The sequence below is a fragment of the Durio zibethinus genome, chromosome 15, assembly GCF_047325235.1.
Source record: "Durio zibethinus cultivar Kanyao isolate XHJ-2024 chromosome 15, ASM4732523v1, whole genome shotgun sequence".
In the NCBI taxonomy this organism is placed as follows: Eukaryota; Viridiplantae; Streptophyta; class Magnoliopsida; order Malvales; family Malvaceae; genus Durio; species Durio zibethinus.
The window spans coordinates 3,705,207-3,845,000 of NC_143176.1; the positions used below are offsets into that span (position 1 = coordinate 3,705,207).

A 139,794-nucleotide genomic window follows, 5' to 3' on the forward strand; every position below is an offset into this window, starting at 1 on the left:
TGCCTTCCCCGGCACCACTGCCACCATACCCTACCACCTATCCTTCATCATGCCTTACCCCTCACCTCTCTGATCACCTAACCCTATCACTGTAAGATGTTGCCAAAAAAAATAAAAGAGGCATAGGAGTTGTGCTTGCACCCCCATGCCTAGGCCTGTGCCATTCCCTTAGGCACGGGGCACTGTCGGAGCTCTATAAATAGAGCTATTGGCCGATCAAAAAAAAAAAAGAAAAGAAAAACGAAGGAGAGATTTTACAAAAAAAAACTAAAAAAAAATCAACAGTCCTCCCCAAAGGAAGGAATCCAGCGCCGAGCTTCCTGCATAAAGAAGAAAAAAAGTCATTTTCAAAAAAATAAAAAGAGTCAGTTTAAAAAAAAATAGTTTCATCGAAACTTTAAAAGCAGATCTATGGATATGGGGAATCTTTTTGGTGAAAAGAAGGTCGGATCTGTATTCAGGAGGTCGAAAGGAGTTTTTGGGTATTTTTTAAAATTTTTTGGCACCGGCGACGGCAGCCGGAGCTCGTCGTCGACAAGGACTGCAGCAGCAGTTGTGATAGACGGCCACCGATCCCAGGTCGGCTGAAAAAAAAAGAGAAAAAAAGAAGTTTTTTTTTTTTATAAAAGGGAAGAAATGACAAAAAAAAATTTGGACTTTTATATAAGCTGTCAATAGCTAAAACGATGTTGTTTCAATAAACGCCCAAAACGACGTCGTTTTTTACACCCAGGATCCGTGCGTCAACTCGTGACCCAACCAAAGGTCCGCACACCTGACCCGCGACCCGCTTCTCCATCAGCCTCTGATCGGTCTAACTGAACCAGAGCCGAATCACTGAACCCGAGCCGAACCGATATCGAACTGCTGAACCAACAAGATTGAGTCGAATCTTCGGACCGAACCGCCCGTTGACCGGTCCAGTTTAGGTAAAAAAAAATTTTTTTAAATATTATTTTGGTTATTTTAATTATTATTTGATTAATATTTATGCATATCAAAATATTTATATTTTATAGATTAAATGATGAAATATTTTTTTTATCATTTTGTTAATTTTTAAAATGAACTTTAAAAATAAAAAAAATAAACTAAACTTAATAATAATACCAAAATAATAAAAATGCAAGAAAAGGAAATTTTTATCCGACGATGAGATTCAAAGGTACCTCGAGTAGTGATACCTACGAAATTTTTAGGTGAGAAGATTTTTTTAAATGCTACTAGTGTATTGAAGTATTTATAAAAATTTTCAATACAATAAAACTTTTTTTTCTTATAAAATAGTAATAAATAAAAATTGATTAATATATTAAAAATATAAGTAATAAAAATGAGAAGAAAAGAAATTTTATCCGATAATGAGATTCTAAAAGTATTCTGAGTAGAGATGCTTTAAGAAATCTCTAGGTGAGAAGATTTTTTGTAAAATATTACTAGTGTATTGGAATATTTATAGAAAATCTTCAATATAATTAAATTCCTTTTTCTTCAAAATTTCAATTAAAAATAAATATTAATAAAATAATTAATAAAATTTCTAATAAAAGAGAATAAAATGTGTGCATCAACATGGTAACATTTTGCATTGCATGCATAACATTTTTTACGAAAAGTAAATTTGAGCCTCCGAGGATGAGATTCTAAAGTATTCCAAGAAGCGATGCCTAAGAAATCTCTAGGTGATAAAAAGTTCTTCTAATGTTACCAACGTACTGAAACATTTTAAGAATTATTTCAATAAAAATGTTTTAATTTATTTTTCTCGAGAATAAAATTTTTTTTAATAAATAAAAAATCAAGAATTATTTTTTAAATATCGAAAATTAGACTAATTTTATTAAAATCAAAGGATAACACGTAGTTAATTGGTACCGTTTTTTTACGGACGCTGTGGGGGTGCTAATCCTTCCCCACGCATAACCGACTCCCTAACCCAAACTGTTTCGCGATCGTAAAATTATCTTTTTAATAAATTTTAATTAATTTTAAAATTTTATTAAAATGATATGTTTTAATAGGTGGTCAATTGCACCTAGCCAAAAAAAGATTGGTGGCGACTCCGTTATTTTTATTTCGTTTCCAAATTCATCGGACGGACATAAAACCGTTACAACAGCTTGACGACTCTGCTGGGGAAGCCTTTTGTTTTCGAGAGTCAAGCTAAAATTAACTACTTGTTATCCTCAAATTTTGATTTAAACAGTCTTAATCAATTTCTTAAATTTTTATTTTTCATTTTCAGTAAAAAAGGTAAAATAAAACAAAATAAAACAAAACAAAACAAAAATAAAAAGCAAAAAAAATTCACACGCATTTCTTTTACTATGCCTCTTATGTTTTTTTTTTTTGTATATATTACTCTTAATAAATTATGATATATTTGCACACAATGGCACGATACATCTTATGCATAAGCTCTGTACCTGGGCTCCGTCCTTTATAGGAGAAAGTAAAGTACCTATGCTCTCGTGAGGTGATAACCTCCTTAATGGCAAGCGAAGTACTTTCACTCAAATTGAATCCTTTTCGTTCATAGCCTGTAATGGGTGAGGATCGGGGTACCTTACTAGTCCAACATGAACGACAGTGAGGAACAATTTAAGAACCTTTAGATCCTGTTAATCTAAACCCAGCATATAATAAGCCTAAAAAACCAGTCTTATGTAGAGCCTCGCCCACCTTCTTATAGGAAATACCTAAGAATAAAAGTTGTGTATAATACAAAACAAAAGAAAACAAACAAAAAAAATCTCAAAACACAAAAAATAAAAAAAATATTTTTTTCTTAAACCACATCCTCACACTAACTCAATTTTGTTTCATTTTTTTTTTTTTTGCATTAATCATATCATATAGTTTTGCATCGAGATATTTGCTCTAGGATATAATTCTTTCAAGAAGTTTTAATGGATCCTATAGAATTACAGATTTGCTCATCCTTAGTTAGTGTGCCATGTGAGTCGTATAATGAAGTACATATTTAGTCGAATGAAGCTCAACAAAAGAATGAAGATTGTTTACCTACCAGTTATGTGTTTGAATTACCCGAGAAAATGCATTTAGATCTCACACAAAATGATTTAAAAGAGTTAGCTACTGTCTAGGGTCAGTTAAGTGAAGAAAAAAAAGAAAGCTTTTGTAAAAAATATGGACAAATTGCATCTCTCATTTCAGTAGTGATCGATGAATAGCTGGTCAAAGCAGCTATACAATTTTGGAATCCATCCTATAGATGCTTCACTTTTAATCAAGAAGATTTGGTGTCAACTATCAAGGAGTATTCGATTTTGCTCAAGATAAAACTATAATGTCCAGATAAAATATTTATCTGAAAGCTAAAATCAGGTTATCATAAAAAGTTAGCCAAGCTTATGGGGGTTAAAGTAGAAATCATTGATTCTTTTACGAAGTCTAAAGGTGAACATCTCGACATTCATTGGGACTTTTTCTGAAACTTCATTCAGGAGCATTTAAATGATGATCAAGGTATGAATGTGTTTGTTCTAGCATTGTACGGCATGGTAATCTTTTCAAAAACTTTAGGTTACATTGAGATAATTGTGGTAGACTTTTTTGAGCAAATTAAAACTCAAGCAATTAATCCTGCTACAGTAGTCCTAACCGAAACCATCAAGTCATTAAATTCTGTCGACGAAATAGAAAAGGACGATTCATAGGATGTGTATCTCTATTATACGTATGGGTTAGAAGTCATTTCAAGTGTAGGAAGAGTGCATTTTTGAAACCATATCTTTGAAATAAGGCACCAATCAAAGAGTTTTGTAAAAGCCAATGGCTGACATTGAAGACTAAAAAAGAGTAGGTCCTTTTCTTGCTAAGGCTTATTGGGGATGAAATCGAATGGATGGCGCCTTAGATGCCTCGTGTACCCTTATTGTATCATAGAAGAAATGAGCCATAGATACTGCTATTAGGGCTATGGGGCGTTATAAGTTATGCTCTATTAATGTTGCTTAGGCAATTTGGTGTAAAGTAGTTTGCTCCTGCTACTCATGGCCTAGTCCAAGTAAAATTCATTTATGGGGAACCGAATCCATCAAGAACCTCAGAGCAGTTGATCCAAGCATGAAAGAGAACACGAAGAATGAGGTGGCCTCTCATCGATAAAGTCACTTATGATTATCAGATTTGAAAAGTAAGACGGTCTAGAGACATAGTACTCCCTCTTGATGGCAGCTCATATCAATTGATTAATCTTTCGAAAGAGGTGCAATTATCAGAAGTTGAACTTGTCAAGAAAGAATTAAAAGCTGAAAAAAAATAATAATAGAAAATTTGAGACTTTACGAGAAAATAGGGCAATTGAAATATGAAGCAGAGATACAAAGCAACATATTAAAAAAGTCATAAGAGAACGGGATCTAGCCAATAGTGATTTGAAAGATCTACACTAGAAAAATAAGAGGTTACGAGTTCAATTCAAAATTAAAAAAGTCACCAAGTCTTACCTTAGTCGACAACATGAAATAGATGAGCTCCGAGAGGGAATAAACCAATAGAAGGGCAAAGCTCAAGAAAAGCAAAAGAAGACCACCAGAATTTCTCAAGAATGTCAGAATTGGAAGGGATTATATTCTACAACCTCAGCAAGATTGGTGGAATGCCAAAACGAAAAGGAAAGATTGAAAGTCATGCTCGTAAAAGAGAGAAAAAAGCACTTCGAAGTACTGAATGAAAAAAAATCACTTCACCAGGTGATCCAAGGGTTAGAGATACAACTACAAAACCACAAGAGCCATATTTCAACAATAATAATGAGTGGCATAAAAGGGAAAAAGATTGGATCTTCATATGTGATTCAAAAATGGACGTTCACATAAGATGGAATGTAGAAAGCTTATGGAGGCAATAGTACATAGAGCACTTGACTAATCAAGTTTGTAAGGCAGTGAAGAAAGCATGGGAAATAGTTGAAAAAGTAGAAGCATTAAGAAAAAAAGTCAATCCCATAAGAGAATGTGGACAACACCTAGTGAACTTTCTAGATGAGATAAAGGACTATTATGAACAAGTTAAACACTTTCATGGATATAACTCTAGGATGGTAAATCCCATGTAATAAAAGTTGTATGAAATCAATAAAAATTTCTAATGTTAAAATTCATCCAAGAGCAAATATTTCCCACTTGCATTCATGCATCATGTACATCATTGAAAAATAAAATTTTTAACACCTAGTATTCTAATTTTTTTTCTTTCTTTCTTTTTTTTTCAAAATTTTAAAAAAAAAATTGTGGTAATAAAGGTTTAAGAATAACTTGCCCATAAAAAATTTTAACCCAACGTACTCGTTATTCATACAATATTAAGACTCAAACAAGAATCATGGAACAAGAATAGGCCAGTCGATTTGAGAAAATAGAAAAAGTTTAAGAAGAACTAAGAGGGGATCTCAGTACAATAATGGATATGCTTAGAAAATTTGACAAGGAAAAAATAGTGGAAGAAAATCGTAGCTTTCAAGAGCAATCGCCAAATATGGTAGATCATGTCTACCCTCCAGGGTTTGAGCCACGACAGACCTAACCTTCTCAAGGAACTAGAGTACCAATTCTTACTCCTGGTGGATATCTCAATCCTTATCTAGGAATGACATCCACACTTACTCCAGGACAATTTTAAAATTTTGTTAATCCCATTATGATGAAAAAATCACTTGAGTCAATCTTAGTTCCTGATTTGGATGATCCTAAGGAAAGAGAAAAGCTAGGGATGTAAACACCTGAAAAAGTGAAAGATATCAGTGCCTGAGAGAAGATGAAGTTATTGAAAGAGACTTAGGGCTATAAAGGGAATGAATTCTTATGGCTCCACAGATGTGGCTGATCTTTGTTTAGTTACAGATGTGGTTATTCTACCTAAATTCAAAGTTCTTGAATTTGAAAAACATGATGGCACAAAATGCCTGATGACCCATATCACTATGTATTATCAAAAGATGATAGCACATGCTCACAATGAGAAGTTGTTAATGCACATATTTTAAGATAACCTTACGAGATCTGTAGCTAGATGGTATGTTCAACTAGATAGGACTCGTATTCATTCTTGGCAAGAGCTTACAAAGGTATTCCTTACACAATATCGACATGTCACGGATCTGGTTCCTGACTGTCTATCTCTACAAAGTATAAAAAAAAAAAAGTAACTAAAAACTTTAAGGAGTATGCACAAAGATGGAAAGACGTGACTGCACAAGTTCAGCCTCCTCTCACTGAGAAAAAAATAACTGTTTTATTTGTAAACACCCTGAAAGTACCATACTATGAGAGATTGATAGGCAATACAATCAAGAACTTTACAGATATGATGATATCAGGTGAGATCATTGAAAATACCAGAAAGAATGGTAAGCTCGATGCAGGAAAGACAAGTGAAGTAAAAAAATGTGAAGCTCTTAAAAAGAAAGAGAATGAAGCTCAAGCAGTGAACTATGTTGGGTAACAATTCAAAGGTTTCACACCTTATCCTACACTAGTTTACCAAACCCATTATCCTTTCATAAATCATATTACATCCATCCTTCATTCATATCAACCACACCAGTCATTATCACAACTAGCTTATTCACCCCGTTTTCAGCCAACCTTTTAGACACTCACTTACAACCGTCTTGCTGCATCCACTAGATCAGAATAGAGACCTAGTCTTAATAATGGTTTGAGAGCCCCAAGAAATACCCAAGAAAAAATCACTTTCGATCCCATTCCCATGACGTATATAGATTTGTATCCTCGACTTGTTGAGAAATATTTGCTTGCTTCTGTTATCGTTGAACCCTTAAAAGCTTCGTTTCCCAAATGGTATGACCCTAATGCACATTGTGATTATCACTATGGGAATCTAGGTCATTTTATTGAGAACTGTACTACTTTGAAGCGTAAAGTGCAAGGATTAATCAATGAAAGGGTATTAAACTTTGATACCAACCAACAAGAGACTCCAAATATTAATGGAAACTCTTTACTAAATCATACTAGACCATCAATAAATGTCTTAATTGATGGGCAAAAAAACCATGTGAAGGAAAAAATAAATAAAGTTAAGACTCCGATGGCTAAGGTGTTCGAAGTCTTGGTCAAAGCTGACATGTTGAAGCCAATAGAACCTCAAAATTGCTTTGAAGTGATTAACTCAACTGAAAGCTACAATTATCACAGAGGTGTTCTGGGGCATTCTATTAAAAATTGTCATCAATTTCGTCAAGAGGTGCAAAAGTTGATGGATATGGGTCGAATAGAGTTTTACCAAGAGAGAGAAGAGTTGGTGAAAGTTGAAGTGTCTACCATTGATTCAAAGAATAAATTTATACGTAGATCGATAACTATCTATTATGATGAAAAGCCAACATCAAAGCTAGAAAAGCCTATCTCCCTACCAATGGTGACAATTAAAGTTTCTGGTCTTTTTTTATATCAAAATGATAAAACAGTACCTTGAAAGTATGATTATGATTTTGTAGTCAATCCAGATACTACCAACATAACCGGTGTAGAAGGCATAACTCGAAGTGAGAGGTGTTATACCCTAGAGGCTCTAAAAAAAGCTAGAAAAGAAAAAGCCAAGGTAAGAGAAGAAAATGAAAGTCAGAGTGGTCTTGACACAGCCCCAGAAAAAGAATATCAGAAGTCAATATCTGAGAATAAAGCATGTGAATTTCTAAAGTTAATAAAATATAACGAGTATAGTATGGTAGAATAGCTTAACAAAATGCCAGCTAGAATTTTACTATTGTCATTATTACTCAGTTTAGAGTCGCACCATAATGCTTTGCTAAAAGTGCTAAATCAAGCATATGTATCTCACAATACTTCTGTTAAATATATGGAACAACTTGTTGGTAATCTGACGATTTCAAACTATATCTCTTTCAGTGAAGAAGAGATTTCTCCTAAAGGTAGAGAAGTACCAAGGCTCTTCATATTACTGTGAAATGTAAAGGTCATATAATAGCTAAGGTTTTGATTGATAATGGCTCATCCATCAATGTTATACCTGTGACTACTCTGGTAAAATTCTTTGTTGATGGATCTTATATGAAACCTAGTCATATGATAGTGAGAGCCTTTGATAGAACCAGAAAAGAGGTACTGAAAGATATAAAAGTGCCATTACAGATTGGCTCATGTACTTTTAACATAAAATTTTAAGTTATGGACATCTCTCATTCATATAGTTATTTATTGGGTAGGCCGTGGATCCATATGGTATGTATTGTTTCATCTTCATTACATCAAAAAGTTAAATTCATTGTTGAAGGAAAATTAACATGTGTGACAAAAGAAGAAGATTTATTCGTAACTCAATCGATAAATACTCCTTATGTGAAATCAACAGATGAAGCTCTAGAATACTCTTATAGATCTTTCGAGATTGTCAATGTAACATATATAGCTAAATGATCTAAATTGTATTCATCATACTTGTCTACGATAACTAAAATGGTAGTCAAATAGCTTACCAAGATGGGATGGTGACCTGAAGTTGGACTTAGGAAGAACCTGTAAAGAATCATGAAGCCATCAATCATATATGAAAAGAGAGACAGATTTAGCTTGGGATATAAGCCAACAAAAGGGGACAGAATAAGAATGGTGAATGAGAAAAGAGGTAAAAAGATAGGTAATCTTAGAGGATATGAGCCAGAGTCGGAGCTTATGGTCATTCTATTCCTGATTTTTTTTTCACTCGGAGGATATATTTATCCAAATTTATCAGGAGCCCTAAGTACAAGATTCATGAAAAAATTTTCAGAGTTAGCCATTCAAATGGTGGATGATGGAAAAAAGAAGAGTCAAAGTGAAGAGCTGTTCGTATACCCTTGTCTTCCAGATTTTGAGCTAAATAATTAAAAAGTTGTAGAGCTGCCTATTATCTTTAAAACTTTGAAAAAGTAATGTACTACGAAACTTTAAATCTCTAATTACTTTCTACAAGTATTATGAGATCTTTTGTGATGTGTTTATGTTTGTTATTTTAATAAAAGACTTAAAAGATGCATTCGTATTTCTTTTATTATTTTCATCTTCATCTTGCTTTTCATTCTTCTCTTTCTATCATTTTCTTGTCATTCTATTTTTATGTACCAATATTCTCTTCATCTTACCCTTTGTAGGGTCTCAAACAATGAACATGAAGATAATCATGGCAATAATCTCAGATTTAATTTTGAAAACTTAATTCATGTTGATGAACTTGATAATGAAGAAGATTCAGATAACTACACATTGCCTCTTGATTTGTTAAAATTAATAAAACATGAAGATAAGCCAATTGAACCCCACCAAAAACTTATCGAATTAGTGAATTTGAGAGATGATGAAAACAGAAAAAATGTTAAAGTTGGTATATCTCTTTTACCAGTTGAAAGACAGAAGCTAGAAGAGCTACTCTGAGAATATATAGATGTGTTCACGTAGACTTACCAGGATATACCAAGACTCAACACTGATATTGTAGAGCACAAGTTACCTTTAAAACCAGGATGTAAGCGATGCAGCAAAAGCTAAGGCGCATGAAATCAGAGATGCTACTGAAAATTAAAGAGAAAGTAAATAAACAATTTGATGCTAGATTCTTGAATGTGGTAAAATATCCTGAATGGGTAGCGAACATAGTACCCGTTCCTAAAAAGGATAGAAAAGTGAGAATGTGTGTCGATTATCGAGATCTGAATGGATGGCTTTTCATGCTATAATCAGATCAAGATGGCTCGAGATGATATGGAGAAAACTATATTTGTGACCATGTGAGGGACATTCTGTTACAAAGTCATACCTTTCAGGTTAAAAAATATTGATGCCATTTATCAAAGAGCAATCGTGACTCTCTTTCATGACATGATGCATAAAGAAATAGAGGTATATGTGGATGATATGATTGTAAAATCTCGTGAAGGAGAAGATCATGTAGTCAATCTTAAAATCCTGCTAAATGTACATTTAATGTCAAATCAAGAAAATTATTAGGCTATATGGTCAGTGAAAGAGAAATCGAAGTGGACTCAGATAAGATACAAGCTATCCAAAACTTATCTCCTTCTTGTACCTTAAAAAAAGTATGAGATTTCTTAGGAAGATTAAACTATATTGCTCATTTCATATCTCAACTCACCTACAAGTGTGATCTTATTTTTAAGCTTTTTAAAAAATATGATCCAGGAGAATAGAATGATGAATGCCAAGAAGCTTTTAAAAATTCACCCATATTGGCACCACTTGTTCTAGGAAAGCCATTAATTTTATACTTAACGGTACATGAAAATTCCATGAGATGTGTACTGGGACAAAGAGATGAAACTGACAAGAAAGAATGAGTAATTTACTACTTGAGCAAGAAATTCATTGATTACGAGTTTAAGTATTCACCATTAGAGAAGATATGTTGTGCATTAGCCTGGAAAACTTGAAGGCTTAGACAATACATGTTTTATCACACTACTTGACTAATAGCAAAGTTGGATCCTATTAATTATATCTTTAAAAAGCCCTCATTCATAGGAAATATAATACGGTGGCAAGTTATACTTTTAGAATATGATATCATTTATATGACTTAAAAAGCTATAAAAAAAAGTATCGTAGCCGAGTTTCTTACTGATCGTGCTGCCAAAAATTATGAACCAATGAACTTGGAGTTTTCTGATGAAGATGTGATGGCCATTGAAGAAAATGAACCTATTGAAGAGTTTTTGAAGATGTATTTTGATAAAGCTGCTAATGCTTTGGGTCATGGTATTGGGGCAATTGTAATATCTCCTGATGGATACTATTATCCCATTACAGTCAAGTTAAATTTTAATTGCACAAATAATGTGGCTGAGTATGAGGTCTGTGTTATGGGTCTGCAAAGAGCAATTGAAAAGAAAATTAAAGTATTATATGTATTTGGAGATTCAGCTCTAGTCATTTATCAGTTATGAGAAGAATGAGAAATCAGAGATTCCAAGTTGATACGGTACCATAAGTACATCTCTCAGTTGGTCAAACAATTCGAAAAAGTTTAATTTGAGCATTTACCTAGAAAGGAAAACCAAATTACTGATGCACTAGCTACTCTAGCTATAATGATTAAAATAGATGCAAAACTAAAATCCAACCCATCAAGCTGGATATGAAGAATGAACTAGCATATTGTTCAGGTGTTGAAAAAGAAGTTGATGGGAAACCATGGTATCATGACATCGTACAATACATTAAAAGCTAGTAATACCTAGAACATGTAATAAAAAATGATAAGAGAACTATTAGAAGGTTGGCTATGAATTTTTTTCTTGATGAAAACGTCTTCTTTAAAAGAAGTCGAGATCAAGTACTCTTAAAGTGTGTGAATGTAACTGAAACGAAGAGAATTATTGAAGAAGTGCATGATAAAGTTTGTGGGGCATATGCAAATGGTCATATGATGGCTAGACAAATTTGAGGGCTGAGTACTATTGGTTGACAATGGAGAGTGACTGTATTGATTATGCCAAAAAATTGTCATAAGTGTCAGATCTATGCTGACAAGATCTACATTCTTCAATAGCATTGCATGTTTTGACTCTTCTATGGCCATTCTCTATATGGGGTATAGATGTCATTGGTCTCATCACTCTAAAAGCTTCAAATGGACATAGATTCATTTTTTGTGATGATTGATTACTTTACAAAATGGGTAAAAATCACATCATACGCTAGTGTGACCCGATCTATGGTATGCAAGTTCATAAAAAAAGAGATAATATACAGATATGGGCTTTCAGAGATAATTATTTTTTATAATGCTAAAAATTTAAACAGTAAAATGATGAATAAAGTTTACACTCAGTTCAAGATTCGTCACCGTAATTCGACACCTTATCGTCCAAAGATGAATGGGATAGTAGAAGCTGCAAATAAGAATATCAAAAGAATCTTAAAAAAAATGACTAATACTTATAAAGATTGGCATGAAAAGTTACCTTTTGTTTTGCATGCTTATAGAACATCAGTCCGAACATCTACTGGGGCCACTCCGTTCTCTTTGGTATATAGAATAGAAGTTGTGCTACCAGTCGAAGTGAAGATTTCTTCGCTGAGAGTCCTGATGGAGGTAAAATTAAAGAAAGCAAAATGGGTTCAAAATCGCTACGAGTAGTTGAACCTCATTGAAGAGAAAAGACTTACAGCATTTTGTCATGGTCAATTATATCAAAAGAGAATGATGAGAGCACATGACAAGAAAATTCATCCCTATTACTTTAGGAAAAGAGATTTAGTGCTGAAAAAGATCCTTTCAAATCAGCATGATAATAAAAAAAAATGGACACCAAATTGAAAAGGCCCGTATATGGTAAAAAAAGCCTTTTCTGGTGGGGCATTGATTTCGATAGAAATGGACGGAAGTGATTTACCTACTCCGATAAATTTAGATGTTGTGAAAAAATATTTTTTTTGAAAAAAAAAAGTAAAAAATAAAAAATAATGACTCATCTAAGCTAAAAACCTGAAAAATATGGCTTGGATGCGAAAAAGAAGCATAATTCCACAATACAGGGGTAAGTGTAGGTTGATGAACTCTAAAGGATCAAGGAAGTCATCTAATTTAGTTTTAGAAAAAGAATCTGAAAATATCTTGTTCATGATTATCTTATGATCATTATTTGGGCACCTTTATTTCAACTCAAATACTTTGCCATGCACTTGTTACTAGTCTAATAAAATATGCTCTTTTAGAAATAACACATATCCATTCCTTTATTCTCATTTTTTATCCGTCATACGAATAGAAGAAATGTGTGATTGCATTTTATTGGTTTTGGACTTAAAATGATGAAAAGAAAAATAAACATGAAAGATTTTAGCATTACTTTTTAAAAGTTGACAAAGGCAAATGAAAAAAGATGAGAAAAGCATGACAAGATATTGATGTTGCATACTTTTGAAGAAGAAAAGTATTGTGGTTAGATGTTAAGAACATATTGGTCATATAAGAATTTTGATAAAAGAAGTCAAAAGTGAGAGATTTCGAGAACCTTTCTACTACAATGAATAATTTTGATTGCATTACATGCATTACATTTAGAGCACTCAGTACATGTATCTATGAGCAGTTTTAATAAGGACAAAGACTTTTTATTTTTTGATCAATCAAAAGATTTCAAAAGAGAGAAATTTACTTGTTAAAAGAAAAGAATTCAATTTTGAAAAAAAGATGAGATTTTAAAGTTATTGAGCCTCTACTGAAAGGAGCTTTTTTAAGATGATTTTTAAAGTCGTTAAGCCTCTGCTGAGATAAGCCTTTTTCAAGATGAGATTTTAAAATTGTTAAGCCTCTGCTGAGATGAACCCTTTTCAAGATAGATTTTTAAGTTGTTGAGCCTCTGTTAAGAGGAGTTTTTTCAAAAGAGCTTTTAAAGTTGTGAAGCCTCTGCTGAGAAGAACCCTTTTCAAAATGAGATTTTAATGTTGTTGAGCCTCTGCTGAGAGGAGCTTTTCCAAAAGAGATTTTAAAGTAGTTGAGCCTCTGCTGAAATGAGCCTTTTTCAAGATGAGATTTTAAAGTTGTTGAGGCTCTACTAAGAGAAATCCTTTTGAATATGGATTTTAAAGTTGTTGAGCCTCTATTAAGAAGAGCTTTTTCCAAAAGAGATTTTAAAGTTATGGAGCCTCTGTTGAGAGGAACCCTTTTCAAGATGAGATTTTAAAATTGTTGAGCCTCTGTTAAGAGGAGCTTTTCCAAGATGATTTTTAAAGTCATTGAGCCTCTGCTAAGAGGAGCCTTTCCAAGATGATTTTTAAAGTCATTGAGCCTCTGCTAAAATGAGCCTTTTTCAAGATGAGATTTTAAAGTCGTTGAGCCTCTGCTGAGATGAGCTTTTTTTCAAGATGATTTTGAAAGTCGTTGAGCCTCTACTGAGAGGAGCCCTTTTCAAAGTGAATTTTTAAATTGTTAAGCTTCCGTTAAAAGGAGCTTTTTCAAAAAAGATTTTAAGGTTGTGGAGCCTCTACTGAGAGGAACCCTTTTCAAGATAAAAATTAGAAAGTTATTGAGCCTCTGCTGAGAGGAGTTTTTTTCAGATTTTAAATTTCAAAAGTTATCGAGCCTCAAGTGAAATGAGCATTTTCGATTTAAAAAAAAAATTTTGAGTAGTCTATGTTTAAAAAAAAAGAGGAAAAAAAGAAAAGAAAAATCTATTTGGATTCTGGATAAAATTGTTGTCTTTGTCTTTATCATATTACTGATTATCAACAATGTGCAAAGAGGGGTAGTTGTGGACATCAAATTTGTCCAGAAAAAAAATATTATTATTATTAAATACAAAATACAAAAAAATATAAAATACAAAATACAAAAATAATAGCAAAAATAATACAAAATATAAAAAAATACAAAAAATTAGAACAAAAAAAAAAATCAAGGATGGCAGTGGTGCCTTCCTCGGCACCACTGCCACTATACCCTACCACCCATCTTTCATCATGCCCTACGGCACCACTGCCACTATACCCTACCACCCATCTTTCATCATGCCCTACCCTTCACCTATCTGATCACCTAACCTTACCACTGTCAGATGTTGCCAAAAAAAATAAAAGAGGCATGAGGGTCGTGCTTACGTCCCTATGCCTAGCCCTGTGCCATTTGCTTAGGCACAGAGCACTACCGGAGCTCTATAAATAGAGCTTTTAACCGATAAAAAAAATGAAGGGGAGATTCTGCCAAAAAAATTAAAAAAAAATCAACAATCCTCCCCGTAGGGAGGAACCCAGCGTCGAGCTTCCTGCGCAAAGAAAAAAAAAAGTCAATTTAAAAAAAAAGTCAATTTCAAAAAAAAAATAATTTCACAGAAACTTTGAAAGCAGATTTAGGGACGTGGAGAATCTTTTTGGTGAAAAAGAAGTCGGATCTGTGTTCAAGAGGTCGAAAGGAGTTTTTTTTGGTATATTTTAGAATTTTTTAGCACCGGTGATGACGGTCGGAGCTCACCGTCGGTAAGGACTGCGGCAATAGTCGCGACGGACGACATCGGCCCCAGGTCAACTGAAAAAAAAAAGAAAAAAAGAAGGTTTTTTTCTTTTACGTAGAAAGGAAGAAATGACCAAAAAAAAATTTTGAGCTTTTATATAAGTTGTCAATAGCCAAAACGATGTCGTTTCAATAAACACCTAAAACAACGTCGTTTTAAGCACCCAGGATCCACGCGTTAACCCGTGACCCAACCTGAGATCCTCGCACCCGACCTGCGATCCGCTTCTCCATCAGCCTCTAATCGGTCTGACTAAACCAGAGCCGAATCGTTAAACCCGAATCGAACCAGTACCGAACCGTCCGTTGATCGATCCGGTTCAGGTAAAAACAAAATTTTTTTTATTTTTTTAAAATATTATTTTGGTTATTCTAATTATTATTTTATTAATATTTATGCATATCAAAATATTTATATTTGATAGATTAAATGATGAAATATTTTTTTATAATTTTGTTAATTTTTAAAACGAACTTTAAAAATAAAAAAAATAAACTAAACTTAATAATAATACCAAAATAATAAAAATGCAAGAAAAGAAAATTTTTATCCGACGATGAGATTCAAATGTGCCCCGAGTAGTGATACCTACGAAATCTCTAGATGAAAAGATTTTTTTAAATACTACCAGTGTATTAGAATATTTATAAAAATTTTCAATACAATAAAAAAAAATTTTTTTCTTATAAAATAGTAATAAATAAAAATGATTAATATATTAAAAATATAAGTAATAAAAATGAGAAGAAAAGAAATTTTATCCGATGATAGGATTCTAAAAGTATTTCGAGTAGAGATGCTTTAAGAAATTTTTAGGTGAGAAGATTTTTTATAAAATATTACCAGTGTATTGAAATATTTATAAAAAATCTTCAATATAATTTAAATTCATTTTTCTTCAAAATTTCAATTAAAAATAAATATTAATAAAATAATTAATAAAATTTTTAACAAAAGAGAATAAAATATGTGCATCAACATGGTAACATTTTGCATTGCATGCATGACATTTTTTACTAAAAGTAAATTTGAGCCTCCGAGGATGAGATTCTAAGGTATTTCAAGAAACGATGTCTAAAAAATCTCTAAATAAAAAAAAGTTCTTTTAATGTTACCAACGTACTAAAATATTTTAAGAATTATTGTAATAAAAATGTTTTAATTTATTTTTTTCGAGAATAAATTTTTTTCTAATAAATAAAAAATCAAGAATTATTTTTTAAATACTGAAAATTAGACTATTTTTATCAAAATTAAAAGATAATACGTAGCTAATTGGTACTATTTTTTTACGGGCGCTGTGGGGTGCTAATCTTTCTACACGCGTAATCGACTCTCGAATTCAGACTGTTTTATAGGTCGTAAAATTATCTTTTTAATAAATTTTAATTAATTTTAAATTTTTATTAAAATAATATATTTTAATAAGTAATCAATCGTATCTAATAAAAAAATTAATGATGATTTTATTATTTTTATTTTATTTTTAAATTCGTCGAACGGACAAAAACCGTTACGACAGGGCCAAAGATTCATAGATAATTTCCAAGTTCAGGTGAGTAGGACAATCTGAGAAGAAACAAGACTTGGTTCTGTATTTTGAAAACAGGTTTTTAGCTTGAAGCATCATTCTGCTCAGGAAAATGTCGTTTCAAAACCAACAAAAGATAAACAAAAGGTCATTTTCCAAAAGGAACGCAATCTGCGATATGACGACATTACCACTTTCCCAACAAGAAACCACCAACTCAAAAAGGCTAAAACAGTCATTTCAAAATGGATCATTAGTGAAGTAAATGCAAATAAGTCAAAGTTTGCTTCAGGTCAGTATTTCACGAGGGAAAGATTTTCTAGTAGGCCAAGGAAAAATGGAAACCAAAAAATTGATACTTGTGGCACTAACTGTTTTTCTGGCAATCTCAGCAACTGTCAGAACTGATTACATTAGACCTCAACCTCGTAAAACTTTGAATCTTCCATGGAATCCAAAGAACCCTTCTCAGCCGCAGCAGGTAACTTTGTCATTTTTATCTGTAACATTTTTCAGTTTCTTGGTTGTTAATCTTTTTGTCGGATTTATTGTTTCTTTTACTTTGTCTTGATGTGATCTGATCTGGGTGTTTCTTGTTTGTGCACTTCTGAGTTGAATTTTGTTGAAAGAAAGAATTTCTTTTATAAAAAAAAAAAAAAATATATATATATATATATATATATATATATATAGTAAGAGTTTCTTTGGGAAGTATTGGGTTTGAGGTTTTTTTTTTGTATGAAAATTTTGTGGGATTTGTGATTATTTCTGTATTTTGAGAAATGGCTTTTTATTGAGAAAATTTGCTTTTTGATCATTTGACTTTTTTTGTGTTGTTTGTTTTACTGCCAAATTTATCTCTTGATTTTGTATTTCAGCAGCTTAGAAAACATGAAATTTAAGCTAATAAAATTGGTTGCTTCTAGGGCTGATTGGACCTGCATGATCAATTTTTTACATGAGCAATCTATCATGATAGATATCTATGATTAGAGTTAGAGACTTTCCCTGAAAAAATTCGATGAAATATTATCTGTGGATATGAGATTAATGATGCTTATCTGGAAAAGAAGAATGCCGGTGTAGAGTATTAGGCATGCATGAACCAAACCAGAGCTATTTCCTTCTTAAAGAGTAATAAAAAAAAATTATTTGAAAGCATGATACATGCATAATTGCGTGGGGATGATTCTTAAAACATACAAGATGATCCTTACTGGAATTACAGTCTTACAATTGATCTCGATCATGAGGTGTGAAGTGATGCTTGGAATTGGAGTTCCCAAATGAAGAAAAAATGAATAAGTGTGCCTACTGTTATGACAATATTTTAACAGGAGTTGATTCTGTAGTTTTTGTATGGTGAAATTTTTTTTGTCAATTTTTACATGGAGAATTATTATCCTGGACCATTTAATTTCACGTTAATTCCATCAAGACCTTAATGTTGCCATTTAGTTGAAATGCTTTTCGCTTGACAAATTTATGTTGCAGGTACACATATCATTGGCAGGAGAGAAACATATGCGAATCTCATGGGTCACTGAAGATAAATCCACTCTTTCAATTGTTGAATATGGAACGTCACCTGGACGATACACCTTTTCAGCTGAAGGAGAGGCCACCTCTTATAGTTACCTGTTCTACAGGTCAGGCAAGATACACCACACTGTCATTGGGCCTTTGGAAGATGATACTGTTTATTTTTATCGATGTGGAGGAAAAGGTCCAGAGTTTAAGCTAAAGACTTCTCCAGCACAATTTCCTGTCACTTTTGCTGTGGCTGGGGATTTGGGTCAAACTGGCTGGACTAAAACAACGCTGGATCACATTGACCAATGCAAATATAACATATATCTGCTTCCTGGGGACCTTTCATATGCCGATTACATGCAGCATCTCTGGGACACCTTTGGTGAGCTGGTGCAGCCACTTGCGAGTGCCAGACCATGGATGGTAACTGAAGGCAACCATGAAAGGGAGAAGATACCACTATTTACAGATGCATTTCAGTCCTATAATGCAAGATGGAAAATGCCCTTTGAGGAAAGTGGATCAAACTCGAATCTTTATTATTCTTTTGAAGTTGCAGGTGTCCATGTTATCATGCTTGGTTCATATACAGATTATGACGAGCTTTCAGATCAATATAGCTGGTTGAAGGTTGGTTTTTCCTTTCCTCCAATTTGTGGTTTCTGCTTGAACCACAAGGAAGCAAAGTGTTCTGTGGCCTAGTAGAAAGAGTGTAATTCTATCATGATTATAATGAAATTTCCAGTTGTTTATTTACTTGACAAAGATTCTTTTATCTTTAAATCTGTAGGCTGATCTTTCAAAGGTGGACCGAAATAAGACACCCTGGTTAGTTGTGTTATTCCATGTTCCATGGTACAATAGTAACTATGCTCATCAAAGGGAAGGGGATGAAATGATGGTGGCCATGGAACCATTGCTTTATGCTGCTGGTGTTGATTTGGTACTTGCTGGTCATGTGCATGCTTATGAGCGCACTGTATGTCAATTCTGGCTTAACTTTGCTCCTACTTAATAGTATTAGAATGGACTAATGATATGTGGTTCTCTACTTGACAGAAACGTGTTAACAATGGAAAATCAGATCCTTGTGGCTCTGTTCATATTACTGTTGGAGATGGAGGCAACAGGGAAGGTTTAGCTCAAAAGTATGTCCTCTTCTGTAGAAAACTTTCTGAAATATTAATTCTAATTAGAAAAAAATAACTTTATTAGCACAAGTTAAATTGTTTAAAATTTTGATTCCAGATTTACAAATCGAACATCATGAATATATCTTGTGTGTTCTAACGACTTCAAGCCACAAGTTAAGCTTGCCTTTAATAATTTAGTGAAACCTTCAAGCAAATTTATATTGGGCCGTGATTTCAAAAAAAGTCCTGTAAATTTACTTATAGGTACCGACACCCACAACCTGAGTGGTCATTGTTCCGTGAAGCAAGCTTTGGTCATGGTGAGCTCATGATAGTGAATTCAACTCATGCATTTTGGAGCTGGCACCGGAATGATGATGATGAACCTGTGAGGTCTGATCAGGTTTGGATAACCTCTCTCGTCAGTTCTGGATGTCTTGCAGAAAAGAATTATGAATACAGGAAAAGTCTCATGTCTTCCTAAATGGTAAAGCCTTTATGGTCTGCTTCTGTCGATCTGGGCTAAGTTTTTCTACAGAGTTTGATGTATATATTTGTGTGTTTGTGTCTATAGAGGTTAGTAAAATGCTTGTTCCCTTCATGTAATTGAGCATAATCAGGAGTGGATCAAGACCATTATCATTTGAAGTTTTCACTTGCAGTGTCCTACTTGTTATATGTAAATCAGCCATAGCTTGCAGCTTATCAATTAACTTAATCCCATTATATTGATGTTCCATCTTGCATAAATCAATCTGGATTCCTTTCTTTCTTGTATAGAATGGATGACAAATAGTAAATTTCCATGCTAAGGAATAGGAGACAAGAACACCAAATCTACAAACCAGATAATCAGTACTGAAGCTGCCACCACCTATTAGTTTCTTCTTGCCATGCCCTACTATATAATGCTATGTGTAACTTTTCAGTTGCTACAGTCCCTTTGATGGTAGTACCAATTGATGTATTAAATACTTGAGATTCAATCTAACATTCACCAAAGATGAATTGTGGAAAGGGAGACCACCATCGTGAAAAAAAAAAAAGGAAAAAGAGAGCCTTATAAAGGCATCATGAATCAACCGGCATTGACCATAAAAAAGGTTTAATTCTTTTGTCATATCAACTTCTCATATTGTTTAAGAAGACTTTGGTTTATCAACCTATAGGTTACATGTTATCTGCAGTCCACAAAGGACCTGCCATACCTACAATCTGAAGGGATTGGCATCAACTTTCCTTCAGTTCATTGTTTCATTGGCGGGTGATTCGTCTTTGGGCAACAAATATCATTCTGAACTTCAAAAAATATACAATGTTTGACAGACAAAGGCTAGTTTTACATCTAATGGCAAGGACTTTCATTGTTTCATTGATGGATTCACCAATGCTGGATGCATAACACAGGTGACAGAATAGGGTTGCTGATACGAGCTGGTACATCAATTTTCATTGGCAACAATATCTTCCATGAGCAATGGAACCAATAAGCAATGCATCCAACAAACCTTGGGGTGTTGATGTTTGCCCATAACTGAGTGAGTATAATCTGCTCATCCTTGAACAAAAGAGATATACAATGAACCAAGCTTTGCATTTACAGGGTGTTTGGTTGAGGAAAATTTATTTTTTTGTTTTTTAGAATCTTATTATTAGGTATTTAATTTTAACATTTAATTCAAGGTAATTTGATTTTAAGAAAATTTGACATATTCCCAACAGTACTGAAAGTCTCAAAATTAAAATTTCACATCTCTCTGTGATATTCTAAGATTTCAGGGAAAAATAATATTATTTTTAAATTTAATCTGATATAAAAATTATGAAATAGTCATTATCATTTTAAAAAGTATGTTTGAAAATGAATGCAAGTCAGTTGTCGATTTATGTTAGTAAAAAATTTTGTTTATATATGATGTTTTTTTGGGTAAAAACACTTTAAATAATTTCTTAATAAAAAATATGAAGAAATTATTGAAATTATTTTTGACAAAAAACGCATTCAATAATACTTTTTAAAAAATTAAAAGAGATTATTCAAGACAGTTTTAGTAAAAAACGATTTCAATAATTCCTTTATAAAAATCAAAGAAGATTATTAAAAGTATTTTTAATCAAAATTACTTTAAATAATCTTGGTCACAAAATTGAGAGGAATTATTAAAAATATTTTTGACAAAAACTACTTTAAATAATTTCTTTTAAAAAATTGAAAAAAAAAATTGAAGATGTTTTTAATTACATACACTTTCGATAATACTCACATAAAATGAAAAATGATTATTTAAAGCGTTTTTGATAAAAAACGCGTTGAATAATTTATTATTAAAAAAATTAAAAAAAATTACTCAAGGTATTTTTAATAATAATGCATTCAATAATCTCTTTATGAAAATCAAAGATTATGGTTATTATTTTCAAAGATTATAATAATTATTTAAAATTTAATGTGTGAATTTTTTTAATTAAAAAAATAAATATGAAAACGAAATATCTTGAAAATAAAAAAAAAATTTGGGATATCGTTTTTTTTTTTTTAATTATATTTTTATTCGATTCTTTAAAGGAAAAAGAAACAAACCCTGGGAATTAGTATTGAATTAAATAACATTAAAAATTCTCCTAAGAAGCTTATCAGTACCAGAAAAGTATTAGAACAGGACCCATACGCTTAGCTTCAGGCCTTTGACCAACTGAAATTAATTAAATTGGAAGCTTCTTATAAGTTTGGGAGAAATCTTGAAAATAAACAAAATAAAATTAGTTAAAACATTGAGCTTTTACCCAACTGAAAATTCCACACGCCAGGAAAGCCATCACTTTCAGCCAAAAAAAATATCAAAAGCAAAACCCATTTGATTTTCCATTTCTTTCCCTTCGATCTGTTCAACTCAAGTTTACTCTTAAAATTTCTCAAGAAGAAAACTCATTTGGAAGAAAAGAAAATCTTTCCCAAAATGCATGATTTTTGCTTCACAATCCCTTATGGATTGCTTCTTGTGGCTGGAGGAGTAATTGGGTATTTGAAGAAAGGGAGCCTAGCATCACTTGTTGGGGGTGTAGGCACTGGATTGCTTCTCATTCTTGCTGGATATTTGAGCCTTAGAGCTTTTGAGAAGAGAACGAACTCTTATTTTGCTTTGGTTCTTGAGACTGGTAATATTTTCAAAATCTCCACTTTTTTACGTACTGTGGTCTTTTTCTTTTGTTTTATGAATTTTTTTGATAAATTTGATCTGGGTTTTTGTTTAATTACCTTTATGATTTGGAGTTAGGAAACGAATGAATTTGTACTCTGAAGGTACTGAATTTTATTGTTGTTAAAATGTTGGAGATGGAAAAGTTTTGACTTTTGTAGTCAAAGATTTGATGCTGCAATGAAGTTTTGTAATCATAAGCTTGATTGGTTGCTTTTGTTTTTGGATTTGTGGTGTTGCACTGCAGAATTGAAGAACCATTTTGGATATTGTAGATCCAAAGTGGTGCAATTATCTTGCTGAAATTGTGAAAAAAAAAAGGGTCTTTGTTTTAGCTTTGAAATGACTTTTCTCAACTATCATAGCTTTACCTGTCTTTAATCTTCTTAAAGCTCTCTGATGCGGTAGCTTGATTGGTTGCTTTTTTTTTGGATTTGTGGTGTTGCATTGCAGAGTTGAAGAACCATTTTGGATATTGTAGATCCAAAGTGGTGCAATTATCTTGCTGAAATTGTGAAAAAAAATGGGTCTTTGTTTTAGCTTTGAAATGACTTTTCTCAACTATCATAGCTTTACCTGTCTTTAATCTTCTTAAAGCTCTCTGATGCAGGGTTATTAAGAAGTTTTAATCATCTGAAATTCAATATTATTGCTAGATTTTGCAACATAATACAACATTTGAGGAACAAATAGATCATCAAAGATAAGCTGATTTTCACTGTGGGTTATGTTCATGGAAAGAGACTTTTTTATTGTATGCTTTCTTTCTATCATCCCTTTCAAGGACAACAAAAGTTTCTTCTTTTTACTGATTTATATACCTTTAAACCAGTTACTGCTGCTGTGCTTACGTGGGTCATGGGTCAACGTTATTACCAAACATCGAAGATTATGCCTGCTGGAATTGTCGCTGGGATCAGGTATGTTGATTTTCTATTTGTATGTCCATTAATATTTTCTGGCATCACAAATCGATCCGTATATCAATTTAAAGCTAACAAAACTCAGATATGGATAAATATATCATAAGATTATGCCTTAAAATTGCCCGGTTGTGTGCCTTACTAATAGCTCCTTTGTATGGTGTCAACTATCAAACATCCATGTCCAGTTCATTTCATACCTATTGCATATTGACCGCATGCTGCATTTCAATACCTTGTATACAATTCTGCAGATTTTCTGATTCTTTCATGATGGTTATGTTGTTATGTTCCATAATCCATCTAAATTCAACTAGAAACTGATTCTCAGATCATTAACTCATATTATTTCCATTTCTGATGCAAAATTTTTAGGGCCTAACCTTAAATCCTCAGTTTTTTTGGATAAAAATCCTCTGTTATATATCTATTCTAGACCCCTATCCCCTTGCCTCCTTTTCTTTGTTGGTTTGAGATTCATTCAAAATTTTGAGAGCTACAAACTCATATGTCATTTCATTGCAGTGCTCTTATGACTGGGTTTTACTTGTACAAAATTGCTACTGGCGGTAATCATATTCCGGCCAAGGCTGAATGACAGTGTTGAGCACATTGACGCTACTGGATTTAACAGATGCGTCAAGATCATTGAAGCTTATATGCTTGTTATAGAAAATTTTAATTGTATCACATGTTCTGTACTCGGATGTGTGCATGAAGCAAAAGATAGCCTGTGTTATATGTCAAAGAACCCTGGTTTGTGACCCAAATTATGTTGTTTTTCTCCGTCTGAAGTTTAAATTTCTTGTGTTTCTGGACTGAATAGTTCATTTAATTTCCTAATGACATCAGGTTTATAGTCTGATTTGATGCAAATCCTAACATGAATATGCCCCCTGGATATATAAATTTTCTTATGAATTTGCAGACATCAAGGTTTGCCTTGGAACGAGAACTGCAGTGTTTGACACAAATGAATGGTAGCATATTTCCAGAACCATCAAAATTTGATCCGATTACATTTGAGAATCCAGCTTGACTTCCACCTTACTGCTTCATTCGATTCAGAGGTGGACCTCGGATATGTTCAGGATGTGAGTTTGCAATGATTGAAACCCTTGTTCCAATTCATTAGCTGGTTACCGGCTACTATCAGACAACTTTTGCAGCAGGGATCCACTGCCTGTTCCAACTAAAGGACTACCAGTTCAAATCAGACCGACAAAACTGTGATTTTTTTGCTTGCTTCAAAGAAACTTGCCTGTAAAATATAGTGTAAGAATCTCAGAATCATAATACCAGACCAGCGTTTTTCAACTGAAGAACTAAATACTCCAAATTCAACACTCAAGCCAAGCTTAATTGATTACCAACCATGTTAGAATTAGAGTAAACTCAAATCAAATAAGCTGTTGAGACTAGTTAATCTGCAAGTAAACATCGAATGAAAATCATAAAACAAGCAAAATTAGAACATTACAGTTCCATATAACACTAAAATTTGACTAAACCAATAGCTCTCGGATAGAAATCCGGGCCAATGTTCCATTTTCTATTATGTACAACAATTCAATACTTGTCATCTTCCACTCGTAGTTTGATTACAATATTTATAACAACTTCTTGTCGCATGTTGCCTACAATTGGCACAAAGCTCTGGCATAATGATAAATGGGAGAAGAACACCGTTCATTCATATGGGGGTATGGATCCATGGAATTGTATTCGGGTAGTTCCATCCGATACTTCCCTAGAATCTGACAATAAGGAAGCTTTACATCGTCTGCATCATTGCACCATTTCGGCAGCTGGCTTGAATTATTCTCGAAAAACCTTATAGAGTATAAGCATCTTTGATCTGTGTTTTTCAGTATTAATGTCAATCAACAAGAGCTTGCATCATAAACTACTCAGAGGTGTTTGTAGTAAAAATAAATTGAAATATCGTATTTTGGAAGGGAAATCCCATCACCCTAAACAAAATGAGCTCACCGTGAACTCAGTGACTTGAATAGAGTCAGCAATCGGATCAAAGGGTCCTGCTTCCTTGTACATTTCAAGGATAAAAGCAATGCATGATGTTGACTTCCCATCACTGTATGTCCAATCATCTTGTTCAGGAATAGTCAGCAGTTCATCAAAAGATGACCCATGCTTTTCTATTTCTACCAATATATCGGGAAGATCAAGGTTCTGCAGTAAACACCATAGTTAGAGAAAGAAAAGATAGCAATTCATCAAAAGATGACCAGCGCTTTTCTGTTTCCTCCAATATATTAGGAAGATCAAGGTTCTGCAGTAAACACCATAGTTAGAGAAAGAAGAGATAATGTGTGACATTGATTGTAACTTCTGACCAGGAAAACAAAAATAGCTAATTGATTCAATATTTTTCAAAAGCAAAAAGCAATAGATCAGATCAGTCGTTGAAGCATCTAGGCCAAGCTACTCCTATCAAATCATTAAAGAAGCTCCAAAAAAAAAAAAAACAACTCACGTGTATGTTATCTTCAACACATAAATCTCAAACCAACTCACGTGCATGTTATCTTCAACACATAAATCTCAAACCAACTCAATTTCTATCGCATAAGTTAACCAACCAAGAAAGACATCATACCTGAGTTCCAAGTCGCAAGTTCAAGGCTTCATTCCACATGTTAGCAGCATATTCAGGCTGTATTTTACTCCAAACTGTCATAACAGAAGCTACCTGTACGATCACCAGGCAAACATTAGATCCTATGAACTGAAAAACTTTCAAAGAGAGAGAATACAACACAGAGGGCAAAGAAGTCATATGCATTAACAACATTGTTAATGCATTTAACAAAGAGTACAAGAAACAGATTAGAATTTGCTAATCATCCTATCTTTGTGTGCTTTTTTACCGCCCTTCCCTGCAGTTTTGTTTCTAGTGCTAAAAATGATACAACATAGCATAGTGGTCTACATAAGCTCATTGCACACCTATTGCAAAATATTCTACTATTGGAAAATACATGACATACAAATAATCAAGTTTTAATTCCATATCGCTCCAAAAATTTAACCCGAGTTGCATGGGTTTGTAAGACAAAAAGAAAGAAAAAGAAAAACACCAAGAAAGAGGAAGAAAAAGACCAATAAAATATCTATTGAACATGGTTTAAAAATGACCCACCAAATGATCAAAAGCTGCAGGAATAATTAGAATATAACAACAAAACGGAAGGGGAGAGAAATAGAGAAAGGAGAAGGTAGAAGAGGCAGAAACTTTGCCGCATACAATACAATCATGAGGTAATCAAAATAAATATCTAAATACCAGGCGAGCATCCAATGGAGGAGGATAATTCCCATCTACGGTGTCTATCCAGCTAAATATCATGTTATGATACCCATAACGTTTGCCTGCCATGCTTACTGCATACTCCCATGCAGCAGTCTCATTAAACTTGTCTCGCACATCAGGATGCAAAGGAAGTAATGCAATATGGGGACTTGAATCATCCTTGTTCAGCTCAAAATCCCACCATTCATCCCATGGTATAATTGCGATAATATCCTCTCACTATAAACCAGAACAGATAAAATAATAACTGAACATCATTAATAAGTACCTGTAGAATAATTCCAATCAATAGTTATACCTGATATGTTACTAAAACTCAGTCAAAATAACTGAAGGTAAGGTAAAAACAGTAATAAAAACAGCGGTGGCGAAAGGATATTTGTTTATATAGAAAATGAGAGAAAAAGATAATATGTAGAGGGTTAAATTTGCTATAGCTAAGCTGAAAGGTTTTCTATTACCTTCTCATTTTCATGTCCTGATTCACCAACCCATAGCTTCCCTTCAGGATCCTTTAAGCAAACAGCAGTATGACCAGCATAGGCTCCACTAACCCACTTCTCAAGAGTTTCAAGACCACCCCATCGCCATGAATTTTTGATATTGCAAGGAAATCTCCGAGTGTATATCATCAACACTAATGTTTGTGACCCAGGGCTGAGGTCGAGGTTCAAAAGAAGCCCCCATGTGTTTCTCAAGAAACCCAATATTGGAGTTCTCACCCCATCCAGTATTTGTAAATAAGGGGAAGACATCCCACAGAGCCTCAAGTGTTCCAAGCATTCCTGCTTTCATCAGGAAAATAGAAATCCCCTTGTTTTTCACCTAATTCAATTGTGATGTAAAAACCATGTATGAGTATGCAGGAAAGATGCATGACTGAAACAAGCTAAAACTTGTTGTAAGCCAAACTAACAGAGAATGGCAACTTACATATTCATACTCAGCTCTTTCTTCCCACTCCTTGATTTCAAGTGTATGCTCCCGAGATAAAAAATGATAATCCCAAGTTACGCGGTATGGAGTTGCAAAGACATAAAGATCCATACATGTCCAACTATGCGCTTTGCTAACCTGGATAAGCACATATATATATCATTTTCACATCTTTCTATCCTTGCAATCTCTAACCATTTCCACCATCAACCATAAGAAAACATTTTGCATCATTCTGGGCCTGATTTATGTAAATATCCTAATTACAAAAATTTATCAGGAAATGTCCTCTAACTTCACCAGAATACTATAACTCAAAGCTTGAGGTGCATATATGGCCATTGAAACGGGAAAACAAGAAACATATGAAATCAAACTCCCAAAGTCGACAAATTAAGTGAAAAAAATAATAATAATAATAAAAGAACCCAATAATGCACTTTCCTCTCTCCATAAAAGTCCATCGAAACTAAACTTAATAAAAAAAATCCAAAATTTAAGTACTTTCAGCTCAACCCAAGCAATACCCCAAAACCAAAACACTCCAAAAACCTTTTTAAAAAAAACTCAAAATTTAAACACTTTCAGCTCAAACCAAGCAATACCCGACACCAAAACACTCCAAAAGAGTTTAAAAAAAAAAAAAAAAAGAACCTCAAAATTTAAGCACTTTCAGCTTAAACCAAGCAATAACCAAAACCAAAACACTCTAAAAACCTGAAAAAAAAAAAAAAAAAAAAAAAAAAAAAAAAAAAAGCCAAAGTTAATACCTTGATATGGAGAGTTCCACCACCAACCCCACTGCCAGTCTTGTTATGGAACTCCATCCAAGCCGTGTTCTCATAAAAGCACGCACCTTTCCAATTTACGCTGCGGTTTGGGGATGAAACAGAGCCGACAAAGGCTGGTAAAAGGTCAACGGGGCTGCTAAGAGAGTTGAGGATCGGCCATGAAACCTGTCTCGGCAATAAATGCAGAACATCTTGAGGATGGAATGGTAATTTGGCTGCTTGGACACGTGAGAAGAAGAAGAAGAAGAAGAAGAAGTAGAGTAGAAGGAAACATTGAAGAACAGAAGAAGATGAAGACATGATTGAGAGAATGAAAGAAAAAAAAATTCTTTTTCCAGTTTCTTTCCTTTTCTCTTCTGACAAAACTAAAAAGAAAAACCCAACATAAAATTCTTTGTAGAGAAACTATTTGCTACTTGTTCTTTTCAATCTTGCGAGCAAGGTGTAACAGTTGAGTCCATACCATGAAAAGATGGAGTGTAACTGGAAATTTGTCGCTAAAAGTTCAGTCAATTTCCATGGACTTATAATTTTTAAATTTGAATTCGATTTCAGATAAAACCTAAGATATTTGGATTCGATTGATTAAATTTATTTAATAAAAAAAATTTTAATTTTTTTATTTGATTAAGTGATCGAATTGAATTATATAAAAATAAAATAATAATTTTTTAATTTAAATAATAAAAATATATTAAAATTTAAATTTTTAATTAAATTCATAAATTATTTAAAATCAACTTGTTTAATAATAATTAATCAAATTTAAATTTTATTTAAATTAAATTTAAATAATTTATGAATATTAATATATTATTTATATATTTACTTGTGAATATAAAAAATTTTATATTTAATTATTTTCTATTTTTCTATTTTGTTGTTTTTTATTAGCATCTAAATGCTTAAATTTTTTTATTAATTTTATACGGATTGCGTTTTTTTTTTTTGGTTTCTTGTACAAGGACGTCTTTTTTTATATTTCTTTTCCTTTGTTTTCATTTTCAAAATTGTGGCTTAAAAAGACAACAAGGGAAATGGCTTTATGTTACTCTCTACGAATCAACAAAGATAATGATATTTGTTTTCTTCCTTTATGATTTTTTATTTTAATATATTATTTAAGTATTGACACGTAATCTTTTCAAACAAATTAATTTTAAGATTTTTTTTATATCATAACAATAGGTTAAAAGAAACCCAATTTATTTGATTAATATTTTTTATGCAATTACTAAAAATCAAACTTTTATTATTAAAATTAAAAATATAATATTTTATCAATAAATTGCATGATTTTAATATTTGATAACACTCAATTCCACGTGACTTGTCTTTCAAAATATAAAATTTGATGTGAATAATGTATTATTATACACTCGAAAATCAAATTTATTATTATACACTCAAAAATAAAATAGCTAACAAAAAATATTAATACAAATATTTTCTAGCCAAGAATTAGCTTAGGATCCTATTACTCGTTGTATTTAATTTGGTATTGTTACAGCTCATAATTTTGAGAGTCATGATGATATTGCTTAAGAACGTTTTTAATAAAATATTTTTGCTTCTCACGTTGCGCAATTAGCAATAATTTTTTTGTGGATTTTCGAAAATCTATTTCATGTAACTTGGCAGGGAAATTTTGAGGCATGGGTACAAGATCCTTTATATGTAAGATAGATTGCTCATGCAGTTTAGGATCCTGATTTTGGTTGTTTATAATTGCCTAAATGGTATGATTTTATGGTTTTTTATATCAAAATATTTTTTTATTTATTTTCTCATATAAAAAAAATTTTAAAATTTGATATTTAATTTAATTTATTAATATAATTCTTCAACCAAGAGAAAACTTATAGGTTTTTTATTTCATTTAAGGTGAAGATAAATTTGATTATTTATGTATTTATATCATATAAAAAATTAAAATTTATATATTCGTATTATATGTTATATGAAAATTACTTGTTATAATTCATATCGATATAAAAATATAAAAAAAATTATTTTGTTAAATTTATATGATTATTACTATAATTTTAAGTCGTGTTATTTTCATATTTTATTTTTATATTATTTTATGTCATCGTATTATATTTTAAATTATTTTATTTAGAATATCAAAATTTATCATTGCAAGTTTACAACGTTACTCTGGTTTCAGTATTAAATATACCAAAAAGACAAAGGAAAAATGATAAATGACAGGTTTTGTGTAGTCAATTGGAAACAAAAAAAAAATGACAAACTTCAAATATATAAAAAAAAGTTGGCGTCTCATAGTATGTAAATGCTTGAGGACTTGAATGATGGTGCCTTTGTTTCTTTGCCCTACTTGGAAGCTTCAATTTAAGTTCCAAATGTAGACAAAACCAAGGAAAAGACGAATCATTTCTTGATTACAACCTCAAACATTGCATCTCTATCCTTGCCCATGTTTTGTCCCTGCCCCCTTTTGCATGGTTCAATTCGATTCAAATCCTGTAGATTTTACTTGAGAATGGCATTTCGATGATGAATTTTCCTCTACAGTTTCTTTAATTTAAACCAATCCCAAGGTTAAAAATTGCCTATGATATGAAATTCGAATGGGCCACTTTCAATGCAGCTCTGAAACTTTCTTGGATTACTTGGATACACAACTTGCTTTTGTTGAAGAGAAATGCAAGCAATCGTTGTTTCTAGAATTTGTTCAATGGACATTGGCATTCATGCCTAGTTTCTCGTATGCCTCCCTTCAATGTCTATCTTGCCTCACCACAAGTACCCATCAAGGTCTCTGAACCATGTTCCCACATGCCCAAGCCTGTGACCAATTGCACGTGTGACATGTTCAGCCACCACCACAACCAAACCTAAGTCCAGCCAGAACCAGGTAGTCATCGAGCCACGGCTCGTGACTACGTACACCAGACCTGGTCACATCCATTATCCCTGGCCCTCCCTTACCGTATGACCCAAGTTTGCAATCAACATGGTCTCACTGGACAAGGGTGGCCAGTGGCTGCACCAAAATTTTTCATTTCCCTAGTCAAGGCCGTAACCGTTGCAGCTGATTCACATATGTGGTTCGAACCATGCTAGCAGGCTATGTTGGGTACATTTTAGTTGATCTGTTGTCCGGAGTATACCATTGGGGTATTGACAATTATGGTGATGCGTCAACTCCAATTTTTTGTTCACAAATGAAGGATTCCAGGGGCACCAAAAATGGCCCTGGACTATCACCAGGCGCCAGTTTACTAACAATTTACATGCATTGGCTCGTAGCATAACTCTTGAAGTGCTTCCAATAGATATTCTTTGCAATGACCCTTTTATTCAAGGCTTTGTTAGCATCTGTGACGGTTGCATCATATTCAGCCAACAATTTCATGCTTGGTCTTATGGCACCAAGAGCAAGCTCCCTCCGTTGGTGGTGGCGCTACAAGATGCCGGTGTGCTTGTCTCACGGTCGCAACATTCTGCACACCATAGACCACCTTATAACAGTAACTATTGCATCGTGAATGGAGTTTGCACTGAATTTTTGGACAAAAACAAGGTTTTTGAGACGCTGGAAATGGTTATATTTTTCAAGTTCAGGGTGAGACCCAGGTTTGGAGTGAGCCTGACGCTCAATGGACAGAAGAGACTACAGATCATTGAATTTTTTCCGCTCCTGTAATAAGAAATATAAGCAAACATTCAATGTTTCAAATCATGGACTTTTCTGCTGCAACAGCATTGCACTTCATTGTTAAAATAGCAAAGCAAAAATTCATCCCCGACATATGATCGGGCTCAATGTAACTGATTAAATGCAGTCTCCCTCTTTCTCTTTCCCCTCATTTTAATAGGTCTGATTTGGCTGTAAGAAGTTGAATGTTACTAGAAATAAGAAGGCATGAAAAATAGAAAAAGGAATACATTTCCCATACATGTTTTTATAATCATGCTGAACAAGAATTACGAAGGAGAAACAAACGAAAGTCTTCTTTCTCTTTATCTTTGTGAGTTCACATAAACCATTTGCAAGTTAAAACACACTTGAATTTGGGAAAAGAAAAGCGAGGAAGAAAAAAAAGGGACAGATTAATGTTAATTATCAGCACCAAATGAGGAGATGGAGGATACACAGGGGAACCAATATCGGTGTTTGCCATCCGCATGGCCATCATCAATCATCGCAAGACCTTCCTGCACATCAACCGAAAAGGATATTGTTAACCCCATGAATCCAAATGTAACAGTAACATCATATACATGCCAGTTGTTGCAAGAACTTACATCTAATAAGGTATCAAGGGCATCAATAGCACGCCCATGTGTCCAGGTAAGCCGTCTCTCTACCTCATCAACAGTCACATAGCCTTGAGCCTAAAAGAGAAACAAGTGGAACATCAATTAAGCAATTATTTGCTTAGGGTACTAGTTCCAAAATACAAAACAGAAGTATGAGAAACCTGTGCTAGCTCCAGAATTTCATTATGGTCTTTCTTCAACTCAGTTGGAACAGATCGAACAAGCTTTTTCTTTCCAGCCAAAATCACCTCAAATCCACTACCCAATGTCTGGAAGAAACAAGAAGTAAATGTTTTATGACGTGTTAAAATAGCAGCACAAAAATTATATAAGTTGCAGTTGCATAAGACAACTCCGTTACAGACCATGCAATAGAAAGTCAGACTAGCAAGCAGCAATAATGGCACTAACAATTCAACATATGTTCAAGGAACAATGTAGCTTAAAATAAAGGAAACCCAATCTGCACTCTCATGCTCATTCCTCTTGCTCATCCTGAGGGGTGGAAATGGAGAAAAGGAACGTGCAATGCTGGCAAACTGATTAATCAACATGAAACGAATATGAAGTAACATTACAACCATACCTTCAGCTTACTTATAGCACGCAAACAGTCATCCTCAGATACAGCTTCACGATCATGTTTTCGTTTCTGACGAAGCAATTTGCAGAGTTCCTGCAAGTCGATCAAACCTCCATTAAGAGGCCTAGTCGCCAAGCATATCTCAACAATTTGCACCCCTGTCTAGCCAAGTATCCAAGCCTTATTATAAGCACTCTACCAAGTCTTGACACAAATGCCTTTCATGCTAAGGTTAAAACTTCCAAATGCATAATAAGAACTATAAAAAATAAAAAATAAAAAATAAAATAAATGGAGAATTTACAGAGCATGAACTTATGTATCATGCAGAGAGGCTTGCAGTTGCATTATCCGCAAATAATAACTTTCACAATCTTAGAACAGTGAACAAAAAATGATCCAATCAGAAAAAAGTTGAACAGATTAAAACATTTCTATAAATATACCCAAAAAACAGAGACATAAAGCTCACATCTTTGCCCTAAATAGATAAAATAAAATCAATTTAAGCTAAAAAATTCAAACTTGAAAAAAAAAAATTCTAAAAAAAGAGATGAATTTTGGATACCAACCAAGTTCATAATAGAAATCACCAATCCCTAAAAGCTCAGCCCAAAATCCCTTATTTGAAGCCAAAGGATCCACTCCCACTTTGGCACACATTTCATGAAATTGTGACCTAAATGACGGATTTTTACGAATATCATTCTGCCAAAAAAAAAAATCAAATTAGAAAATCAAATTAAAATTACAAAAAAAAAAAGAAATTGAGAGGAAAAATTTGTCTCCTTTAACCTTGTGTTTTCGAGCGAATTCTTCAAGCTGAGAACGAAAGGTGGCGAGCTGTTCTTTCATGAGATCGGTTCTTAACTTGGCTACATTTTCTCCCAGTAATCGATATTGATCCTGAAATTGAAAAATTAAAACAATAATTAAACGTAGATTTTGTAGAATGTAATTGAGATTAATTTGAATAATATTAATTAGTATTAAATTGGGTTCGAAACAAACCCTAGCGGCTGCCGCTGTTTGAAGGCCTCCGATTCCTGGTCTTCTTCTCATTTTCTTCTTCGAAAAACAAATGATTTGAAAATTCCATTTTATTTTTTTTTTAGCTTTTCCGATGAAGAGTTGACAAACTATAAAAATAATTGATGGAAAGAATCAACCGATCAGAGTGGCGCAGCGGAAGCGTGGTGGGCCCATAACCCACAGGTCCCAGGATCGAAACCTGGCTCTGATATGAGAGCAAGCTTCTCTTCCACTCATCCTTTTTTACTTTTTCTCTTTCCTTTGGGCCGTTTATTAAAGAGTTGGGCTTTGAGCTTTTTCTAACCCACTTTTTGGAACTCCTAGCACATTAATTTCATTTGGGCCGTTACTGAACTATTCGATACTATTGTTTCCACTTGTTTTACACTAAACTAAATATGCAAGAGTTGAATTATTGTCCAAACTTGAAAATCTACTCTCAAATTTTGAAAGGGATTGATAAAAAATTAAAATTGGTTGAATAGTTTGGTCTATAATTTTTATACCCATTTAAATTTCAAATCAAATCTTAGATAAATGATTTAAAACCTAAGTTTGATCCGAATTCACATATATATAATTTTTTTTTATATATTTTTGAATTATATACAAATTAGTTCATATATACAAATTATAAATTAAAAATATATATTTTATTAAATTTAATTCTCCTTTTATATATTTTTAATTTTTAATTTTTCTATATATGTGTATTGAAATAATTCTGTTAAACTTAATTTAATCACTTTTTTAATTTTTATTATATAAATTAAGTTTAATGAGTGGATTTGAATTTTATTGTTTTAATTTAGGTCGATTTTGAAAATTTTTTAAATTCAAAATTTTGGACAAGCCTAAGTAAATATATAAGCTATTAATATTAAGTATAAACTTAAACTCTTTACATCAAATTAGACATAGCAATTTGAATATCTTTATCATGAAAAAAATTGAGAATTTATATATTCGTATTGTGTTTTACACAAAAATTATATGTCATAATTTGTATCAATATGAAATATATTTTTTTTATTTTTTAAATCCATATATAATTTTTATTAAAATTTTAAACTGTGTTACCTTCATTTCTTATTATTTTTTATATCATATTTTTAATTATCAGATCTATATTAAATTTTGTCCTTTTTATTATTGTTTTTCATAATTATCTCGAATTTTATTTCAACTTAATTTAATCTCTTTGCTACAATTTTAAAAGCACACATTCTAATATTTTTACATCGATTTAGTGCATTCAGTGTTTCAGGATAATTGAATTTTAATCAATTGTGTTTCCTTTTCTATAATGTTTCAACATATTAATGAATAGCGATTAAATCCATCATTTCTTATAAATACAAGAATGAATAGTGTAATCTGGCTTTTAAATTTTAAGCGTCCACATATCTTTTCTTGTAAAGAATGAAATGAAAAAATGCTTCATTCGGAAGATCGATGAGAAGCATTTTTTTTTTTTTTAACAAAGAAAGATGCAGCCTATGAAAAATATAATAATTAAATATCATTTTTTAAAAATAACTGCACGAAGAACTACACCATCGGAGCTTAATTCATTGAAGTGGTTCTTTGACACTGGACACATAAGCTTCCACAACGACTTTTAAATCAAAAATCAAGTTATCTGGTCAATTTGTAATGGAACAAATGCATGTTTGGTGAACATGATCATGAATATAATAAGATAAAATGATATTATAAATAAGACTAAATTAAATGTCATCTTATTTTGTGTTTGATTTGCGTAAAAATTAGCATAGAATAATTTTATTTTTTGTCAAAATTATCTTTTTTCAAAATTTATATAATCTAAGTTAATGATGTAATTTTTAAGAGTATAATGGATGATATAATTTTAATCCCATAAATTAAAAATAATATCATTCAATACCGAGCGGATGACTACTAATCTTTCTTGCAATCCTATCTCTCTCTCTTTTTATGATACAAACCGAATTTGATACAGGACGATTATCATCCTATGCGACAAACATGACCAAATTACTTGAGATTACCTTGGAAAGGTTTTGATTAGAAATCAGATTGATTCATCATTAACCAAACATAAGATGATGCAGAACTGAACTCAGATGCCACTTAAAGAGGTCAAAGAAAAAGTAATTTCAATGATGAAGAAAAGAAATATGTGAAAAGATATGGATCAAACCACCTTACATCAATTAAAGGTACTTATAATTCTTTGTTCATATATAATCTTAGCTTGTCACAGAGACCACAGCATAGAACAAGATGAACCATTAGAAACATGCACTTTTCGATATCAAGACATCCATGATTGCAACTCAAGCATACACATTGACTAACATTTTAAATGCAGTAGGTCGGGGCACTTGTGGGTCGATATATGAAAGGTCTGACAGTGTGAAAATAACCTGATGGACGATTATAGGTGAACTTGACTCCGGTGCTGCCCTCCCCGAGATGGTTGCAGTGATCATGGAAACTACTGATAGGTCGTGCCAAGCATGCATCCCACCGGTCACTCTCAGGCATTGTTTCAGCCACTGTGTATATCCCCTTAGCATTTGTGAAAGCCTGATAGTTCACCACTTCCCCGGATTTTGTGATGCAAAGAACAGCAACCTCAGCACCTGCAAAAAAACAGTTGTTGTAGACAAACATAAGACAATCTGATCAAATTTCAATGATGATTCATAAATTTCTAGATTCTGTTTGAAATATTAGTTAAGATTTCCATATAAAAACCCCAACTTTGCATGGTTAAAGTAATCAGGAAATTGCCTAGATGAACAAATCTTATACTGTCCTTTAAAGAATCCATGGCATAGTACAACTTGAAAGACGAAACCAACACAAAAAATAGATCGGGCTATCAGCCTTCACCAGCACTGGTAATTGGAGTATCAAGTCTGAGAGCATTGAACCATCCTTAAGACAAAGAAAACACAACGGAAGATAGACTCGTAAGGAATGCAACAGGTAAAAAATCACATTTCAATGCCACCATTTCAGTTATTCTTCAAAAATTACAAAGTTCGCTTTCATCTATGCGTGCAGTATTGAAGACTCATTCTACAATCACTTAAATAAGACCTTAAAACTTCGAGAACAGTTATATCGATTGCAAACAGCTTTTTCTTCGTTGTGGAAAATGAATAAGGATTTATTTACAAAATAACAGACACCTTTTTCAATCAGTTAGAAAGTTTCATCAAGTATCCATTCTTTGATTGATAAGCCACTTACTTCACCAAGCAAAAATGAAAAAGAAGGATCGTTTTGACCGCGATGAGTTGGTGTCATTGTTGTATCACAACATTAGAACCCTAGATCTGTCCTTCACAATTCGAACTAACTTTAAAAACAAAGAAAGAACAAAGCGAACATGACAGCCGCCAACGTCACAGAAGAATGAAAACTAAACCAAAGATTACGAACATATCCCACAAAATTTTTTTTTCGGTTTAAGCCCATAACAGAATTGCTTACATAGACTTTTGGAGGATGCAACCTACACAAAAAGGATTCAGACAACAGCAGTCAGCTTAGAGACCCTTTCTAACACTATAATAGCTGAGCTGTTTGCAGCTCAATTAGCCACAGGTAGAACTATGGAGCAAGCCATAGAAGCAATTTACACAAAGTAAATCAAAGGAAAACCACTCAAATAGACAAACTGCACGACACAGTGAGCTAATCAGATCATCACAAGGTAATCTTTTTATTGTCTTTTTCAAAATCTAAGCATAAATTGAATCAATCAGATGCAGTTATATAAACAAAGTCAAAAAGACCAACCATAACCACTAATTAACCAAAGAAGGAAGAAACTTTATCAATACCCAGAAACTATAAACCCACCGACACATTAAAGAATCATAATTCCAACTCAAAACCCACTTCAAATTTCAGCTAAAAGACCAACCTTGACCAATCAAACAACATAATTAAAAATTATAAATAAAGAAAGAGAGAAAGATAGGAACCTTCCAAAACATGATCTTCGGGGCCAATGGAAGAATCAGCACAAACATCACAGACAACTCTTCCATGAATCTCACCAGTCCAAGATTTGACACCTGAGACTAAGAAGACAGCTAAGACAACAAAACCCAGAACCAGATTGTTGTTCTTTGATTCCATCGGATGTGTCTTTTTAAGTTGAGTAATCAAAAGTGTAACCAGAAAGGAGAGCAGACAGCGTTATCCAGCAAGACACGTATCTACTTATATGTAAATTTTAGAAGTGAAAGCTAGTATTGGGGATTTAGTGGGTCCCCCTAGACTCTGACTTCTTCAATATTTACTGTATGCTTGGAGCTGTCCTGTTGAATCCCTCCGGTTCTTGCTCTAAGAAAGCCCATCTTGGCTTCTTTTTTCGCGGGCCCATCTCACTACCTCAAAAAGCTCATGGCAAATTGTAATCTAATTATATCTGGACCACCAACCAGGTTTGATAAGGATTTTTTTTTGGTACTGATTTCCTATCGGCTCGACACAATGTTCTTTAACAGTACTATGGATGTTTTTAAAATGAACTACAATATGTTGGATGGTTGGATTAGCAATGGCCTCGTAACATCAATCTTCTGTTCTTCCTTTTGTTGCAGCGGTTTCTCAGTTTTCTTTAGAGCTTGATTTTGGTTACATGAAACATATGGTAAAAGAAGAAAGGCAGCAATCTACAAGAAGAACGTAAACCATCCTCCCATTCTAAACAACAGTGGTTTTGACTGAACAACATTCCAATGCAATTTGATATGTTGATAAGGCCTCAACCAGTTTACATACAACTTGAACTGATAATCAAGGAAATTTTTTATGTATCTCCAATAACAATTTTTTGGATCATTCGGATCATTGATCCACATTTCTAGCCACTTCAACACTTGGACCATGACCATCACTTCATATGTGGGTTTACCCTGGCATCATACTCATGAAGCAGAATGATTACACAATTTCAGTCAAGTAAATTTGTTTAAAATGGACACCTGAAACTTTCCCAAGTCATCATCAGAAAAAGAAAATTTGTGTCAGGTTATTATCTTGTAGTTGGCTCATGAAATTTGTTTTTGGAACAGACCTAACAAGTGGCAAGATTGAGAATTAAAAGGAATGGAAATGAGGACAGAAAAGCTCATAATTCTGATAATGAGAGAGGTAGTTAAGAAATGCGAAAATATATGTCTGCTTCTATATTTAGCAAACCTGAAAAAGTTATTTTTGGCTATTGGCTTCAATGGATTTGGACAGAGTAAAAGCAAATAAAACATTATGAGAAATTTTACTTTGAGCCTTCCTGAGGGACCAGACAGGTTTTGGTTTCCTTCAGGAGCTAGGATTCCGAAAGCTCAACTGTCAATTTTCTTAATACTTGAGCCTATTAAACATTTGGTTTAAGAATTTGGTTGTTGTCATGACAAGGAAGACCAAAATGAACTGTTTTTCCTGTTGCATGTCAGAAGAGAGACTAAATAGAAGGTCAACAAAGAAGAGCATGAAGGAATACAATGACACAAAAACTATGGTTTCATTTGCCAATATTGCATTCAAGAGTGGTACAATTTTTGCCCTGAATGGATTTGAGAATATGCTTTATTTTCCTTTAGTTTTGTTGATACCTTTCCTTTTTTATATATTTCTTGTGTCAAAAATAATTCCCATATCTTTGTTTTGTCACCAGCATATAATGGAGGAACATATTTTTGCATATATAGTTTCTGCCTTTGTTTTTTATTCAACCTCAATTCAATTCAATTCAAATCATAAATGGTATCCAAAAAGAAAATGTTAGTTTAAAGATGGTGTTCTTCAATTTTCTAGATTTTTTTTAAAATCATGAAGACAATCTAATTGATGAATTGACCATTGGAATAGATGTTAACTATTGCCAAGCCATGCTCAGCTTCATTCCTATATTCTTGGTCACCCTGTTGAGGTTTCATATCATCATGAAAAAGAATAATCATTGAGTTGATTTTATATTTTGGTTATGGTACAAAGATGACAAGAAAGGGTTAGATCTGTGAGCCCCAGATTGTTGATCTTTTGAAACCTTTTCATGCCTTTGGCCACGACACGTTTCAACTTTTAACAAAGTTCTTTTCTCTTATGCCTGAAGACTTCGAGTGGTTGATTCATGGTTTGAACAAAATTTTCTGTTTTGGCAGATAGCAGCAGAAAGAGATACATTACCCAAGAAATAACAAAAATGGGTAAAGGTAATATCACTGCTAGGATTTTTAACTACAGTGAGCTATGCACCGCCACTAAAAACTTCAACCCAGATGATAAGCTTGGTGAAGGGGGTTTTGGGAGGGTCTACAAAGGGCATGTTGAAAACCCAAATCAAGTACCATTTGAAATCTTAATCATCTCTTTATTCCTTTGCATTAAAAAGAGTTTTTAACAAAAAATATATGGTTTGCATGATATTTAGTTAGTAATTTCATATTGTTGTTCCATCATACTTTCAGGTAGTTGCTGTCAAGCAACTTGACAGGAATGGATATCAAGGAAACAGAGAATTCCTGGTTGAGGTTTTGATGTTGAGTCTACTTAACCATTCTAACCTTGTAAATTTGGTTGGATATTGTGCCGACGGGGATCAAAGGATTTTGGTCTATGAATACATGGCTAATGGCTCCTTGGAGAATCACCTTCTAGGTATGTTTGACATTTGAGTTGTTATCATTTATTTTGATATAAGACTAGCAACACAACTTCAGACTCGGATGGATAATGTGATTCAGAACTTGAACTTTTAAGTGAAATTCTTACAATTTTCTTGCAGTTTTAGAACTTCCATTGTATATTGATATTTTGTTTTGGTGAACATACTCAATTGTTTGTAACTCTTGCCTTTCAGATTTACCTCCAGACAAGAAGCCATTGGATTGGAATACCAGGATGAAAATTGCTATTGGTGCTGCTAAAGGCCTTGAACACTTACATGAAACAGCCAATCCTCCAGTGATATACCGTGACTTTAAAGCATCAAACATATTACTGGATCAGGATTTCAATCCAAAGCTCTCGGATTTCGGACTTGCAAAGCTTGGTCCAACTGGAGATAAGACACATGTTTCCACCAGGGTTATGGGAACCTATGGCTACTGTGCACCTGAGTATGCACTGACCGGCCAGTTGACTACAAAATCAGATGTTTACAGCTTTGGAGTTGTGTTTTTGGAGCTAATCACAGGAAGAAGAGTAATAGACAATTCAAGACCAACAGAAGAACAGAATCTTATCACTTGGGTAAGTATCGAATGTTTTATTCTTCTAAACAATCGTGGAAACTGTATTGCTTTATACATTTCTAACTTCTAACCTTCTATAACACTGATTATATCCCCTTTTGCAGGCAACACCCCTATTCAAAGATAGAAGGAATTTCACATCAATGGCTGATCCATTGCTGGATGGGAAATTTCCCATTAAGAATCTCCACCAAACACTTGCTGTTGCAGCAATGTGTCTGCAGGAAGAAGCAACTGCCCGGCCTTTGATGAGCGACGTGGTAACAGCTCTTGAGTACTTAACTACAGGCAATGAACTAGAAGGAAGGGAAGAATAGTTGACAAACAAGAAATCAGTTTCTCCTGGTAGGCACAGTGATAGAGATATCGAAAAACCAAAGAATAAAATGAATGTACAAGAGGAGGATAAAAACAAAGGGAACAACGGCTAATGGAGCCCATCAAACTCATATCCTGTTTCAGCTAAGCTGCAATCCATGGAGTCAACTCAAGTCTCATTGCTTTAAATCCTTTCAGGGTCTGCTTTGCTAAGGGGTACAAGGGAAAGGAAAAAAAGGTGATGGAGCTCATGTGGGCCCTGGCCTCTTTCAATTTCAAGGAGCTTTGCCATGTTACTGCCATCAATGTGCAAACCAACCTCATTTCCATTAACTCAACTTTGTTTATGTTTCCTTTCTGGTTTCATTTGCAGAAAATTCGTGAAACTTGTTCCCTTCACTTTTGTATCAGGTAACTTAGAATGAAAGAAATGCTTAGAAAATTTTAGTATGATCCAAGGCTTCAAACTATAATGGCACATATGCAATTTCCCAATATTCTAATCCTCAATTCAACAACAAAAATACAAAAAGATAAATATTTGCCGAAAGGGGGTTTCTAAATATATCACCAAAATTTCTATATACACTTACAAATTTTCTTCCAAAAATACTCATATAGTAAATACTAATTTTAGTCTTTAGTAAATGACAAATATTCTCTCAATATCTTATACACTTTATACCTTCTTCTTCCTCTTGTATTCTTCTTTCTCATACATTAAACTCTAAATCTTTAAAACTAAAACCAAAGTTTTGATATTTTTGTTAAATCCTGCAAACCATGTAAGAATGGATTTAGAAATGAGAAACAACAATAGAGAAGAAGAGCTCGACGAGGTAATGGAAACTCACCCAATCAAGTCTAAATTTTTTGTATTTTCGAAAATTCGTTTTCTAAAATACAAATAATTCTTGAAAATGGATTTTCGAGAATTATATTGTATTGTCGGAAACCAATTTTAGAAAATTATAAGTTTTAGTGAATTAGTTTGCATTCTCGAAAATCTATTACCGAAAATACATTATAATTTTCAGTAATCTTTATATTTCTTATAATAAAATTTGTTTAATATATTATGATATGTAAATCAATTTGAAAACTACAATGTTAAAGTGGAATCAATCATCAGACAGTTTAGATACTAAATATGATTGCATATATACATTTACTACATAAGAGGTAAGATTGTGTTTTTGAAATTTACTGTTACTGAAAAGTATAGAAATATAGAATTTTACTTTGTATAGATGTAATAAGTTAAAAATATTGTGTATGTGCTTTGTAATAGAAAAGTTTTGATTTAATGGGTTAGAACTATTGGAAAAGATCAAGGTTTCATGATTGTAATTAAAAACTCTGCGGTGAAAGGCTTGAGGAAACCTAGAATAAAATTAACATATGAAAGAAATGAAAAATACAAACAGTTTAAGAATAAAGGCAATGTAGAAGAAATGAAACGTAAAAGAACGAGAATGAAAAAGTGTGATTGCCTATTTAAATTACATAAGATGAAATTGGTAATGGATGATGAATGGGGTGTGAAAGTAGTAAGTAGAATTCACAATCATTTACTTACACAACAATTAGAGGGACATTCATTTATGAGTTGATTAACTAAAAAAAAGTAGTTGCTAATATGTCAAACAGTATGATCAAACCCAAAAATATCCCATTGACCATAAAACAACATGATGAGAAAAATGTAAGTATTGTAAAAACAATATACAATGAACGTAAAAACACAAATATGTTGAGAAAGCTAGTAGATCACAAATATAACAATAGATGAAAAAGTTGATTGATTGTAAATACTTTAAGTGGCATAGGACTGATGAGTCAAGCGATTATGTGAAAAGCCTCTTTTGGGGTTATTCTACTGGTGTAGAGTTATTGCGAGCCTTCCCATCAGATCTAATTATGGATTGCACTTATAAAATGAACAAGTATCTTATGTCATTGCTTGAAATTGTTGGTGTGACTTCTATTTAGATGACATTTTCTATTGCATTTGTGCACATAAAAGGTTGAGTATTCTGAGAATTATGTTTGGGTGCTGAATAAGTTAAAAGATTTGATGCCTATTGGTAAATTTCCAAATGTCATTGTTATTGATAGAGAGTTGGCATTGAGCGGAATGATAAATGGGAGGCATTCATGTCCAATTACCTATAGTGAATATAAAAGACATCTAAGCTCATTAAAACTTGATTACCAAACTTATCTAGGTGCATTAAAGTATGTGAAAAATCAATAGTTGGCAAAGTATAAGGATCGATTTATTGCTACCTGGATGGATAAAGTAATACACTTTAGCAATATTACAACAAATAGGTATGATTTTATGTTGTATTGTTAATATTATATATGGTTTTTAGTATTTTATAGCAAATCATTCCTATACATTTATTATTTCGGTTAAGACCGAGAATGCATGCTCAAAATTAAAAAGACACTTTGGATCATCTCAATGGGATTTCAAATCATCATGAAAGATAGTTAATGTATTTATTAAGCTCTAACATACGGAGATAAAGGCTTCATTTGAGTGAAGTCTTACCATTGTCGAGCATAATTTCAAGCTTTTATTGTTTAAAGATTTATAAAGTTTGGTATTTAAGAGCGCACTGAATATAAATTGACAAAGGTCAAGCGAGCTAATCGTGTTGGACTTGATGCAAATGTTTGTAGTTGCATAATCAGAAGCACGCATGGATTGACTTGTGTTCATAAAGTTACAAAGCATATAATAGTGAAAAATCCAATTTCTTTATCTGAAGTGTATTAGTATTAGAAGAAGTTGGATTTAATGAAGAGCTTAGATAATGAAATATCTAAACAATTAATCTTTTCAGTTCGAGGTTGATCGAATTATCAAATATTTTAATGAATGTGATGAGTTCAATAAGTTGATAATGAAAAGAAAGCTGTAAGAACTTGGTGATCTGTCTATAACTACTTTGATGCCAACATTAGAAATGGCTAAGCGAAAAGGTCATAGAGCTATAAAAGCATATACATAACGTAACCCGTCACATTGGGATATTGTGTTATCAGTTCAAGATAGTTCATCACTACCAACCACTACAAATTCAATGAAATCGACAGAATATATCACTAAACTTCTTATTTATCGACCTCATGGTAAACAAAAAATGCGATATTTATATAGTATGCTAGTGGAGTTACATCTATATAAATAGAACATCATTGATGTTGAGACGAATGGACATTTTGGTTTTTGTTCCATTGGTTGGTTGCTTGCATTTGAATTAGATGGTTTGGTATAAGTGAGATGAGATTTAATTAAAGAGCTTAATTAATTTCAAAGCAATTATGTGACTTTATATGGATCTATAAAGCATGTTTAGGAATTGTTACAAACTTTATCGTGTTTTGATACTTTTACATTATATAATAAGTGGATGACTTTACTTGATATAAGTCTTTTGATTGCCTCTCGATATAATAGCATGTTAGTCTACATCAGTCTAAAATAGTGCCTGACATATCTACCTATTAGATCTGTACTACCTGCACCATTTAAGCAAAGATTAATTACGATTAGATTTGTTAATAACTGTCATTTTATGTAGGTACCTTTATTTAATGTTGTCATTTACTATTTATATTTATCATTCCTATTTTATGCATGTGTTAATAACATTATATAAATAACATTTCTATCTTATACAGGTGTTCATGAAACCATTCTTATCAATACTTTCTATCGCATACAACTGGCATAAAATTCGATATAGTTGTGCTTGATGGTGAAAAATTCCATATATACCTCGCTTGAAAATTTTAAGTTATTGTTTAGTTTAAATTTTAATATGGTCAATTGAGAAACAATAGGCATTATTTGATTGTTTTTTGTAATAATTGTTAACAGTTTATGTTAATGTTTATGGTTTATATTAGTTTATGCTATCCAATTGACAAGCATACTTTATATATACAAAAAATCGTTGATGTTATATAGATGGATATTTTATATTGACGATTGTTATATTTGATATTTTTTGTAATGGGATGTGTCATATTGAATAGGTAATAATCTAATGAATATTTGATAAATTTAAACTAAATATAAACAAAATGAAGTAACTATAAAATTAATAACCTAAACATAATTAACTAAATATAAAATTAGTATCAATACATGCAAATAATAAATAATCGTATCAATCCCTCTCACTTAGCCTCTTACCTCGATGAGATACACGTGGTATAGGAAGAGGGGACTCTGCTATTTGCATAGAAGTCTCTAGCTGGGTCGATACTGCTGTCTTCGTAAAATGAAGAATCGAGTAAGGATGATGATGTTGCCAATGCTGGAGGTAATGGGGATGATGGGGTCGTGAGCAAGCTAGGAGGTGCTGATGGGCATGCACTAGCGAGATCGGAGGTGCAGGTGTCAATAGGACTAGATATGGAAGAGGCATGGTGGCCTAGATAGTCTAAATGTATGAATTGATGGTGCAAGAGTCAATGCCAATTTAAACTAATTGTTGTTGCTTGCATTAGTGAACTCGGAGGTGTAGGTGTCAATGGGACTAGAAATGGAGCAGGCATGGTGGCCTAGATAGTCTAGATAGTCTAAATGTATGAATTAATGGTGCAACAGTCGATGCCGATCTAGATTGACTGTTGTTGCTTGCAACAGTATGGTCAAACTCATCTAATATGGCTGGTACTTAAATAATGTTGTCTCTTTAATAGTCAATGCCCTGATAAAATCTACCAGCCACGATATGATCAAGAAAAGATTAGGTAGCGAGCTTCGCTACAAAAATATTACTAAGGTTATTAGTATTGATATCACATAATTAAAATTAATCAATTAATAAAAAAACCTTAAAATTATAAAATTTATGACTTATTGAATCACTAATATGCGTAGAATCAATCGACTAAGGCTTGAATCTGGATCAATACTTTAGATTTTGAATTTGAGGGAGTGAAATTGTTGTAAATCAAGCATTGTAGTCAAACGAACACTTTCCCGATCTTTAACATGCCCGGCTTCGACGCTCAACCAACACAATGTGTATTTCTCATAGTTCACAGTGCTGGTGCAAAAAGCTATATGCAACATTGTACTGGTACTGCGATAGTTCTCGATCAACATGGGACGGGGTTAATGGTTGTGGTGAAATAGTCTATACAAAATTAAACTATCGTAGAACTCTTTTCAGGCGGTATGACTGTATGATTGCCCCACACTTGATACATCTAGTGAAAAAGGTAATCTCATGTAGTAAATGTGCCTTTTCATCTATTGATGTATGATTGTCAACACATGTTCGATACTGTTAAGCCACCTAAACATTCACGTAAAGCTCACAATATATCAGCATAAGTATAAATCTTCCATTATCGCGACATATTGTTTGAGTATGTCAATATAGCAATGGGGCCAAGATTAAAAGTGCTCGTAAATCCACGCCTACATAAAATACATAAGTAATATTTAATTAGATAATCTCATATATGCTAATAAAAAATAAATCATATAATTATAATATGTTTTTAACTAATTATAAATACATATTTGGATAAGTGTCAGATATCTGACGATTCGATGCACGTCTACTCTGATCGCAATCTCAAGCTGCCTATATAAGTATGTGAGTTCATCATCCCCTAAGCATAACGTCCCGTGGCAGTGAGGTCCTCTAATAGGGGTAAGTACGTTACGAGACTCTCATCCCTATCTTGTCACAAAATATTGTACACCCTAGCAAATATAGTAGAAAAGCTAGGAATGCACTAGTAATCGCCTTATCAAATGATGCATTAGTGATAGTCAGATAGTGAATCCTTTACCCAGTGTGGTTTTTTGTCTAGTCGCCTCATCAATAACTCCAAGCAACATTGATAATACTGTGTTTGCCTTGTGTATCGTCAAATAAGGTAATGAAACTATGGCCCTAGTGATCAATATGTGTAAAAGGGTAAACACATTGTCTAGTGTGATAGCATCTCATCAAACGACATATGAAATATGTTCATTTTAGGCTGTCACTTATTGACAAAAACGGACATTATGGTGTTGTTGATGATAGGATAGGTGTTGTCGATGAGTGAGAACAACCTTGGCTGGACAACTTGGGCTCAAATCCTACTATGTGCATTGTCTAAATACCATTATTGTAACTTTGGCCTATGGTTAATCGATTTCAATGTATCTCACTCCTATAAGAATAATAATAACAACAACAACAACAAAAATAAGATCAACATCACTAATATCAACAATATACATAATAACATCAATAATAACAGTCAACCAAGTCATTATAAAGACATAAGCTAATATGATTTGTATTATATGATTCAAGTGATTATTTGACTATTCCAAATTTGGATGCAATATGAGAAGCAAAACTCAAAAGAATGAAAGTATCAATAGGACCTCTTAAAAAAGACTTTACATGATGCTCATCTATGGTGGAAGTCAAAGGCTTAACTTGAGGAATGTCATCGGTCGTATAATCCTTTGGCTCATCGCCCCCTATTTGTTGTCTCTTATTGGAGACAGTTGGATACCTTCGACTCGGATTAGCATTAGCTCTGGTATTTCTACCTCAAGTAGGAATACCTTTTCCTCATGCACGAGCCATATCTGTAACAAAAAACAACTTACTAAGCTTATAGAATATATTTACAAACTTTTGTAAATAAAAAATAACATTACACTAAAAGTCCAATTTCTTTCTCATTAAAAACATGTAAACTCTTGGGTTTGGACATAACAGATCATTTTTAAACAAGGAATTGATCATGTTTATATAGAAAACAAGAAAATAGATATTTAAATTTTTAAAAAATTCTTCAAGCTTCTAAAAAATTTATTTTAAAAAAGCTCAAATTTATCTTAAATCTTATGTTAAACCTTAATCTATATTCACATATATTTCAAACAAATTTCAACTAAATTAATAAAAAAAACTAAAAATCTTACATTTAATAAGTGAAAAATTGAAAATATAAATGATTTAGGTTTAGTGTGATTTGAAGGTTTTTTTTTAATCAAAAACAAAGAGAGAAGAAGGGAGAATGCAAGAGTAGAAAGGAAAAATAAAAAAATAGATTGTGGGTGTATTCAATAAAAATAAAAAATTTAAAATTAAATTTAAGATATATTTAATAATCGGATATATAAAATAAAAAAATGATATAAATAGAAATGCCCTTGCTAAAATACCAGCCATAAATAAAAAAATATTAAAACAATGGTCCAATTGTCCGTTAGGGTTTGGAAAATGACTTAAAAGTCAAAAGAAAAGAAGCGTTTTAGGCATTTTCATCTCTTTCCGTCTTCTTATTCTCTCACCTTTGCTCTGCTACTTTCATAGACAATCACAGTTCCACTTGTGAAAAAAACCCGCCAAAAACCCCCCCATAGTCTTGCCCCTCCAAGACAAAAAATTTACCATCTTTGCCAATTCAAGACACCAACAAAAATAAACAAAACGGCTCCTTGTACAGTAAACAGCACTAGCAGCAAGCTAGCAAGACTTGCAGACATAATGGCTGTTATAGGGGTTGTTTCTACTTCCCAAACTGCTGCTACCCTTTTGGTAGACTATTTTGTCCTTCTTCTTCTTGGTTTTCCCGGTCTTGTTCTAGGTACTTCTTTTTGGCTTCTTCTAAAGCCTTGCACAGGTTTCACTCTTTTACTTCTTTTTCTTTTTTTTTTTTTTTTGGGTTTTTTTTTCCTGGTTTCTTAGACCATTTGATACCCATTTGTCCTTTTAAAGAATATATCTTTCTTTTTTTTTTTTGTTTTTGTCATTAGCTTCCGTTGCCTGTTTTAGAGGGCTTTGGGGTTTATATGCTGGAGAAGATGCCATTTTTATTGCTTTTCTTCCTTTTTTTTAGTGTGTGTTTTTCTGCCATCGTTTTCTGTTGTTTTTGGCTTTTTTAATCTGGGTTGTTTTAGATCAGGTGATTGACTTTTGTCTTTTTCTTTGGGAGGGGGGGAGGGAGTGGGGCGGTGTCTTTCTGTCATTTGCTGCTGTTGTCTGTTTTAGAGAGTTTGGGATTAATGGTGGAATGTGGTTGTAAAATGTGACATAAGATATGCATAAGAAAATGGAATGGAAATGTGATAGTGCTTGAGTCTCTTGAATCTGAAGTCTTTTTCTGTTGTTGTTTACCTTTAAATAGCTGATATACTAGAAGAAATGCTTCAGTCAAATTAATTGATCTTTCTGATTTTTTTTCTTATTTACATTGTAGGCGAGAAATGTGCACAATGCAGAATGTTCGGTGTGCTTTTCTTAATGATACCGTGTCAAGTAGTTCCCGTCATTGCTATCATCCCAAAGATATGAGACTTAAGGTAGCTGCTTCTGAATATGCTAGGATGGTCCACCCTGACCGAGATAACTTTCTTTCTGTTAACAAGTCTAAAGGAGTGAGTGTAGACGACCAGAGAAACAATGAGAGCCAAGCAAATTATGGAAAGTCTAGGGTGACATCATTTCGAGCAAATGTTTTTATGTTTGCTCCTAAAAGTACCACTGTACCCGGACTGGGCGTTCATTGAGAAAAGAAGCTGGCAGGATGAAGGAAGATAAGGAGATGGTGAAGGAGGGCTTTAAAGGTAGTAGTTCTTCTTCCACTGACCAACACTACTTGAATCTGAAGCTTATTGGCTCAATATTTAGAACAACTTATAAAGAAGAATCAGTTCCCAGAAATAGTGGAAAAAGAATTTCTATTTTTGATAGTCATTTTCTACCCCAACCAACTAGTAATAAACAAATGTCCAGAGACAACAATACAGCTACTGACCAAATAAATGGTTCCAAGCAGCTGAAAGGTTCAACTAACACTGAATTTTCAAGTAATGGATGATTGCCAAGGCTGGTCTTAGATGACCACCAAGACATTGGAACCATTGGAGATGGTAATTTTCTTTCTGAGGATGATTTTCCACACCATCCAACTAGCAGTAAACAAACTTCTAGAGTTGACAATGTATCTTCCAATAGGATAAATGGTTCCAAGCAGTTAAAAGGTTCAACCAAAACAGAAGTTTCAAGTAATGGCTTGTCACAAGGGGCAGTTTCAGATGACTAACAAGACACAAGACATATGGATCCTAATGTAACCAGAAGGGACCAAGCCAACGAAAATAGGGTTGCTAGCTGTGAAGAAACTCATAGTTTCTTGAGAAGATATTCACAAGCAGCTTGCTAGGATTTACAACCAGGTTCTTGTTGTAGATAATATCTCTGTTGCAAAGGAAGTTGTTCTGATGCTTACAACTCAAAACAGGCATCTTGTTCATGCATGTGAGACAGAGGTATAAGCTCTGCATTGTATACATCCCTTTTACCATTTTCTTATATATGTGCTGTGTGCATGCTGTAGGGAGCATACATTTGCTCCAAGCACTATCCAGTTTGGATGTAAATGAGCTACTGTCTATTTGCTGATGTAGATTCTTTGCAGGTATCTAATATTGATGTGAAGCAAGAGACTCCTGTTGATCATGGTGAGATTACATGTTTCAGTATTTATTCTGGAGAAGATGCCAATTTTGGAAATGGGAAGTCCTGTATCTGGGTAGATGTTCTGGATGCTGGTGGTGGGAATCTTCTGAAGGAATTTGCTCCGTTTTTTGAAGATCAATCTATCAAAAAGGTAGTACGCCTTGCACTCACTCATTTCTTTTTGTTTTTTTTTCCTTTTGTTTCTCCTGATCTGCTGCACTGTTTTTATTTACTAGTTATTGCATGGTCCATTGGAGCACTAGATCATCCTTAGTCCTGAAACAAACTTGATATTGATATATTCATTTGGGCTTTCAATAGGTGTGGCACAATTATAGCTTTGATAATCATGTTATTAAGAACTATGGACTTGAGGTTTCTGGATTTCATGCTGACACAATGCATATGGCACAGTTGTGGGACTCATCAAGACGAACAATGGGTGGTTATTCTCTTGAAGCACTTACGGGTGATAGAAACATTATGCAAAGGACTAAATGGCGCGAAGAAGAAAAGGAATTGATTGGTAAAACATCAATGAAAACTATTTTTGGCAAGAAAAAAGTGAAAAATGATGGATCTGAGGGCAAAATGATCACCATTGCCCCTGTTGAAGAGCTACAGCGGGACGAACGCAAATTATGGATTTTTTATTCTGCCTCAGATGCAATAAGCACACTGAGACTTTACAAGAGCTTGAAAAGCAAACTATCAAGCATGTCTTGGGTATTTGATGGTAAACAGTTTCTGGAAAGTCCATGTATCACTTCTACAAAGAGTACTGGCAACCCTTCAGTGAACTTCTTGTTAAAATGGAACGTGAGGGTATGTAGGTTGATTGGACGTATCTTGCTCAACTAGAAAAGGTGGCTAAAGCAGAGAAAGATTGTTGCTAATAGGTTTCGCACCTGGGCATCTCGATATTGTGATGATGGCAAGTATATGAATGTGGGAAACGATACTCAGATCCGCCAACTTCTTTATGGTGGCATTCTTAACAGGTACGAATTGCATATTTTGTGTACAACAACATTTGTTCCCTATCAATATTGATAAGAGCATAGCATTGAAATTTAGGCATTATATTGAATTTAAGTGGGTGAGATACATTTTATCATTTCCTTTACCAGAAATACAGTGAATATCCTACTTACATTTCTGGTTTCAAATTTCTTGCTGTTAAGTCCTTAAAAACTGTTATTGCTGATTGCATGGGGGAAGTGCAAGAAATGCAAAACTTGGTGTTTCCTATGAATTTCCTGTAATTTATGGACGTATTCATATCATCAACAAATCAACCATCACTCTTCATTATCCAAAAGATGTGTGTGGTATGTGGTGGGCTGGGGGCAGATAGACAGACAGAGAGAGAGTGTTGAAAAGTTTGGAAGTAAAGTTCCCGACAATTAACTTGATTATTTCTTGTTACAGTAAGGACCCAAATGTGAGTCTTCCTGATGAGAAAACTTTCAAAGTTCCCAATGTCAATAAAGTGATTGAAGAAGGCAAAAAGGCTTCCACTAAGTTTCGCAGTATTAAGCTGTGTAGCCTTGGTGTTAAGCTCCCTGCTGAGATTTACACTGCCACTGGTTGGCCCTTAGTTAATGGTAATGCTTTGAAGACCTTAGCTGGGAAGGTTTCTGCAGAATATGATTTCACAGATGATACCAATGATGGTGATATCGACAATTCTCCTGAAAAAATGATTGATGTTGATACATCTGCATATGGATCCGCTTTTGCAGCATTTGAGGATGAGGAAAAGGGGAGGGAGGCATGCCATGCCATTGCTTCATTATGTAAAGTTTGTTCCATTGACACTCTAATAACCAATTTCATTCTCCCTTTGCAGGTAATTTTGATGCCTCGTTTAATCGGTCATACAAGTTGATCAGCTTTTACAGTCTACTACTCAGCCTGCTTTACTTTTCCTCTCTAGTATCATTTTATTTTCTTTGAGGACTTATGCTAGGGCTTATTCATCCAACTTTCTATTGAATGATGAGAGCTGTGCATATGTCCAAAATGTGCTGCATTACATCTAGCAATATTACTGTAAAGGTGTCAACATCATTGCACCATGTCTTTTCTATTTAATTATAATTTGTCATTAACAGAGGAAGCTATCAAAATGCTGGTTTGATATTTGATCATCCAAACTGGTTGATGCTGCTAGGTGTTAATGAATTGGTAAAATTATGTATATTGCGAAGGAAAGGGCTAAAACCAAAAATGTAGGTAACATAATGGCAGTTACAAAACTCAAAATATGTGCTAAGTGGTCTATACCCGCAGTACATTATTGTTAATTCTTGATTGCCTAAGAAAAAAAGCAGAAGTTTGTTTAAAAGCTTTTGTCTTTGTAGAGCAACTCCTCTCTTTGTGTGAATAAAGTGATGATGATCAACAAGGCATTTTTATGATTTCTTCCTTAACTGCAGCTATTATTTCCTTGCTCATGATTAATTTTCTACCTTAAAATTCTTATAATGGTTTATAATGAGAATGATATCTTTACTGCAGGGGAGTAATATATCAGGTAAGAGTGGAAGTGTTCATTGTTCATTGAATATCAATACAGAAACTGGGCGTTTATCTGCCAGGAGACAAAATTTGCAGGTTCATTTTTCTTTTGTTTTGTTCTCTTCTGTTGTTTTAGCAAGTTATTAAATACTTAGAACCTCAAGGTTCTATGCATGCCTATAACTTCTATGTCACTCAGATAGCAAAGACAAAATTTTCTTAGATGAAATACAATGGACCAAGTTTTTCTTGAGATGGAATATGTCATTAAAGCCCTCTTGTTAAGAATGCTTCTAATATCTATATCCAGATTCTAAATACTCGTATCACAGGATCGTTAGTTCTAGTCTGCTACCATCTAAGTGTGGTCATTTCTTTCAGAAACTTGTCATAATAAGGCATGAAGAAAATAAAAAAGAAAAATTTGTTATTCCTCTGCATACCTTTCTCTTTCCTTTTGGATTGGGGTGGGAACTTTATGATATTAACATTTTTTTGGTAGTTTTAAATCAGAATCAACTTGCACTAGAGAAGGACCGGTATAAGATATGTCAGGCCTTTGTAGCTGCCCCCAGAAATTCCCTTGTTGTTGCAGATTATGTGCAGGTAAGTTAATTGAACTGTCTTCCTTTTTCATGTTATTTCATGTATTGATTAGAATATAAATTCACATTACAGCTGGAACTCAGGATTCTTGCACATCTGACTGACTGTAAAAGCATGTTGGATGCCTTCAAAGCTGGTGGAGATTTCCATTCAAGGACTGCAATGAACATGTACTCTCATATCCGTGAAACTGTTGAAAAGAGGCAAGTTCTTCTTGAGTGGCATCCTCGACCCGGTGAAGAGAAACCACCAGTTCCACTTTTAAAGGTAAAGTAAAAATCTGTAATCAAACTTGGTCATGGGTATTCACTGAATGGTAGAGAGAGAAATCTGTTTCAAGGTTTTCACTTGTCATCAGCAATTTCTTTTGTCCCCCAAGCTAGGTTGTAAGAATCTTCTGGATCTGTTAATAGTACATAGATAACAGACAGAGATATCCTAGAGAACTAGAAATTACTTGACGTGTTGTCTCAAGGAGGTGAAAGGCAGCAATTCTTTTGCCCTATCCTGGCTAAGAATCTGAGATTTTTTTCAACAAGCCTTTGGCAGAACTAAAACACCTGCTGTTATTGCTTAAAGAACAGAGGGATCAAACTTCTCACTTTGCCTAAGTATGATGTATAGAAAGATGGTGAAGATCTCATGAAAAGGATTGGGCTAGAAATTGTTTAAAAGATTATACAAACATATTGAACTTGTAACCTTTGTCCTGTATACTTTTATTAGATATCTTGTCCTATCCATGACTGTGATTCAATTAGGACCTAAATTGCTTTAGCCATTTAAAAGTTACAAGCATTTGATGTTTTGATTTGAAATTATTTTTTCATTTACATTAGTTTGCTCAGCATGGTTCATATATAAATGTAAGCATGAAATTGATTTTGAGTGGCTCCTAAAAAATGTGCAGATCTTAGGAAATTATTACCAATTCTTATTGTAATTAAAATTGATTTCAATTGCTGAATCCAACTGGGTAGAAAATTGTTCCCCTTTTTTTTTTTTTCGGGATGCCTTTGCTTCTGAAAGAAGAAAAGCTAAAATGCTCAACTTTTCCATTGCATACGGAAAAACTCTCATGGGACTTGCTAAGGATTGGAAGGTATTCTTGGAACCTAAAAGAACAATTAAAACTTAAAATCCATTAAGCCACAAAAGGTAATGATGATTGCACCTCTCTCAGGTTTCTGTAGAAGAAGCAAAGAACACAGTTGATCTATGGTATAAAGAAAGGCAAGAAGTGCTCGAATGGCAGAAACAGCTTAAGTATGAAGTTGTGAAACACGGGCATGTTCAAACATTGCTTGGAAGGGCTCGTCGCTTCCCATTATTTGCTCATTGTACACAAGCTCAAGAAGGCCATATTGAAAGGGCTGCTATCAATACTCCAGTGCAGGTTTTGCTCTTCTTTCTCATGCACTCATCTCTCTCTCTCATCTAGATGAGTTTTGCAGGGAAGTGCTGCTGATGTTGCAATGTGTGCCATGTTACAGATATCTAAGAATGAATAGGGGTGAGCAGAAATCGGTTCAAACCGATTTAACCGACTGAAATTAGTGAAATGTGGTCATTTCGGTTCGGTTTAGTCGGTTTTCGGTTATAGTTGGTTTTGGGATCGGTTAAATTGGTTAAATCGATCGGTTATTGGTTTTTAAAATTGATAACCGAATTAATCGATCTTATAATAACTAAGGGTAAATATGTAAATTCTCCTAAAAAACCCTAAATTTAATTTAATTTTTCTAACTCACCGTCTCACCCCACCCACGCCGTGCCCCATTTCTGCTCTTTGCTCCCCCTCAATCTGTTGCATCTTACCGTGCCCCTTTTCTGCTTTTTGCAATTTGTTCCCACTCAGTCTCTTGCATCTTTGACTCCCTCTTACTCTTTTGCTCGACTGCTTCCCTCTTAATCTCTTGCTCCCTCTAATTTGCTGCACTGCATAAGATCAGACAGTTGTAGAGATTGATCTTTCTTTGCTGCCCAAGACGCCATCGTAAGTTCCTAAATCCTGCTTCCCTCTTAATCTCTTGCTCCCTTTAATTTGCTGCACTGCATAAGATTAGACAGTTGTAGAGATTGATCTTTTTTTGCTGTCCAAGACGCCATCGTAAGTTCCTAAATCCTGATAACTTTTATTTTTTCTTTTACCATGATATTATGTCTTTGTTTAAAGTTGTATTCTTCATGTCTGCTTTATTAGAGATGCTTTAGGGAAATGGTTTGTGGTTTTGTCTTTCAAGACTACAAGCTGTAGTTTTCTTTGTTGACCACTAGAAAGTTCTATCCTCATCCTGTTTTATGGATATGAAAGCACATGACTTGTGGGGGAGAATCCATCCACTAAGCCAACCCCTGTTACTATCTTGAAAGGGAATAGATGGTTTGTCTTGTTCATTCCTGCACTTTTTAAACTATCTCTTCTTTTTCTTTTTCTGTTTAGTCATAAGTTAGAAAAACCAGTCAATTAAGTGGGGACTGTGTGATGAGAGCTTTCCAGAAAGCCAGTCGTGGTAGGTAGGTAGGATTTAACCCTTTTCATTAGCGAATTTCAATTGACTTGGTTGATCCTCTCTAATATTTCATCCTCAGCTTCATTCAGGAATTTACTTATAACTTGGTTCTCTGTCATTGAAAAACGATTTTCCCTCGGATCCAAATCAGAAACTTGAATAAACTTTTGAATAACTAGCATTATTTCAGTCCCACCCAAGTTCTCAATGCAATTCTTGAATGCTTCTGGCATATCAAAGGGCGGTTCCAAACCCAAAGCAGTAAGCTCTACAATAATGGGATAGAGTTTCTTCTTCTGATTCTGCTTCTTCTCATTGTTTTTGTTTGTCTTCTGCTTCTCCTTCTTGTCATTGTTGCCTATCTTCTGTTTCTTTTGTGTCCTAATCTTGTACTCTTCGTTTTCTTCTTGAAAAGAACAACGACTTGCACTTTCAGGACAACATTTGATACCTTTTGTCTCAATGATCATCTTCTTCTTATTCCTTGTGGCATGTTCCTTGGCTAAGCATTTTATAAACCCTTCCAATACAGTCTTAGTTAGTGTGCTTAGTCGATGGCTTTCATCATCATCTGTCATTGTTTCAACCTCCTTCTTCAGTTTCTTCCATGAATCATCGTCATCAACATTCTCCAAACCTTTAACGTCAACATCTTCAATCGAATTTTCTCAACTTTTTCAAGAACTCAGTAATGGTAGATTTTGTTAAGAAAAACATTAGAAATAATATGGGTGTGAGTAATTTCTCTAAGACTGCCTGTTAATATATATATATATATATATATATATGTATATATATATAAAGAGAGAGAAAGATAGAGAGGTTTCGATTCCTAATCCTTGGTGGAATAAACTTACTTCAAAGAAGTAACATTCCAGTAGTGGAAGATACTTTTCAAGAAGTAGTGGTAGGTAGGTAGAATTTAACCCTTTTGTTAGCGAATTTCCTTCTTTGCTTTGTTCTTGCCATCGAGTATAAAACAAGTCTTTTAAACCAAAAAGTTAGAGTACTTCACACTTTTCTTCTAGCTTTAGTCCTCTTTTCTTGTTAACGTTTCCAGTAGCTCGGTTCAAGAAGTATGGAAAGATTTCTTTGAGGTCTTATCATATATGAATTGCAATAAGAAGAAAGCAGAAAAGTACCTTACTAGATCTAGCACTTTTAACTTTTTTACTAGATTTAGCAACTAATTAATCTAAATTGTGCTAGATACTTAAATTAAAAGCTAAAATAAATTAGCTTAAACTATTCTAGATACTTAAATTGTTTGTTGATAAAACAAGCAACTAATATATAGTTTGATCAACAGACTATTTCATTATTTGAATATCCAATGTGTTCAATAATTATGTGACCACTACTTTATTATTGTTTCATTATTTGAATATAATTTTATTTTTATTTATTATTTTAATATAATATAATAATTTATTTTTTATTGTTTGGATATAATTTGATCGCGTGTTTTTTTTTTTTTTTTTTTTGAAGATGTCAAATGAAATGAATGATATGATTTTGGATTCTACATCTAATCAAACACAATTGGCCTTTCAACTTCCTGCACATGATGAGGTAACAAAAAGTGAAACTGTAAATTTCAAAGTGATGAGACAAGCATCTAAACCATGGTCAGAGGCATGAGACCATTTTACTAAATTTGTTAACGAGGAAAGTAATCGTAAAGCTAGGTGTAATTATTGTGATAGATAATTTTTTGCTGATCCTAAAAAGAATGGAACCACTATTTTAAAGAATCACATGAATTCTTGTAAAAAACTTCCTTGTGTTAGTGGGGATGATGGTACTCAAACAGAATTGGTGTTGTCGTCAGGAGGAGCGGAATCTTTAGGCACTTGGAAATTTAATCAAAATGCTGTTAGAAAAGCTGTAGTTAAAATGATCATTTTAAATGAGTTGCCATTTAGATTTGTGGAGTCGAAAGAATTTAAGTATTGCATGTTAGTTGCATATCCTAGATTTTATGTGCCATCACGATGGACAGTTGCTAGGGATTGCTATCAATTTTATATTGATGAAAAGACTTATTTGAAGCAATTCATGAAATCGTTTTCCACAAGAGTATCTTTTATCACTGACACATGACCCTTATTACAAAGGGTCAATTATATGTGTCTTACGTCTCACTTCATAGACAAAGATTGGAAACTAAACAAAAAGATATTAAATTTTTGTCCTATTTCTAGTCATAAATGTGAAGCTATTGGTAAGACGGTTGAATGTTTACGTGATTGGGGGATTGATAAGATTTTTACTATTACAGTTGATAATGTTAGTTCTAATGATGTTGCAATTACATATTTGAGGAAAAAATTTAACAATGTTGGAACTAGTATTTTGGGAGGCCAATATCTTCATTTGATAGGCATTGCACATATTGTTAATCTTATTGTTTGTGATGGATTGAAGGAAATGAATGAAACAATTGCTCATGTTAGAGGGGTAATAAGATATTTGAGACAATTACCTTCCAGGTTAGCTAAGTTTAAAGAGTATTGTGAATGAACATATTTAGAGTAAAAGTTTACTGTGTTTAGATGTTAGCACTAGATGGAATTTTATTTATTTGATGTTGGATGTAGCTCAAAAGTTTGAAAGGGCATTTGATGCATTTGATGATATTGATCCTTATTATAGATGTGAGCTTTTGATGGGAGATGGGGTGCCCAATCAAAATGATTGGGCAATTGTTATGAAGTTTTGCCTTTTCTTGCAACAATTTTATGATTTCATCGTGAAAGTTTCAGATACTTCTTACGTCACATTTAATACTTTTCTTGATGATATATGTGATGTTTATTCTACTTTGCGAGAATGGGAATTAAATCCTGATATTGAGTTGAATGCAATGGCAAGGAGAATGAAGGATAAATATGATAAGTATTGGGGAAATATAGAGAAAATGAATATGTTAGTTTATATTACTTCTCTTGATCCTTCAAAAAAGTTTCCTTTTGTTGAATATTGCTTCATGAAAATGTATTTTTCTGATGAAGCTTTATTGATGATTAAAAAAGTACAAAAAGCAATAAAAGACTTGTTTAATGAGTACAAAAGAATGTTAGAACCTCAGTCTGAGCAAGTTGGTAAAAGTAGTCAAGTGAGCCAAATATCACAGCCCACCGATGATGAAAGTGAAAATGGAATGACAAAAAAGAATGAAAGCTTTAAGTGCAAATACAAGAGGTATAAGATTGAACATGGTAAAGATGAATATAAATCAGAATTGGCTAAAGATTTAAGTGAGGGGCCTGATGATGATGATAGTGATGACTTTGATGTTTTAACTTGGTGAAAACTCAATAGCCATAGGTTTTCTATCCTTTCCCATCTAGCTTGTGATGTATTGGCAATTCTTATACCCACAGTTGCTTCTGAATCTGCTTTTAGCATTGGTGGTTGCGTGCTTGATGCATATAGGAGCTTTTTAACTCTTAAAATTGTGCAAGCGCTTATTTGTGCTCAAGATTGGTTACGTAGATCTTCTAATCTTGATTCGTTTCAACTTGAAGATGATTTGACACAGCTTGACAAAATGGAATTAGGTAATATTTTACTTATACTGTCATTTATTTTTTAAGGATTATTATTTTTTATTTTTTTATTTGTTTAAAGCTTACTTTTGTTATTTTTTGTTTATATTTTTAGATTTGTCAAAAATTACCTTAGATCCAGTAATTGATTAAGAAAAAGGTGCATAGACCTTTTGAGGTAATTTCATTATTAATTTTTATGAATATTTGCATTTAGAAAATATTTATTGTATTCTTTGACAATTAATTAAGGTTTTAATCTCTTTAACATCTTAGGAAACAATGAAGGATGTGCACCGAAGTTATGGGGTTCATATATGAAGAATGCTGTTAGAACTTGGAATGTCTTTTAATTAGCATGTTTTATGTTTTTTATGAACTTTTATATCCATTTGCCAACTTGGAGTGTTCTTAGCTTGTTTTATGTTTTGTATGAGCTGTTAGTTTAATTTGTCAACTTAAAATGTCTTTTATGTTTTGCACCAAAGTTATGAGAAGCATATTTGCTTGATTTGCTTTTTTAAGTTGGCTTGTTGAACCTTGAAAACTTTTTGTGTTGAAATGATAATTATTATGTATTGATGGCTTTGTTTGTTATTTGATATATGTTAGAGTAATACTTTTTAAAGCTTATTGTTTAATTTATTTTGATTAAATAAGTTTATACGAGTATTTATTTATCTTTTTTCTTGTAAAATATTGTAGAAATTATTAAATTTTTTAGTGATTTAGTTTGAACAGTATGTAAATTTGAGTTTTATTGGATTGAATTTATATCTAAATAATTATTCAAAATAAAGAAAAAATGATGAAAAAATGACGAAAAATTCGGTTATTTAATTGAAATAACCAAATCGAATTGATTTTTGATCGGTTCGGTTAAATCGGTTAGTTAAAATTTTGTTGGTCGGTTCGGTTATTAATAGAATAAAAATTTGTTAATTCGATTATTAATTTTTTTAGATCGAATTAATCGAACTGATCGATTGCTTACCCTTAAGAATGAATGTGTGAAATAACTAAGAAATAAAATTGTGTGAAAAATTAAGAGTAAATTTAAATATATATTAAAAAATTGCTCATTAAGAATTATAGAAAAATTTTAGGTTTATATACAACTAACTAGGGGTTAAATTAAGAAATTAAATTTTTTAAAAAATTGATCCCATAATTGAGGGATTGTTTATCTTAATTTTTTGTCTTTAATTTTAGGGATACAAATACTTAATTTTAGAGAAACAAATATAAATATACAGATTACAAGATTACAATCAGCTATAAATAGGTGTTTTTTCACACTTTTTCTGAAGTTAGTGAATAGGCGTTTGTCATTCTCAGCTAGAAATTAATTTCTTGAAATGTTGCAATGTTGAGACTTTTAGTCAAAACATTTGCAAGTTGACCATTGATACATAAAGTGTACAAATCAACCCACTGTCTAGTTTCTCTTTTATGAAATATAAGTCTATTTCAATGTATTTTGTTCTATCATGTTGCATAAGATTGTGTGTAATGGTTATCACAGACTTGTTGTCATAGTAGAGTCTCATTGGTGTATCCCACTTGATCTTCAAGTCTTCTAGGATAATCTTTAACCATACTAGTTCACAAATTTTGTAAGTCATTACGTTTAACTCTACTTCAGCACTTGATCTTGCCATCACATTTTGTTTTTTACTCTTTCAAGTCATAATATTACCACCTAAAAAAGTGCAGTAGCCTAAGGTGGATCTTTTATCAGTTACTGAACTTGCATAATCAGCCTCTATATATACTTATAGAATTTACCTTGAATTTCTTTTGAATAAGATACCTCCCATAGGATTGGCTTTCAAATAGTGCAATACACGATAGAGAGCCTGTAGGTGCACTTCTTTAGGATTATGCATAAATTGACTTACCACACTCACAGCATATGCTATATCAGGTCTAGTATGTGAGAGATAAATAAGTCTTTCAACTAATCTTTGGTGCATCTCTCTTTCTATAGTAGCATCTTCATTAGTTTTTCCAATTTTGTGATTAGGATTTATAGAGGTACTTGCAGGTTTACATGCGAGCTTTTCAATTTGTTTCAGAAGATCCATCACATATTTCTGTTGTGAGATGAAAATACCATGCTATGAGTAAGCTACTTTAATTCCTAGGAAGTACTTTAATCTCCCTAGCTCTTTTATCTCAAATTCTCTAGTCAAACATTGTTTTAGAGATTTTCTCTCTTTTTCATCATCTTTAGTTACAATTATATCATCAACATACACTAATAAAAATGTGACTCTCTTTGAATCAGAGTGCTTGATAAACAATGTGTGATTTTTTTGACTCTGTTTATATCCCATTGCTAGCATCACTTTGGCAAATCTTTCAAACCAAACCCTAGGAGATTGTTTAAGGCCATATAAAGCCTTTTTCAACTAGCATACTTTGTTTGTTTCTAGATGACCTCGAAATCCTGGTGTAATCTTCATATATATTTCTTCTTTCAAATCACTATGTAGAAAAGTATTCTTTACATCAAATTATTGAAGTTGCCAATTGTAATTTATAGCCAATGATAACAAAATCCTAATTATATTCATCTTGGCAATTTGAGCAAAGGTTTCCTGATAATCCACTCCATAGGTTTGAGTGTAGCCCTTATCCACTAACTTGGCTTTATACTTTTCAATAGTACCATCCGCTTTGTATTTTACAGTGAAAATTCATTTACACTTCACTAGATTTTTTCCTTTAGGCAACTTTATCAGTTCCCATATCTTATTTTGCTCTAAGGCTTCAATTTCTATTTTCATGACTTGCCTCCATTTCTCACTGGATAATAGCTCGGATAACGTAGTTGGAACAGAAATAATGTTTAAGCTCACAAGAAAATTTTTGTGGGATGGTGAGAATTTTTCAAATGATACAAAATTAGAAATTGGGTATAGTGGATGCTTAGTACATTTTCTGATTCCTTTTCTAATGGCAATAAGTAAATTATAATCACTAGTTATAGTTTTAGGAGATTTATGCTCATTTTGAAAAATAGAGTTAAAAACTGTAGTTACCTCATTTTCAAAGTTAGGATTAGGTTCTTGGATTGGCACTGGTTCAGGATTTGAAACTTTTCTTCTTGAGTACACCTGTAATTCTTTTATAGAATCAAGAACAATATTATACTTTGTCACATCTTTTGTGTTTGAAATAGGTTCAGACTCAAATTCAGTATTTGACTTAGGCACAACAGAAACAAGTTTCAACTAAGAAGAATTAATAAGTGAAAATGTTGAAGAAGAGGACAAATCAAGCAAAAAGAAGTCTTTATTCTTATCTTCCATGAATGAAGTCTCCTTTTGAAGATAAGATTGAGTAAAAAATAGTTTACTTTTTTCAAAAGTGACATATGTAGACACAGAATTTTTTACAATGAGGATGATAGCACTTTTGCCTTTTCTGAGTTGATGAATACCTCATAAAAATACACTTAATTGCTCTTGGATCCAACTTTCCCCTATTATGACTGTGAACATGAACAAATGATCTACAACCAAATATCCTAGGTGTGAGGTTGTTTGTAGTATTAAGGTTAGGATAGAATTGTGAGAGTAGTTTCATAAGAGTTTTAAATCCTAAAACCCTTGAATGTAACCTATTTATAATGTGTGTGGTAGTGAGAACAATTTTCTTCTATTAAGATTTGGGTACATTTGCTTGAAAAAGAAAGACTCGGGTTGTAGTTAGTAAATAATTGTTTTTCTCCTCTGCCATTCCATTATGCTGTGGAGTATTAACACAAGATAACTTATGGATAATCTTTTTTTTTTTTAAATAGGTGGATAGACTCTGGTTGAAATAGTCTCTTGCATTATCAGACCTAAATCTCTTGATTTTCACTCTAAATTGATTTTGGATCATGTTTTGGAAGCTTAAAAGCATATTATTCACATCTGATTTGGATTTAAGTAAAAAAATCCAAGAGACCCTAGTATAATCATCTATAAATGAAACAGACCATCTTGCACTAAAAATATTAATAATTGTAGAAGGATCCCAAATGTCACTATGAATCAAGTAAAAAGGAATAAAATTTCTTTTGTTATTAATTGAAAACGACACACGTCTTTGCTTTGCAAGTTCGCAAGCATCACAATGAAAATCTTTAACATTTAATTCTTTGAACAAAGAAGGAAACATGTTTCTCAAAGTTCCAAAAAAAAATGTCTACGATGAAAATGATAAAGTCAGATTTTGTCTTTATTTGAAGATTTTTCAAAAAAAAATGATAAAGGTAAACTATTCTTGATATTACTTGTGTTGTTTGATGTCTTAAGATAGTATAGTCCATCATTCTCCTTAACAAGTTCAATTCTCTTCTCCGAATTTTGGTCATGAAATTCACAATAAGAGAGATAAAAAGTTATTTTGCACTTCATATTTTTGGTAAGTTTTTGTATAGATATCAGATTAGTAGACAATCCAGGAACATGAAGAACATTTTTAAGAACAAACGAGGGATTAATTTGAAGATCTCCTAATCTTGTCATTGTAGTAAGTGAACCATCTGTAACAATAATTTTCTTATTACTAGGACACAAGGTATATGTACTAAACTTTTGTAAGGAATGTGTCATATGGTTTATAGCTCCTGAGTCAATGACCTAAGAACTCGTAATAGGGTTAACTGAAATATTTAATCCATGAGAATCATAAGCTTTACCTAAACTAGAAACCTTACTCAAGGAACATACCACAGTAGGCTTTTCAAGGGTTTTCAATAGGTTTCTCAGCTTTTCAATCTCTTCTCTATCCAACTCTCCTTGTTTCTGAGACATCTGTAGTACTCCGATGATTTTTCTAGTTGATACTTCTTCAAATTGGTTGGTAGTGATATCTTTCTTTGAATTGAAACAAGTCCTAAGATATAACCAGAAATGACTCTTAGCAATGAAGGGTAAAGAAGGAAAAATAGAATGGCTAGGAAGGCCTAAACAGGGTTCGGCAATGAAACCCTAAAATAGAAGTTAGCAATAAAAGCTGAAAATTTTGCTTCCCAAGAAGAGCTTAAAGCTCTGATACCATGTGAAACAACTAAGAAATAAAACTGTGTGAAAAACTAAGAGTAAAACTAAATTTATATTGAAAAATTGCTCATTAAGAATTATACAAGAACCTTAGGTTTATATACAACTAACTAGAGGTTAAACTAGGAAACTAAATCTTCCTAAAAATTGATCTTATAATTGAGAGATTGTCTATCCTAATTTTTTGTACTTAATTTTAGGGATACAAATACTTAATTCTAGAGATACAAATATAAATATATAGATTACAAGATTACAACCAGCTGTAAATAAGTGTTTTCTCACATAATGTCTAAAGGAGCTTGGTTGGAGGCTTGTTTTACAGGTTATGCCTTTTATATTTTCTTTATATTTCAGGAGGTCTCTTTCATGGAGGAGCTCTACCTTGGTTTTATATTCCTAGTGGTCTCATTTTCAGGCTATATAAACCTTTATTCTTTAAGTAACAAATTTTGGCTGTGCTGTCTGATTGTTCTTTCTAAAACTCAAAGTCACTTCTCTTATGATTTGACTAGAATCTTTGCATTGTTCCAAAAAAATTGTAAACAAGATTGTCTTCTCATGTTTACATATTCACCTCTCAAAATAGTAAATATTATCTTCATTTATTGGTTATTTGAATGTTATCCTTTACAAGATTTTGTTTGACTGAAGCACATTCTTTATCCAATAGCGTTAGGAAGGCAGAAGGCTTTGTTTCTTCTCAAGAACTTGATACTGATGTTTAATCATGCATTTCACAAGTTTTATTCACTATTCTGTCTTGTACAGCCTTCGCAATCTCATTTCATAGGTTGCTATTTTGATTTGGCTATTTATAAAGTCGTTGTCCTGCAATTTCTCTGGAAATAACATCCTTCAGAAAACAGGTTCATGATGAAGTAATCTTGGAAGGACCAAGGGATTCAGCTGAGATTGCAAAAGCAATTGTAGTTGAGTGCATGTCAAAACCCTTCAAAGGAGGAAAGAACATTCTTAAAGTTGACTTAGCCGTTGGTGCTAAGTGTGCTCAAAGCTGGTATGCTGCCAACTAGATAGTGGTTCTGGCTCAGACAGATGTAAATCCTGGTTTCAAGCACTTTGTTGGAAGATGCATTTTTCCCTTGAAGAGGGATGTCGGAGCTTGAGTTATCTTCCTTTTCTTCGCTGCTGCAGTAATTTAATATGTAGGACTCTTAGGGAAGCATGAGCTGATGTGGCATTTCCTCACCCGTTCAGTGACGGGGCCCTTGGGTTCTTTGCGGATGAAGGGCATGCTTTGGGGCATATAGTTGCATTTTGAGGGCATAGGGAGTGCAGCGCCATGTGTATAGAAAATTTTATTGTTCTCATTAGTTTGTTCCTTGTAGAATTCTAACAATACTTTATTCTTTATTCTTTTCTCAAGTGAGAAATGAAGATAAAGCTTGATTGTGTTTCCTTCTATGTAGTGCATACTGTTTTATAGTTTTATACGATGGATGGTCTGAGTGTTAATAGAAATGTAAAATGTCTGAGGCATCAGCAAGCTTCAACCTTTAAAAGATCCTGTCTTTGTAAAAAACATCTGAGCCTAGTTTGCTTTATGTTAATCAGAGAAAACATGGAAAATAGAAGAAAAACCTGCCAAGAACTCGTTGCTTTGCCTGTCTAAAGTAAAAAGGCAGCAATTAGCATGGAACAGATGTTTATGTAAACTGTTGACCTGAAGCCATGGAAATGCTAAAGTTTTTGACTGGATGCATTTTGCAAGTAATCTAGTTGACAGAAATATTTGAAATAGTAGACGTAGGGACCAAGTCTTGTTCAAATAAACCGTTGTCCCAGCATTAGGATATTTTTTCCCCTTGATTGCCTCAACCACAATATACCATTTGATACCTTTTAGTTGTCTTCCTTTTTCATGTTATTTCATGTATTGATTAGAATATAAATTCACATTACAGATGGAACTCAGGATTCTTGCACATCTGACTGACTGTAAAAGCATGTTGGATGCCTTCAAAGCTGGTGGAGATTTCCATTCAAGGACTGCAATGAACATGTGCTCTCATATCCGTGAAGCTGTTGAAAAGAGGCAAGTTCTTCTTGAGTGGCATCCTCGACCTGGTGAAGAGAAACCACCAATTCCACTTTTAAAGGTAAAGTAAAAATCTGTAATCAAACTTGGTTATGGGTATTCACTGAATGGTAGAAAGAGAAATCTGTTTCAAGGTTTTCATTTGTCATCAGCAATTTCTTTTGTCCTCCTAGCTAGGTTGTAAGAATCTTCAGGATCCTGGCTTGGTAGAATCTTCTGGATCTGTTAATGGTACATCGGTAACAGACAGAGATATCCTAGAGAACTGGAAATTGCTTGACGTGTTGTCTCAAGGAGGTGAGAGGCAGCAATTCTTTTGCCCTATCCTGGCTAAGTATCTGAGAATTTTTTTAACAAGCCTTTGGCAGAACTAAAACACCTGCTGTTATTTGCTTAAAGAACGGAGGGATCAAACTTCTCACTTTGCCTAAGTATGATATACAGAAAGATGGTGAAGATCTCATGAAAAGGATTGGGCTAGAAATTGTTCAAAAGATTATATAAACATATTGAACTTGTAACCTTTGTCCTGTATACTTTTATTAGATATTTTGTCATATCCATGACTGTGATTCAATTATGACCTAAATTGCTTTTGCCATTTAAAAGTTACGAGTATTTGATGTTTTTCTTTGAAATCATTCTTTCATTTTCATTAGTTTGCTCAACATAGTTCATATATAAATGTAAACATGAAATTGATTTTGAGTGGCTCCTAAAAAATGTGCAGATCTTAGGAAATTATTACCTAATCTTATTGTAATTAAGATTTATTTCAATTGCTGAATCCAACTGGGTTGAAAATTGTTCCTTTATTTTTTTCAGGATGCCTTTGCTTCTGAAAGAAGAAAAGCTAAAATGCTCAACTTTTCCATTGCATACGGAAAAACTCCCATGGGACTCGCTAAGGATTGGAAGGTATTCTTGGAACCTAAAAGAACAATTAAAACTTAAAATCCATTAAGCCACAAAAGGTAATGATGACACCTCTCTCAGGTTTCTGTAGAAGAAGCAAAGAACACAGTTGATCTCTGGTATAAAGAAAGGCAAGAAATGCTCGAATGGCAGAAACAGCGCAAGTATGAAGCTGCGAAACACGGGCATGTTCAAACATTGCTTGGAAGGGCTCGCCACTTCCCATCATATGCTCATTGTACACGAGCTCAAGAAGGCCATATTGAAAGGGCAGCTATCAATACTCCAGTGCAGGTTTTGCTCTTCTTTCTCATGCACTCATCTCTCTCCCTCTCTCTCCCTCTCTCTCTCTCTCTCTCTCTCTCTCATCTAGATGAGTTTTACAGGGAAGCGCTGCTGATGTTGCAATGTGTGCCATGTTACAAATATCTAAGAATAAACGTCTAAAGGAGCTTGGTTGGAGGCTTGTTTTACAGGTTATGCCTTTTATATTTTCTTTATATTTCAGGTCTCTTTCATGGAAGAGCTCTACCTTGGTTTTATAATCCTAGCGGTCTCATTTTCAAGGCTATATAAACCTTTATTCTTTAAGTAACAAATTTTGGCTGTGCTGTCTGATTGTTCTTTCTAAAACTCAAAGTCACTTCTCTTATGATTTGACTAGAATCTTTGCGTTGTTCCAAAAATTTTTTAAACAAGATTGTCTTCCCATGTTTACATATTCACCTCTTAAAATAGTAAATATTATCTCCATTTTATTGGTTATTTGAATTTTATCCTTTACAAGATTTTGTTTGACTGAAGCATATTCTTTATCCAATAGCGCTTAGGAAGGCAGAAGGCTTTGTTTCTTCTCAAGAACCTGATACAGTGATACTGATGTTTAATCATTGCATTTCACAAGTTTTATTCGCTATTCTGTCTTGTACAGCCTTCACAATCTCATTTCATAGGTTAGCATTTTGATTCAGCTATTTATAAAGTCGTCCTGCAATTTCTCTGGAAATAACATCCTTCAGAAAACAGGTTCATGATGAAGTAAATCTTGGAAGGACCAAGTGATTCAGCTTAGATTGCAAAAGCAGTTGTAGTTGAGTGCATGTCAAAACCCTTCGAAGGAGGAAAGAACATTCTTGAAGTTGACTTAGCTGTTGATGTTAAGTGTGCTCAAAAATGGTATGCTGCCAAATAGATAGTGGTTCTGGCTCAGACAGACGTAAATCCTGGTTTCAAGCTCTTTGTTGCAAGGTGCATTTTTCCGTTGAAGAGGTATGTCGGAGCTTGAGCCGTTCTTTTCTTCGCTGCTGCAGTAATTTAATATGTAGGACTCTTAGGGAAGCCATGAGCTGATGCGGCATTTCCCCACCTGTTCAGTGACGTGGCCCTCGGGGTTCTTCGCGGATGAAGGACATGCTTTGGGGGATATAGTTGCATTTTGAGGGCATAGGAAGTGCAGCGCCATGTGTACAGAAAATTTTATTGTTCTCATTAGTATGTTCCTTGTAGAAATCTGACAATACTTAATTCTTTTTTCTTTTCTCAGGTGAGACATGAAGGTAAAGCTTGATTGTGTTTCCTTCTATGTAGTGCATACTGTTTTATAGTTTTATACAATGGATGGTCTGAGTGTTAATAGAAATGTAAAATGTCTGAGGCATCCGCAAGCTTCAACCTTTAGAACAGCCTGTCTTTGTAAAAATCTACATCTGAGTATGTTGATCAGAGAAAACATGGAAAATAGAAGAAAAACCAGCCAAGAAGTCGTTGCTTTGCCTGTCTAAAGTAAAAAGGCGGCAATCAGCATGGAACGGATGTTTATGTAAACTGTTAGACCTGAAGCCATGGAAATGCTAAAGCTTTTGACTGGATGATTGTTGTAAGTAATCTAGTTAACAGAAAATATTTGAAATAGAAGATCTAGGGACCAAGTCTCGTTCAAATAAACCGTGATCCCAGCGTTAGGATATTTTTCCCCTTGATTGCCTCAACCACAATATACCATTTGATTGTAACTTGCAAGTACCTTTTAGTTGTGTTTGTATAGTGTTTTTTTTTTTTAATTATTTAAAGCTGACAGATATTGAACTCCAGTCATTGGAGATAGAGTTTCATTTTGCTTATAACCCAAACATATTTTACCTTGGTCAAAATTGGAAGACAAGTGCTTTTTGCAAGTTTTTAAGTAAAAGACTGCAATATTACACTTTACATAATCTCTTCATGACAAATCTATTGGTTAAAAGGTATATCACTCATGACTACATTTACATAAGAGGCCACTATCTTGCCATGACATACAAAAATGTATAAGTAACCTATACCAGCTTTGAATCAATCAATAGTTTAAAGCACAATGCCATGATAGAAATTTTTAAAACTTTTTTTTTTCATTCACTTACCATTTACTTACATGTAAAATGAATGTAGTGAAAACAGCAACCTAATCAAGAAGTTTGCATGCACAACACACGATTCCAAAACCAGTACATTACTTATCAAACTGTTGCAGCTCAATTCCCCAGGCTGATGCCAACTGCAATAGAAGTTGGTCAGGCGCCGCACCTTCCCAATCCTCTGGTGGATCCATTGTGGAAGCCGCCTCATGCAAATTCAACAAAAGCTCTTTCTTCAACTCCATGGGAATACCCATCGAGTCGGGTCCATTTTCTAACACCACTTCGACCAGCTGAAAAGTTACAGGAGAAATAGAAACTAATAAGAAACTTAAGAAAGAAAATGTCTAAAAATAATCAAAAGATTATGAGCCCATACCTGTTGAATCCAGGATAGACAGATATCAAACAAATCTTGCTCCAGAAGAAATTGCACAATAGCATACAAGGCCTCATTTGCTATCTCATTTGATAGTTGGTCAACCATAGGGCCTGATCTATCCATTAGCTTTATAAGCAAGAGATCATCCCCTGTAGACAGAACTTCTGCATACGCAGAATCCATATCACCTACTTGAAGAGCATGCATTGCGTTACTCCAAGAAGTCCAGACCGGATCTCGCTCTGCTCCAACATTATCATCTCCAACAGCTTCAGCAGTCAATTCAGGAACACGTCCTGTTCGGGATGCTCCACTATCCTCCCCAGCTACACGAATCGCTTCCAAGGTAGCTTCATCCTTTGATGCTTGCCATACACTTCTAGCAGAAGGCCCTTCACCAAGCCTCACAGGCCCGGGACCCTTATCCCAAGCTCTCCTGCCACCAACCTGATCACTCTCATGTTCTGATTTAGGTGATCTACCATCCAGGCTGCCACTAGCTGGAGCTCTTCTAGATGCAACTTGCCCATTTCTGGAAGCACCAGATGCAGGGAAATCCCAATCATCAGACATTTCAGATCTCCAAGAAGGTACCCTTCCCCTCACGCCTGGAGCAATTCCATCAGATTGGGCAAATCTTTCTCCAAATGGAATTCGCCCACTGAACTTGGAACTATAGTCAGAGAAGCCATTATACTTCCCTAAAGGTCTATTAGAAGATCCTTCAAACCCCGCCATAAAATTACCACCTCTCCTGCCTGATGATATTGATAAATCCCTAGCCATGTCTTCAACAATTCTCTCAAGACCCCTAACTCTGTTCTCCAAAGTTATCATGCTATCATGAGAACCACCCATAAAATCCTGCAACATAACAAGGAATCCTATCAATCAGAAGAGCCTCACAGGAAGCATGTTCTAACTGCAGAAGTGAGAAATACCTGCAACATGTTCATGAGATGTGCTTGTTGTCTCTCCAGCTGCAATAACTGCCTCTGGATAGCCAACCAATTTCCTTTGTTGCTGATAAAGGATCCTTCAGATAGTCCATCCACCTTTAAGAAACCCAAACGATTTCCAGTTGGCTCCCTTTGATTTACATCTATCCTGTCATCAACATCAAATGCCCTTGTTCTTAGGTCTTTTCCAGTTATCTTCTCTTCAGGCCATTTATCCTGTACACCAGCAGCTCCTCTCTCTATTTTACGGTTTTTGCTGCTTGAAGATGCATGAAAATCATCTGCCTGGCTGTTTCCCATGCAATTCGACCTTCTCCTTGAGTCTGGATCATTTTGGTCTGATTCTCCCTCATTCTTTGAGTTTGAAGAATTAGGATATCTACGAGGAACAACTACTTCAACTGGCAAATCACCAGAACCCCTTGTTTCAAGTTTCTGGAAAAATTCAGGATTCAACTCTTTATCCGTTAATGCAGGTGCTTTCTTCTTTAAAATTACAACAGCTTTGTCAGGAATGCTTCCACCTTTGCCTTTGGAAACAGAATCTGAAGTAGGGGATAGATTATTAGATGAATCCTTTGCTGATGGATTTGTTTTCTTATCACCAGCATTTGGATTTTTCAAGCCATTTTTTTCCAATGATTCAGCTGATTCAGGGTTGTCACCGTCTACAGCATTAATTGAAATAAATTTATCCAATAAGAGAAAAGGATTAAACATCAGACGGACAACCCACAAATCTTAAAAGCAAATAACTAGTATACTTACCATGAGACAAGGCTTTCTGGTCATCTGCAGCTCCATCTTCCCCTTTCCCTGCAATCTTCTTCCACAATTGCAATGCTTCTGTCTTGCTATCTCTCACAGGTTTCATCTGTTTAACCAATGATTAAACATTATTCAACACAATAAAAATTCCACAAGGCAGTGATGAGTAATGTAAGTCTACGATATATGCACCATTGAAAGAGGCGATGCTGAAGGATAAACACTCAGGAACAACATCATTTAGAGGACCACAATGCATGAGTTACATTGTTTAGCAAGGAAGCAGACAAAATCATTGTCTTCCTGAATCTTAAAGCACCAAAAGTCCATTCAAACCAACCCAAAAGCCCATTCAAACCAACCCAAAAGCATGAATTCATCCATTCCAAACCACATCATCTATTAAACCTAAACACTTTCTACCACATAATTATGGGAATTCTAGATATTCCAAGTTCCCACAAAAAAGAAAACCCATGTTGAGAGATAAGACATAATTTGCCCTAAATCAAGAGACCAAATTAGTTCATGAAAGAAGAAGTAGATGGTTCGGAAAAGTGAAATCTAGAGAGCATCAAAATTTAATAACCACAGATTTTACATATGGCATCCAGTGTAAAAATACAAAACATTATATGAAAGAGAAATGGCTCCAGAGAGCTACCCTGTCAAAGCGGCAACCCTCCAGTACAGTTATCGTCGAAGCTGCTGCATCTGCAATCAGGCTGCTTGAATGAAGTGCCAAGGCACTTAAAGTATCAGAAGCTGCCTTCCGTGTCACCCAATCTGTGCTCCCAAGACATTCATGGATGCTTTGCAGTAAAGCTTCCAAGCTCTGAGGTGCAATTGCTCCCACCTGCAACAAGGTCATCATAATTTTTTCAGAACTTCAGTTCTTTCCTATTTATGAAATTCTTCAAAGTATTAAAATGTATTCTCCACTCAGCTACCTAATTTATACGATCAAATTAAACAAAAAGGTATATCACCAGCCAGATAAACAAGCACATGGTAAACCAATTAAGAAACTACAAGACTTTCATTTAAGCTGCCATTTCACATCCACAAAACTAACATAAATAATCAATATTCTTATGAATTAGACAATGTACATGAACAAAATCAAGCTAAAAACAACGACATTGCACAAACCTGTGACAAACTCGCCACTACCAGCAAAAGAGAAGCCTTGGCCATAAAATTTTGATTATTCAACAGCTTGCAGATCCTTGGACACAGCTTTTGAAAAGCACCCAAAGGAGGATCAGCTGCACATTCCACCATCTTAGCTATACACATTGCTGCACCAGATTGCACCCCCTTGTTTTGTTCCCCCATTGCTTCAAACAATGGCTTTACAAACAATCCCACCACAGTCCCTCCACTCTCCCCTTTCAAGTACTGCCCTGAAAGGGCCCCAATGGAATCGCGGCAAGCATCTTTCACCGCTGAATCAGCATCTTTCAACCTTTTAACAATGTGGGCAATGATTTTAGTCAAATGAGAAGCTGCCAATTCACCATGGCAATTACATAGCATTGAAAGCAACCTCAAAGATTCTTTCTTTACAGCTGGTTTTGGATCATTGGAAGAATCAAAAAGGCAATTGAGTATCATGGGAAGCGAGTCAGGGGAAAGAGATTGGATGATCTTTTCAAGATCTTCAACGGCAATTTGGTAAGTGTCACGGTCAGAAAGCTTGGAAAGTGAGGTTAAAATCCTTTGCTTTAGCTCTACCATTGCAAGGTGAGAAGAAAGTGAAGAGGGTTTTGGAGGATTGGAAGCAGGTAAAGTCGAAGCCTTTGATGGTTTTGTTGATTTGGGTGCTTGGGAATTACTCATTGTCAAAAGAATAAGTAAAAAACAATGGGATTTCAGAGATTGAAACAAAGGGGGGCGAAAAAAAAAAAAGAAAGATGAGATTTTGAGGAAATGGGATTTTACAGATTTAAACGAAGAGAAAAAAGATGGGATTTTGAGGAAATGGGACAGTTTTCTACTGACAAAAATAAGGGTTTTTTATACATTGAAAGGGAAGTCGATGATGGAGGAGATTTTTGGAGTTCAATGGGAGAAAATGTGAGAATCTCTAAAGAGGAAATTGGGATTTTTGAGGCTGAAATGAAGAAAAAATTTGGATTTTTGAGGAAATGAAATTTTCATAAGAAGTGAAAAGAAAAAAAAAAAGAATGGGATTTTGCATACATTGAAAGAAACAATGATGAAGAAAGTGATTTGAGCGTTCAAAGAGAAGAGTCTTGAGAAAAGACTAAAGAGATGGCGTAAGAGTTAAGGGAGAGAGAAAGCTGAGATCTGCAGCGAATGAAGGAAAAAAAGAGGAGATTTTGATTTTCTTTTTTAAATCAAAAACTGTTTTTTCTTTCCAAGATTTGGTGAAAAAGAAGATTAGAGGGACCGATCAAGATTTAAATTTAGAACCGATAATTTAAGATACATACAGTGATAAAAAAAATAATATAAAATTTTAATAATAATTATATATAAATTTAATAAAATTAAAAAAATATTTTATATTTTTATATTTATATAAATTATTATTTATAATTTTTATGTAAAATAAATATAAATATATAAATTTTAATATTTCACTAAATAAAAATACATAAATTATGTGATCTATTTAAATTTGATAATTAAAACGTTTAACTTATTTGTGGGGGTCTGCGGTTAGGGTTTGTCGTGATGAGAAGATCATGACCGTTGATTTTGATTAATCAATTTTGTAATGTAAGTAATGGGGGCCCACTAATGAGAAATATGGGACCATAATTTTTAATCATATGGGACCCTTTAAACATGTCATAACAAATGATTCATCATCAAGAGATAAGGGAAAAAAAAAAAACCACTTTTGTTTGTAGAAACTTTAGGGTTGAAATTCATTAGGGTTGTTGGTTGAGCTTTTTTTTTTTCCTAAAATTATTGTAACTAATCATTGGCATTTCTTTGTTGACTTGACTTTAATTTTGTGTGGATAATACGTTTTAATTTTTAAAATAATAAAAATTTTTATATATTATTAATTAATTAAATGATATTATTTTATTAATAAAATAAATCAAATAATATTATTTTATTAATTAATTAATTTTTGATATAATATTGATAATTTTTGTATATATATAAATAAATTAATATTATCTTATTTACTAATAATGTATCAAATATAAATTTAAAAAAAATTAGAAAGATCAAATCCTTAATTTATAGTATAAGAGGGATGGTTTTTTATTAGACACTATTACCAAATAAAAATCAAATAAAAAATTATACTTTGATATTTTATTAAAATATAATTTATTAAAAAATTTATTGCATGGTATCATCTTTTTTTTTTTTTTGATAAATTATACTTTAAAAGTTTAATGTTTGCTAACAAACCCTCTTTACAGTATAATTTTGTGCAAAATACAATAACTGGAAATTCTTTTTTAATAATTGTTCAAATCATTTTTTAATTAATTTTTATTTATTTTTGTATTAAACTTAAAATCAGTAAATATCAACCATAAATCTAGGTAAAAAGTGCATTATTAACCAATGGATAAAATAATGGAAATATTTTTTAAATAGTAAAGATAAAATTTTTTCCAATAAATTTAAACCTAAAAATAGCTAAATCAGAACATATATGAATTACAAAACCTCAAAATTTTTTTTTTTTTTAAAGAATTACAAAACCTCAAGTGAATTACTTTTATTACATGGAAGGTCAATGTAGCAAATTTAGGTAACAACTTATTATAGGAAATATGAAAAATGTCATTAAAAATATGTTTTTCCTTATTGTAAACCTACCAAAACTTAATGCAAGTAATCTTATGTTTTTTTGTTATTAAAGTACAAAATTTTTAGGAATGAATGATAAGAACCCAAGGTGTAGCAACATTTAAAGAAGAATTTGATTTTGTAATTGTCATAAATTCTTCAAGGTTTATATTCTCTTGTCTTAACTTCAAATTTATTTAATATTTTTTTTAATGATAAATGAATTTTTAGATTTCGTTCGATATATATATTTTTAATTAATTTAAATAAATTTATTTACATCAACTTAATAAATTTATAAAAATTACCTTTGCTTCACTTTTGAACGAAAAACTTACTTAATATTACCTTAAGATTTAATTTTCTTACGTGTGATTTATATAATAATGTTAATATTATTGATAATAAAATTTTAAAATTTTACAAATAAAATTAAAAATATGACGTATATTTCTTAAATTATATTTAAAAAATAAAAATAATTAAAAATAAAAATGAAATATATGTTAATTCCTTTATGAAATTAAAAATTTATATCGATAATTATCAAATACTAAATCCTTTTAACATATGCTTTAATTAATGATTTTAAGCTTTCTAACTTATAATCTTTCAATTTGTTTTAAAAAAGATCGAGTTGAAGATATAGAATATATATTCATGGAATAACCGAAATCTTATCATCTAAGATATTTTTTGAAATGTCTACTTATAATATAAAATATACTATCGATGAACTTATCAATTTTTTTTTTATGGAAATGATGTCCAGCAAAATTTTTCTTCAAAATTTCTTATTTTATAATGTTTGGGGGTATCCATGGACGTGCTACTTTCCCGTTTGTATTTGCAACTGCCTTCTTAAAGTTACCAATAAATTGCCGACATAGTTGGTTGACGTGAATTGATAAGATTAATATTTCGTATGTAAGATTTAAATTTAATTTTTACTGTCAATAATTTTATTTAATAAATAATTTATAAATTTAATATAAATCTTCATTGAGATTTACTGTATGCCATAATATTGAAATGGAGTAATGCTTTCGTCTAAACTATGAAGTATCAAAAAAGTTATCAGTAAGTACATAGAATTGAATCTCATTTTTTATTTTGAAAATAATAAATTGTTAATTTTAAATTCGATAATTTTATACACGATACAATAGCATGACATAAAAATAATACAAAATTTTTTTTTATAAGTTTAATGTAGTCATATTTTGTGTCTTAATCGTATTGATATAATTAAAATATGATATTATTCTTATTGTGTTTGTGTTAAATAGTAATTACATGTTTAAAACATGACATTATGTATAACATAAAAAGAATTTAAAAATTATTTTAATTTATTTAAAAAATAAATTAATAATTATATTTATTATATCATTTTGGTATTTAAATAGGTTATAAATATTTAATTTTTAAATAATTTTTAGTTTAAATACTAATTTAAATGATATTTTTATTTAAATAAATAGATTAATAATTCTAATCGTATTATTCATATATAATAATGTTAATTGTGTAATGTTATATTGTATTATTTAGGTAATTAATTGTATCTAATCGTATTATTCATATATAATCGTATTAATTGTATTGTATCATTTTGTGTTTATTTGATATAATTTAATTTTAAATGTATTAATTATATCATATCGTGTGTAATATGTATAATAAATATTTCGTATTTGTGTTTAAATTATTTATATTATTTGAGTATTTGTATTATGTTTGTGTCAAAATTATTTATATTATGTCTGAAATCGCATATGATACAAAATACAATACGATAACACTAATTATCAAATTTAATTAATTCTATTAAATTGACACAAATGGATAATTATTTACTTAAAAAATACTACACTTGGCATTCCCTATTTTCTTGCCCATGAAAGGCTTAGAAATGAATAATGCAAAAAAATTTTAAAATTATGATCTAATATAAAATATTTTTTTGAGTTGTGGGATAAAGGATTTAATTTTGTTATTATTGTTTTTGAAAAATTTAGACAAATACCGATTCCATCATTGGGCTTGGGAGCTGTGAGAGTTTCCCAATTTTATGGATCTTGAATGGGTTTCACAATCCATGACTAAGCAAATCAGGCCAATCATAAATTCACAGTCCCAAAGCCCCAATCGAAAACATGGCCCACGGACCTTTTTTTTTTTTTTTTAAATACATGCAGCAAAATTGAGCCATGAAATTTCATTTTCTTATTTAATGTTTTCCTTTATTGAACGAGTCAAAAATTTCTCTCGGCCAAAAATTAAAATTGAGCCAAATATTTCTATATCTTTGTATTTTCCACATAACATTTGGTCTGACTCTGGCTTTTAATAAAATCAAGGTTGTTTTTAACACAATTTTATACTTGTAACCTAGCTTTACATTCTTACAATTTAATTATCCGTTAGCAGATGCAGTTACAGTTTAAAAAATAATATATTTAACAGATTTAAAGTTTAAATTTCAATATTTATAAATTTTATTTTCAGATTATGAATCCTTCATATAAAAAAATATATTTTTTATTCTAAATCATAGGTAAAGTCTTTGTTTTTCTCTGGCAATGATAGCATGAATCTAGGCTTGCACTCAAGGAAAAAAATGGTTTTGATACTTTTTTTTTTTTTTATTAAAGTCAATATTTTAGGGTAAAAAATCAATTTTATTTTTAATTCAGAATGCATCAAGATTAATTTACATTGATATAAAATATTTTAATTTTATATTTTTTAATCATTAAATTTAATAGATCTGAGAGAGATAAATAAAAAATATATTTAAATTTATTTTTGAATTTATTAAAATTAGTGATTAAAAAAATATAAAAATATAAAAATATAAAAAATATAAATCTTTTTTTATAAGTTATCCCTCTGCTATCATATCAATTTGTATTAAAATATCGTTATCCAAAGTTTAGAATATCAATATTTTATACGTGGCAAACTACCATTGGTTATTGAAACATCGTTTATGAGTCAGAGTTTAGTGCACTATGATTGGTGTAGGTTGAATGGTCTGACAAGACACGAATAAGACAATAACTTTTGCTAAAAGTTAGATTACAAATGCAAAGAAGATTATATATGGTTCTGAAGTTGACATAATAAAAAACACAAGTTAGAATTTTACTTGCAAAAATTTTCAAAGATTTTACTCTCAAACTCTTGAAAACTTGGTGGGTTTTGTTTTGTTTTTTTAAATTGTGTTGGGTTCAGATTCAGTTGAATGCATCACCTTCAACATGATGGAGTCCACACACTAATGTACTTGTTATAAAGTGGTAAGCTTTTTAATTTCAGTCTTTTATGATCTGTTAAAGTGTTTAACTTGTTGGGGTCTGATGTAAATGTGGAATGATTACTGGTAGTTGGAAGTTCTATTGTGATGTTGAATATCTTGAAAGATTGATGATTTTTTTTTTTTTGGATTCCATGACTTGTTGGTTATTGGTTGCCTGGTGTTTGGTATATTTTCTTACTTTCTGGTTTGATTTATTTGGATAATGTTTCTTCAGGATTTGGTGCTGTTTCTGCTTGATTCTTGTTGGGATCAATGTTTTCTTTTGGTTCACGGTTTTGATTTTGTAATGGGATTTGAATCAAAATCTGGAAACTGGTTTGAAGATTAATTGCTCAAAAGGTTGATTCAGAATCCCAATCTGCAGTTTTCTATTCATATTTCAAGAACTAAATGAGATGAAATTTTCATGGGGGTAGCACTCAATTCATTATGGTTAAAGAACTGGAAAATTTCTTTTCAGTTCTTACGAGTCATGGGTTTGCTGTCTTTTTTTTTTTTTTTGTTTTTTTTTGTTTTGGTCTTTATAACTATGGATATAGATTTTCTGGTTTAATTTGCTTTGAACTTAGCTTTAAAGCTTGAATGGAGAACCCTCAAGCTCTAGTTCTTTGAAGAACTAATATCTGTAGCTTTCTACTTGTTGAATACTGAGATACTTATGAGGAAATGGGTTACTTAAATTTGAAGAATATGAGCTGCATACAGACTGAAATTTGTAGTATAATTCCTTTGTTGATTCATTAGTTGTTGTTGGGTGACAGGCTCTTGGACTTCTTTCGTTGCAATATCTAGCAAAACAGGCTTTGAAAGGCTAACACTATTATCAGCTCAGATTCTGACTAAAAATAGAGGAAACATGGTTCAAAAACTAGAAGCTATCAAGGGCGGTGGAGGATCGATTAAGGTAGGGACTACCGGGACAATCAGTTCCCTGATGACAAGGGAACTGGACTCCATTAAATCGGCACCACAAACACCTGTATCTTTAATACACAATCCTCAGACAATTCCTGCATCAGTTGCCTGTGGTTCTGCTGCTCCTAAAAGACTACAGCGGAGGAAATCATTGGATGGAGCAAGCACCAGTGGCAGTAGCAACAGCATGAGTTATAAAAGCCCTCAAACTGCCCAGAAGACGAAAAGCTTCCATAAAAATATCCATCAGATTCCAATGCTTGGCTCCGATAATATTGCTTTAGATAGAACTCCTAGCAGACAGAAAAGTGACAAAAAGGTATCTAAAATTGTTGAAGTTGTGGACATAAAGTGTGGGAATCCAGATAGAGCATGGGCAAGCCCTATAACACATCGTCTCAAGAAGCTTGGATTCTCTAAGCTTTCCCAGAGCATTGTCTAGACCTGCAACTTCTTCACATCAGATTTCAGGTTCCTATAACTGAAACCTGAAATCCCATCTGGCCTGTTCTCTGAGATTTCCACCTTAGAACATATCTGTGATAGTAGCTTGCCGCTGCCTCCCTCTTTTTCTTCCTCTGAGTTGCTACAACAGGCCCAACATTACGTCTGGATTGACTACTAGAGGAAGCATCATCTCTAACATTGGAATGAGGCTTCTTTGAGCTATCTCGGCAGCTCAGTTCAAACCGTCCGAAGTACTCAATCTCCTGCATCACCAAGGATCCCAAATTGCCTTTGGTGCCTATTTCAACAAGAGAATGTACAGTCATTTCAACTGGGACCTTTTTAGTACTGGTTTTTGATCTATGCAAGCTTTGTTTGATAGGATTGAAGGAGGGTTGTAGATGAAGAGAGGTTGTTCTTCGTGTTGTCTTGATGGGGAAATTTCTTTGAGACTGGGCCATTTGGTGTTTGGCCTTATACCTTGTATCTCCACATGAGTTCTTTGCCTCGTTTTCTCTATCTAAAGTGAACAGCCATAGATTTTTGTCTGGTTGGAGGATTAAACGATGGCCTGCTCATTGAATTCCTGTGCTTGCAGTTAAAACATTTAAGCTGCTAAACTACTGTGCCTCTTTTCTTTTAACTACATTGGGTTTATTTTAATGTTGTTTGGTGCACATTAGGGTCCATTGCCTACTGCAGACTAGGATTGAATAGTGAGTTATGCAGCCTTTTTTACATAGTTTCCGAATTAGAGACAACAGATATATTTGGTTAGTTTCTCCCTGCATTTAAACAGTATTATTCTCTAATCCATGTTCATTTTGAAGCATTTTGGATGCTTATCGACTAAAGTATGATAGGAAAAATGAAGAGTAAAAAGCTATATGACTTTTAATCTCATATTAGGTGAAATAACTGTTAAATGGTGCCATGAGACTAGAAAAGGAAAGTAACTGTTATGTCTTTACCGGCAAGAGTGGCAAAGGGATTAGAAGAGGGTGGTCTGGTGCCTGGTGGGTGTGATCTGGTGAGCAACTTGAGTGCTTTTCAGGCATGGAAGTAGTTGTGGGGGGCTGATTTTTTTTTTTTTTTTTTTGAATATCATACTTCTATATCATGAATAAGATATCATGGTGGTCATGTTAGGGGAAGTATATGAGAGATGTCCATTATTAGTAACCGATGGAGAATGTGAACAGATTTACTAAAATTTTCAACTTTACCTCTTTGCGTAAATGAAAATAAAGAAGATGGCTCAACTTGTCAAGTCATCTGAACAGCCATGTCATAAAGTTAGCCGTTGAATTAGTTGCCAACTAGCCATGGACTGATGATTCTGAAAAGAGTAAAAAAGAGTGAAAGTGACAGATAAGAGTGAAAGCGATAGATGTTTGGTCCCAATGTTGACTGCTAAATGGGGGTTGCAACCTAATGTAGGCCTTTTTCTTTAATGAGCAAAACTATACCCTAGAGCCAATAATAGGTTTGTGGGTTTCTCTTTCTTGGGCTTCAATACTTTTAGTCAAGTGAAGCATTGGAAATTTGAAAATGGCATTTTTGTACATCTAATAATGGCACTGTAACAAAACAATTTACACTAACATTACTTGGAGTGAGCCTCAATGAAGAAATAATAGTATGCTCCCTGACTGTATTGAAATGGAATGAAAATTGAAAAGCAACTTGGAAAATGCTTACATTGCTCGAGATTTCACAAGACAAAATCTGTAAATGTTGAAAACTTGAGGAGCATATGCCCCCATTGTAAATCTGCCTGTGTTAAAGAGACTTGAAAGTTCCATCTATCTAACTGTCGCTTGGCTTCTACCATATCTTTCTGTGCTTTCTTTCTCCGGTAAAATATTGGACAATCCCGACTGCAAACATGATGAAGCATATGTTTATAACTAGAATAAAAAAGAGAAAGGACTAGGAGGAAATGAAATCACACAATAGGCACGGTCCGGTGTTGGTGTTTTATATGTGCACTATACTAATGCATTACGTATGCCATTCTAGGAGTCCCAATTTTACTGATAAGTAGTTTCAAGAATAAAAAGTCTACCTAAAACAGCATTAACATTGTTAATCACAAAGCACAGAGAGAAAGGAGATGGTAAAACCTAGTGCAGAGCACATCCTGGTGAAGAGAGCCTTGGCACTCTTGGCACTGTGTCCACAGCAGCCCAAAAAGCTCCTCTAGCTCCGACACTGCAGTCATTCCATAATATTGTAACGTCAAAAGACCTTGGTTACTCCAGTGGTAAATAATGTTATTTCATATCAGAAAAGCAATAAGGGAAAAGATGCCCACCTTAAGAAACTGTTTTATAGTAAAGTTCTGCCTTTCTTCCCTTGCAGTGTGAACAGTGTTCAATCTGTATTGCTGAGGGAAAACCCCAATGGTGTAACATTAGACTCCTTGCAGAAAAATACATTGGTATCTATACAGGCAAGATATATCAAGCGTTTGCATGCTTGTGCAGTAATCTTTATGGCTATATGTAGGTGGCCTCTTTAAAGTTATTGCAGATAGTTCTAAAGAATTTTTACACCTATATATTTACCAATACATGTTTGGTATTTGAAGACTCCCTGAAGGGCTGTTCTGGTTTGATTATATTTCTCTGATTAGGTTTCAGAGTGAAAATGTGTGTGTGTGTGTGTGTGTGTGAGAGAGAGAGAGAGAGAGAGGGAGAGAGGAAAATAATGAAGCCAAACTAACCTAGATTCACTGTAAGGGAAAACCAATTAAGCGTGTACGGAAAAGAAAGGCGAAGCAAAGTCTGTTTCTAACCCACAGAAGAAGATAACCTCCACATTACTAAGTATTCAGACTATTCACTCTTCCATAAGGAATTCAAAGAAAATAGCATGGTAAACCTAGCCTATGAAGCACAGAGTCATTCAAATTGAGACCAAGGTTATCTTAAGAAATGGTAATCAAAGAACAAAGTTCATCAAATTAAGAACCTTCAAATTCTTAAAAAGAATTTGCTAGAACTTATTAATCCATTAAATATACAACTAAAACATACAGGAAATCAGATTCATACCTAATTACTGCTTTGCAGCCAATGCAACTAAGTTGTTTCTTTGCAAATCTCATTATTCCACTGTTTGAAGGAGTTGAGATGGAAATAGATCTTGTGTGACTTCCATGGAGAAGTTCCTTGCTGGCGTTCTTCAAAATGTGCTAAAAAATTCTTAAAAGTGGCAGTTGCATTAACACTATTGTTAAAGAAGGAATAAGTTTTTTATAACTAAAATGGAGAGTATTAAACATCAAACTAACCTTGCTAATTTGATTTTCAAGGTAGTATTGAGGATCTATGGGGATGTTATTTTCTAGCACATAGATTGAATCTTCTGACCTCTCATAAGCCTGGATTTCATGGACGATATTTTATACCAGAATACAAATAATATAATCATTAGCAAGATAAAAGAAATAATTTTTTTAAAGAAAAAATTGCCAACAAGATTACCTTGGCACCTTTTGCAGCTTTTATAATGACATAAGGCACCCGATCCCCAACATTTGGAGCAGTAGCAGCATCTCGCTGTCAATTATAGATTAAAAAAAATCATCCTAGTGCTCTAAAATCATCATCCTTTTAGAGAAGATATGAAATGGCGGCCTTAGAAGAAGACCTATATTACTGGCATCTAGTGAAGGCAACAACAGCACGTTATATCATTTGGAAAATGAAAAAAAAAATCACCAATCACTATGGCATCTTAACAATTATCTAGCAATAAATGATAAAAAGCATACCGCATACTCAGCATGAAATTTACGCTAAGTACATGCAATATTGACTGTTTTACCAATATCTAAAGAAATCAAATACAAATCACCCAGAAGATAACACTAACATCATATCCATGTATTATAATAATGAGGTTCCCCTAAACATATATTATACGTAGCATGCTGAAAATGTAAAAAGAAAAAGCAAAATACCAACCTTGTGCATACGTTCAGCAAGTTCAACATAAGCAGCTTTTACCTCATAATCATCTCCAGTTTTTGTCAGAACCTGTTATGTAGGGGCAGGAACAAAGCTAAAATACAATGACTGGCACAGATTTATGCCAAGAATCAACAAAACTTCTAAAGGCAGGCCAATGACTAAAGCACCTTGAACCAGGAATACAGGATATTTGTCTAACCTTAGTAATAACCAAAAGTGATAAATCCATACAATTCATGAGAAGATCTGAAATGGTATTCTTGACATACTGAACTGCACTAGGAATGTCTCTATCGATCAATATTTTGTGGAGGCATTCATTTACAAGGTTTTTGACCAATAAACAATTATCTCTTCGAACAGTTTCAATGCCTGTTCATGATAAATGATGAATTAGTAGTTAAGTTCACCAAAATTTCCAGAAGCTCACATAGTTGAGAAACTTCTTGTTTACCTTTGGTGTCCATTTTGTCAAACTTTTGTGGATTTGTCCAAAATAAACCAGCATATCTTTTCTTACTAATCAGAAGATATGGATAATAAACCTTCTCGAACTCCAGTTTGATGGGCTAAAAAATAAGTAAAGCCCATCCAGAAAAAAGGAAAAAGAACAAGAAAAGAAGACAATGTTAATAACAGATAAACTAATACCAAGCAAGTAAAATAGAGGTTGACAAAAGTACAAAAATATGTTTCAAGTAATAATTTGCTACTATTTCTTTAAATGAAATTAACAGTATCCATGGTCCCAAATGGTAACCTTCATCGTACATCAAGATTCAAGTTCAAAGATGACCTGAAATTTTACCCAAGTGCTATAAGTTAAGGTTCAACCAGTGGCAAAGCACTTCCACTTCCTATCTGAACTCTAGCCTGCCTGGGCTTTCTTCAATTGTATACAAAAGAAGATGAAACACTGGTTAAAATAAGAAAAGATGTACTTTTGTGAAAGTTCCACTAATGTATTCTGCAGCTTCTCTCCCCAAGTTCATTGCCACTTCAACATCAGGCTCGCCAAATTGTACCATTACTGAATCTGTGTCCCCATATATAATCTGATCGTAAAAATTGTTAGTTCTCCCTCTCCCACAGTATCCATAACAATAATGTGAAACAAGGCAATCAAGCAACAATCAAGGTATACATGCATGCCCAAATGAGTCTAATCCCCTTGCCAAGAAAGAAAGTGAAATTACCAAACACCATTTAAGACAAACCAACCTTGGGGAAATTTCAAAATAGATGATATAGGACAGAAAAAGATGATCCATGTGATGAGTGCATCTGAATCGCAGAAAGTTTTCAAATAGAAAACCCTTAAGATTCCAGCTTTAAACCATTAACCAAATGTTTAACCTCATTAACAGTTCATTTTGATTCATATATTGCATCAAGCATATGGGTATACAGCATTACAAATATAAGCCTTCAACAATAAAACATTACAACTAGAGGTTTTGAGATGACTTACCTCAGCATTGTGTTCATAGCCTCCTAGCACTGTGAATCTATCTTCAACAAGTATTTTGGTGTGCTCAATCATTTGTCGACCTTTACAAGGTAACCAATATGTTAAATTAAAAAAAAAGTAGGATAACACATTTTAATTTATTCATAAATAGAGAACGAAAATTAATCAAGCAATACTGTTAATAAGAGACTATTTATTGTACCATAGCTTGTAACACTTGAAGAAATCTCTAAACATGGTAACTGACCAACAGTAGCTCCTGTAAATCCATATACAGAATTCGCACTTATCTGAAACAGAATAATAAATCAAAGAGATCAAAGTAATGAAAAGAAGATAAAGAAACATGTTAATTATACCCCTGAATGCAATAAATTACCATTTGAATGTAAATGATAACAAAACAGTGATGATCCTACCTTCAAGGCCAGCTGTTGACCATCTAAAACAGCTTTCTCAAGTGAATCCTTTGCTTCCTAGATTCATATAAAGAATATGTCAAAAGAAAATGGAAGCAAAAAAGTGATCAAGAGAGAAGATGAGTAGCAAATATTTTGATGGCATAATATAGAACTGATAGCAAAGTGAATCAGAAACATGCAATTAAAAGAAAATTGTTGTAATCACCTTTAAGTATGCTTTTGCTTGTTTACGAGCAGCTAACAGCTCTTCCAAGATTTCTGGAAGTATCCCCTGAAAATTTTCATTCTTCTAATCAGTTAAGCATATGTAGTATTCATCAACAGGAAACAAAACAAAAATGTCTAAAGTTTACTTATTTATAGAGAAAATAATTATTTATAACAAAATCCACATTGTATGAAATAATACAACCTTCTGCAAATTTGGTTTAACAAATGTTTCACCAGATGGAGTTTTGTTAACACACTCTGGTGGGAGGTTCAGTTTGCAAACATCTTCAGGTGTTACCTTCACAAAGATCATCCAAGATCAGAATTTGCCCAAAAGCTTCTCAACTAAAATTATTGATCCAAGTAAAAAGAACATATCTAAAAATAACATAAAATAACATTTAAACAAGAGAGTAAAGACAAAAATAGTTTACAAAAATAACCAGTGTGCAACAACATAAATTATATGCCATCATAATTGATGGATACAAAGATGCAAAATCCAGTGTCGCAATTGGCTTTTCATAGAACCCTGCCTTTGCTTCCAACACTTGCATCAGATTTAATCCAAATGATAAATTTCAGTTGTATCCTTTAATGAGGTAGCTGCAGTTTTAGATAGCAAACAATTAAAAGGGTAAGGAAATTTGGAAAAAAAAAAAAAAAAAAAAACTTACGGTTGCACCTTCATATGTTCCCTGGTCAGATCTAGCCTGTTTGACATTTGGAATAACAAGGTTTTTCTGTTTAGACTTCCTAAGAAGTTGAGAAAGCACCTGAAAAAATAGATCAAAGATCTTAAATTTGATATCTTGAATATTAATCACTTGATACATGTACACAAGCAAAATTGAACAAACCTTGATGCTTTGCCCTCTAGAAAGAAGAAAAGAGATAGGGACACCTGTGACGTGTGCCATCTCCACATAATTGTAAATAAACATGAGTTTATCCAAAAGCCTCTGGGGAAGGTAAGCATCCTGCAACTACAGAAGAAAGAGAATGCTGATTCAGTCATATATTTAAAAGTTAAGTTCTTCCATCTCAGCCAGAGCACTCTAAACAGTAGCATATAATGCCTGATGATGTCATAGACCTACGTAACATTACAAACTTAAGATCAAGAGATAGGATTTTAGAATGGAAGGGATAGCTGATGCTTGTAATGTCTTCATACAAAATAGCTGTTATGAAATTGGAATAACTATTAGCAAACATCTCATGCCTTAAACATCAAAATACTAGTAGCAGTACATATGCACCATATTATGTACGTTAATAAAACGCAAAAGCATAGTGCAAAAGACAGCTAATAATCTCTGTCATATGGAAATGTTAAATGATAGCATTTTTTACTAAACCAAGTAGATGCAAGCTACTATCAAAATTAAAAAATGTCTCAAGTGGCTCAGGCAATCAACGAGTTGAAGAAACGTGAAGAAAGGAGAAAATCAAACTCTGTTTCCATCTTGACAATTATCAATCAAAATGACAGTCAAGTAAACAATAAGTACATGGAATCAAGTTTATTTTAGCTTCTCAATTCCTGATGGGATCTTGAAAAAAAAAAAGTCAATAGAATCTGCAACAATATGCATTCGTGCGCTGAAGTTTTGCAAATTAGATTCAAGCCAAAATTGCACCTTCAAACAATAGACAGCAAGACGCCTCCTGGTCTCAGCATTCCCATTCTGAAGATCTGATATTATTGAATGGTGGACATTCTCTTTCTGTACAAAAGCAATGCCAAGTAAAAAATTTTAGTTTCACTTTCAGCTAAAAGTGGCAAACCAAAGTAAACAACAAATGTTGAAAGGTAAACACATGAGCAGAACAAACCCTGGAAATAAATTAATAACTAGAAACAGCTAGCAGAATCTAAATGCATATTTTGACTATTAAGACATAATTATGGAAGGAGGCATATAATCTAAGAAGAAACTCTGACCTGCTCAGAAAGAAAGTGCGCTGAAACTGAATTCAGTGAATAAGAACTTAGTTTGTAGTCACTTTGCATAGCCTACATTGAAAGATACATAGCTAATTAAAAAATCTGTCAATATGAATCATCTAAACTCTCAGATAAAACTACAAACTCATGAAGTAGAAACATGGCATGTGTGAAACCTGGAGCAAATCAAATTGTACTCTTCCTTCCACAGTAACTTCTTTGCTCTCCCTAGTTCCATACTGTTTGTAAAGTAAACCAGCATCAATAACGAAAACAGATTTAGAATTAAATCACACCAGAAATTGCAAGAAAACCCACAATAATCATGTTATGCTATGACAGGCAAAAAAGTTGAATCATAATAACAACAAACTCAATTAAAAGATTTTGTACAACAGTTAAAGTAAACCAGCGAGTGAATTTCTAGAAATGTTTTTCATGTTTTCTATTTTTAAGAGGGTTATGGGTTTTCTTTGCAATTGCATTGTGAGATAACAAGCTAGTACCAAAATTTCATCAGAAAATAAGTCCAAATATAGCAGAATTTATAACAATAGAAAGCATAATGGATCATTTACGTTGAAGAAAATGTTGTATTTTTTACATGAACCCTACTATTCGGCCAAGTAAAGGAAATTCTGCTATTCCCAAAGTTTGTGCTCTCTATTAACCACAAAACCAGTTCTTAGATGGTTCAATCATGCAACAGTCTATATCACATAAGGTTAGCATATACAACTCCTACACAAGTAAAAGGGAAATACAAAAATAATAAACCAAAATAGAAACCTTTGCTGCAGTGACATTCATGGAGAATAAAAGAAAAGTTCAGATTTTCTATTACCTCAATAAGATATGGTAAATCATACTTGCAAATGTTGTATCCAATTATAATATCAGGTTCCACTTCACGAATAAATTCCTGCAAGCAAAACCTGCTTGTTAAACAAGAGTGGTGTAAACAAAATGGAAATTCTCTTTTCATGTGAGATTGGCTATATTCTTCAAGGAACAGGTTCAGTAAAAGGGAAATTGATCATATCATTAGCTTAAGAGCCATTGAGACTTAAAGAAGTAGTATGTTGGACATAAACTTAGAGTTATTCATAATGTTTTGATGATCTCTATAGTGTACTTAGGTGAATGGAAGAAAGGCAGCTTTATATTTGGCTTAAGAAAGCACATGTTTTCTGGTTTTTGCATTTCCTGCAGTTTCTCAGTTCTAAGCAAATGATTTTATCAAATGGAATAGAAGAAGAGAGTAGAAACAAGGATGAATAAGGAAGTTGCTTTATGAATCTCTTAACAGGTATAGAAACAATGTCTCAAACAACTTGGAAAAGAAAAAGAAAATCACTTATCAAGGAATTTAGTAATATGCACATACTGTACATGCCTAAGTTGCAAAATAAAACAGATATGTTTAAGACAAAATCAGTACCCTCCAAGCCAGCAAGACTTCTTTTTCTGTATCAAAAGACATCACATCAACACCAACTATTGGTGAGCATTACTTAAGGGTCATGACATTCCTGATGAATGGTTGATCTTCTCCTTGCAAAGTAACTAGATTTTGCCACCTAGAATGAAATGAAATTTTTTTTCAGAAATAGTGAAGAACAATGACCAATCAGTTTTGCCCAAAATCAAATTGGTGACTTGAACACAGAAAGAATACCTGAATTACAAGATAATGGGTAGGCTCGGGAAAATGACCTTTGCGACTGGCGCATTCAATGTCAAAACTCCATCTGCGAAATGGAGCCATCTTTGAGAATTCCCCCTCAATGGCATGGCTAATCAACTCTGAATACCTAAGAACAATAACAGGGAAGGGAATTAAACAAGGAGGATAAAGAATCAATAATGAACTGGTTGAAATGTACTTAAATAGACTAAAGAAGAGATTACAAGCAATGAAACTCCAACTGGCAGTAGGACATATTCTTTGGTGTCTTCTTATATTTACCAGCTGGTATTTCAATCCAGTTACCACCAATGATGTTGCAATCAATCATGAAACGAATGCAAAAGGAATATTGCTTTCGTATGTCATGAAGCTCTTCAGACCAAGTCCATCAATTTGTATGCCTCTATCAAGAATGCCTGCAAATAATCAGTGATTAACAAGCCTCCAGATATAAAAAGAATCATGGAGGTTTCTAGATGTTCAATTATATGCATAATTAAGAGTTCACATGAGGAAAAATGTAAATCAAAGACAAAAAGTAATTTCAATGACAGTAAATGCATTTCATGCAGTGAAGGCAACTCAAAAAAAATATATACTGTAGAAAAGTATCAGGAATTTTACCACGACAGCTAGTAACCATTGTTGGCAATGACACTACAACCTTGAGAAAAGGTTGAGACTTTTGTTGCTGGTAATACATAATACTCCTTTCCTGAACCAGTTCAATTCGTCTAACAAACTTTGGTACCTTACTGTTTCTGTTCAGATCCTTCATCCTCCCCTGAAACAATGTAATTAAAATAATTAAGAAGCAACTCATTAAATGCAAATGTAACCTAAGGAAGTGGTAAAACCAAATACCTCAAGGGTTTGGTGAAAACTGGATATATCATCGGGACCCATTACAGGAGGGCAGCTAATGTAGAAATATGGCTCAAATCCATGAACAAGACAACAAACACTGTGTCCTACAAATCACCAATAGAAGCCATTCATCAGATTGACATGAAATGTACAATTTGAGATTTCTTTCATTTTTTTCCAAATGTGATATCATAAAATCAAAATGATGATTTTGTTTATCAGTATGCAAATATGGCAAGCCTTCATCATAAAAAAATTTTCAAATTAATAACAAAAATTGACATAATATTAAATTTTCTTTAGCATTCTTAGCAGCTAAATATCACTTAAAATACCTCCTCTTGTAACCCCGAAAATTCGGATAATGGCGGCGGGACCAGAAGAATCAGGCTGCAAATCTTTTTTACTCTCTCCAATCACATAATCAATCTCCAATTGCTGGAAAACTAAAACTCCACAAAAAAAGCTCAAAATTTTCCACGACAACCTTAAAAATCAAATATTTACTTTAAATGATTGGCTTTTTAAACTTACCAACGCTACGAGACTGGGAGAGGTAGGCATCAGAGAGAGGAGGGCGGGTCCACTTGGAAAGGCGAGAAGCGAGAGCTTGATGTTCCATGAAGTCCCGGAGGATTAGGGATTCCATCTTCCCCCATGAGGGTGTGGTCAAGGAAGACATCTTCGTCAACAAAATCTTCTTCCGTCGGCGGTGGGAGAGGCGTCGGTGCCGTAGCTTGGTGCTTCGTTGCCGGAGGTGGTTGGTATAACGACGGTGGTGGTGGCCGCTTCCATGGGTTGAAGCCGTTGTTCATGATTCAGTGTGTCGTTTTGGAGTATGGAGGGACTTCAAGGAGGTTTGGGGAGTTGAGAAGAGTAGCATTCCCGCCAGTTTCGGGATTTTATTCGAGAAGGCAATGTCACCTGCCTTGCACGTGATTAGAGTAACATAATTTTGTAATTTTGTAAATTTTGATAATTTTGTAAATTATTACTCTTTTGTAAATTGTATTTTAATAATTTTGATGAATATTTTATAGAAAACTAATATTGTAAATTAATGAAAATGAAATATTTATATTAATGAATTGAAAGCTAATATTTCTTTTCTTCCAAAATGTTTAGATATTATTAATTTTTATGAAATTAAAAAAATTTTAATTTTAATGTATTTAATATTAAAATTTGAATGTTTTATTAAATTAAAATTTTATTTTTTTAATGTTAAAAAATAATTTTAAAATATAAAAAATTTAGATATTTAAAAAATATATTTTAAAAATATCTAAAAATATAAAAAAAATATATATATATCAAATTTTTAAAAATGAAAAAAAATGTTTACAAGCCTATTAGCACCTAGACGACATGCCACGTTATTCTTAAAAAGTTACGTACAGCAAAGATTACGCCATGTCATTACCCTCCAAATAGGAGACCAAACTGCTATAGACCATCAACGTTCTTGTTTCTCCGTATTCTTCCTTTGCCCTCTCTCTACCCTAACTCAGCCGATATATTTTGAAAAACCCTATCCTACAAATATTCGGGTTCCTAATTGACCCCTTAACCTGCTCCATACGCAGGTTTGAGCTGCTCTCGGTTAAAGTTTCTGTTTTTGTTTACATTTTTTTATTGATTTCTTGTTGCTTTTAAAGGTTAACTTTTATATAAATTTATGGTTTTGAGTTGTTAATCTGATGAAATATGGGATTTTGAGACTTGGGTTTGTTGATATGAGTGATTTTGAAATATGGGTTAATGGTGAAAGTGCTTGATTCCTTTTGTTTTGTTTGTAATTTGTTTATCTATAGTATTGGGTCTTTCTTGTTGTTTAATATGGTGAGTTGGCTTCTGAATTGGGATCTGTTTTGAATGATGTGTTCAAAAGCTTTAGATTTTAATCAAGTGAAGAACTTTTGTTGAATGTTATTAAGGTTAAAACGACAAATTTGGGTTGAACTGTATGTAAGAAATGTTCGTGAGATACATTGAGATTGTGAGAAGAATCGTGTGGTTAGCCTAGGCTTTTGGCAACTAAAGTTTAGTTGAGCATTGCTGCCAAGTTTTGATTTCACTTGTGGATCTTTTTATCTGAAGGAAAAAGATATATTGGAATTTTATAACTCATAAATTTTGATGTTCATTCAATTTATTATGTGGGTGATTACTTCAAGTTGTGACAACCAACAAAATATTGAATTCCAGTCGTGTTAGGCCTCACAGATCTGGCTCTACAAATGAATCTGTGTTTAATGTAACTAAAAGGAACTTTTGAAGAAGTATAGCATTGAGACTAATGGGTAGCCAAGTTTTAGGAGTAGACTGAAATCTTGTGAGAGTTTGAGTTACAATGTATTTGAATTATGAAATATTTGTCCCTACGTTATTTTCAATGAATTTTTGCAGGCAGACCTTCAGTTTTTCCATATAACATATACGAATTGGTGGAGATACTATGCAGGAATCATATTCTTGTGTTCTCGTAATATGTCTTATTGACTTATTTCTGTGGTGGAATTTGTATTTTGGAATTTATATCATCCTTCTCTCCTTGTGCAGAAGATTCTCCTCCTGTGTTGCCAGTCAAATTTACTGCTTTTAGAAGCTTCAAAATGTCAACTGGCCCTGGGCTTGAGTCTCTTGTAGATCGTAAGCATACTGTGATAACCTATTTGTTTCTTGTAATGCTTTTAAGTATAGCAACTATAGCCAAATTAACAGTGGGACTTAATACGCATCAACGGTCAAACTCTTCTGTTCTTTATATTCTTTATTGGCATTTTTGGTCAAAGTTAATTGGGCGTTGGCATTATTTATTCTCTCTCTGAATCATTTCTTTAATGTGCAGAGACAATCTCGGTCATTACAAATGATGGACGCAACATAGTGGTATGTTAAGGAATTCTTGCTTTACATTTCTTAATCTTTTTAATAACATATTTTTCACCTAATTTTAAATTTTTTTTAGTTTCAGTGAGATCCTAATCTGCACCATTACACCTTTGTTTTTCTTCTTTCAAGTACACAGGGAGTTTTAAAAGGCTTTGATCAGGCCACAAATATCATTCTTGATGAATCTCATGAACGTGTGTACTCCACGAAGGTTTGTGTCATTATTCAACAAGCTTCCTTTTTATTATTTATTCCTTTAATCACTAGGCACCTAGTTTATTGGAGAAGCAAAAGGTTTATCTTTATCATAATACTTTGAGAAGTATTAATTTATTTACTTATAAACAACTCCTTATCTTTATTTGATCCGTTCTCTCTTTTCTTCTTTTTCTTTATCCCAAAATATAATATAATTCAAACCCTTGGTATAGTTTTGTTTATTAATTCTGAGTTGAAATTTGCAGGAAGGTGTTCAGCAACTTGTGTTGGGTTTGTACATAATAAGAGGTGACAACATGTATGTCACTTTTCAGCTTCCTTTGCTATTCATTATTCTGTTCTTTGACATTTTTTCTTAGCTATGACTTCCTTTCTATAAGCTGTTCCATAATTCTTGCAGAAGTGTTGTTGGCGAACTGGATGAAGAGCTTGATTCTGCTCTTGACTTATCAAACTTGAGAGCACATCCTCTGAAGCCTGTTATCCATTGATTGAACCACGAAAGTTGTAGAGTTGCAAAGAACAGCATGTTGGATTAAATACCTAAAGAAACATTTCACAGAACAGAAATGTGATATGAGAAACCCAATGTGTAATACATTTTGGATTTATTTCTACGTTATATTTTATTGGTAGCTGTTTTTCATGCTTCTTTCCTTTGATCATGCTTTATGTTCTGTAACAGAAATATAATCTTTTCTGTAAACACAAGATTAGCTGAAAACAAATAATGAAACCAGAAAACGGGAAAGCAAGCCTCTATTCATGTTGTGTTGCAAATTCAACTGAAAATAAATAAATTTTCTGTTTTGTGAAACTTCAGTGTCATGTGTACAAATGAAATATCCTCTTGCAAAACCAAGATTGTGATAACAAGCAAAACTTTAGGTGTTCTTATTGAGGTGGAATTTGGGATTGCATTTACTTGATTCTTTCATTCTTTGGCCCACCTCTGAAGCATATCTGGGAAAGAAAATTACAAAATAGTAGACCTAAACAAAATTGAAAGAATGGCTTGTTCAATTGATCAATCATCCAAACAGACTATCTTTGAGGTTTCCACGGGTGAACAAGCTGTAAAATGCATCTGTGTTGTCACCTCCATTGCTTCCAGTTACTTTTGATGGAAGATCATTTGGATTCATTGTTGGTGGTGCAGCCTTTGCAGTAAGACCAGTTGGATTTGCTGCTGAAGATGCTGACTTTTTTACAGATACAAATGCCACTTTTCCATTAGACATCACTTTTAAACTATCTGAGCTAGCAGAAGTGCCAGTGTCTGCAGGCATTAGAGCTTTCGGATACATTTTTCAACCCAGGGGTTTCAGTAATAACAGTGGTATCTACTTTTTCAGCAATTCAACCTGCTTCTTGTCCTCCTCCTCAATCAAGGGGTCTGTTATAAAGTCAGTTGTAGACTTTTTCACATGAGGTAATCTTTCTGCATCAGCCTTCCCGGTAGTTGGCTGGTTCATATAAGATAATTTTTTCACATGAGGTATAGCAGTCAAACATTCCTAAGGGTTCAAAGTAAGTACTAATCAGACAGGAACTATATATACCAAAATTTGTTTTTAATGCGCTGGTTCCTAGCTGCACTAACACCTAAAAGGAAACTAACAACCTCTGTAGCCCAGTGAGCATGGCAGATATAGAACTATACAGTAAAACAGCAAAGGGGTAAAGGGTGGAGATGTTGGATACAAAAGAAAAAGATGCAAAACTAGAAAATACGATGAATGCTGTCACCTCCTAGAAAAGACTCAATAGTCTTGTACCGCACTGCACTATCTCCTATTGAAACTTCTTCACCAGTGTCCCCTTCTTGCATTTCAATCTCACATTTAGTCATCCTCTCAACCAATACAAACTTATTGTTGTTCCAGACACGCTCTAGGGTGACATAGTCCTCTTGTTTTGGATAAAATTCTCTATATACCTACACCATTGCGAATGAAAAAGGCTTAGGAAACTGCTCTAAGCAACAAAACTTTAGGAAAAAGAAATGGTTCTGGACCATTATGGAGCATGGATCAACCTCAATTTCTTCGTGAGTTATTTTTACAGAGTGCTTCTTTTGGGAGAGAGAACAGACAGTATTGAACGCTGAGACAATATCAAGTAATATCTGCAAAAGGAAAACAACGGCAGAATTTCATGCTATTTAGAACATGTCCATTAACCATGTAAACTGGGTCAATGCAATCACACTATAACCCAGCCGGGCTTCACCGCTTCTACAAAATTTGACTATTAATTGGAAGTTTTTAAACTTACTTGTTCAACCAAAACTCGAAGCCGTGAAAGGAGAGCTAAAATAAAAAAATTTAATATTAAATAATTCGATTCAATTAATTTTGAATCGACTTGAACACGTTATAAAATTTTTTAAGGGTTTTGGGATGAGAAAAAATATGGAAAGAAAATAATTTCTATGGGCCTAGATCATATAAGGACAGGGTTTGAGATTTCACGGGCTGAAGAAGATTACTATAAAGGAGGAGATTTGGTTTTGGGCCAAAATTGTGAAAGATGACCCAATGAATTTGGGCTCCTGTTCTAACTTTGCCAGAAAATTTTGTTTTAACTTCAGGTATTTTGGTGTTATTTTGAGATATTTTCAAGGGAATTTTTCTTATTCGCCCTAATTTACTTGAGTAGGGATATGGGATAAGTGCTATATTACCTGATCTTGTATCTTAATCTGATTAAAATTTTAAAATTAAACCTATTTCCTTCCACATCTCTAAAATTTAATATCCATTTTTATCTAATTCAAATAAAAAATCAAATTTTTCATTAAGTTTGTATAAAATTGATATATCTAATATAGAATTAGGATTATTGTTGTTTATGAAAAAATTAGTTGTCCTTAGAAAACATTAAAACCCTTTTTGAAAAATATATAATTTGATAGATAAGAAAATGAATTTGGGACTTTTTTTTTTAAGATTAAAGATATGATTTGTTGAAAATATTAAACAAACATTAGTTTAGTGTAAAATTTATTTATATAAAAAAAGTCGTAATTAAAAAAAAATATATGTGTTGAGATTCGAATTTTAAACTTATCATATATCATATTTTTAAAATGATTGCGAGCTAAGTCATTGATTTGTTTCATAAAAGATATTTAAACTAAATATATTTTTATCATATCATATCATCAATTTTTTATTAAAAACTTGTTTAAAAAGTTTTGTTTATTTATTTATTTTTTGACATAAACAGATTCTTTTATTTTGCTGACTTAATTTGGGTTGAGTCAAGTGAAAATGGTTAAGCAACAATGGGTCCTTTTACAAGCCACAATAGTTGATTGGCAGATGCACTGTTCTTTGGCTAAATGGTTGGTGTGGTCTGGTCTGGTTTTGTCATTGTCATCTAACCAACCATTTGAAAAACCTTTGAGAACAACAATACTTTGCTTTCTCTCCTTCTTACCTTATCTTTTGTCCATTTGGCTTAAGATATGTATCCCAACTTTATTTGAAGTAGTGTTTGTTTCTTTTATTTATTTTGGAAAAAGAAAAAAAATTCAAACTTGCTCTTTAAATAAGATTATATGAACACGTATCGTTGAGCCAAATGTTGAACTTTGAGGTAGTGTTTTCTCTTATTTCACCCGAAAAAGGATTGAAGATGGTGTATAAAGGTCGGAAAATATTAATGTTGGTTACCCTTAATTCTAATCCATTTGATTTAGAAAAGTATATATAGGAGATTGCTGTTTATTTGATTAGTTCGATTAATTTCATATCAAATTATTTAAAACTTAATTAATTGAATTATATAATTTTATTTTCGTTAATTGAACTGAATTTATTAATTTTAAAAATTAATCGATAAAAAATTTGATTAATTTTTTTGATTAATTGAATAATAAATACAATTAAAATAAAATATATTTTAAGCTCTTAATTTCTTAAATTTTAAACAAATTATATAAAATAATCCAATAAAATATTTAAATATCAAAGTATTATCTTAAAAACTCTAAAACATATGAAATAAAATAATCAACTTCATGTATTTTTTAATTTATGTTTGGATTTTGCTATATTTCAATTAAAATTTTGGTTAAAAACCGAATTAACTGAAAATCAAAATTCTTCTAAAATCACTTTTATTAACCAATCGAAATTAATTCGATAACCAATCGATTAACTAAATTAAATTGATTTGATTGATTAATTTGATTAAAACCGAATTATTAAAATCTCTATGCCTTAATATTATAGCAAATTAAATCTATGTACCAAACTTAAGAAAAGAGAGATTTCAATCTTCAACTTTGACTCTCTCTCTCTCTATATATATATATATATAATAAAAACTCTTTAATATATTAGTAAATACCAATAAATAGATGTCATTTGGTTTTGTCATATTGCTAAGTGCATTGATATATGTTTAAAGTCTTAAATGAATTACTCCTTTCTCATTCTTTATGATGGTGATGATATTAGATAATGACATTCTTTTATGTAGATATAATAAGTCAAAAAGCACAATTTAATTAGTAGATATATACACCTTAATTTGAGTCCTCCCATCTTAGATATTGTTGAAAAAAAAAATGATAATTAACATTAATTTTGAACAAAACACAAGAATTCAAGAAGATTTGAATTTAAAATGATTTAATATCTCATATCTCTTAATTTAACATTCAAAACTAAGGATAATGAGCTTAAATATTGTTGCAAGAATATTGTTAGGTGAAATGGTTGTCCCAAGAAAATTAGAAGTTATTACTTAAACTAAGATTACTTATACAAATTGATTTTCACATGTAGCAAAGGGAAGGGTACTTCCCTTGAAAAGTTTCTTGATGTGTTGTGCAAACCATCATTGAATTGGTAAGCCTTTTTCACTACCTTTTGTTTGGTACTAAAATTGGAAAAAAATAAAAAAAAAAAGTTACAATAAAAAAGAAAAGAAAAGAAACCTAATCATAAACATCATTATCAAAATCCTAGTAAATTTCATAAAACATTTTTAATCAAATTCTAGATCAAGAAAATGTTAGCAACATCATTAACATACATATGTATAGAATGATAAGATTAATCTAAGATTTTTTTACTTAATTTTTTATTCTTTAATTATTATAGTTTGGTATTAGCTTTTCATGTCCTACCCAACTCCATTAACCTTTTTTTTTTTTTTAATTTTTTTATAGCAAACAAATTAGATTATGTAAATTAGTTAGGTGGTTCTGGTCCAATTGTCCACTATGGGCCCATCCCTCTTTTTAGGGCATTTCTTACCAAATGGATAATATTTAATTAATTATATTTCAATGTTTCTCTTAGATTATTGTAGATGTCGTGATCGTTAGCTTCACAATATAATACAAAGTTGACAATTGAATTATATCTAAAATACTTATTTTTTTATGGAAAAAATTAATACCCATAATTTTGATTATTTAATTACATTTATTTGCATTTTTTGTGTTACTTTTATTTATATATATCTTTATATATATATAAAGTAATTTTTTTATGTTATACTGATTTAGTTCGAATTTTTAACTTTAAACTCAAAATATCATAGTTCTAAATGATTAAACAATACTAATTAATTAAATTAAACTCTTTTTTCTCGTGATTAAAAGATCACATGGTATATATTTATACATGACTATCATTAAATTTAATTTTTTTTTTATATATTTAAAGTAGATGTCGACAAATTTATCAATATTCCTAAAATGACACAAAGTGTAGATTAATTATATTGAAAATGCTATATGATTTCTAACAATTGCAATATCAATATGATAATTGACAAATATATATCCAATACATTAGGAATGGATATACTCCTTCAATTCCAAAATATTTGTTATATATTGACTTTCACGAAATAAAAAAAAAAGTTTTAATTTTAATATATTTAATATTAAAATTAAAAATAAAATTAAAGTTTCATGACTTTTAATGTCAAAAAGTAAAAAAAATCATAAAATATAATTTTAAAATATAAAAAATAAAAGTTTTAGATGTTTTAAAAAAATAAAACATAATTTTGGGACATTCCAAAAAGGAAAAAAATGAATAAAAAGATGGAACAGAAGAAGTATATAATATAGAGAAATTATTATGAATCATATAAAATCTTATATCATATATATATATATATACACACACACATTTTACTAAATAACTCTCTTTATTTTACGTGCTTACAAAAGTTTTTGAACCCAAAAGCCAAACCACTTTTTGAGAAACATAGAAAGATTCAATTCATAATGACACAGACAAGAAGCATATAATTAACTTATAAATAAACCTTTAGCTCTTGTCAACTACCTATAGAGTTGTTGAACCATGAACCATTGGAATATCGTACTCAATTTATTAAATAGAACTAGTGAGGGCATAATTGGAAATGAATTCATCAAAATGAAATAGATATTACCAATGGTGGGTACATATGATAATAACATCCCTTAATGGAAGAGAAAATTATGGATATAGATAGATTGTAAATAAAAAATCAATGCCAACAATCCTAAGTTATCAAAAGCTATTTTTTGTTTTCTTTTTAAAATATTTTTGCTAATTTTTTTTTTAATCTATAGTGAAAAGAAAGGGTATAACAACATTTATAAACTACTATAAAGTATAGTTAATCTAAAAAGAATAGAAATGGTGGGGTTTATACGTCATTGTGTTGGCGTCTTTAGCTTTTGCTTTATTCTAAAAGATTTATATTGACCTATGGTCACTCAAAGTGTTTTTTTTATTGCCTCGAATTTGAATTTGATTTGAAAAGAGATTTAAAAGTTTTTTATTGTTCAAAAAGTATTTAAATCGGTTCAATTGATCTAAATCTATGAATTAAAAGACAAAATTTATGGTTGTTTTATGACATTGATTATGTTGTATCATATAATTTCTCTGTTTACTTGTAAACAGTTGCATCTATAATATTCTTTTTATCCAACATTCAACATTTAAGTATCAATTTAATTGGTTGTTTGTCTTCATTAATTCGAGAGCGTATTACTTATAATTTTTTTATTATAATTCTATAATTATTTAGTATTAAGTAGGGGTTCATTACTTATAGGTATGGACTTTACATAAATTTTTGATTGATCCCAAATAATTTTGAATTGTTATTAGTTAATCGTATTACAACAATTATAGATGAAATGCACCCATTAATCCAGAATTTTGTCCTTTATGTTTGTCACTTGAAAAATCAATGATTGCCCAATTTTTATAACATTTTTTGAGCATAAGTTTCAAACTTAAAAGCATGTTCAATTTATATATATTATTCTTTGAAAAGAAAAACTTATGAAATTGTTATTTCAAAAGTAAAATTTGAGACCTATTTCTAATAAACCTTTTTCTTTTTGTTATTTTCATAATTAACAAAAATAACACCTTTTGAAAGTACAAATATCTAATTTCCCACATATTTTTATCTTGTCCAGCATAATGTGTTTTTATTTATTTTCTTTTACTTCATTTTAATTGGTATGTAGAAGCATTATTCACATTAACACCAAACCCACTAATCATATTTAAAGCAGGAAAACAATTATATGAATAATTATATTCATTTTATACCAATGTGAAAGAGTGTGCTTTTAAAATAATCTTTAAAGAGATTAAAATTAGATAAGATTAATATATATATATATATATATATACTATTTTAATCCAATAATAAAAAAATGTAATATTTACATTAGTGTACGTAAGTGAATCCATCCAAGAAATAAATAAATAAATAAAAATAATATATATATTATATCATCTATATCTATACGTAAAAGTGTGAAATGTTAAAAATGATCGATTAAAATACCCTTTAAAATTTATTGAATTAACAATTTATATCTTTACAAATTTTATGTATTATTAAAAGTTATTTTAAGTAATAGTCATAGTAGAATTAATTAATGTATTAATTACTTAAGATGACTAAAATATTTTTCATAGACTTCTATTTAAACACAACTAATTGTAAATGGAAATAGAATTATTATTACCTTAGATAATAATGTCAAACAACCTGGCAAAAAATTATTATTAGTTTAGATAATAATGTGAAAATCCATGGTATGCATGCTTGCACAAATACTTTTACTTTTTACTCATTTTTTTTTTCATTAATGTTAACCAATGTACAATATACTTGAATCAAATAACAAAACAAAACACTTGGGACCTAGCTCTATAAATGAAATAATAACACAAGATGAGTCAAGAGTTGCATGTGTTTTAATACTGTTTTGATAAAATTTTGGTAATTTTTAATATAATTTTCATGACATTTAATACTATTTTGGTAACTTACTATATGACTTAGGTACTCATTAATACAATTTTGGTAATTTTTAATAAATTTTTTGTAAGTTTGATATAATTTTGATGGTTTTTAATACAATTTTAGTTGCTTATGATATAATTTTGATAACCATTGATATAGTTTGAGCAACTTTGAATACAATTTTAGTAAGTTTTGATATAATTTGATAATCTTTTATATAATTTAATTTTGATAATCTTCATATATTGTGATGACCTTTGTTAGAAAATTGATAACTATTAATAAAATTTGGTAACTTTTAATACTATTTTGATAACCATTGATATAAGTTGATAACCTTTTATATAAATTTGATTTTGATAACTTTTGATATATTGTGGTAACCTTTATTAGAAGTTTTATAGTATTTCATAAAATTTTAGCAACTTTTAATATAATTTTGGTAACCTTTACTACTATTTTGGTAACTTATGATATAATTAAGTAATCATTTATATAATTTTGGATAAAATTTTAGTAAGTTTAATATAATTTTGGTAATTTTAGATATAATTTTGATTTTGATAACTTTTTAATAAAACAATTAGTAAAAGAAGTTTGAATTTAATGAAGTAATAATGTTATTATATATATAAAAAATTATCTTATATTTGAATAGAACTCACGCTTTGTTATGAGAATCAATTATTAGATATATGATATCATAAATTTTCTCAATAATTATCAAAAGAATATAATAAATTATCAAAATGATATGAAAAGTTATCAAAATTACCTTAAGAGATTACCAAAACTTTATAAAATTTACCAAATTTATATGAATGTTAAAAAATTATGTTATAAATTACCAAATTAAATTTGAAGGTTACTAAATTTGTATAAAAAATTTACCAAAATTTAATCAAAGGTTATGAAACTTTTAATAAAGATTACCAAAACATATTAAAAATTATCGAAACCAAAGTTATATCAAAAGCTATCAAATTTTACTTATATATACCAAAATCAAATTATTAGAATTTCTAATTATCATGATATCCAAAAAAAATATTTATTAAATTAAATTTTTAAAAATAAAATCACACATCACGCACGTGCAAAAAAGCTAGTATATATATATAAACCACTTTTTGAGAATATATTGACTACCACAATCCCGAACCTAACACTTTAATTCTTCTTATCTTAGCAAAACACCATATTCTTGTTTTTCTAAGCTTAAAAAACACCTCACAAGATGCTTGTGCTTTTGTATATAGGCAAAGATTTATTCCTCCAAAAAAAATAAAAGAAAAATAAAATATTTTGTCTTCTCGAAATTACCCTTTCAACAAAATGACCATATTACCCTTGTCATCTTTATGTAATAGTCTTTGCATACCCAAATGCCCATTCTACGTAGACCCCAAGAAGCCGGCATTTTGGATTGTTTGGGTATAAAAAAAAATACCGGTCAACCGTTATCCCTATTGCATAACAAATATGCTAGTTGGCCTTGTTGGTAAGTTGAAAAACACCAAAACATAACCCAAAGAACACAAAATACTATGTCAAAGCAGCAATCAATCTTCCATTTCCATGTCCGAAATCATGCATGAAGCCACCGGAAAGATGACACAACTTTATAGAAAAATTGTTCATGTTAATATTAAGAGGAGTATACTAGAAAAAGTATCGATTTTTCGAAGATTTTTTAGGTTCATTTGGGATAGGATTCTTGTTTGTTCTACAGGAAGGTCTGTTCACTATAGGAGATTGGCTGGAAGGGATTCTTCTTCTCCGGTTGAAGGGGTGGTGGTAGACGGTGACGAGGCCTTTCCGGAGGACCATCAGAGGATGATATGTAATGGGTATGAGACGGATTCGGATTTGGTTAGTTTGAAGATCAGTTTGCTAGGTGACTGCCAAATTGGAAAAACGAGCTTTCTGGTAAGCACATGAGGTTTTGGTTCTTTTTTTTTTTTGGTTTTCTGATGTTTGGTAATGACTTAGCTTAATGAAAATTCACTTAAAATGAGTAGGTTTTAATGGTATTAACTGTTTTTTGAAGATCAAATATGTTGGGGATGAGCAAGAAAAAAGCTTGCAAATGACAGGGTTAAATTTAGTAAACAAAACATTATTTGTTCAAGGTGCCAGGATTGCTTTCAGCATATGGGATGTAGGAGGTATTTTAATCAACGAATTTGTTTTTACCTTTTTGGGTTATTTGTTTCTTGTCTGTTTTTGAACTTTCACCTATGTTGTTTCGCTGCAAGTAGATTTTTTTCTGATTATTTGGTTGCAGGTGACTGTAACTCACTTGATCATCTGCCAATTGCTTGTAAAGATGCAGTAGCAATTTTGTTTATGTTTGATCTAACTAGTCGATGCACCCTTAACAGGTTAGTTTAAAACCTGTTTTTCAATTGGAAAAAAGTACTGCAATTGATTGTTTTCTGATATTTGCATGTTTTGTTGGATTTTGCAGTGTTCTTGGATGGTATAGTCAAGCAAGAAAGTGGAATCAGGTGCTAAATTTTCTTTCCTTTTAACATAATCAGTGTTTCTGATAGAAATTCATGGTACTTTCCTGTCAATGAGCAGTTAAGATTTGCTGGTTTGTCCAATGTTTCCCACTCCTGAGAAAGGGGTCTTGATTCTTGAAACTGCAAAATTGAATGATGTTTACATCAATAATTGCAATTTTAAGCCAATTATTAACTGTTAATACATCAATAATTGACACTTTAGGAAACAACTTGCTCTTCTGAATGAATGTGGGGATGGATGAATTAATTTTAATGAGGAAATCATTAGATTGATGTCAAATTCAGGCTTTACTGGCAAATAATAAAGAGGATGGATGTCAAATTCAGTACATGGACCATAAAATTAGTGCCCCATTTCATGGATGGTCTGTACCAGAAAAGGATTTTATGGGGTGGAGCCCTTGAAATTCATGATGGTTTGGCTGTTCTTTATATAAGTTTCCAGCTTTTCAAGTGTTTTGTCTTAATTTGCTTTTTCTTCCTTCTTTTTTTTTTTTTTTCCCAATATTTTGCAGACAGCAATTCCAATATTAATAGGAACAAAATTTGATGAATTTGTTAGACTCCCCCCAGATTTGCAATGGACCATTGTGACTCAGGTAAACAACTTGCATTTATTTGTTCTTTTGCATGCTTTGATTTCAGACTTTTCAGAACTTCTTTCTCTGCTTCTGTTAGTCTACTTCCAGTTTCTATTGTCATATGTTGCTTTCAGAAGTAAGAAAGACTCACAAATATTTTTGACCAAACCATGGAACTATATGTTACTCTCAATCTTCAATTTTCTATAACGTATTTGTGTTCAATTTTCTATAACGTATTTGTGTTGAACACATATTCGAGACCCTAAAGCAAACATAGTAGCATAAACATACCCTTCTTAAACATGTATCTATTTCGGACGCTAATACTCGAGTCCAAGAAACATTAACTCGAAATACCTAAATCATTAGTGTTTCCTATATCTATATCTTATCATCAAATATTTAATTTTGCCTTAGCAGTGACACATTTGAAAAAGTGGAATGGGATGTCCAAGGATGACTGAGAAGTCTTCCTTTGTCAATTCTCAGCCATTTGACATTTGTGACAAACCTCTCTTTTTCTATCCCAATCCACACTTAAAGAAGATTAAACACTAGGGGCCACTTGTTGATTAAAGTAGAAAGCTTGGAAATTTAATTACTTTAGGCAAAGAAACTTCCTTTAACAGTAATGAAACTTGCATTTTGTATTTGTTGAAACAGGCAAGAGCATATGCCAGGGCAATGAAAGCAACCCTTTTCTTCTCAAGTGCTACACACAATATCAATGTGAACAAGATCTTCAAGTTCATTATGGCTAAACTCTTTAACTTGCCATGGACGGTAGAGAGAAACTTGACTATTGGAGAGCCGATTATCGACTTCTAAAATCTGCTTTTTTGGGGGGTTTTCCACTGACTTTTATGTACACAGCCGAAAGAGAAAGAAAAAAAAAGTTTCTTCCATCCTAGTAGCAAATTGACCCCACAAACAGCAATTGGTCATTCATTGTTTTGTTCTTTTCTTTTTATTGCTTTACTTTTCGTTGTAACATTTTAAACTGAATTCAAAGTTAGCTGATCTCTGATGTTTCAGTGATTTAAGTAACATATCATACTGTAAAATGGTTGTAACGTACTGAGTCTTTTCATGCAGAAGATGAATAACAGAAATGTAATATACTAAGATCACGAGCTTCCATGTTTTCATCCCTTCTAATTTAATATATTCAGTCAACTCTTTTTCCCATTCATTCCGCATAGGAGAATCTGCTTTTAGCTTTGAAGAATGGTGCAGATACTCTAAGAGTTTTCCTGAAAGAGTTCATTATTACTAAAAAAGAGTAAAAATAGAGAGGGGGAAACTGATGTTGCTTAGTGGAGTTGGAATAATTCCACTTGGTTTCCAAGCAACTTAAAGAATATGAAAATGGGAATAAATTATAAACTTCATAAAGGGAATGGGTCCTATAGATGCAATTTGAAGAGCCTGTCAGGGAGAAAGTGGGGGGTGGGGGGTGGGAGATTGTATTTTAAGACACGTTTCTATGCTCGAATCAACAAGGTACATGATAAAGAATGGAGTGTGTTTACGTGCTTAGTCCAACTTTGTTAAGAAAATGGGTCCAGTCTCATGTAAGTGGTTTTGGACCAAGTAAAGGTCATGGGCCTTGATCTTTTATTTTACATCGAGTCCTAACTACTTAATAAAAAAGAGATGGGGTTGTTTTAAGGGTGTGTCGAAAACTAAGTAAAAAAAAAAAAAGCCAAAAAAAGCAGAAAGAAAAAGGAGAAGAGAGAGTTAGTTGAACGGAATTCGATTCGTGGTCCGATTGAGTTGGAACCTTATAAGGAGGTTTATGATTCAGAGTTCTACATTCTGAACGGTGAAGATTGGGTTTGAAGCTCTCTAGAAACAAATCTAAGGTGTATTTGTTGAGTCACTTATTTGGTGAGATTTCTCCAATTGTTTCTCTAGTTGTTGTTTAGCTCTAGTTTTAGTTAGAGAAGAACTTTGTATACCTATTATTTGATAGTAAAGATTTTTTTGGTGGTCTGTGATTTTTTCTCTCTACACTAGAGGGTTTTTCACGTAAATCTTGGTATGCTTTATTTTTCCTGCATTTTTTATTATTGATTATTGTCTATTGCTTCTGTATTGTTGTGATTATTGCTTCAAGTGTAACAAGTGGTATCAGAGTGAGGGTTATTTTGAGATATCGATATAGAAACAACCTAGGATAGAAGTAAATTCTGTTTGAGATCATGGAGGGTGATACAAGTTTCATGATAAAATTGACAGCATTGAATTATTCAATTTGGAAGCCTATGATGGAGGATCATCTATATTGTAAAGATTTGTATGAGCCAGTATTAGATGATTCGGCTAAACCAGCAGATATGAAAGATGAAAGCTGAAAGAAGCTAGGTAGAAAGATGCTCGCTACAATCAGAAAATGGGTTAATATCAGCATGTTTCATCATGTAGCGCAAGAGTCAGATGCTCACATTGTTTGAGAAAAATTGACAGTATTGTATGAGAGAAAAATATGTATGAATAAAGTTATGCTTGTTAAAAAGCTTACAACTTTACAGTACAGGGAGGGAGATCTGTTACAGAGCACTCGAGTGATTTTCAAGATATATTTAATCGGATGACTACTATGGAGCTTAAAATGGATGATTAAATGAAGGCGTTATTTCTTTTGGGTTCATTGCCAGACAGCTGAAATACTTTAGTTGTGACTGTTCTTAATTTAGCTCATGATTATAAGGTGACATTGGAGATAGTAAATAATAGTATGCTTAATGAAAAAGCAAGGTGAAAAGATGTAGATCTTAGAAATCAAGCTCTGGTCACAGAAAACATGGGTAGAAACATCGACAGAGGTCAGGACTCAAAAGGTCATGGTAAGTCTAAACATAGATCCAAGTCTAGAGGTAAAGTACAGTGTTTCTATTGTGGTAAGGTAAGTCATATAAAACGAAACTATAAAATCTTGAAGCAAGAGCAAAAAAATGAGAAATGTAAGAGTTTAGATGATGACAATGTTGCAGCAAGTCTAAACATAGATCCAAGTCTAAAGGTAAAGTAAAGTGTTTCTATTGTAGTAAGACAGGTCATATAAAATGAAACTATAAAATCTTAAAGCAAGAGCAAAAAGATGAGAAAGATAAGAGTTCAGATGATGACAATGTTACAGCAGTGAATTCAGATAGTGATTCAGCTACTTTGATTTGTACACATGGTGATTGTAATCATGTTAGTGATCCCGACATTGAGTGAATAGTTGACACAAGAGCGTTATATCATTGTGTTCCTAAGAGAGAGTTATTTACAACTTACAAAGTAAGAGACTTTGATTGTACCAAGATAAAAAATAAGAGTGTATCGTAGATTGTTGGGATTTGTGATATTATTATACAAACTAGTATAAACTGCATGTTGACTTTGAGGGATGTCAGACACATTTCAGATATGAGAATGAACTTGCTTGCTATTAATATCCTTGATAAGGAGGGATATGAAAACTGATAAAAGAATGGACAGTAGAAGCTTCTTAAAGGATCTATAGTAGTTACAAAAAAAAAACTATGCTGCACAATATATAAGACATGGGTGCAATTGAACGGTAACTAGGTAAATACCGTTGAAGATGATGCTTCAGCAAATTTGTGGCACAAGAGGCTGGCATACATGAGTAAAAATGGGTTACAGGTTTTGATAACGTAGTCTCTTATTCCCTTAACCAAAGGTATGTCTCTCGATTCATGTGATTATTATTTGTTTGGTAAGCATCATAGAGTTTTTTTTTTTGTAAAAGTTCTCAGAGAAAAGAAAATAGATTGGAATTAATTGATTCTGACGTATGTGGTCCCGTTGAGGTTGAGTCATTAGGTGATAGCAGATATTTTGTTACTTTTATTAATGATGCTTCATGTAAGACTTAAGTGTATATGTTGAAATACAAAAGTCATGTACTATAATATTTTCAAAAATTTCATGCCATGGTCGAAAAGATGACAGGGTTACCCTTAAAGTGTATTCGAACTGATAATGGTGAGGAATACACATCTAAAGGCTTTAAAGAGTATTGTTCAAAGTATGAGATCAGGCATGAGATGATAGAACCTAAAATATCGTAGCATAATAGTATAGCTAAAAGAATGAATCATTATGGAAAAAATCAGATGTATATTGAGGATGGTAAAATTACCAAAGCCATTATGGGGTGAAGCAGTCAACATAACTTATTACTTACTTAACAAGTCATCATTAGTTCCTTTAGGCTTTGACATTCTAGAAAGAATGTGGACAGAAAAAGATACTTTATACTCTCATTTAAAAATTTTTAGGTGTAAAGTATTCATGCATATGCCAAAAGAGTAAAGATCAAAGCTTGACAGTAAAGCCACACAGTGTGTGTTTGTAGGATATGGTGATGAAAAATTTAGTTACAAGGTATGAGATCCAGTAAAAAAAAGACAGTCAGAAGCAGAGATGTGATCTTTTATGAAAAAGAAACCATAGTAGACCTTAAAAAAAATGAAAAAACTACACGAGTTATTATTGAGTGTGATATTTCAACACCGACAAGGATTTCACAAGAGAGAGCCACAGATAGTAGAAATGAGCAAGAAACAAAACTTGAAAATATGAATGAGCCAACCATAATTGGTGATGAGCCAGATGCAATTCGTTTTGAGTAAGGAGAGCAATTCTCTCTACTTGAGAGTATTGAGCAGGGGGAGCTACCTTCAGCATAAGTGATGTAGAGTCTCAGCCTAGGAGATCTACTAGAGAGCGCAGGTCATCTACCAGGTATTCAAGTTTAGATTTTATTTTAGTTACCAGTGAAGGGGAGCCAGAAAGCTTTCAAGATGTACATGCTACTCCGAATAGAAAGCACTGGTTAAAAGCAATGAAAGAAGAGATGGAGTCATTGCGAAAGAATGGTACTTATGGTTTTATTAAACTATCAAAATAGAAGAAGCCATTAAAAAATAAATGGGTGTTCAAGTTGAAAAAGGATTGTGACAAACTAGTGAGGTACAAAGCTCGATTGGTAGTAAAAGGTTTTTTTTTTTTTTCAGAAATCAGACATCGATTTTGATGAGATCTTTGCTCCAATAGTAAAGATGAGTTATATACGAGTGGTACTGAAATTGATAGCTAGTTTGAATCTTGAGCTTGAACTTGAACAACTTGATGTTAAAATTACATTTTTGCATAATGATTTACAAGAGGACATTTATATGAATCAACCTGAGGTTTTGAAGTGAAAAGGAAAGAACACTTAGTTTACAAATTGAAAAAAAGCTTGTATGGCTTGAAACAAACTCCGCAACAGTGATATAAGAAGTTTGATTCTTTTATGGTGAGTCATAACTATAAAAGAACAACAACGAATTCTTGTATGTATGTTAAACAATTTTTTAATGGTAGCTTTATTATCTTATTATTATATATTGATGATATGTTGATTGTAGGACAAAATGCTAGTATGGTTTGTAGGTTGAAAGAACAAATATCTAAGTCTTTTGATATGAAAGATTTAGGTCCAGCAAAGCAAATTTTTTGTATAGACATTATCCGGGATAAGAGAGCTGAAAAGCTGTGGTTGTTATAGAAAAAGTATGTTGAACGAGTGCTTAGTAGATTCAACATACAACATGTTAAATCAGTTAGCAGTCCACTTGTCAATCATTTTCATCTAAGTAAGAAATCTTGTCCAGTGTATAAGAAAGAGTAACTAATTATGTCTAGTATTCTTTATTCTTCTGCAGTCGGTTCTTTAATGTATCTTATGGTTTGTACAAGGCCTGACATTGCTATGTAGTTAGTGTAGTGAGCAAATTTCTTTCTAATCAGGGGAAAGTTCACTGGGAAGCAGTAAAATAGATTTTTAGATATTTAAGGGGTACCTAAAAAATGTGCTTGACTTATAGAGTTTCACAACTAGTTCTAGAAGAGTTTACTGATGCTGACATGATAGGTGATCTTGATGGTAGAAAATCTACTTCAGGGTATTTATTCACTTTTGCAGGAGGAGCTGTATCTTGGCAATCTAAGTTGCAGAAGTGTATTGCTTTGTCAACTACAGAGGCTGAATATATTGCAGCAACCGAAGCATATAAAGAAATGCTTTGGATGAAACGTTTGCTTCATGAATTAAGGTTGAATAAAAAAGAGTATGTAGTATTTTGTGATAGCTATAGTGTTTTAGATTTGAGTAAGAATGCCATGTACCGTGCTAGAACAAAGCACATTGATGTTAGATATTATTGGTTACGTTCAGTGATTGAAGAACATCAGATGCTGTTGAAGAAAGTCCATACTGATAAGAATGTAGCAGATATGTTGGCTAAGATATTTTTCAGAAAAAAGCTTGAGCTCTGTAGTAACTTGACCGAAATGAGTTCCTTAGCCAAGGTAAGTTCCAAATGAAACTGCTATGGTGATGAATCTCTTCCTAATAGGGCTGGAGGGGTAGATTGTTAGAAAAATGAGGTCCAGTCTCATGTAAGTGGTTTTGGACCAAGTAAAGGTCATGAGTCTTGATCTTTCATTTTATAAAGAGTCCTAGCTACTTAATAAAAAAGAGATGGGGTTGTTTTAAGGGTGTGTCGAAAATCAAGTAGAAAAAGTAGAAAAGCAAAAAAAAATAGAGAAAAAAAAAGAGAAGGGAGAGTTAGTTGAACAGAAGTCGATCTGTGGTCTGATTGAGTTGGAACCTTATCAGAAGATTTATGATTTAGAGTTTTACATTCTCAACGGTGAAGATCGGGTTTGAAGTTCTCTAGGAACAAATCTAAGGTGTATTTATTGAGTCACTTATTTAGTGAGATTTTTTTAATTATTTCTCTAGTTGTTGTTTAACTCTAATTTTAGCTAGAGAAGAACTTTATATATCTATTATTTGATAGTGAAGATTTTTTTAATAATCCGTGATTTTTTTTCTCCACACTAAAAAATTTTTCACGTAAATTTTGATGTATTTTATTTTTTTTATATTTTTTATTATTAATTATTATATATTATTTTTATATTGCTGCGTCTATTGCTTCAGGCGCAACAAACTTCCCCTATTATACTTTATAAATAACGTGTGTCAGGTGTCAAGCCTGCTGAGGTGACAGTCAGAATTTCTGCTGGCATGGCTTTTCAGGTATAAGAGGTCCAAATTTATTGTTTATAGCTATTAAATATTTGGTCAAACATAAGCAACACACCTACCCAGACAAAGTTTGAAAATCTATGAAATACCTTAGAATTTCTTTTTATCATTAGTAAAATGCCTAAGAGGAAAACTCTCATAAGCACCCTTCCAATTCCAAATACTTTTAGGGAAGCAACCATTTACAGATTCATCAACAATTTCTTGAAGAGAATATCTGCAAATTATTAATTAATTCATGCATACAACAACTGGATTTTCTGGTTCAATAGATTGATATCTGTAGTTTCTTTGAGGCCTTTTTCAACTGCAGCAACATTTGAGCACTTGCTCTATATAATTCCAAATTGCCTCCATTGTCATCAGTTTCCCTTGAAATGTAAAGGTTCATCCGTTCCATTACACGTCCGAGGCAGATCAGGTATTGCAGCACCAGAAATTCATTCACAGTTCCTTTGAAACCCTTCACCTCCACCAATTTTAAGGTTCTGCGTATGCATTTGTGGACAACCAAGTTCTTTGTCCAAAACTCAGATGGATTGAACTCAAATAGGGGTTTGTAATCCTAGATAAAAGAAAAAAGTATCAACAGTTTTTTCTAATTGATGATTGATAATCATATCAAGAGCATGGGAGTTTATATATGTGGCCTTTGTCGGATAAGTATTCGAGTCAGACAGATATCTGGAAGATCTGGAAAATGGACGTTTGACCCTCCAAATATATGGAAAAACTTAGAAAAATGAACATGCTCATGTTGTACACACACCTAGATGTGACACTCACCCCGAGCCCGAGTAACATAGATTTATAGAACATGGTATAGAATAAGTAATATTAACACATTGCTATAGATTTACTCACCGGGAAAACTCTTGCAGGGCATAGCTAAATTGAAAGACTCTCCAGAAGTGGACAAGTATTCATGAAGAATGTTATTCCGTAAAATTCATGACGATGTAAGGCAGTCTTCAATATCAGATGCCTGACATTCAAGGGAGATTCAGTACCAGTAGTCCCTTCTGAATATGGAATAACCTGGAAATGGAAGCACAAGTAATAAATAAAATATGTTAATTCAAGATGGTTTCATGCTTGATATTGATTGTACCACCAAAGTATATATAATATGCTTGTTGAAGGCATGGCAGAAATATTGAAATAAATCTCCAAATAGTGAAACCAGACATGCTCATTGTCTGACATGAGTCCAAGTAACATAAAAAAATTGTTCAAAATCTTGACTTTAAAGAACAGAATCTGTCTCATCAAGAGGCAAAATATATGTAAGGTCCAAATAGTTATGTCTGAAATCTATCCAGTTTTACACCAATTAATCAGACACGATCAATTGAATTTCAAAAGACGGTTGGAATTAATTATGTAGAATAAAAGGAAAAAAAAAAAGAAACCTGACGGAAAGAATCAAGAGTTGCACCTGAAGCATGTAACTGCAAGCAGTCAAAATGGTGACAGAGAAAAGATCAAGTAGAAGATTACAAAGAAAATCACCATCGTTTGATCCGAAACTTGACTCTAACCCGAAATCCAAATCTGCTTCTTCCAAGCAGAATATGTGGTCCAAATCAAATATGGCTACTCTCCCTGAATACTTGATGAAACGCAGCTTTGGCACACTGTCAATATATATCCAAATAGGATCATAAAAACTGCATCTGTCAATTACCAATTTTCTTAGCAGCGAGTGTGGTTCAGACAGAACAAAATGCTCTAGGTTCCAACATTTGGTCAGACTCAAACTCTCTAGCAATGGACAGTATTGCAACAAGGTTTTAACAAACTTCGCTTGTAGTTCAATCCAACCTAGAGAAAGATCCTTAAGCAGACTGAAAATTTTGAGTGCAGGCATGTCAATTTTACATGAAAACAATTTCAAAGATTCAAGAACTTCATGTGCATACACATGTGAAGACAAATCAAACAATGGTTTATGGTTTTCAGGATTATCTTCAGTCCATGTTGGATCAGAAAAATCAAGACTTAGCCTTTTGACATTTTTTGCAATGGCAAATGCTATAAAGTTTTCAATGTCAGCAACAAATTGTTCGGGCTTAGAGAATCCAAATGCAAACTTATCTATGCAGGGTTGACAGTAGTTTCCAATCCATTGTTGAACAAAATCAATAAATTCTCTTCTTTTCATCACTTTGGTTGAATCAGATTCTGCAGGATCAACAAAGAAACTCTCGTCAAACTCTATGTTCCTTGTTGCACGCCAAAGGTTAAGCCAACGTTTGGATAATATGGAAGTTCTCGCCGCTTCCTTAAATGGTAAGAATGATATGATGATAAGGAGAAGACATTGGGGCAACTCCATGAACAGATCTTTGTTACCAGCCATGGCCTGCGCCTTAAGTTTCACGGAAGCAAAAAGTTATAAAACTCCTTCGTACTCTTCTGATGTCAAAATCTTGGGTAAAAATGAATTTCAATGTTACTTGGATACTCTATATTATAGTGTATCTTATTTAGTATCAAATATGAACTTTTTTATGAAAATTTTATATCAACTCTTCATTTATTTTTATTTTTAACAGGTATCATTATGTACTATTTTAAGTATTTAAAGAATAAAATGAAAAAGCAGAAAACTGAATATTTCATTAACTTTATAGTTATTACCATATTAAGTTATTATTCTTCGATTTTTTTTTGAAGAAAAGTAACACAATATATATATATATATTTATATATCAGCTTACAAGTCATTCATTTGTTTCTTATTTTAGTTTCACAATTTGAGAATTCAACTAATCTTAAGGTTGTTTTATGTTGAAATATTTTTAAAATAATAAATCACATATATATGTTATTTAGTAAAAATTGTATCTAAAAAATTACAGACATATATTTTGACACTTATATCTCGAATAGACATATGTTTGGACACTTATATTTATACAAGAGTTGTCTATGGAAAATTGTGTTTGAAAAAATAGACATATTTTGATAGTTTTGTCCACATCTGTGTGGACAATTATATTTATGCAAACAATTACCAGCTTGAACAGTTATGTTTGTAGATATCTATTTGATTATGAAAATTGTTGATAATTGATTCCTAAGTTGAGAGAAGATAGATCAGAGAAGACTTGTTTTGTGTTGTTAGACTCCCTTCCTTTGTCTAGAATATGTATGATCATACATTAACAATGCAATATTGCTTGTACATATAAAGTGCCCTTTACTAATATAGTTTTAATGACAACCAAAAATATATAGAAGGATGCCATCCTTTAATTATATTAATATTATTAATTTAAACTTGTAAAATGTATCAAATTATGGAACTAAGGAGGGAATTCAGTTTGAAGGATATTTCTTATTCTTTTTAGATTAGAAGTATGTAAAAATTACGTCGATCGACTTTTGAATCGATTAATATGATAAAAATGATATTAAAACAGACGCTTGAAGATTACAAGTTGAAAAAAATTTATATGCGCAATATATTTTTCAATCAAATAAATTTAATGATAAAATAGATTTAGAAATAAATTAAGAATTTTAAAAAAAGGCAAAACATTCATTATTAAACAAGGCCAAAAACTTGATGTTTGTAAAACGTGTCATATTTTGGGTGGCATGCATGAGTAGGGGTGTAAACAAATCAAGCTATTCGTGAATTATTTGAACTCAATTCCAAAGATATTCGAGCTTCTTAAGAAATTGAGCTTTGAAATTATAATAAGAAAAAGCATTTTTGCAAGAATTTTTGTTTTTGGTAGTAATTTTGAGGAAAAATATTTATGATTTGCGGGGAAAACTAGCTGGGATTTTGAAAGACTATGTTCGTAGGGAAAGTGCACTTTATTTTGCAGAGAGCATTACAAGCGTCCTAATGGTGAAGGGCCATATATATACCATAAAAGGGAAGATCTTAACCACACCGGTGCTCACAAGATCAATAATGCTGTTGCTCAGGCATAGCTTGCCAAACGTTTGGGCAAGAACCGGATTATTGCTGAAACCGGGGCTGGTCAGTATGGAGTTGCAGCAGCTACGGTGTGTGCACGGTTTGGTTTGCAGTGTATTATTTACATGGGTGCACAAGATATGGAAAGACAGGTGCTTAATGTTTTCAGAATGCGGCTTCTTAGGGCAGAGGTTAATGTTTATATAATGAGACACAACTTGTTACACATTGTTGTAATGAAGATCCTATATTACCTTCCCTTTGGATTGGCTGATTTGCATCGTTTGATCTTAAGCTATATCTTTTACCATATAGGTTAGAGCAGTTCATTTAGGTGCTGCAAAATTGAAGGATGCTACATCCGAAGCTATCCGGGATTGGGCGACTAACGTGGAGACAACAACTCATTATATTTTGGGATCTGTTGCTGGTCCACATCCATATCCTATGATGGTCAGAGAGTTTCATGCAGTGATTGGCAAAGAACTAAGAAAAGAAGCGCTGGGAAAATGGGGAAGGAAACCAGATGTATTGGTTGCATTTGTTGGTGGAGGTTCAAATGCTATGGAACTTTTCCATGAGTTTGTTAATGACAAGGATGTTAGGTTGATTGGTGTAGAGCCCGCAGGTTTTGGTTTGGATAGTGGCAAACATGCTGCTACTTTGACTAAGGGAGAAGCAGGAGTGTTGCATGGAGCTATAAGCTACTTATTACAGGATGAAGATGGACAGATAGTTGAATCGCATTCCATTAGCGCAGGGTAGGGATTTCGTAATGAATTTGTTCATTTTTATGCGGCTTGCTTTATTGTGCTTTGAATTACTTGCCAACTTTTTGTTGTGGCCATACAGCTTGGATTATCCTCTTGAAAGATGAAGGGCGTGCTGAGTACCAGAGTGTCACAGATTAAGAAGCATTGGAAGGTATGAAACTGCAGTCCAATTTCTTTTCAAGGCTCCTGTCCTAGCACATCTGATTACGATACTGCCTGTTGCTTTATTCTTGTAAAAGAAAATAATTGTTCATAGAAGCACATTATTACCTTTCACCTTTTCCTTTTTATGCTATATGTTCTTTAAACCTGTCTGCTAGTCCATTTAGAACATTGCTCGTTGCCTTGTCTGGTTACTTCAAAAATTTGAAGCTTAATCTATAGGACCTAGTAAAGTTTTATTAAAAGTTGAATATATTCCTTAGCTTTCAGTTTTGATTGACCTAAGTTTCACTTTTTTTCTTTAATCATACAATGTATCCGGAATCCCCACCTTTTTTTCTCTACAATTTATTTTCAGAACTTATTTGGATACAAATAAAAGATTAAAGGTTTATTTAGGTGCAATTAAAAATTAAGGGAATGCAAAAAAAGTATCTTTAGAAAAATCCAAGAATGCATTTGATTGTTTTTCTTGCATTGCTGTGTTTTTGTTGATGTGTTATATCCACATTTTATTACCATAGATACTACTAATTGTTACTGATTCATGATTTTACTTTTCTTTATTGTCATTTCTTACAAAATCATTTTGAGATATGTAGCTTTCAAGAGTTTTTCTCGATTGGAAGGCATAATCCCAGCTTTGGAGACGTCTCATGCACTGGCTTATTTGGAGAAGCTGTGTCCAACTCTACCGAGTACCAATTTTGTGGTTAACGACAATGGTAGAGGTGGCAAGGATGTTCATACAGCGATTAAGCATTTGCAGGTGGTTTAATTCTTATGGTTTTACGATGCCATTAATTTTTATTCGTTCTATGAATCTTTTATAAAAAATGTTTTTGTTTGTGCAAACTTTGACTTTAGGGTGTTTTTGAAAAGACAAGAAAGGGAAGAGAGAGGTTAAATGTAAAGGTAAAAAGTATTTTTTGCGTTTACACTTAAACATACAAGTCAAAGATAAGAATAAAAGAAGTTGGAATGAGAAAAAAGTAAAAAATTAAAACAAGATAAAATTTGGAATGATAGATGTCCGTATTTATAAATAAAAAATGAGAAATTTATGAAAGATAATAATGATGTGATTGAATTAATATGATATTGAACATGTCAAATTAATTTGACATATCAAGTCAACCTAAATATTTGAAATACTCTTGATTGTTTGTCAACTTTTAATAATAAAAAAAAATTATAATATTTTTTTGAATATTAAATACCTCAAACATTTTATCTCTCTATCAATAGTGTGAGTATCAAAATATTGAATATGTGATTAATTTATTTTATATATGTTTGTGGGCTTTAAAGGATTGCCAAGGATCCGACCCCTTTTGTTCGAGGTAGAATATTCGTGAGACTGATGTGATAAGCAAGCATCAGGGTCCTATACTTGTTGTTCAGCTCAATTTGAGCTATCCTGGTTTGTGCCGACTTTGCATAAATCTGATCTTGCACGTGCTTTAGGTTAGGTATATGGTCTGTTTAGGATTTGCTGAAGTGGCTCTGCCTTGGGTGGCTGGAGGTGAAGACAAGGGGGTTTGGGTGAGCTGACCAAGTTCGTCTAGCTGATGTGACACTTAATGCTTCCCAAGGTTCATTTTTTGTATATGCTCTAGAGTGATTTGGCAGTTGGTTTACCAAATTGGTTTGAATTGAAATTTTATCCGGTACCCGATTTGATCAATTTAAGTGGGTGAGATTGCATTTAACGAGGAGAGAGATTTTTTGGGCAGTTAAGATGAAAAGATGCTTGCCAACGACATTTTGACACCTAGTACAATCTAGGCTGTTCATTTAATCTGGGTATAAAGGGTTATTGAGATTTTCATTTTCATTTTTTTGCTCTCAACCTAAACTTTTTAACCTAAAAGCTTTCTAGTCTTTCCCGACCTTAAAGTTTTCTTTCTTTCTAACTGTTTTGTCCTCTTACTTCAGTATATATTCTTTTCATCATGTCTACTAATGTTGGTATTGGAGGTTAAGGGAGTTTTAGGGTAGAGCAAACTTATCTATGCAGGGTTAACTGTAGTTTCCAATCCATTATTGGACAAAATCAATGAAATCTCTTCTTTTCATCACTTTCGTTGAATCAGATTCTTCAGGATCAACAAAGAAACTCTCGTTGAACTCTATGTTCCTTGTTGCACGCCAGCCAATGCTTTGGATAATATGGAAGTTTTTGCCGTTTACTCAAATGTCAAGAACGATATGATGATAAGGAGAAAACATTGGTTCAACTCCATGAACAGATCTTTGTTACCAGCCATGGCCTGTGCCTTAAGTTTCATGGAAGCACAAAGTTATAAAACTCCTTCGTACTCTTCTGAAGTCAAAATCTTACTTGGGTAAAATATATATATATATATATATATAATGAATTTTAATGATACTTGGAAATTCTATATTATAATACATCTTATTTCGTATCAAATACGGACTCTTTTGAGAAAAAAAAACAATATCAACTCTTCATTTATTTTTATTTTAAAAAAGTATCATTGTGTGTACTATTTTAAGTATTTAATTAAAGAATAAATAGAAATAACAGAAAACTGAATATTTCATTGACTTTATAATTATTACCATATTAAGTTATTATTCTTTGAATTTTATTTTAGGAAAATTAACATAATATACATATCAGCTTCAGCTTGCATGTCATTAATTTGTTTCCTATTTTATTTTTATAATTTGAGGATTCAACTAATTTTAAGTTCGCTTTGAAATATTTTCAAAATAATAAATCACATATATATGTTATTTAATAAAAGTTGTATCTAAAAAATTACATATGTATATTTTAAAACTTACATAAATACGAATGGATATATGTTTGGACAATTATATTTATACGAGAGTTGTATATGAAAAATTATGTTTGTAAAAATAGACATATATTTTGGCATCTATATCTACATCTGTTTGAACAATTATATTTATACAAACAATCTCTATTTGATTATGAAAATTGTTGATAATGTAATAACCAAGCCCAATTTCATATCTTAGTTATTTGACTTAGCTCATATATTAAAAAAAAAAAAATAAAAGAAAAACTTTGCCAGTTTTCCTTCGACAATTTTTTTTGAAAGGAAAAGGAATACGAAAACTAAAAAAAAAAAAAACTCTAAGAAGAGAATGGTTAAGATTGAGAATTTAATCATATAATTGAAGATTTGGAGGTAAAACTTACTTTTTAAACTCTTTAATTTTAATCTTTGTGAGAAAAACCTAAATATTAGGTTAGAGTTTTTAATATTTTAAAATTTTAGACTGATAACTTTTTGATGAAATTATGAGTACCAATGGAAAGGTTTCTTCAACACCTTTCTAATGCTATGAGTGGTACTTCATTTGATTAAGTAATTTAGAAAAATTGAATGTTTGAATTTTTTGTTTTTTGGATTTTGTACAGTTATAAACACCCAACTTTGAGCCTTCGAAACTTTCTATTCTGATGACCAATTAGGTTGAACATTAGGTACTTTTGATAATATGAAATGTGACTTTTTAATGATACAATTTTTTTTTTGTTTAGATGATTTATAGACTAAGAGAATCGAAGCCCCAAAATAGGCTTCATGAATCTGAATCCAGAAAAATCTGGGCTATTTATGATGATTTGTAAAGTTTTGACCTTTGAAATTTAAGCTTTTGAAAATCATTTTAGCTGAAATGAAAATTTAAATTCTAGTATTACATTCATACTTTAAATTACTTCTTTCTTTTGTCACTAAAAATTGTGAAATGTTAGAGATTTTGTGGCTTAAAGTAAGCTACATGATCACGAAATACAAAAATTTTAGAACTAAAAAAATTATGTTTTTAATTATTTTAAAAATTATTTTCAGTCAATATTTGATATATTTAGTTACAAATTACTTGAATTTTAGTTATATTATTTTTAATAAATTTTTACTTATTTTAATATATTTTTATTGGATTAATTCTATATTATTAGTATTATAGGGCTATCAAAATTATATTCAAATTTACAAAAATAATTAATATTAAATGTTTAAAAATTAAATATTTGTGAAAATTTATATTGCTATTGATTTTTATGTTTTAATCCTTAATTTCATATATATACATAATTTTAGGTATTTTGTTATATTAAAAGAAAATTTGTTTTAATATACAAAAAAATACTTGCAAATAGTTTCGAATTGTCAAAAATATTGTCACACAACCCAATTTGCTTAGGATAATCCATGGAAGGTTTGTCTTGTTAAATTTATGTTTTTGAGTTAAATTTTGATTTTTGAATATTTCTTAAATTATTAGGATACTAAGAGAATTGAGTGATTTGCTGATTAAGTTTCGGTTTAGCGTATTAGATAAATGACTTTATGTTTCTTTGGTTTTTATTTCTAAAAAATCAGCCTCAATTATTTAGAGTTGAAATATTTAATAAATATTATTTTATCCATTTGTTTTGTAAATCGGGTTAAGCATACAAAATGTATATATGATTTCTTTGTTATGAGCTTGGAATATGGTTTGTTCTTGTTTTGATTTTCGAATATGATTTCATAGTAATATATTTATATATCTATCGTTTGTTTGAATATGAAATTTTGCTTTGAAATGATTATGAAATTTACTTTGTATAGATTATGTTTTGAGAAAATTTATAAATATTGAATTTGTATATGTTAGGTACTCTGAAAATATATTTTGGTTTTTGTCTACTAATATGACTATGTTCTGACTTTACCAATGGGGGTTAATTATTGGCCATATCGATATGTATTTTGTGATATTAATATCGATTTCAAATCGTGCCACCGGTTGAGAATAATTAATTTTGTTCATAATATAATTGGTGATATACTTCTGTCCCATTGCACTAAATGATTAATTATGATTGTTAGTTTAATGATCTAATTGCTTTTTATATACTTTTGTCTCATTGCACTAGAGGGAAAATTCTGATTCTAATCTATGCCATAGGAGTTAAGTGTGGTCGTAATATGTTACGGAAGACTAATAAAATTTATAATTTGTGATATGTGATTTTGTTTTATGATATGAGAATCTAATTTTGAGAATATATTTGTAAATACAAGATTACTCAAAATATTTTTAAATCATTTAGTTAATGTTTTGTGACATACTTAATCCAATTAAGGGGATGTCGGTTATTTGTTGAATCATTGTACTCACTTTTTTAATTTTTCTTATTTTTCAAATTTTGATGTTTATATCTTGGCAGGTTTAATCTTGACAAATTCGAATGAGCAAGATTAATATCTATCTTTAGCTTGGTATAGCTTTTGTATTATTAATTCTAAAAAATTTGTTAGTAAAAATTTTATTATATTCGATTAACTTGTAAAAGGTATAATTTTATAGACTTGAGATTCTGTAAAGTATTATTATAGATATTATTAAAAATTTTGATTTAGCTTAATATCTGTTGCCTTACATGCTTGTGAGATTCGTCTAATGAATATGTGGTATTATTATGTCCTAAATATTCGGATTTAGGGCGTGATAGATAATTAATTCCTAAGATGTGCAAAAAATAGACTAGAGAAGACTTGTTTTACCTTGTTAGACTTCCTTCCTTTGTATAGAATACGAGGGTCATACATTAACAATTCAATATTGCTTGTACATATGCAGTGCCTTTTTCTCAATATAGTTTTAATGACTACCAAAATTATAAAAGGATCCCAACCTTTAATCATATTAATATTATTAATTTAAACTTGTAAAATGTATCAAATATGGAACTAGGGAGGAAATTCAACGTAAGGGATATTTCTTATTCTTTTTAAATTAGAAGTACATAAAATTTACGTTGATAGGTCCTTAAATTAATTAATATGATAAATAGATATTAAAACCAATACTTGAAGATTATAGGTTCAAATGAGCTTATAAGTATAAAATTTTTTCCAATCAAGTAAATTTAAAGGTAAGACAAATTAGAAATAGACAAAATATTTTTTTTTAAAAGAAGGCAAAACATTCATTAGTAAACAAGGCCAAAAACTTGATGTTTGTAAAACGTATCATATCTTGGGTGGGATGAGTAGGGGAGTAAACAAATCAAGCTATTCGTGAATTATTTGAACTCGATTCCAAAGATATTCGAGCTTTTTAAGAATCTGAGATTTGAAATGATAAAAAGGAAAAGCATTTTGTAAGAATTTTTGTTTCTGGTAGTAATTTTGAGGAAAAATATTTATGATTTGCAAGAAGAACTAGCTAGGACTTTGAAAGACTATGTTGATAGGGAAAGTCCACTTTATTTTGTTGAGCGACTTTCAGAGCATTACAAGCGTCCTAATGGTTAAGGGACAGATATATACCTTAAGATGGAAGATCTTAACCAACCGGTGCTCACAAGTAGGGATTCAAATAACGGTTTAATAGCGAAATAATGACCGTAAAATTACAGTAACGTCACCCTTTGCCACCGTTATTAGATAAAAACGGTTGAGAAATTCATTCACAGCAAAAATGGAGAGTAACGATTGTAAAATAATGGCGTAACAAGCAATAGCGGCAATAACGAATCGTTATTGCCGCTATTCCGTTTTTCTACTCACGGATCTAATAGTTCTAGAAAAAAATAAAATTTTAAGTCTGCAGAATAAAACAATAAACCTGTAAAAGTAAAAGTCAAAGCAAAAAATAAAACTCACAATCTCATATCTTTATCATTAAAATAAATTTTAAAAATGAGCTAGAAAACAGATCAATTATTTCAACTTTCAACCATTCAATCGGCATTTTTGACAATTCAAATCAGCCTCAAATTTTCAATCAACATTCAAGATCAAATAAGGTAAGAAAAGAAAGTTAAATTATTTTTTTCTGTAAAATTTCTGTAAAATGATCTGTTGTGAAAGTTTGAAAGACGAACGAGGTATCCGTAGATACTAGGCAAGTCAGCAAGTGATAGTGATAAAGGGATGAGAGAGAAAATGAGAGATGAAAAAAAAAAGAGATAAGAAAAAAATTCTGGAAAGCCAAAGAAGGTAGCACGGAGAAAAAGATGAACAAAAGAGAGTATTAGTGTTTCTAGAAGGGTCTGACGTTTGCTAGAAAGAATTAAACGAATTTGGGATATTAGGCATGTGGGGAGAGATTGGATGGGGTGGGGAGGGATTGGGTGTGGTGGGATGTTGGGGGGAAGGTGGAGAGGGATTGGATGGGGATGGGGAGGGATTAGGTGTGATGAGGTGTTTGGAGGGTATGATTGAATTTTTTTATTTAATTTTGTAATTAATTTTTGAAAATTTTTTAGATAAAATTTAATTAGTGGTTTTAAAAATTTATAATTAAAAAAAAGATTAATAATTTAATATAATATATAGAGATTTTAAATGAAAAATTTTGATAAATTTTTTTTATAAGTTAGATGAAAAATAATTAAAATTAAATATTATATTTTGATTGTGTTATATATTAATTTATAATTTTGTATCTGAATTTTAATATATATTTTTTGTTGTTTTGATATTTATATTATTGTCAATTCTTTTGATATTAGATTAATTCTTGTTATTTTTGCGTAATTATTGAAGATTGTGTTTATTATATAATTATTAAAAGTTGTTTGTGATAAAAAAAATTTATATCAATTAGTGTATCAAAAAAATTAAGTTACTTAATAAATTTAGTATTTTATGATCTATTACTCTTATTAAGATTAAAAACCAAAAAATAAAAAATATAGGTTTGAAAATTTTATTAAAATATAAGTTTGAAAACTTTTAATTTTTGAAATTTTTTTAGATAAAATCTAATTAGAGGGATTTAAGATTTATAATTAAAAAAAATTAAGAGATTAATAATTTAATATGATATACATAGAGATTGTAGATGAAAATTATTGATAAATTTTTTATATAAGTTAGATGAAAATTAATTAAAATTAAATATTATATTTTGATTGTGTTAGATATTAATTTATAATTTTGTATATGAAATTTAATAAGTTTTTTTGTTGTTTTAATATTTATATTGTTGTCAATTCTTTTAATATTAGATTAATTCTTATTATTTTTGTGTAATTATTGAAGATTGTTTTTATTATATAATTATTTGAAGTTATTTGTGATAAAAAAATTAATATCAATTAGTGTATCAAAAAGATTAAGTTATTTAATAATATTCTTAAAATTAAAAACTAAAAATTAAAAAATTTAATGTAGAATTAATTTTTAATGATGTAATAAATAATATTAATATTTCTAAATATAAGTTTATTTTGTTTTTATACAAAATAGTAAGTATGCCACCACGTGAAGAGTTTTCGAGTAAAGGAGTAGAAGGCACGCCAAGTGATGATATAGGTTGGTATTTTGGAATACCTGTACCAAATACAAGAAGAAATGTTTTATGTAAACTTTGTGATAAAGTTGTAAAAGGAGGAAAAATATATTTCAAAGAACACATTGCTCTAACAATAATGCTTATGTTATGTTTTTTTAATTCTTTTGAAAATATTATTGTTAATTTCTTAATAAAAATTATAAAATTACATAAGCATGTGCAACTAATTTTCTCTCTTTTTTTAATTATATTATTAATAGTTATAGTAAAAAAAAGTATGATGAAACTCTTTCAAGAAAGCAAATAAAAAAAAGCTGACAACAAAAGCAGAAAAAATGAATTTTTATCACAATTAAGAGGGGAAGATGATTATGAAAGATTTATTGATAAAGACATCGTTACTAAATAAGCCGTGCGAGATAGTATCCAATCACAACATGAGTGACACAGAAGACAAGAATTTAGATGACAAAGAACTAGTGGCAATAGAGCTATGTCAGATTTTATGCTTTGGGCGTGGAATGCAGTATATACACTTTGATTTTGTAGAAATCAAACCCAATTTTCTTAACAGCAGCTACATTCAAATTTTAGTTTCCTTGCATGAGATACAAGATAAAACAAGATATCCCAATTTTTTTATCTAGAGGAAAGATTGTACATACCATAATTTTATTGACATAATGTAATATAAAAAAATAAAAAAAATAGAAGTGACTTAATTTAAAATTTTAACAAAAACCGAATGAGTTTGATAAAATCAAAAATATATTTTATATTTAATACGTAGATATTAATTGCGACGATAATTTTTATATTTTACAACAAATTGTCTTAATTTTTTGCAAGAAAACTCGAAAATGTTTGGAAGGCCAAAGATGAAACAAAGCAAGAGAAATTATCCTTTCAATTCAAGAAGAGGCATGTGGTCAGATGGTAATGAAGGGACAAGCTCACATGTTAATGAAGGTTTAAAATCAACTTGCTACTAGCATTTTTTCCAAATGCCTTTCCAGACCACAAATTTTCAATGTACACCATAAGCTAAGCATATGTACCGACCCTACTCTCACTATTCATATAACATTGTTTTCGTTCTTCTTCTTCATGTCTGCTGCCATAGACAAGGCTCCCAACATTAATCCTTGTTTATTCAAACACTTTACCTCTCAGCAGTATTAAAATATTAAAAAAAAAAAAAACTGCCTAACCTCTTAGCAGCATTAAAATATTAAAAAAAAAAAAACTGCCTAATCCACTGTATGACTTTTTTATAATCATCATCATTGTTATAAATATCTAAATTAAGCTGCCGGTTTATCTTACTAAAATCCGGCGATAGATCCCAAAAGACAGTAAACTATAAACTCATCTAGGCTATGTTCTGCATACCGTTTTTGCTTTCATCGTCTATGTTATATGATGAATCAAAATTCTTGAATCCCTAGTTTGCTCATGCTTTTGCCTGCAAAAGAGAGCACACGTGATTAGGGGTATTGGAAATCAATCATTCTCAATACAAGATACTCTAATTAAGAAATTAAGACCTTTGTGATTAGGGGGAGAAACCAAGCATATTCTCAAATTATTAGTGATATGGAATCTGTTAAAAGCATTTATTTAAAATAAAAGTTTAGAGTGAGAGGAGGCTTCTCCAGTCGAAGATCAGAACAGATCACAGGCTTCAGAAAGGGTTTACATTGAATTACAGATTGCTCACCAAAAAAGACTACCGAGAGTGGGATTCAAATTTAAGCCTTATAAGCAAAATATTCAAACCTTACCAACTCAACTGATGTACAACTTAACAATGTAGAAGGGATAAACCATGCACGATCTTGTAATATGCCTACGGTTAGGTTAGGCAGACAGTGGTCCAGATTGTTCAACAGGTACATTGAACCACCTATCACCGGGGTTGTCAACTGTCATTTTGGCAGCTAGTACTGGCCAGCCCAAGTGTCAACATCTATGGATTATAATTCTCCACTAACTACAGCTGCCCCTTGACCACTCACAAAATTGGCAAGTCATTCATCTCTCCATGAAAGGAGGAACTCAATTATAACAGATTCAAAAGTTACATCTCCCACCAAAATCTTGTAGGAGTGAAGGTGCTAAAGATGGTCCAACAAACCAATCAACGACACCAAACGCCAAAGATATTCAAGAGTTAGAACAATACCATAGACCTACCGTTAGTATATCCTAGACCACAGCGAACAATGTAGAAGACTACACAATTAGTAAATAATTCAACACTCTTTGTGTGTGCATGTTCCTTTTTCCTTCCCTTACAAATTGTCAGTTTGTCACTTGCTAAAGCGGCTGAAGAGTGTCAAATCTTACATGCAGTGCTTCTTATCATACGCTATAGACCTTATTACTATAAAAGAGTCCTCCAAAAGAAAACATACAAGTCACATTGAACAGTCCAGACAAATGATATTTTGTGACCAATATCAGTCCTACAGGCATAGCAGTGAGAACATAGATTGTTACAAAATTATTAACAAGAATGCACCATTCATAAATTACACGATCACTCACCTGAGAATACAAGAAGGTTCCAAGGATAGCAATGGCAGCTCCAAGAGCATTGATAGGCTGGACAGGTGTGTGGAAGATGATGATGGAGGAAACTATAACAGATATTCGTTTCATGGTGTTGCCAATGCTAAATGTCAAGGGTGAGATCTGATCAAGGGACATGTATGAGACCTGGTTGTAGAGATGATAGAAAATACTTTGGGTAGCCACCCACCTATCAAATACAATAAAATCCACAAAAATTTTGTTAGTGAACAGGAAGAAGTAAAATTATCATATATCATTGCAATTAGATTTATGTCCATAAAGAGAATCTAATGATTCAAAAGTCATGGAAGAAAAGAAAACAATGTGGTTTGCAATTTTCAAGATGAACTTTTAAAAAATTGCGGCACTAAGAAAAACAATAAAATTAAAAAGAGAAAGCTAAATAAAAGGTAAAAAATGAGGAGTACCAAAACCAGCCGGCGAAAAGATGACACTGGTACCATCTAATGTTCATGTTACAGGAGCCTATCTCAATCTTCAGTGGAACTCAAAGTCATTATTAACAGTTCAGTTCAGGCTATATGAAAGTATTGGGGCATATTATATAATTTTCAGAAAAAAATTTAATCATATGGAATGAATATATCTTTCAATTGGATCAGCTCTTGAAAAGAACATTGAATTCAATATTCATATATAAAATCCTTTTCAGATGGCATTCCATTATATATTTCTGGTTCAGATTAAAGACTCATAATTGACATCATGAAGAGAAATTCAGAGATTTGAATACTTTCAATAATTTCTTTCAGTCAAATGGATGATGGGACAAATTCCAATAAGTTTATTCAAAGTATCTACCAGAGTCAAACAAATAAATTCAGACAATAATAAGTGGAAGGAAACAGAACAAGGAATTAAGACTTAATACTGTCATGTTATTACCAGATGAACTCTGGTCCAATTTGAGATAAAGCCTTTTCCCATCCTGCTGCCCACATCTGTGGTCCCTCTACAGCAATTGCAAAAGGCGTGAGAATTACAAGAGACAACATTGATAGACAAGCATAATAGTTCATCCCACTAACAGAATTCCCCTTCATTCCCTTCTTTGAGAATATGTTACGGAAGACAAATGCCAAGTTTGATATCATAGCTCCCATAAAACCTGAAATACACAGCGAACAACCAAATTTAGCACTCCGGTTTCAAAGCAAATTGATTGAAATTACAATCTCAACCACAGTTAGGTTCCTCAAGCAACATAAATATCCACAATACTGAACCCACATTAACAGCTGAGAACAAGACCAAAATAACTACAACACACTTGAAAAATCATATGAAGGGGAAATGAGGGCCATATATTGAACCTTTTTTGGTTTGTTAAGAAACCTGAGGTAAAGAAAAAAGAACTTTATAGAAAAAGAGTGAGCTCAGCTTCAAACTATGAAGTACAGATTAAATCATAAAAGCCACAAATCAACATCCAGATCAGAGATTATTGCTTTTACCTGTCATATTGAAGTTGAGTTCAGTTACAGCAGCAAGAGCACAACCACCAATGATTGGAACAAGGGACAGATAAACTGATGGAGGGAAGGTCTCTCCAAGCAAGAACCTTGAAACCAGCACACTAAAAGCTGGCTCACCACTCTTGATGATGTGGGTGAATGAAACTGCAACCTTAGACATACTCACAGTTGCCGCTACATGTCCAATTGTATGTGCCACAGCAACCTAGGAAAAAAGAAAAGAAAAAACAAAAGAAGAAACCTGAAATTCAGTAAGATTGTAATCCATGGTCTCAGGCTGTGGAGCCAAGACTGAACAATTATTGAATTGACATCTTGATCTTAGTTTTGCAAAAACAATGACATACATCAAATTCTTATTTTATTTTTTTCCATCAATTTGTTTTCTTTAAAATGTAAGATAAGTTCATTTCCTTCATTTTCTCTCCAATCAGACAAACAGTAATTTTCTTAAAACTAAAACATGACCATCTGCACTTCTAACTTTTCCCTCCCATAGTCCAGACAACATTAGAACACATGATCTTGCAAAAAAATTCAGCAGCATCAAAACATTAAAAAAAATGAAAACCATAAACACAACTTTCTATCATTTTCTTTCACTTTCCCTCACTTTCTCACCAACCAAACACAAAAAGAGAAAAAAAAAAAAAACTCACCGGAAACAAAGTCTTCCAAAACTCAAAATCTGTTTTTGGGGCCTCAGCAATTCTTGTAGCCCATGAAATAAGCATCATCAAAGAACCACACGCAAGGGACAAAGTTGAAGTCAACCAAGGGTAAGGGTAAGCATTCAAAACCTTCTTGTTATATATATTGAAAACCACATTCAAAGCCCACCAAGTTGCAAAATAAACTCCAATTTTCAACCTTTTTGCAGCTTCAGATTTCCCTTCCCCAGCTGCCTCTATAAACTTGTCGGCTTCATAAGCCTTGCATTGGATCACTGGTTTTTTCACCTTACCAAAACTCTCAATAGATGTGATATGCAATGGCTTTGACACTGAAAGATTGGTTCTTTTGGGGTTGTTCTGAAGGTTCAAAGATGGTGAAAAGGAAGATCTACAAATTGTCGAAGGTGCTCTTTTGTGAACAACCGATTTTGAGACATCAATGCATGTAGCTAAAGCCGATTGCTTAATGCTAAAATTCATTTTTTTTCAAACTTTTTAATTAAAACTCAGAATGGGTATATTTTGAATCAAGGGTCAAGAAAGATCCGTTTTTATAAAGAAAAATCCAAAACTTTGGGGATTCTAATGAAAACTCAACTTGCGTATTTTTTTAAAACTCGAACGAGGATCAAGACAAGACAAATAAAAATCAAAACTTTGAAAAAAGGCTATCCGTAATTACGAAAATACCGATTTTTCCTTTTGTTTTTTAATTTAAAAAGCTGATTTAATTAATGATCAAATAAAATATAAAAAATATCAAAGAAAAAATAAAAGTGATAAGAGTTTGGATAGTGTCGAAATTAATTTAATATTTTTAGATAATATATAGTATTATAAATTTTTTAAATTAAATTTAAATACGAATTAATTTTTTTAAAATCGATCATAATCAAATTTTATTTGATTTATTAATTTTTAAAATTTAATTTTTTATATATTATTTTAATAAATTTTTTATATATTTAAATAAATTTATATATAAATAATTATTTTTATTTTTTAAAAATTTAAAATATATAAAAATTAATAAAAATATATTTTTTAATTTTTTAATTTTTTTTCATATCTCAATTCAAAATTAAATTATATATTTAATATCTAAATTTGATATCAAACAAATAAAAAAATTGATCCAAAATAAATCATTCACTATATCTTTAAATAAATTATCAATTTTTTCAATTTTCTTTTACCTCCAAGAGAAAATACAAAAGATTTTTTTTTTGCGTTTTTCTATTTTTGGAAAGTTTTGAGCTCTTTGCTCGATGTGACAACAAGGCGGTGAAAAGGATGAAGAGAAAAAACGAGATTGTTTCGTAAGCTCTCAAATCTCAGTCCAAAGCCCATTTTTTTTTAGGTTGAATGTCAAGCCAACTCTTCGGTTTTATTTCATGTGAAGTGTCCACAGCTCTTTTAATATTAAAGTGATTGGATTATATGTACGGTGTATTCATGAAGCATGAAGTATTGATAATTTATATATTTTTATTATATTTTATATAAAAATTATGTATTATAATTTTTGTTAATAAAAAATATATAATATATAATGTTGTTAAAATTTTAAATTATTTTTGTACATATTTTTTTATATTATTATATATTATATTATTGTATTATATTTTAGATTATTTTAGATTGACAGACCACTTCCCCTTATGAAAAAAGGGATATCGAGAAGAAAGTTGGATTTTGTGGGGAGGTTTGGTTTGAGTGTGGTGAAGTGTAGGTTTATTGTTTTGTTGTGATTATATTTTGGCCAAATATAAAATGATATGTTCTCAAGTTGTTGGGGTTGGGAATGGGGTGATGACAAGACATGGCAATTTTAGACTAGGAATATAAGAGAAGCATAGCAGTAATTTTTTTAAATTTCTTTTTTTTAGGGTTTTGGATTTTATTATACACAAATTCATTTACTAAGGTACTGCTCTATATTTGTTGCCAGATGATTCTGCAAAACAAAAGCTGATTAAATGTTTGAAAGAACAGGAAAATGATGATAATTTTGAGTAAATAAAAAAAGAATGATTTCGGGTTTTCCTGTGTGTTGGAAAGGAATTTAACTGTATTTGCATCTTTGGCTAACATTTATGCTTCTAGTACTGTTCATTGACAAAAGCTGAACAGTCAAGTGGATCAAGTAAGAGTTGGCCTGTAAATACATTTGAGAAGATTTGATCAAGGAAACACTACTTGTATATATCAGAATTAAGCTAGAATATTAATAGTAACAGACCCGTGAATCTAAAAGAAAGATTGAGAAATTTGGACAACTATAATTAACTTGGCATTTCTTCAAATTCTTGGTACATCAATTCAACAGTTGTTCAGTGATCTTGAGCTGCTGGCTCTTTGGTGCAATAAACCTAACAGCAAATTCCCTAAAACTTCAGCATGCATGAGAAAAATACTTAATTATTTTGCAGTTCAGATTTCTTCCCTTGGAGTAACAGAAATTTAATTGCTTTGATGTGAGATAAAAAACAAGGGGGCACTTCCCTTGTTTGATTCATGGTTCTTTGTTGAGAGCATTCCAGGCTGATTAATCCAGAAAAACGATTGAGAAGGTCAGACAATCATGACATGGCTTTTCTCAGCAGATCTGCTGCAGCAGCATGATAAAAGGAGGTGAAAATAATTGGTCCAGGGCCTCAACAGGAGACTGCAGGTTCAGCAATTAGTGTTTTGCTACCAAATCAAACTGCTCCATGTAGACAAGACTTGATGCGTTAATCACAAGTTTTTGATGAGAATTCGAAGATGTAATGCTTCTTAAAGTCAGTCTCTTGAGTTAGTTTACACCCTGAGTCCTGACAGTTGGCTTTGGAAACTACCGAATCCCATTGGTTCAGGGATTCATGTCAGTCGCATTTATACTGGGATTGGGCTTATTCAAAAATCTATAAATACACCCCTTTTAAAGCCTCGAAAAAGAAGTGATATCAAAAACAAAGTTGAGAGACGGAGCATTCTTGATTTAGTTCATGGAAGGAGAGAAGAAAAGGAATAGAGGAAAGGTTTCTGATGGAGTAGTCGATCACGACCCAGAAATCAAGGCCATTTATTGCGCAGTTAAAAGGCGGAAGAAGAGTGAGAAAAGTTGTGAAGAAATTGCTTCGTATGTTGAGAAAGCAATGGCTGAGCTTGAGATTGTTGTGGAAGATGATGCACAGCTCAACTGAAAAATGCCAACCTGCCATCAATAAACTCCAGAAGTTGCCTCTTCTTGTCGAGGTTTTACTCAAGAAAAGTCTTCAACTAGAATTCTCGGATCATGGCGTTTTGATCCTCTTGAGGAGTTGGCTACAACCCCTCCCTGATGGAAGCTTACCCAATGCCAACAGCCGGGCTGCCATTTTGAACATCTTTAACTGATTTTCCAGTTGATTTGGAGCAACCAGATCGTGGAGAACTGTTCAAGAAGAGTGGCATTGGAAAGGTTATTATGTTCTTATCAAAATCAGACGAGAAAATCGCTTCTAACAAAAAACTTGCTATGGATTTGGTTGAAAAGTGGGGCCTAATCATATTTAACAAGAGAACAAAGTTTTCTGTCCTGAGGAACATCGAGGTTCATGACGTTCCCTTCATGAAACAGCTTGTGAAAAAACCCGCAAGGCACGCAACCATTGAATATAGGGAGTTTGCTTTGGATTTTAGAGTCACCAAAGAACACACGTCGAGTTCTCAACCTCGATCCTTAACTTAAGCCAACGTGCTAAAATGCCAGAAGCAGCCGCATCTGTTTATCTTGTCCGTCCTCAACCCAACTACAATGCCATAGTCAAAGCTTCTGATAAGCTACAAGTACAAGGGGAGTACCGTCAAAGGATACTGAAGAGGCTGAAGCAATTGAAAACATTAAAAAAGAAGCCGCTAGCTGCAAGCCGCAAAACCAATTCCTCTCATGTCTGTCTGAAGATGACCCATGTTAAACAAGTCAAAATAAGCTCTATTAGACCTTTAGAAATTTGCAGTAGTTTTAATTTGCAATATTTTCGTTTTTGGTTTTAATACCTTAAACCAAGATATTCTGGTTGCTGTTGCCATAAATTTTCATTAGTTGCTGCTGTTGTATTTTTTTCATATATATTCTGCTTTAGATATGCAAATTGAAGGTTGTATTAAAGCATTGGGTTTGTTCTTATTTTTGCATTTACAACTTGCCAAGTTTCTTTTGATTTAGTCATATCAATGACAGTGGATCTCTTGCAAACACAAATTCCAAGAGTCTCCTACCTATTGGCCAGGAGGAACTGCAAATAATAGGCGACAAGATTGATCCTGATCATAGAGTGCAGCTATTAATCTCACAGATGGAAAAGATTTACAGAAATTTGAAGATCCTTTTCTTTGAAATTCTCTCACTCTATGCCTTCACAGTGCATGTCAGTGATTTTGAGCAGCAAATTTTTCATGAATCCATAGTTGAAGCAAAACAGGTGTGATATTTTCAATTTATAAACTGCCTTAAGGTTAAACGCATGGGTTCTGGTGTCACCTAAGATTAAAGACAAGGTTAGCCATTAGTGAGACCAGCATGTTAAATTCATCACCAAACACGTTCAAGCATTGCACAAAAATTTCCTGCCTGAATTTTTTTTTTGGTGTTGCGCTAGCCACAAATGGTTTAAAAATTGAACATCAGAAGTAGTAATATTCAAGCAAAACTAATTGATATTCAAATCAATGCTGAAGTGGAATTAACTAGTCATTGATAACATATGGTTGTGAAAATCTGGCAACCATCATTATCACATATCAAAAAATAGTTATACAACTAAGACTTTACATTTCTCTGAGACTTTTGATAATTTCAACAATGTCTTAGAGATCTTTGACCTTCATCTTGATGGCTTGTGACTTCTTCTTCGTCTGATCTGTACTGTGAAAATCTCCAGAACTTGAGCATTCTTCAGAAAATACTCAACCATTTCCAGCTCATTTTCTATACCTTCGAATGACAAAATTTTAAGTGTCTTGAGTTAAGACCACAGAAAGGAAGGAAATCTCTTGGATAGTAATGTAACTGTGCTTCTGTTGCTTGCATACTGGAGATTGACCTGAACGAGAAAAAAATATATGAACATTTGCCACTTTACATTAATATATGCCATTAATACAAATTATATAAAATTATATTTCATTTCATGAATCCTACCTCTAAAGCAAGAGCTTCTAGACAAGGAAAAGATGCGAGTAAATGTGGTAGCACTCTTTCCCACCCAACAAAGAAGTAGCCATTGAGACTAAAATAAGTCAACTTAGGCAACCCATGGATTATGCTACTACATTCTAGGAAAACCTACAGGAAAAGACAATCATAGTCACTTTTTAGTGCACTTTTTAGACTAGAAAAATCAATGAATTTGGGGTTGAACAAAACTAACCTTTGTAAAATTGCCAGATAAATGAAGTGACTGAACATTACTAATGCCTTTAAAGAGATTAGTTGCAGCCGTATTATAAGAGACAAAAGATTGATAAGAATAAAAGATTCTCCCAAAATCGATACATGCTTCGACAAGAGAGTTGAGATTTTTGAGGGAGAAGCGTTTTGATAGGTAACAGCATTTGAATCAAATAAGGCTAGGGGCATCAATCACAATCTCATAATCTTCATGAAATCCCCCTGTATAGGCTATGGTCAGTCTCTTCAGTGTAGGGTTAGAAACATGAAATTTGCATTGTTTTTTCAAGTTGCATCTATCTACAACCAACTCCTCAAGCACTGAGCAGCTAGAAAACAGTCTTTGACTTGAATGATCATCCGGTATTCAAATACTGGAAAGATGAAGAATCTTGAAACTAGGAAAACCGATCTTAACGGGCATTTTCAGGACAAAATTACACTTGCTGTATATATCCAATCTTAATACCACCAATGTCTTGCAAGTAAATACCCGAATAGGCAGCATGTTAATCTCTTTACAGTTAAGGCATAAATCAAGCTCCCTAACAGTGTTCTGTAATGTATATCTTATCGACCCATCAACCCTATAAGATCAACAAATTCTCCACACTTCAGACGAAATTTATCCACAACTCCAGTATGATAAAACAGAACTCGATCCACAAAATTCATGAAACTAAAACTACCTGATTTTCGCCTTTTAAAACAATCTTCAAAGTTAAGATCAGATATAAAAGTAATAATATTACTCCACCTTTGTTGAAAGAATACATGTACGAATTGCTTCTTTCAACGGAAGGAACGAGATTACGTGACAAAGAAGTTCGTCAGGTAAACCACTGATCCTGTCTACTTCTTCGCTAGCTCTAGCTCGCTTTGCCATCAGTAAAAAATATGTATTCAAAGCCAACAGCTACTTGATCTTGATAAAATACTGAACTTTTAGTTTCAGTAATTAAAATTAAAATTTTAATAGTCTCAATTATGAAATAAAAAAATCAGTTTTCAAAAGCTTGGTAAAACCTGTTTTCGTTATTTTAGATCAGAGTTAGCGGCTAGATATGATTTTCTATAGTCAAGAGAAACCATGTTTTATTTTACTGTATACCAATAATCCTGGTTGATTTTTTCATGGTCAAGTTAATTTTTTTATTGATATTATTATCAAAATAACAAAAGTATTATGGTAAATAAGATAAAAGCTATTATTTTCACATTAGGTTTTATTAAAGGAAGAGGTTGATTAATAGCAAGTTCAATTTTATCCAATCTAGTGAATATAAGGGAGGTACAACTCGTGTAGAGCCGATCATTGGACTCTCCCAGCAATTTTTTATATTAAAATTTGTTTTTTTGCAAAAATCTAAATTATTAGGGAATAAATATATTAAAATATGACAAGAGAATTATATATAAAAGTTAGGGGTAATATATATTAAGATCGGATCATTTTTTATTTAATTTTTTTAAATAATATATAATATTATGTATTTTCAAAATTCGATCTAAATTCGATTTTATTTTTACTTAAAAATGATTCAATCTGAATCGAGTTTTATTATTAATTTATTAATTTTTGAAATTTTTATTTTGATATTATTTTAATAAAATTTTAAATAGATATAAATGGATCTAAAATAAAATAATTATTTTTATTTTATAAAATTTTAAAATATATAAAATCTAATAAAAATTAATAATTCATTTAGATATTTTTTATTCTTTCACTTTTTTTCGTAATTCTATCTAAACCTAATAAAAATATTTAATATGCAAACTTAAAATCAAACCAAATAAAAAAATTGATCCCAACCAAGCACTTTGATTTCGAATTAATATTTAATATTTTTGTTTTTTCTCACTCCTACCGAAAACCAACTATTCGAATGCGAGAATACATGTCTATATATACCGTACAAAGAAATCTCATACCTTTGATGTGAAATTCAAGTCCTATACCTTGCAATTAAAATCATAATAAGCCATCACGTTGGTGCACCCATAAATTGACTTTCTATCTATGATATCAATTAATATGAACCTCAGAAAAGCCACAACCTAAAAGCTAGCTATTGTTAGGACACGTGAGGTTCAACCTTATTAATTTTGACCAGTTAAAAGGCTTAAATTTTTTTTTTTTTTTGGACTTAAGAGAATCTTTCTTAAATAAAGTCTTAAATAATAAAAAGGAAATGTGTAATAGAGAAACAGAGAGTGACATCGAAATCAAGGAAAAAAATTCAATAAAAATAGAGAGAAAATGAAGAAAAGAGAATTGGTTTAATGGAAGTGGATTTGTGATCTAATTAAATTAAAATTTAGTCCGTAGATTTATAATTCAAAATTTTATATTTTAAATAATGAAAATTGAGTTTAATGCTCTCTAAGAATAAATCAAGAGTATATTTATTGAGTCATTTATTTAGTAAAATTTTTTCACTTGTCTATTTAATTATTGATTAGCTTTAGTTTTAACTAGAGGTAAACTTTATATATTTATTATTTGATAATAGAGATTTTTTTGGTGGTTCGTGATTTTTTTCCTCTACATTAGAGGGTTTTTCAGATAAATTTTGATGTGTTTTATTTTTTATATTTTTTTGTCATAAATTATTGTATATTGCTAT

The 139,794-nt window shown here is 32.2% G+C and overlaps 14 protein-coding genes, 1 long non-coding RNA gene and 6 pseudogenes across 27 annotated transcripts; 11 read left to right on the plus strand and 10 right to left on the minus strand.

Annotated features, from left to right (window-relative positions):
* Window positions 1-16,794: 16,794 nt before the first annotated feature.
* Window positions 16,795-19,947, plus strand: LOC111302269 (purple acid phosphatase 18-like). 2 transcript variants are annotated; one of them, XM_022898199.2, is made up of 5 exons: window positions 16,795-17,025; window positions 18,039-18,707; window positions 18,868-19,056; window positions 19,137-19,225; window positions 19,326-19,947. In XM_022898199.2, exons 1-5 carry the CDS (start codon window positions 16,810-16,812, stop codon window positions 19,345-19,347), a joined length of 1,185 nt encoding a protein of 394 aa, XP_022753934.2. In that variant the 5' UTR covers window positions 16,795-16,809; the 3' UTR covers window positions 19,348-19,947. The 2 variants fall into 2 exon arrangements, with proteins under 2 accessions (XP_022753934.2, XP_022753933.1); XM_022898198.2 differs by having other exon boundaries at window positions 16,835-17,025; window positions 19,475-19,947.
* Window positions 19,948-21,953: 2,006 nt separating this feature from the next.
* LOC111301605 (protein FATTY ACID EXPORT 5-like) lies at window positions 21,954-24,647 on the plus strand. Of its 2 annotated transcripts, none has more exons than XM_022897408.2 (3): window positions 21,954-22,366; window positions 23,240-23,327; window positions 24,259-24,647. In XM_022897408.2, the coding sequence occupies exons 1-3, from the start codon at window positions 22,168-22,170 to the stop codon at window positions 24,296-24,298; spliced, it is 327 nt and encodes a 108-aa protein (XP_022753143.1). In that variant the 5' UTR covers window positions 21,954-22,167; the 3' UTR covers window positions 24,299-24,647. The 2 variants fall into 2 exon arrangements, with proteins under 2 accessions (XP_022753143.1, XP_022753142.1); XM_022897407.2 differs by lacking the exon at window positions 24,259-24,647 and adding an exon at window positions 23,856-24,206 and having other exon boundaries at window positions 21,962-22,366.
* A 145-nt stretch (window positions 24,648-24,792) lies between these two features.
* On the minus strand, window positions 24,793-28,916 carry LOC111301606 (uncharacterized; annotated as a pseudogene). Its single transcript, XR_016328061.1, has 7 exons — window positions 28,371-28,916; window positions 27,598-27,738; window positions 27,126-27,489; window positions 26,638-26,883; window positions 25,951-26,043; window positions 25,323-25,523; window positions 24,793-25,188 (listed from the first exon to the last, which is right to left on the minus strand). The product of XR_016328061.1 is annotated as an uncharacterized LOC111301606 (transcript).
* A 1,631-nt stretch (window positions 28,917-30,547) lies between these two features.
* LOC111301607 (fatty acid desaturase 4, chloroplastic pseudogene) lies at window positions 30,548-32,273 on the plus strand (annotated as a pseudogene).
* Window positions 32,274-32,289: 16 nt separating this feature from the next.
* On the minus strand, window positions 32,290-34,424 carry VPS22 (EAP30/Vps36 family protein). The gene is made up of 7 exons (XM_089744406.1): window positions 34,276-34,424; window positions 34,060-34,170; window positions 33,837-33,972; window positions 33,268-33,422; window positions 32,843-32,950; window positions 32,667-32,756; window positions 32,290-32,576 (listed from the first exon to the last, which is right to left on the minus strand). Exons 1-7 carry the CDS (start codon window positions 34,324-34,326, stop codon window positions 32,478-32,480), a joined length of 750 nt encoding a protein of 249 aa, XP_089600532.1. The 5' UTR covers window positions 34,327-34,424; the 3' UTR covers window positions 32,290-32,477.
* A 2,035-nt stretch (window positions 34,425-36,459) lies between these two features.
* LOC111301611 (uncharacterized) lies at window positions 36,460-38,509 on the minus strand. Its single transcript, XM_022897413.2, has 2 exons — window positions 38,283-38,509; window positions 36,460-36,926 (listed from the first exon to the last, which is right to left on the minus strand). Exons 1-2 carry the CDS (start codon window positions 38,437-38,439, stop codon window positions 36,643-36,645), a joined length of 441 nt encoding a protein of 146 aa, XP_022753148.1. The 5' UTR covers window positions 38,440-38,509; the 3' UTR covers window positions 36,460-36,642.
* A 1,083-nt stretch (window positions 38,510-39,592) lies between these two features.
* On the plus strand, window positions 39,593-42,328 carry LOC111302271 (putative serine/threonine-protein kinase PBL23). The gene is made up of 5 exons (XM_022898202.2): window positions 39,593-39,857; window positions 40,470-40,651; window positions 40,776-40,965; window positions 41,168-41,559; window positions 41,666-42,328. Exons 1-5 carry the CDS (start codon window positions 39,716-39,718, stop codon window positions 41,876-41,878), a joined length of 1,119 nt encoding a protein of 372 aa, XP_022753937.2. The 5' UTR covers window positions 39,593-39,715; the 3' UTR covers window positions 41,879-42,328.
* Window positions 42,329-48,930: 6,602 nt separating this feature from the next.
* LOC149514535 (uncharacterized) lies at window positions 48,931-51,156 on the plus strand. The gene is made up of 2 exons (XR_016328062.1): window positions 48,931-49,553; window positions 50,130-51,156. It is a non-coding gene; the product is annotated as an uncharacterized LOC149514535 (long non-coding RNA).
* On the plus strand, window positions 50,475-70,192 carry LOC111301615 (DNA polymerase I B, chloroplastic/mitochondrial-like; annotated as a pseudogene). The gene is made up of 16 exons (XR_016327932.1): window positions 50,475-50,715; window positions 50,770-50,937; window positions 51,074-51,201; window positions 51,351-51,542; window positions 51,713-52,392; window positions 52,823-53,243; window positions 53,915-54,010; window positions 54,428-54,520; window positions 54,593-54,787; window positions 55,704-55,916; window positions 58,522-58,605; window positions 67,570-67,764; window positions 68,529-68,621; window positions 68,700-68,912; window positions 69,005-69,094; window positions 69,442-70,192. The product of XR_016327932.1 is annotated as a DNA polymerase I B, chloroplastic/mitochondrial-like (transcript).
* On the plus strand, window positions 58,612-61,095 carry LOC149514536 (zinc finger BED domain-containing protein DAYSLEEPER-like). Its single transcript, XM_089744407.1, has 2 exons — window positions 58,612-60,762; window positions 60,861-61,095. Exon 1 carries the CDS (start codon window positions 59,621-59,623, stop codon window positions 60,344-60,346), a length of 726 nt encoding a protein of 241 aa, XP_089600533.1. The 5' UTR covers window positions 58,612-59,620; the 3' UTR covers window positions 60,347-60,762; window positions 60,861-61,095.
* A 591-nt stretch (window positions 70,193-70,783) lies between the features above and the next one.
* On the minus strand, window positions 70,784-75,532 carry TOR1 (ARM repeat superfamily protein). Of its 2 annotated transcripts, none has more exons than XM_022897415.2 (6): window positions 74,273-75,532; window positions 73,785-73,976; window positions 73,121-73,226; window positions 72,335-73,020; window positions 71,391-72,257; window positions 70,784-71,304 (listed from the first exon to the last, which is right to left on the minus strand). In XM_022897415.2, the coding sequence occupies exons 1-6, from the start codon at window positions 74,960-74,962 to the stop codon at window positions 71,107-71,109; spliced, it is 2,739 nt and encodes a 912-aa protein (XP_022753150.2). In that variant the 5' UTR covers window positions 74,963-75,532; the 3' UTR covers window positions 70,784-71,106. The 2 variants fall into 2 exon arrangements, with proteins under 2 accessions (XP_022753150.2, XP_022753151.2); XM_022897416.2 differs by having other exon boundaries at window positions 72,335-72,897; window positions 74,273-75,500.
* A 5,558-nt stretch (window positions 75,533-81,090) lies between these two features.
* LOC111302272 (hexon) lies at window positions 81,091-82,258 on the plus strand. Its single transcript, XM_022898203.2, has one exon. It carries the CDS (start codon window positions 81,091-81,093, stop codon window positions 81,589-81,591), a length of 501 nt encoding a protein of 166 aa, XP_022753938.2. The 3' UTR covers window positions 81,592-82,258.
* On the minus strand, window positions 81,617-82,758 carry LOC149514537 (uncharacterized). The gene has a single exon (XM_089744409.1). The coding sequence runs from the start codon at window positions 82,055-82,057 to the stop codon at window positions 81,617-81,619; it is 441 nt and encodes a 146-aa protein (XP_089600535.1). The 5' UTR covers window positions 82,058-82,758.
* On the minus strand, window positions 81,758-93,150 carry LOC111301618 (DNA polymerase delta catalytic subunit-like; annotated as a pseudogene). Its single transcript, XR_016328063.1, has 31 exons — window positions 92,722-93,150; window positions 92,523-92,633; window positions 92,185-92,291; window positions 91,945-92,104; window positions 91,542-91,736; window positions 91,298-91,444; window positions 91,072-91,210; window positions 90,475-90,552; window positions 90,212-90,293; window positions 89,807-89,876; window positions 89,628-89,699; window positions 89,323-89,409; window positions 88,540-88,665; window positions 88,357-88,455; window positions 87,882-87,977; window positions 87,675-87,740; window positions 87,467-87,523; window positions 87,250-87,337; window positions 87,048-87,127; window positions 86,518-86,631; window positions 86,031-86,145; window positions 85,776-85,948; window positions 85,571-85,642; window positions 85,088-85,162; window positions 84,895-84,984; window positions 84,656-84,795; window positions 83,914-83,985; window positions 83,723-83,810; window positions 83,298-83,476; window positions 82,823-82,935; window positions 81,758-81,894 (listed from the first exon to the last, which is right to left on the minus strand). The product of XR_016328063.1 is annotated as a DNA polymerase delta catalytic subunit-like (transcript).
* Window positions 93,151-93,593: 443 nt separating this feature from the next.
* LOC111301620 (sm-like protein LSM8) lies at window positions 93,594-95,947 on the plus strand. Of its 3 annotated transcripts, none has more exons than XM_022897428.2 (6): window positions 93,594-93,773; window positions 94,750-94,839; window positions 95,039-95,079; window positions 95,219-95,293; window positions 95,547-95,599; window positions 95,705-95,947. In XM_022897428.2, the coding sequence occupies exons 2-6, from the start codon at window positions 94,803-94,805 to the stop codon at window positions 95,790-95,792; spliced, it is 294 nt and encodes a 97-aa protein (XP_022753163.1). In that variant the 5' UTR covers window positions 93,594-93,773; window positions 94,750-94,802; the 3' UTR covers window positions 95,793-95,947. The 3 variants fall into 3 exon arrangements, with proteins under 3 accessions (XP_022753163.1, XP_089600536.1, XP_022753161.1); XM_089744410.1 differs by having other exon boundaries at window positions 93,601-93,773; window positions 94,753-94,839; window positions 95,702-95,947; XM_022897426.2 differs by having other exon boundaries at window positions 93,603-93,773; window positions 95,702-95,947.
* Window positions 95,948-95,963: 16 nt separating this feature from the next.
* On the minus strand, window positions 95,964-97,444 carry LOC149514538 (uncharacterized; annotated as a pseudogene). The gene is made up of 2 exons (XR_016328064.1): window positions 97,340-97,444; window positions 95,964-97,240 (listed from the first exon to the last, which is right to left on the minus strand). The product of XR_016328064.1 is annotated as an uncharacterized LOC149514538 (transcript).
* Window positions 97,445-105,031: 7,587 nt separating this feature from the next.
* LOC111302273 (septum-promoting GTP-binding protein 1-like) lies at window positions 105,032-107,839 on the plus strand. The gene is made up of 6 exons (XM_022898205.2): window positions 105,032-105,528; window positions 105,650-105,767; window positions 105,887-105,983; window positions 106,070-106,109; window positions 106,646-106,729; window positions 107,378-107,839. The coding sequence occupies exons 1-6, from the start codon at window positions 105,178-105,180 to the stop codon at window positions 107,540-107,542; spliced, it is 855 nt and encodes a 284-aa protein (XP_022753940.1). The 5' UTR covers window positions 105,032-105,177; the 3' UTR covers window positions 107,543-107,839.
* A 6,187-nt stretch (window positions 107,840-114,026) lies between these two features.
* LOC111301909 (F-box protein At3g62230-like) lies at window positions 114,027-115,701 on the minus strand. The gene is made up of 5 exons (XM_089744194.1): window positions 115,244-115,701; window positions 115,087-115,138; window positions 114,721-114,884; window positions 114,510-114,564; window positions 114,027-114,396 (listed from the first exon to the last, which is right to left on the minus strand). Exons 1-5 carry the CDS (start codon window positions 115,699-115,701, stop codon window positions 114,097-114,099), a joined length of 1,029 nt encoding a protein of 342 aa, XP_089600320.1. The 3' UTR covers window positions 114,027-114,096.
* Window positions 115,702-126,956: 11,255 nt separating this feature from the next.
* Window positions 126,957-132,377, minus strand: LOC111301624 (glucose-6-phosphate/phosphate translocator 1, chloroplastic-like). 4 transcript variants are annotated; one of them, XR_016328068.1, is made up of 6 exons: window positions 131,734-132,377; window positions 131,054-131,279; window positions 130,485-130,707; window positions 129,552-129,765; window positions 128,394-128,466; window positions 126,957-127,039 (listed from the first exon to the last, which is right to left on the minus strand). XR_016328068.1 is itself a non-coding variant. In XM_022897432.2 (5 exons), exons 1-5 carry the CDS (start codon window positions 132,226-132,228, stop codon window positions 128,455-128,457), a joined length of 1,170 nt encoding a protein of 389 aa, XP_022753167.2. In that variant the 5' UTR covers window positions 132,229-132,376; the 3' UTR covers window positions 127,939-128,454. The 4 variants fall into 4 exon arrangements, 1 of the variants encoding a protein (XP_022753167.2); XR_016328066.1 differs by lacking the exon at window positions 126,957-127,039 and adding an exon at window positions 127,939-128,207 and having other exon boundaries at window positions 128,252-128,466; window positions 131,734-132,376; XR_016328067.1 differs by lacking the exon at window positions 126,957-127,039 and adding an exon at window positions 127,939-128,203 and having other exon boundaries at window positions 128,249-128,466; window positions 131,734-132,376.
* Window positions 132,378-134,738: 2,361 nt separating this feature from the next.
* On the plus strand, window positions 134,739-135,463 carry LOC149514539 (protein IWS1 homolog 1 pseudogene; annotated as a pseudogene).
* Window positions 135,464-136,581: 1,118 nt separating this feature from the next.
* Window positions 136,582-138,050, minus strand: LOC111301623 (putative F-box/LRR-repeat protein At5g15620). Its single transcript, XM_089744195.1, has 6 exons — window positions 137,917-138,050; window positions 137,606-137,751; window positions 137,361-137,485; window positions 136,916-137,059; window positions 136,747-136,817; window positions 136,582-136,639 (listed from the first exon to the last, which is right to left on the minus strand). The coding sequence occupies exons 1-6, from the start codon at window positions 138,048-138,050 to the stop codon at window positions 136,582-136,584; spliced, it is 678 nt and encodes a 225-aa protein (XP_089600321.1).
* Window positions 138,051-139,794: the final 1,744 nt, after the last annotated feature.

What these genes read in the sequence shown, in the direction of transcription:
- TOR1 (XM_022897415.2), bottom strand. Translation starts at nt 74,962, where the DNA reads ATGAGTAATTCCCAAGCACCCAAATCAACAAAACCATCAAAGGCTTCG. An exon ending in TAGTGGCGAGTTTGTCACAG is followed by an intron (nt 73,977 to 74,272) that starts GTTTGTGCAATG and finishes ACCTTGTTGCAG; the next exon opens with GTGGGAGCAATTGCACCTCA. An exon ending in AGGGTTGCCGCTTTGACAGG is followed by an intron (nt 73,227 to 73,784) that starts GTAGCTCTCTGG and finishes TTGGTTAAACAG; the next exon opens with ATGAAACCTGTGAGAGATAG.
- LOC111301605 (XM_022897407.2), top strand. Translation starts at nt 22,168, where the DNA reads ATGCATGATTTTTGCTTCACAATCCCTTATGGATTGCTTCTTGTGGCT. An exon ending in TGCTTTGGTTCTTGAGACTG is followed by an intron (nt 22,367 to 23,239) that starts GTAATATTTTCA and finishes CCTTTAAACCAG; the next exon opens with TTACTGCTGCTGTGCTTACG. An exon ending in GGAATTGTCGCTGGGATCAG is followed by an intron (nt 23,328 to 23,855) that starts GTATGTTGATTT and finishes ATTTCATTGCAG; the next exon opens with TGCTCTTATGACTGGGTTTT.
- LOC149514536 (XM_089744407.1), top strand. Translation starts at nt 59,621, where the DNA reads ATGTTGGATGTAGCTCAAAAGTTTGAAAGGGCATTTGATGCATTTGAT.
- LOC111301620 (XM_089744410.1), top strand. Translation starts at nt 94,803, where the DNA reads ATGTCAACTGGCCCTGGGCTTGAGTCTCTTGTAGATC. An exon ending in AACGTGTGTACTCCACGAAG is followed by an intron (nt 95,294 to 95,546) that starts GTTTGTGTCATT and finishes TGAAATTTGCAG; the next exon opens with GAAGGTGTTCAGCAACTTGT. An exon ending in ATAATAAGAGGTGACAACAT is followed by an intron (nt 95,600 to 95,701) that starts GTATGTCACTTT and finishes TAATTCTTGCAG; the next exon opens with AAGTGTTGTTGGCGAACTGG.
- VPS22 (XM_089744406.1), bottom strand. Translation starts at nt 34,326, where the DNA reads ATGAGAAGAAGACCAGGAATCGGAGGCCTTCAAACAGCGGCAGCCGCT. An exon ending in GTGCTATAAGTAAGCTGAAG is followed by an intron (nt 32,951 to 33,267) that starts GTATGGTTGTAA and finishes TGTTTCTTCCAG; the next exon opens with ACATTGGGTAGTGGATTTGA. An exon ending in CCCTTGATACCTTATTAGAT is followed by an intron (nt 32,577 to 32,666) that starts GTAAGTTCTTGC and finishes GTTGATGTGCAG; the next exon opens with GAAGGTCTTGCGATGATTGA.
- LOC111301623 (XM_089744195.1), bottom strand. Translation starts at nt 138,050, where the DNA reads ATGGCAAAGCGAGCTAGAGCTAGCGAAGAAGTAGACAGGATCAGTGGT. An exon ending in TTCATGAAGATTATGAGATT is followed by an intron (nt 137,060 to 137,360) that starts GTGATTGATGCC and finishes CTTTTCCTGTAG; the next exon opens with GTTTTCCTAGAATGTAGTAG. An exon ending in AGATTTCCTTCCTTTCTGTG is followed by an intron (nt 136,640 to 136,746) that starts GTCTTAACTCAA and finishes AGATTTTCACAG; the next exon opens with TACAGATCAGACGAAGAAGA.
- LOC111302271 (XM_022898202.2), top strand. Translation starts at nt 39,716, where the DNA reads ATGACAAGGAAGACCAAAATGAACTGTTTTTCCTGTTGCATGTCAGAA. An exon ending in CAATATTGCATTCAAGAGTG is followed by an intron (nt 39,858 to 40,469) that starts GTACAATTTTTG and finishes CTGTTTTGGCAG; the next exon opens with ATAGCAGCAGAAAGAGATAC. An exon ending in CTTGGAGAATCACCTTCTAG is followed by an intron (nt 40,966 to 41,167) that starts GTATGTTTGACA and finishes CTTGCCTTTCAG; the next exon opens with ATTTACCTCCAGACAAGAAG.
- LOC111302273 (XM_022898205.2), top strand. Translation starts at nt 105,178, where the DNA reads ATGTCCGAAATCATGCATGAAGCCACCGGAAAGATGACACAACTTTAT. An exon ending in AAGCAAGAAAGTGGAATCAG is followed by an intron (nt 106,110 to 106,645) that starts GTGCTAAATTTT and finishes AATATTTTGCAG; the next exon opens with ACAGCAATTCCAATATTAAT. An exon ending in AATGGACCATTGTGACTCAG is followed by an intron (nt 106,730 to 107,377) that starts GTAAACAACTTG and finishes TTGTTGAAACAG; the next exon opens with GCAAGAGCATATGCCAGGGC.
- LOC111302272 (XM_022898203.2), top strand. Translation starts at nt 81,091, where the DNA reads ATGGTTCAAAAACTAGAAGCTATCAAGGGCGGTGGAGGATCGATTAAG.
- LOC149514537 (XM_089744409.1), bottom strand. Translation starts at nt 82,057, where the DNA reads ATGGCCCAGTCTCAAAGAAATTTCCCCATCAAGACAACACGAAGAACA.
- LOC111301909 (XM_089744194.1), bottom strand. Translation starts at nt 115,701, where the DNA reads ATGCCTGCACTCAAAATTTTCAGTCTGCTTAAGGATCTTTCTCTAGGT. An exon ending in CTCTTGATTCTTTCCGTCAG is followed by an intron (nt 115,139 to 115,243) that starts GTTTCTTTTTTT and finishes GATAGATTTCAG; the next exon opens with ACATAACTATTTGGACCTTA. An exon ending in CTCTTGATGAGACAGATTCT is followed by an intron (nt 114,885 to 115,086) that starts GTTCTTTAAAGT and finishes ATTTATTACTTG; the next exon opens with TGCTTCCATTTCCAGGTTAT.
- LOC111301624 (XM_022897432.2), bottom strand. Translation starts at nt 132,228, where the DNA reads ATGAATTTTAGCATTAAGCAATCGGCTTTAGCTACATGCATTGATGTC. An exon ending in TTTGGAAGACTTTGTTTCCG is followed by an intron (nt 131,280 to 131,733) that starts GTGAGTTTTTTT and finishes CTTTTTTCCTAG; the next exon opens with GTTGCTGTGGCACATACAAT. An exon ending in ACTCAACTTCAATATGACAG is followed by an intron (nt 130,708 to 131,053) that starts GTAAAAGCAATA and finishes TGTGTATTTCAG; the next exon opens with GTTTTATGGGAGCTATGATA.
- LOC111302269 (XM_022898198.2), top strand. Translation starts at nt 16,882, where the DNA reads ATGGAAACCAAAAAATTGATACTTGTGGCACTAACTGTTTTTCTGGCA. An exon ending in TGCATGCTTATGAGCGCACT is followed by an intron (nt 19,057 to 19,136) that starts GTATGTCAATTC and finishes TCTACTTGACAG; the next exon opens with AAACGTGTTAACAATGGAAA. An exon ending in AGGGAAGGTTTAGCTCAAAA is followed by an intron (nt 19,226 to 19,474) that starts GTATGTCCTCTT and finishes ATTTACTTATAG; the next exon opens with GTACCGACACCCACAACCTG.
- LOC111301611 (XM_022897413.2), bottom strand. Translation starts at nt 38,439, where the DNA reads ATGGAATCAAAGAACAACAATCTGGTTCTGGGTTTTGTTGTCTTAGCT. An exon ending in CGAAGATCATGTTTTGGAAG is followed by an intron (nt 36,927 to 38,282) that starts GTTCCTATCTTT and finishes GTTTTTTTGCAG; the next exon opens with GTGCTGAGGTTGCTGTTCTT.